Raw genomic sequence first — 130,942 nt, 5'->3', positions numbered from 1 at the left:
CCAGTTGTCACATCACATTATTCTGATTTCCTCTTCTGCCTCTCTCTTCCACTTAGCCACTTTGCAGGTAGGGGGATAGGGGTCTTGCTATGTTGTCCAGGTTTGCCTTTAATGTCTTCCCTCAAACAATCCTTCTATCTCAGCTTCTGGAGCAGTTGGGACTATAAGTGCACACCACTTTACTTAGCTTCACTCTTCCACTCATAAAGACCTGTGATTATATTGAGCCCACTTTAGCAATACGGGATAATATCCCTATCTTGAGGTCAGTTGATTAGCCACCTTAATTCCAACTGCAAACTTAATTCATCTTTATGATATTATATAACATATTCATAGGTTCTTAAAATTGGGATGTGAACATCTTTGAGGAACCAGTATTCTAACTGCTACACAGAGGTAGACATTCAACAAGTAAACACACAGATAAAATACTCTTTTGCAAACTACAATAAGTGCTGTGAAGGAAACAAAAGAAAAAATTATTTTGGTATGAGGGATTGGACCCAGGGGGTTTAACCACTGAACAACATCCTCATCTTTTTTCATTATTTTGAGACTGGGTCTTTCTAAGTTGGATTTAGGGCCTCACTAAGTTACTGAGTCTGGGTTTGAATTTGTAATCTTCCTATCTCAGCCTCCTAAATTGATGGGATTACAGGTGTGCCACACTTCTCACAGGAAACAAATCTTTGAGACTGAGAAGAAAGGGTTGTTTTTTGGGAGAGGTGAGGGCATTCTACCTTACAATGACTGAAGAGAGAAGTAATATTTAAGCTAAGACCTGAAGCAAGGGAAGAAGCCACCTTTGCAAAGCATCAGAGGAAGAATTTTCCAGAAAAAGTGAACCAGAGGCTGGTGTCATGGTGCTCTCCTGTAATCCCAGTGACTTTGGAGACTGAGAGAGGAGGACAGCAAGTTTGAGGCCAACCTGGGCAACTTAGCAGGACCCTGTCTCAAAATAAATAGATAGAAAGACATTTTTAAAAAAGGGCTGGGAATAGAGCTCAGCAATGAAGTGCCCCTGGGTTCAATCTCCAGTACAAGAAGTAAAAAAAGAAAATAAAAATAATGGTGGACCAGGCAGAAGAAGCTGCATCTTTAAAGGTATGATACTGTGCAGGGAGTAGAAACAACCCAATTCTAGCATTGCCTAGAAAGTGGGAGAGCTCAGGTGGCAGAAAACTTTATAAAAGTAGAATAGATGATGAATGAATAAGTGTGATGATGTGAAGGTGTCTCATTACCTCCATTCTCATCCCCAGTGAGGTCTATGAGGTCAGAGCCTGAAGATTGGAAGCATCTCCCCTAGGTCATCAGACAAGCTCAGATCCCCCAGGGTGTGCCGTGCTCATCCAGGCCCCTGAATGATGGATATAACTAGAATGAGGAGCATCAGAGAGCTGGTGCAATTGCAGCACAGGGACACTGCCAGCCAGTGGGTGGATCCCAGACAGAGGCCTTTGCCCAGGCAGCCAGGATGATCTCATCTCTATGGCAAGCATCATCAATCAGGAGGCCTGGCACTGGGCAAGTTTCTAGGAGATGAAAAGAGAATGTAAGCCACAGCCCTTTCCTTCAGGAGCTTTCGCTGGAGATCTGAATCTGATTTCACAGGAGGGAGATCTCCCCTGTTTGCAGATCAGTGCTGGACAAGAGAAACCCACATTTCTCCTGGGCCTTAGATCCTGCTCTTAGCAATGTCCAGGTTGACTCTCAGCAGAGAGACCCACCAGACAGCTTCTGTACCTTTTTCCCTCTCCCTAAAATCTTCTTCTTTTTTTTTAAAGAGAGAATGAGAGAGGAGAGAGAGAGAGAGAGAGAGAGAGAGAGAGAGAGAGAGAGAGAGAGAGAGAGAGAGAGAGAATTTTTAATATTTATTTTTTAGTTCTCGGCAGACACAACATCTTTGTTGGTATGTGGTGCTGAGGATCGAACCCGGGCCACACGCATGCCAGGCGAGCGCGCTACCGCTTGAGCCACATCCCCAGCCCTCCCTAAAATCTTCTTGATTTCTATTTTTCAGATTTATTCCAATCAACAGACTATAGGACCATTTGTCTCTTTACTAACTTGCTTGATTTTGTATTATTCTTGTATCTGCAGGCCCAGTGGAAACACTTGCATAGGAGTCAGGAGAACTGAATTTTCCCTGAGCAAATTCATTCACCTCTCTTAGCCTTAGTTTCCTGACATATAAAGTGGGGACATGTAGCCTAGATGATGTTAAAGGTGTGATATTTTAGTATTCTGTTTTCACTCTTTTACAAGGATATAGAATAGGTGGAGTTAGGCAGTTATAAAGGAATATTCTCTAAGATTCAGTGGTTCTGTGAGTTAAACACAGGGTGGCCTCTATTTTGTCAAACATTCTAATACACAGAATAAATGGCTGGACATCATTGGAGCCAGTTATCTGGAAGCATATTTAAGGCTTTGTTGAACTGAGGAAAGTAGAGTCAGAATGCTTGGCTTCCAATCCCAAAGGCCTTGGAGAAGGGGAAGCTGAGGAGTTGGCAGTGGTATGTGTGTGTGTGTGTGTGTGGGGGGGGAACAGCCCCTCCTCTTTCCCTGCAGCATTAAACTGCCAGCACCACATCCTCTGGAGTCACTGGAGAGGCCCAGGAACTCAAGATGTGGCTGGTTTGAGGCACACTTCAGACCCTGGGGAGGGCCTAGCATTTTCCCCACCAAGACACAGCCACATATGGGTTCACATCTGCATGGACACATGGTTCAGTGGAATATAAAACAGTACTTTTGGCTCAGTGGGAAGTAGCGGGAAGGCTCTTAAAATATAGTTAGGGATGTTTTGAGAACTGCATTTCTCAGCTAAAAGAATACTAGTATTCTTTCTAGTCTGAGACTAGGGTTTAAGGAATAAGCAAAATTATTTTAGGAAGGTGGGCTACGAGAGGAAGAGGCTCATTTGGAAATATACATTAGGCACAACGATATACTATAAGCAAATTGACACAATCAGGCAAGCATGGGAGCATATGGACAACACCCACATTGCTAAACAAAGGTACATCTGGGATCAGGAAGACATTGGAAGTTATATTACGTCCAAAATACACATAGCTATGATGCCTCTTTTTCCATGTGCAAGCACTTGGATTTGTGAAACACTTCTCATATGCAACCTTATATATCCTATTGACAACAATCCTGGGAAGTGGTATATATATATTTTTTTTTTCAATTTTTACAGGTGGGGAAACTGAAATTTGGGTTAATTAGGTGATTTTCCTAAAGTTATCAAAATAATAAATGGCAAAACTGAAACTAAAACCAGGTCTTCTGTTTTCCAGATATGCTTTTCCCCCCAGTATTGATGATTGAATCCAGAGGCCTTCTACCACTGAGTTACTCCCTTGGCCCTTTTTATTTTTACCTTGAGGCAGGGTTTCTCTAAGTTGCTCAAGCTGGCCTTGAACTTGCAATACTTCTGCCTCAGCCTCCTGAATTGCAGGGATTACAGGTATCTCTGCCACTGCACCTGGCTCCAGGTGTACATTTTCTCTCTCTCATACACATAGAAAAAATTGATACAGCTACCTCCATGCATGTATATAAAGGCATGCATGTATGTATATAAAAGCATAGCTTGGCATGGTGGCACACACCTACAATCCCAGCTGCTCAGGAGGCTGAGGCAGGAGGATTGCAAATTCAAAGCCAGCCTCATCAATTTAGCAAGGCCCTAAGCAACTTAGGGAGACACTGTCTCAAAACAAGATATAAAACTGGCTGGGGATGTGGCTTAGTTGTTGAGTGCCTATGGGTTCAATCCACAGTACCCTCCTGCAAATAAAGGCATATACATAAAGATAAAGCATGTATACCTCCAACAACAGTAGGAGTTGTGGGTCTGTGCTGTCACAGAGGCCTCAGCAATGGGGGAGCGGTCTGTTCAAAGCCATGGGACATCCTCCTTTATATTTCTTGTCCAATCACCTATATGCAGCTTTCTAGCCTCATTGAGGTGAGAGCTATTTATCCTGAGTAAATTTTCCACTGACCCTACTAAGATGAAGCCTTTGATTCTCATAACTCAACACTTAGAATGCAAGGAGTAGTGGAAAGGAGACATTTCACTAACTCATTTCTTTGTCTTTCTCACCAGTTAGTGAGCTGTGTGAGGGTAGGAACTTCTATCTTTTCATGTCTATATTGACAGAGCCTATTACAGTACCTTGTGTATAGTAAACATACACACAACATTTTGTTCAATAGATACATGAATAATAAAAACAAATGGCCTGATTTCAAGTCCTTATTTGTAGTGTGATCATGGCCAAGTGACTTTACTTTTTAAAATCTCAGTTACCTTATCTGTCAAATATAGAGTGACATCTATGCTGTCTACCTAAGCTGTTCTTAGAAGTGAATGAAAAAATGATTTGAGATGGTTTTTTGTTTGTTTGTTTGTTTGTTTGTTTATTTACTTATTCATTCATTCATTCATTCATTGTACTGAGAATACACCCAGGGCATTTAACCACTGGGCCACATCCCCAGGCCTTTTAATTTTCTTATTTATATTTCGAGACAGAGTCTTGCTAAGTTGCTTAAGGCCTTGGGAAGTTGCTGAGGCTGGTTTTGAGCTTGCAATCCTCCTGCCTCAGCTTCTCAGTATTACAGGTGTACACCACCACACCAAGCTCACTTGAAGGTTTTCAACATATTGGTTGAAATGATTTCATGATTCTCAGAGCATAGAAATCTCCTCTTCAACCTCCCAGTGTGGGGTCATCCAACTTTTGTTCACACACCTCCAATTATGAGGACCTCAGTGCTCTCTGAGTGACTCTCTCCAGTTTGTGACAAGCACTGCCCTAAGAACCCTTTCACTTGTGTTGCATTGTAGTTTTCTCTCACTGGTGCTAAATTCACTCCTTGGCATGCAAAAATCCAAAGACATACATAACATCCCTGTGAATCTTCTCAATATTTAACAGCTTCAGATCCTTCAAATATCCTAGGTCCTTGCTCCCTCTCTAGCTATCTCACACCACTATGGACAGACTTGTGTGTGTGTGTGCATGCACACAGCTCTTAAAGTTGGGCAGCCATAGCAGAATACATTTCCTCAAACAACATTTGACTAGGGCACAAGAAGACAGAATGGCCCTCTTTCTTCTTTACACAAATAACTCCTAAGTTTGAATCAACTCTCTTAGCAGCCATAACCCATTTTTAACATCTCTAGAATTCACTATCAAGTAAAACCTCAGAGATGTTTTTATCCGTACTGCTGCTACACCACATCTTTCCTGTCTTTTCTTCGTGAGGTTGGCTGATTGGACTCAAGCACAATCTTTACATTTGTTCCACTTTTAAACTTTACTATTATTTGTGCTTGCCATAAACTTTTTGGACCTTGTTTTTGTTGCCCAATTAATATACATTCTTTCCTGGATTATTCTTATTTTTCCTATCTTCCTCCTCCTCTTTCTTTTCCTCTTCTTCTACCTCTTCCTCTTTTTCTCTCATTTTTACTGTTTTACATTATTACAAAAGTAATTTATGTTCATCGAAAAAATCAAAATATACAAAACATATACATTAAGAAGTAAAAATACTCCTTTTAGTCTCTTCCTTCTTCCCAGTTCCATCTGCAGAGATAACTATTATTATCAACTTTCTCCTTTTCTGTGGTTGTTCTTTTTTTTTTTTTTCTTGTACTGGGGATTGAACCCAGGAACACTGTACCACTGAGCTACATCCCAAGCTCTTTTATTTTTTTATTTTGAAACAGGGTCTCATTAAGTTGCTTAGGGCCTCACTAAGTTGCTGAGACTGTCCTTGAATTTGTGATCCTCCTGCCTCAGCCTCCTAAGTTGCTGGAATTACAGGTGTGCACCACTGTGCCTGGCTTTCCTTTTCTAGGAACTTATAAACGAGTAAAAACTTGGGTATTTTAAATCATAAATGGGACTATCCTATTCATATTGTTCTGTGACTTAACAGTGGATCAAAAGTCTTATTTTCATTGTAGCTCATGTTTTCAAAAGGCTGAACTGCATCCTGTTGCTCAAACCCAGAACCTCACAAATGCTAGGCAAATACTCTAACACTAAGCTACATATTCAGCCCTACCATAATGCATTTAGTCAGTTCCCAAGTAATGGTCAATTAGGTTGTTTCCTTTAATTATTATAGCACTATAGTGAATGTCCTTGTAAATGCTTTTTGTGTGTGTGTGTGCATAGTACAATGTTCCTCTAAGGTAAACTGGAACAAAGCTGGCATAGTGTGTGTGTGTGTGTGTGTGTGTGTGTGTGTGTGTGTGTGTTGTTTTGGTTGTGATTTGGGCCAGAGGAAATATGAGATAGGAGGCTCAGTTCCATTGGTTTTGTCTCCTAACAGGAGAAACTGAGGTAATGTGAGGGGGAACTCCAGTTTTTAGAGAATCTGGACATAATACAAGTTGATAAGCCCATAGGGCTGGAAATGATAAGAGCAGATCCTTCCTCTTCTCTGGTCTTGCTGAGAAATCTGGCCTGACCTCCCAAGGATAGACCTGAATGGAACACAATGATATATATGACATATGTCATTGCTGTAGCAGTGGAATGAAGGAAAGAGGAGCAGTAGTTAACAAGAGAGCACTATGAACCTACTGAGGGTGCTACAGGATTGGGGGAAGGCAGAGAGCACAAGGAGGGAGGAGCAACTGAGGGAGGACTTCATGCTGGAACTGAGACCCAGGAAGACCATTGCTGCATGTGGTGAGAGTATCCTGGCTAGAGGGCAAGGCCTGTGCTGAGGATCTACACCAGGAAGAGAGAGCTGGGAAGGGAAGTGTGTGTGTTGGGGACTGGGTCGCCTGCCAACTGAGCACAGGTGAAGGCTGCCTGTCTGAAGATCACCATGGTCCCCATGGTGGGGGTTGGGGTAGGGCAGCATTGAGGCAGGGCAACCAGGGAGGAGGCTGTTTGGACAGCTCAGGCCAGAATCTGTGAGGGCTGGCCTAGGGCGTTGGCAGGGGAGATGAGAGGGAGAAGCTGGGAAGGACAGACAGACAGAGAGCAGGGCTTGGTGACCGATGGCAAGGGTCAGGCAGAGGGGAATTAAAGATGATGACATTGTGCACACAACAGACGGTGCTAACAACAAAACCACCAACAGATACAGTCGCTGGGGAGGAAGAGGGCAAGCCTTCCTCATGGAGCCTTGCATAGAAGCTAGCACCTACTAGGCACCCAGGCCCTACTGGACAGGTGGGCAGGGTGGAGGGATGGGGAGTGTCCTTCCAGGTGTATGGAGTGTGAACTGCATGGTTCATGGAGGGACCACGTGTCCAGTGGACTGTTTGTTCTCTCAGCACCCAAGGATTGGTCACATATGCCCGGCCACTGGGCTGGGGGCTAGGGACTTGACTGAGAGAGTATCTCTGCGGGCCAGTTTTGTACTCCATGAGGACCTTGGTTCAAACTGAATTGATATTGGCTGGCTGTGGGAAGCTCTTGAAAAGCTTCCAGCTTTATTAGAGGAAAAGCTAGAGTAACTCTCTGCCCTCTCACTGTGGTCCATTAGTGTGATTAATAATAAATATTCTCAGGCACTCGATGTTGGCAAGAAGCCTTATCACCACTGTTTGTTATTACCCACCCACCATCTCCAGCAATCCAGTCGGACCACTCAGGTGCAGGGTGATACAATCTCAAAAGACATTTCCTCCCTTGTGTATGCCTGGTCACAGCTCAGGACTGAGACAGTCACAGGTTCCAGCTGATGGAAAGAAGGTAGACTTCAAACTGACAGGACCTGGGCCCAGATCCCTGTCCCACTGTCCACTGTACAAACCATGTCACTTTTGGATAAGTCACTTCACTCCTCAGAACCTTGATGTCCTCATTGTTATCACTAAAGATTTTTGTGAGGGATATATGAGGTTAGATATTGAAATGATCTCCCCACTGTTCAGCACATGGTAAGTTCCTCATTAATATTATCTTCTTTCTCTCACCCAAACTTTGTTTTGTGTTTCCTAGAAATGAGTAAAAACAAGTGGTTAAAAACAAGATTTCCCTACTGCATCATCTATGCTTTAAGTCATATTGTACCACAAGGAGATCTTGTTCTTTAAGTGTATTCTTAAGTCTATTCATATATATATATATATATATATATATATATATATATATATATATATATATATAAACTAGGGATTTAACCCAGGGCACTCATCCACTGAACCACGTTCCCAGCAGTTTTAACAATATTTTATTTAGAGACAAGTTCTTACTGAATTGCATGAGGCCTCTATAAGTTGCTGAGGCTGGCTTTAAATTCATGATCCTCCTCTCTCAGCCTCCTGAGGTACTGGGATTACAAGCATGCCTGGCCTTAAGTCTACTCTTAAAGTCTATTCTTTTGTTTAAGAGACACAAATTGGGCTACTGACCTAGAGGAAGAAAGAGAGTAAGATGTCAGACATTAAGACCTACATCAAAAAGAATGACTTTATGACATTTGCCAGTAAATGGGTGGATCTGGAGACTATCACGCTAAGTGAAATCAGTCAATCCCCCAAAAAAACAAAGGTTGAATTTTTTTCTCCAATATGTGTAAGTTAATCCACAATACGGGAGAGATTAAAAATGAATTTCAGTGGAGGAGACAGGGGAGTGAAGAGAAGGGAGGGGGATAGGAAAAAGGAAAGACAGTGGAATGAATCTGACATAACTTTCTTATGTACATACATATGAATGTGCCACAGTGAATCTCACCATTGTGTACATCCACAAGAAATTATTTTTAAAAATAACTATGGGTAGGGTTGGGGATGTGGCTCAAGCGGTAGCGCGCTCGCCTGGCATGCGTGCGGCCCGGGTTCGATCCTCAGCACCACATACCAACAAAGCTGTTGTGTCTGCTGAGAACTAAAAAATAAATATTAAAAATTCTCTCTCTCTCTCTCTCTCTCTCTCTCTCTCTCTCTCTCTCCTCTATCACTCTCTCTTAAAAAAATAACTATGGGTAAATTGCAGAAAGATCATTAGAGGGGAGGGAGCAGTGAATGTGGGGAAGGAAGGGGAAGGGAAGGTACTTGGGACTGAAATAGAACAAGATATATTCCATGCTTTTATAGTTATGTCAAAATTGATTCTACTGTCAAGTATAACTACCAAGAACCAATAAAAATTTAAAAAATACCCGATATCAAGCTGATGTCTGTCCTCTTTCTCTAACACATTTCTTTTCTATGAATGAGAAGAGCAGCCTCAGATGCTTAGTTCATTCCTTCCATGATGATCAACAAATGTGCTGAATAAAGTTCAAGGGACATAATTTAAACATAAAGAAGAACTTTCCAACAATGATGAAAATGATAAGCAGCTCCCAAAAAAATTCTTATTGGTGGGGAACTTTCAATTATGCTACCAATCCAATGTATTGGGTGGAGGATTTTGTCATCAAAGTATCCCAGGATTCAGGACTGCTTCCCACCCAAATCCTTTGTGGGTATTGTCTGACCTGCACTGTACTGTGTCCTCTGAGAGAAGAATACCATTTAGAATGCAGAAGCTTCTTTACTGCAGTGATCTTAGATCTAGGGTGGGAATGATATATGGGCAGGTGATTACAAGTCCAATTTCATTTCTTTCTTGAGCTTGGCATAGGCTTCCACATAAATCAACCTTATGAAGTTCTTATTGCCATTCCCCTGACTTTGATACCCAGACTCTCTGCAGCTCTGGAATAATCTCAGACTGCAAAGAATCCTGAGCCTTCTCAATTGGACCCTAAGTCCTGCAACCTAGAGCCCAGGTCAAATCATCTTCTTTTGTATCTCCTGCACTCTGATTATGATAGCCCCAGCTTTGTTGGACTTTAGCTACAAAATGTCCCTGTTTCATCCTCTGTTCCCCCTCACCCCAACTTAGCTTTACTGTTTGAAAAAGGCTTGCTTGTTCTTCAACTTTCCAAATTCAGATAATCTAAAACATCAAATACCTCTTACTTTTCCTAGGGTAGCCAACCTTTATGCAGATAGCTAGCCTTTATTTCCATGTATTTCTTTCTACAATCAAGGGCATAAACTTCATCATATATAAACTTAATTTGGGGAACTAATCTGGTCCCAGGAATATTGGTCTAACTTTCAAGTCACATAAGATCATAGTGGGAGGAGAGACCAAAAGTTACATATAGGCATAGGGTAGTATACAAAGAAGTAGGAAACTAAGGTATATTTCATTGGCCATCTTGAATAAGAGTACTGCAGCTGCATCTGCTTTGCTTTGGAAACATGGAGACAACTGGGATGAATGCTTTCTAGCCAGAGGGTTTCTTTTTTTTTTTAAATTATGATCAGCTCTAATCCCAAAATTTATTAATTAAATATATTTTAAAGAATATATGTATGATCCTTTAAGAAGATAGAATCATAATTTTATTTTTCTTATTATTCAAGTTAGTTTATTATTTTATTTTTAGTTAAAGCTTTTCAAATCTAACCTCTGAGCACTGTCTGGTTGTTCAATCATAATCACCATAACTGACTTTGTTCTGGTGTAGTAGGGAGGGGGCACCTACTTACCTGGTTCTACCGTTCTTGCTTGTATTATTGTAAGAGCTTGATTTTTACACTAGGAATTGAATACATTCTCACTTTATCACTGAGCTACATTCCCTGTTGTTGTTGTTGTTGTTGTTGTTATTAGTAGTAGTAGTAGTAGTATTTTGATACAGAGTCTTGCTAAATTGCTGAGGCTGGCTTTGAAATTGCAATCCTCCTGCCTCAGCCACTCTAGTCACTGGAATTACAGGTGTGTGCCAGCAATACCTGGTTGCAATAACTTTTTGATTTTAACTCTTTTTCTCCTCTATTGTCTCATTCTTCACACCAGTAGTTAGTCCTTTCCTTTCTGATCTTCAGTTCTCATGACTCAGATTGAGGGCTGAACTAAACAGAATCTGATAATCTGTGCTCTCTATTTTCCATCCTTCTCTTTCCCTGAGATCCAACCCCACTCTGTCCCTCAATCCCTTTTTCCACTTACTTTGCTAGCTCCTGCACCCTTTGACACCACACCTACACTTGGACTCCTGTACCCCCTTTCCCATTTAGTAGTGTGTTTAGCTGCTGACACTGTATCTAACTCTCCAGTGTGTGTGTGTGTACATGTACACAGAGGTGGGAGTTGGCATGGAAGGTGGGAATAACACATAGGGAGTTTCCACTTTCTAGAAAGTTGGACTCTCCAATCAACTTCTCCTTTGCCTTTAGGCATTTAGCCTAGTGCTGAGCTCTGTGGGCTCTAGATGAACACAAATGAAGGAATCCGTGAGTTCCTTGAGCTCCTGGGGAAAAGGGGGCCGTGGCAGTACCAAGGAGTGCCATTGCTAACCCAGTTGTTGAGATTTTCTGATAAGTGCTGCTCGTCTTCAGAACAAATGTTCAGCTTAAAGAGATGGTCTTAGTGGGAAACTTTGTTTATCCTAGAATCCATTAATGAATCTTGGCAGTAGTGAGAGAAACTGAGGCAAATAGATTCATGCACACTGTTAAGTTGGGAAAATCAAGGAAGAGGGAATAAAACTGTTGGTTTCTGAATGTAAACGAAAGCCTTTATGTAGCCCTACTAGGTTGCCCTATTGTCCTAAGCACTCTACATCCTTTCCCATCCTTTTATAATGAAAGGACCTTGGAAGCCCAGGGGTTCAATCCTTCTTACAGAATGGGAAACTCAAGACCAGAGAGGAGTACATACTTAACCATGACCATACAGAGGTACAAGTAGAGGCAGAGCTACAAATACAAGCAAGGTGTCCTGACCACCCCTCTCAAATGTCCTTTCCACTGTCCCACACTAAGGTATGTGGTGCCCTACTTCACAAAAGATACTCAAACCATGCCTCTGCACGATTGCCAACGGAGAGGAGAATAAAGGACTATGGCCAGTTACTTTCAAACTAAAACTCAGACTTAACCAGGTTAACTGCAGGCTACAACACTGCTGTACAAGAAGTACAAAGGGACTGGAATACAGAGGTACATCTCACCCGAGGGAATTATAGCTTCATCAAAAAGGGAATGTGTTGGGGAGGGGGCTGAAGAAAGAGGATGCTGATTTGAGAAGAGTGGCGGCTGGGATATAGAACAAAAGTGAGTAGAATACTGATGTGGGGGAAAAGGTTCTTGTGAAAATGAAGACCTAACAAAGATGCAGAGAAAATATGAGTCCTACAGAAGAGAATAGATGAAGTTTGGCGGAAATAAGGCATTCAGTCAAGAGACGTTTCCTGGGGGATATAGGATCTTCAGACCTCTGAGGAACTGTTAGATTGTAGGAGGATAGTTGTGGCTCCAGGGAACAGAGCTGAAACCCAACGATGGAGGTCACACTGAAAGAGTTCAGACGCGCCCAGGAGGAACTTTCTAAGAGGCAGGAGGAACAGGCTTTGATAGATAGTGAGTTCCTCATCAGTGAAAAGTTGCAGTCAGGGGCTGCCTAAGCATCTGCTAGGGTGCGGCCCAGGGTCCCGCTCTGGCTCTGAGCGGGGGCGGGGCAGGATGGCCGGGACGTGTGAGGCTGGGGACTGAGAGGGAGGTGGGAGACGAATGGGCCTGGTCGGGGGTGAGAGCCCCATTTAGGCAGCCCAAGCCCAGCCTGGCCCCCCACGTGGCCAGGCTGGCTGGGCTGGGCAGGGCCGGGCTGGGCGGGGCAAGGCCAGCGGCCCGCGGGGAGGCGGGGAGGCGGGCGCAAGGGCGGGGAGCGGCGCGGAAGCCGGGCCACATAAAGGAGCGGGCGGCGCAACGGGGGTGGCTCTTTCCTGGGTGGGGTTTGTGAAGTCGTGGCCCGTTAGCAGGAAGCCGAGCAGTCTCCCCGACGCTAGAGAGGGACCCAATCCGAGCCCCCGGCCCCCGGAGTCTGAGCCGTGGGTACTACGTGCTCAGCGCTGCCCGACAGTTTCTAGCCAAACTTCCTCAACTCCGCCGCCTTTGCCGCCACCATGCCCAAGACGGTGAGTGCTGGGGGTTGGCGCTGTAGACGCCTGGGGTACTAGTTGACCCTCATAGCCCTATGTTAATGGCCATGGGCTTGGCCGGCCACCGGCCTGCCTGGGACGCCACACTCTCCCTCCGCCATGGCCCGAGGTGGGGAGGAGACCTGGTCCTGATCTGGTGCGCCCTAGTGAGTGAGGGGATGTCCAGGCTAGAAGTGCGGTCAGGGCGGGGCCGGCCCCTTTTCTCAGGTTCCAGTTCCCTGCATCCGGGATGTGACAGTGGGGAAGGTTTCGTTGGCGGCCCGGGGTACCCTCTTCCCCCAAAGGGCCCTGGACTCGGGACAGAGGACTTAAGTTGTGAGGAGTACACTTCCTAGGGCCCAGGAATTGGCGCCTTTTTGGGGCAAGGCTGCCACTTTTCTAGAGGGGCTATGAGAATAGAGAGAAGCAGGGAGTAGAGAGGGAGCTGCTCAGGGCGGATCCTGCACACCCCCCCCCCCTCGCCCCCACCTTTCATACAGTCACCCAGGGCGGCTCCTGCTGTTTCCCACTAGGAGGTGAGGAAAGAGATGTAGAGGGACTCATCATCCATATAACCCCCTTTTACCCAGGAGTGCTAACACTTGACTAGGCACCAGTCTCAGGAGAGGCCTACTCAGTCTACTGGGAGAGAGGACCAGTTTCTTCCTCCCTTTTACCTGCCAAATCCCTGGCCTTCCCATTACTTAAAGCCTCTTTATCCCCTCCTGACTGCTCTTTGAGGTGTAGTAGGTTCTCTCCTATGGGGCCACACCTTTCTAGAATGGTGGTTGATTTTGGGATCTGGTCTCCACCCCACTGGCTATTATGAGAAGAGCAGAAGCCTCTTGGGAGTGGGGCCTAGGGGGGCCGGATGCCCAGGAGGGAGGGGCGGGGGAGGGGTGTGCCTGACTAATGAGCTCTGCTTGCTTTTGTGCAAGTCATGCCAAATGGCTGCTGGGGCCCTTCCCTTGTTCAGGAAGGCACAGTGACCACCTTGGCTTGAGTCAAGCAGCTTATTGGGCTGACCTACAAGGTACAGTGTTCCCATATATATATATATATGCTGGGATTGCTTGAGCCTTGCAGATTGGAGATAGTGACTAGTAACCTTGAGAAAGGTTGTGAGCCCATGGGATGAGAGGAGAAGACTGGGGAACCCAGTTCTTTGGGTGTATGCTGAGGTTTAGTAGCCACATTGCTATATTCCAATCTCACTGTCAAGTTATTGTTGCCTTTCCAGAACACTGTCCTTCAGAAACACCAAGTTTTCAACAAATATATATTTTCACCATCTCTTTTGAATTGCCTGTGGTTTTATGACATGGGACTTTTCCACACTTTCTAACCAAACCCCTCCCCCTACAAAGTAAGAGAGTGGTTTTGCAAAAGGATGAGAGAAAACCCACTGACTGCCAACACAGAGGACTACAAATATCCTCCAAGAAGCCTCTTTTCTGTCTATCTCACTCTGTTGGTTCTTGCCTCTTCTTAAGGTATGGCTTTGTCCAGTTTGATTTAGACTCCATTCTGTGGCCTCTCTTCTTTAGTGGTATATCTCATCCTCAATTCTGAGACATCTAACTTTAAACACAACTTGATGGGTCTGGAAGTCAGCTCAAAGTTGCAATAACTAGCCCAACTCAGTCAAAATAGGAAGAAGGAGTGCTGATCCTTTCCCTAAATATGGAGACAGAGGAATGTTTGGAGTCATGCCTGGGGTGCTAAAAGTACCTGAGTACTGAAGTATTTTTATGCATATTGAGAGAGAGAGAGAGAGATCCTCATTCTGTTAAACTCAAGAAATGGCAATTTTGGCGGGGAACAACTAAGACCATAGAAAAAGGGAATTTGGAGACTATCTAGTGTAATCCTCTTTTTCAAAAAATATTAATAAGAATATTTAGGCGTATAAGAAAGTACCCTACCTAAGGGCGCATGGTACTGAGCCGCAATTGGGGTTCAGGCCCACTAATGCTCACTCCACTGACCCACTACCATGACCCATTCATTGGTTCTTTTTTTTTTTTAAGAGTGAGAGGAGAGAGAGAGAGAGAGAGAGAGAGAGAAAGAGAATTTTTTAATATTTATTTTTTTAGTTCTCGGCAGACACAACATCTTTGTTGGTATGTGGTGCTGAGGATCGAACCCGGGCCGCACGCATCCCAGGCGAGTGCGCTACCGCTTGAGCCACATCCCCAGCCCCATTCATTGGTTCTTGAAGTTTGAGTTCACTTTCTTGCAGAAAGCAAATTGTGCACTGTTCTCAGGACTTCTTTGTCACCAGATGAAAAGAAATATGTAATTTGGGCAAAGTGACCTATGCTGGCATTTGTGTGGTCTCTTGGTAAGATTTGGGCGTGTCACAAGGTGCCTCTTGTTACTTTTCTTATTCCTCATCCCAAGGCTGAGCCATCCAGGGGCACACCCTAGTTCACTGTATACCAGCCAGTAACTTTAATGAAGAGGGCAAAATTCCCTTTTCTCACCACTCCTTCTCCATTGGTGTGCTTTAGGCTATTTCTGGAGTATGACAGATAGACAAAGGTAGTGGAAAAAATCAAACCCATTCATTCATATGAACCATGTCTCTGGTCTCTCCAGGGCCAGTTTCACTTTTAGAGCCAATTGTTTCTCCTAGTTAAGCCAGCCTCCCTTAAATGTGTTAAAACATGCACAGCCCCCTTCTTGCCATTCTTGGACTCTGCTTCTGGTTGCCAGTTTCCTGAGTCTGCCGTAGTAGCCAAAATGGAGGAGCTTATTAACTGTCAGCTGTGATTTTTGGTGATAAGAAAATTATGAGTAAAAAGGTTTTTCCATCTCCTGACCTCATTTAACATTTTTTCCCCAAATCAGAAAGATTTGGAAGTTATCTTGGATTCCATAGAAAGAAATTGTTTTGAATTTTCAAAATGTTCTTGAGTTTTTTGGATCTCCCCTTATGATTTATTAAATGTCAACATTTAAAAGGCTTTCTACAAGTATCAAGTCCAGTCCTTCCCATTATACAGATGGGGAACTTGAAACTTATGATAGGGAAGGACTAATTTAGATGATACAGTATGTCAGTGGCAGTGCTAGGACTTGAGTCTAGTTCTTAGAGGGTCAATCTTGGTAAGATCTCTTTGATTTGCTAGGGTTTTAGCCGTAGAGCAACAGGTCAGGGGAATGGTGATGGAGTGGTCCTTTGATGGCATCATCCATGTGAGCAGACATAGAGCATAGCTCCTTGAAGTATTTGAGAGCTTCTCAGTCTATATTCAGCTAAACTTTAACAGGGGCTATGTAGACTGTTTATTCTCCTTCCATTCCTAACATTACTTGAGCCATTCAAGTGGCACTAAAGTGGTACTTTGTAAATAGGAGGCAGAATCTAAGTCTTTCAACCCTTGAACCAGACCTACCTATGGACTTCAGGGTGGAGCAAGTGATTAGGAATGGAGGTTGTACGAGAGAGGCTTCTACCTGTCATTTTTTTTTTCATGTTTTAGTTCACTGCACACTTCTTGAAAGCATGGATTATACTGACCCATCTTTGGGATTTTTTAAGGCTTGTGTTTGAAGAGCATTCTGGGTACAGAAGGGCTGGTTGGGCAAGAAGGCCTTTGTGGGATCCTCAAGGACACCAACTAATCTATGTTCCCATGTTAGGCTTGAGGAAGGAATGTTGCTCTGTCAGTGGTATTGACCATAAATCTGCTAACTTTCCATTTTTTACTAGATGTTGAGGGTGGTGTTCTTTCTTCTCTCTTACCTCCTCTTCTCATGCAACTGCTTTACAGAGGTCATCTGGTCTATCCCTCTGCCTCTAAACCTAATTCTCTTTGGATGAGATGAGATGAGAGCTATGATTATTCTGAACTCGGTTCTAATAGTGTTGCTTGGCAACAGCTTCTCTTAGGTCCCTTTGTGTATTCCTGGGAGTCACATTCCTACTGGAATTTCTAGACTCAGTGTTCCTGGAGGGGAGAAGATTTGGCTACCAACACTATCAGGGTTGGGCCTTTCATGGACAGAATTGCTCTGATCTTCAAAGATAGACCTGTGTCAGTCTCTGATTTTTCTAAGATAGAACTGGATTTATCATGTGCCTCTTTCTTAACTCAATCTTTTCTTTCTGCTACCCTACATCATTCTTTTGCCCTGAAAGGAAACACACACACACACCAGAGTACAAAGGTAGTCTTCTTTGGGGAGTCTGTTGGTCAAGTGATGGGGCTGGTGTTTTCATGATTGACTGGCTTTGCTCTTCATCCCTCCTCCCATTTCATGCTTGGCAGAGCTGAAAACCTTTTTAATTCCAGGTTCCAATGTGTGGTATAGGAACTGCCACTTTGGAGGGTTAGCTCAGGATTATGTGAATTTGAAAGGTGTGTGCTGGGAAATGGAAAGTAAAACTATATTGAAATTTTTTATTCCTTTTTTATGTAAGAAGATCCTTATTCTTTTTTAAAAATATTATTTTTAGTTGTAGTTGGACACAATACCTTTATATTTATTTTTATGTGGTGCTGAGGATTGAACCCATGGCCTTGCATGTGCTAGGCCGGCGCTCTACTGCTGAGCCACAACCCCAGCCCCAAGATCCTTATTCTTGTCCTCTGTAAAGTGATCCAAATGAAGGCCCTTTCTTAAGTTCTTTCTTCAGTCTCTCAGTGTCTCTAGTACTAGGTAAAAACTCAAGGGACCCATCTAGTAATGATGTTCTTGAGAGCCTTGATGGTACTCCTTTTTTAATATTTATTTTTTAGTTTTAGGTGGATACAATGTCTTTATTTTATTTTTATGTGGTGCTGAGAATTGAACCCAGTGCCTCACACATGCTAGGTGAGCACTCTACCACTTGAGCCACATCCCCAGCCCTTGGTGGTACTCCTTGGGGCTTCTGTTCCTATCTTCATTTATTCAGACAATCTTTCCTAAAAATTTGAGTAACTTCTATGTACCAGGCAGTGCTAGGGGATACAACATTGAACAGTTTGCTAAAATGTATCTTGTTTCCCTAAACTTCTGGAGTGCTGTTACTTCCAGAGCAAGTTCAGAATGGAGATTTTCTAATTTGGGAGTTGATTTGTTTCATTAGTAGATCTGACAAGACCCGGGTGAGCACTCTTGCCTCTTTCTTCCCAAGTCCTTGGAGGGGAAAAAACTGTGCTTTACTAAGGAAAGAAAGAAATGGAGAGAAAGTATAAGCTTTATAGGTTTCCCTGCCTTTCTTCAAACATTTCCCAGGGCCTGCCTGAGGGTAGGGTAGACCCCCTACAGTTCTGCTGAAAGGCCATGAAGATACTAGGTTAAGTTTCAAATTTCTTTCTAACCAAGTGAGAGTGATAGTTAGATACCTTGGTAGACACTGAGAAGCTGGAAGACATAAGCAAAGCTGGGGACTAGCTGTGTAGAGTGCAGCTTTTCAAATACACTTAAAATAACCCAGAGCTTCCCAGCCTTAAGCTTTCCTTTAAGTGGTTGTTCTGGTTGGTTAGGGTTTCTCACCATCCAGAGGTATTTCACCACAGGACATTTAAGTTGGCCTTAAACCTTCCAGTTTAGCCTGTATGTTTTCAGTGAGGATGTCAAGGCACAGAAAAGGGAAGAGATTTGAATGAATTAGTAATAGGCCAGGACTAAATCCAACCTGCCCAGCTGCCAGTATAGGGGAGGAACTTTAAATACCTGCTTTCTAAAAGGTGCTCACTCCAGGGAGTTCTGTTTTCTCCCTCTATGCTGGAGTTGACTTGACTATGATGGTCAGGGAAAGAACAAGCCCTGAGTGTTTGGAGCTGACCTCAGGGGCTTCTTTATACAGAGATGATTCAGGCTCTGATTTTAGGTACTCTTTGTAGCATTTCCTAGGAAGGTATTTTGCTTTGGCTGTAAAGGATAGTGGAAGCAGATGTGTAGGCTGAAAAAAAGGGAAACCTGCTGTGTTTTCTTGCTAGAGACCAGATCATGCTGTCCTAAGAATTTTCAGGGAGTAGAGTTATATATTCTCTGGCTTGATGGCCAGAGGGCTTAGGTAGCTTGTTAGGGGTTCCAGAAATTGGAAAGGAGAACTTGACTTTCTTAAATCCCAAGTTAGTGATCTCCCACTGAAGATCTTCCCACTGCTTTGGGAAGAAAAGTCTTTTCACCCAGGGGGCATAAACTTCCAGAGAATTGGCTCCATGGTGATTACATTAACAAGATGGCTGCAATGGAGTTCCCCTAAATACCTTCTGCTGTGGCAGGTTCCAGTGAGTGGGTGACTCAGTTCTTCTGGGACCTTAGAATGACTTTCTTCTCTTCCTGCCTGCCCCTAACCCAAATTCCCCTCTTTCTCTTTGCCCTTTTTAGTTTAGAGCTCTGACTTCTTTGAATTCTGACTCAGTGTTCTACACTTGACCTGTCCCTTGAGTTAAGAGAACATTATGGTACTTTCCTTTCCAGTTTGGTGACAATATTTGCTGCCATAGAAACCCTTTTGGATACAGACTGGAGACTCCTGGCCTCAACTCTCCCCACTAACTTCTAGGTGCTTGTAGGAAGTCAGTGGTAGGTAACTAGCCAAAAATGGACTTTCCAGGCTTTCATAGAATGGGAGCACACAATAGTATTGAAAAGAACAGACTGTAGAACCAGACTGCTTGGACTCAAATGCCCAAAGTGTGAATAACTAGCTCTGTAGCCTTGGGCAAGTTACTGAATATCTTTTTCCTTTCCTTCCCATCATTTCTCTTTCCATTTTTCTAAAGTTTTGTTCTTTCTTTCTTTCTTTCTTTCTTTCTTTCTTTCTTTCTTTCTTTTTTTGAGATGGGATCTCACTGTGTTTATCCATGCTCATCTCAAACTCCTGGGCTCAAGTGATTAATCCTCTTCCCTGAGCCTCCAGAGTAACTGAACTGTAGGTATAGAACACTGTGTCTGGCTAAATTACTGATTTCTGTGCTTCATTTTCCTCAAAAGTGAAAATAATAATGATTCTTGTATCATAGGGTTGTTGTGAGAATTAAATGAGGTGACTCATTATAAAGTGCTTATGACTGTGCCTAGCATCTAATAATGCTATACAAATATTAATTATATGTATTATTATTATTGGTATAACTGTTATATACTGATATAATGTTGATATGATTATTGGTAATGTGAATAAATGATTTATTATTAATATGTTTAATTTTTTTTAGTTGTAGGTGGATACAATACTTTTATTTATTTATCTGTGGTGCTGAGGATCGAACCCAGTGCCTTAGACATGCTAGGCAAGTGCTCTACCACTAAGCTACAACCACAGCCCCATGATTTATTATTTATTATGTCCAACCCTCTGCTAGATAGGATGAATAAGAAGGAAAGCAGGAAGCTGCATTCTCTTCTTTCTTATTTCTTTTTTATATGGGGGAATTTGGTTTAAGAGCCACTTGAAATCACTGAGCCACATGCCTATCCCTTTTTATTTTTCATTTTGAGATAGAGTGTCACTAAATTGCTTAGGGCCTCACTAAGTTGCTGAGGCTGACCTTGAATTTGGCAGTCCTCTTGCCTCAATCTCCTGGTTGCTGGGATTATAGGCATGAGCCACTGTGCCTGGCTCAGGAAGCTGTATTCCTATCATTTATTGAGTGACTTCTATGAGCTTTCACTGTAGATGATATAAACAAATGAATAGAGGATGTAGTTGCTGCATTCAAATATCTACTTAAGGGCCTGGATTGCAGCTCAGTGGTAGAGTGCTTGCCTAGCATGTGTGAGGCACTGGGTTCGATTCTCAGCACCACATATAAAAATAAAAAACTCCATTGACAACTAAAAAAACTATTAAAAATCTACTTAAATGGGGATTTAGGGTTAACCCAATTATAAATGGTTTGAGACAAATGTATGCCTAGGATTTTCTATAGATTTTGATAAGGAAGGGTTTACTAGGATATTAACAAGGCCTTAAAGGATGTATATACTTGGGGCAATGGATATTCTGGTTGAAAAAGTGATGTGACTTTTGTACATGGATATAAAACATGTGACCCTAGATTAGCACCCTCATGAAAGTGAATTTATTTGAAATAAAGGCAGGCTTAAGGTGCTGATTCTATCAAAGGGAGCTACAGAAATGTACATGGATACATATACTAAGTTGTTGGTATCTTTCAAGAATTATTTAGAGCCAATAGTCTGTTCTTAAATGGCAAACCTTCTGAAAAGATCTGTGGGCTCATTTGTAAAGAAGAATGAAAGTATGTCATTTGCAGGAAAATGGATTGAGAACATCAAGTTAAGCAAAATAAGCCAAACTCAGAAAGTCATGGTCATTTATTTTTTCACATGTGGAAGCTAGAGCAGAAAAAATGGAAAAGAGAGGTTTGGGAGCATCTCATAAAAATCAAAGAGAGACCAATAGAATAGAGGAAAGGGACAAGGGGGAGGCAGGAGGGAAGGGAAAGAGGAAATACTAGGGAAATATATTGACCAAATGACATTGTTATATAATGTGGAAGTTTGAATATATCACAAAAATCCCACTATTATGCATAATTATAATGCACCAATAAAATATGGCAAATTGTTTAAAGTTTTTTTTTTTTAAAGAAGTCTGTGGGGAAGACTGTACCGTGGGTTTTCCAGAATTGTGTGAATTAATTTTTATAAATCTGTTGTCTTTTACCCAGTACAGTGGCACATGCCTATAATAAACAGCTTGGGAGGCTGAGACTGGGGGGTTGCAAGTTCAAGGCCAGCCTCAGTAACTAAGCGAGGTCCTAAGCAACTTAATGAGACCCTGTCTCAAAATTTAAATAAATAAATAAATAAACAAATAAATAAATAAAAAGGGCTGAGTGTGTGGCTCAGTAGTTAAGTGCCCCTGGTTTCAATCCCTGGCACCAAAAACAAAACAAAAAACAAAACAAAACAAAATAATAAATCTGTTATCTTTCTTGTCCAAGTAGGTATATAAAAGGGTCCTTCCTTCATGCTTCCATCAGAATCAAGGAATAGAGCTCATTGAGGACTCTGTTTAGGTCAGCAGACTAGAAATAGCTTTCACTTCTTCCAGTGGTTTTGCTATGAGATCAGGTATTTGGGAAAAGGGGGAGATAGGAGAAAGAATTCTCAGTGTATGGTTGTGATAGGTAAAGGACTGTGGCACTTTCTGGCCAGGGACCAGTTGTGGCATTTGTGTCTTGAACCTGGAGACAAGGCCTTTTGGGTGATTTTCAAAGCACAGATTTGGCTGTGGCTGATGACAGAGACTCCAGAGTTGTTGCTCCTTTCAGTGGACTTGTAGCATAAGGTAAGGGCTACTAGTATGGTAAATGGCTCTGTTTCTGCTTAGTACAACTGTTTTATCAGGGAGCTCCTGGGATTGGTTACTCCCCCACAATCTCTGTGTAATACTCTACCTCTGAACTACATTCCCAGTCTTTTAAAATTTATTTGAGATGGAATCTCACTAAGTTTCCCAGTCTGGCCTTAGGTTTGTGATCCTATTGCCTCAGCCTTCCAAGTAGCTGGAGTCATAGGGCATGCACCATTTCACCTAGTGGGATTGGTGACTTTGAAGGCTGGCATTTCTTCCCATACCTGGCAACACTTTTGCCTTGTGGGAATTTGCTAGATACTTTGTGTGTTCAGGGCATTGATCAAGACCAAATCAGAAGAGTTGAGATTGTGAGTATTTGGTCATAAAAAACCAAATATTAACTGGGTGTGGTGGCTCATTCCTATAATCCCAACAGGAAGACTGAGGCAGGAGGATTGCAAATTTGAGGCCAACCTCAGTAATTTTAGTAAGACACTGTCAAAAATAAAAGAAATAAAATAAAAAGGTTTGGCTTAGGGGTAGGGTGCCCTGGAGTTCAATCCCCAATACAGAAACAAAAATAAATAAACCACAACAAGAAAAAACACCATATAATCCAAGGAGGGAGAAGAAGGCTTATCTAGGCAGGTTTAGTCAGCATTTTTTTTTATCCCTCTTTAGTTTTGGCTTCCCCTAAATACCTGGGAAAAAATGAAGTCAGTTAGTCAGTCTGTCTGTCTGTCTGTCTGTCTGTCTTTCTTTCTTTCTTTCTTTTTCTTTCTCTCTCTCTCTCTCTCTCTCTCTCTTGTTCTTTCTTGTACTGGAGATTGAACCTAGGGGCAGTTAAACACTGAGTCACATCCTCAGCCCATTTTTACTTTTTATTTTGAGACAGGTTCTCACTAAGTTGCTTAGGGTCTTGCTAGATTGCTAAGGCTGGCTTTGAACTTGGTATCTTCCTGTCTCAGCCTCCCAAGCTTCTGGGATTATAGGTATGCACCACCACACCCAGCAAGTCTTATTTTTCTTGACTTAATTATGTTTAGATAGTTTTGGATCTTACTTTTTTGGTCTAATCTGCTCCACACCTGGCCCAGTCCTTTTTCAGAACTCTCAGCCTTGGTTTTTGATGAAGTATACAAAGAGGCTCTTTCTTACTTGTAATCTTTAGCTGAGATTGACTAATCTGTGGTATGGAGTTGGAGGGCGGGTGTCAAGGTAAACAGCCAATATGGTATCATTAGTTTGCTATCTTTAAGGATTTAAAGTGAGCTGAACTCCTCTTTAAACATCATTGTAGATACTTGTGAGAGACTGACTAGCCCATAGAAGTTTCCTTAATGAAAACAAAAGTCACGTGACCACTTTGCCTTTTAATTTTTCATTTCCCCTACATGAACATATCAACAATATTAGTTGTATGTAGATGTAGTAGAGAAAAGCCCCTTTTCTCTGGTTCCTTATTCTCCTTGGTTTCTGGACCATGGTGGATCTAGCATATGCTTGGTGAGAACAGAACACTAGCCATTTTTGAATATCACATCTCTGCTTTGGGTACTTGGAGAGCTGTTTGAGGAGGGCCTGAGGTGGGTCTAGGAAAAATCTAGCCTAGTTGTCTTTTTCGCTGCCATAGCTTGGGCATTTTCCTAAGATTGGGAGTTTGCCTCCTGGCCTTAGTCCAGTTGCCAGAGGAAACCGATGACTAAAGGCTTCCTCCCTGCGACGTCAGCTTCTGGAACCTTTCCTGATGATTCCCTACCAGTCAAGTCTGCCTTATTTGGCTATTTTTCTCCCCCCTCAAATGGCCCCCTCACCTCAACTAGTCCCCTATTCTCCTTCAGTACAGGGAACGCCTTCTTCAAATTTATGCAAGGCTACCTGCAATCTTTTCTCCTTGGTTAGAGCCCTAACAGGGGTAGGAATGGGGAATGAGAGAGAAAGATGAGAGAGCTCTGGAATGACTGTGATTTCCCCACCCTACTTTCTTATCTGTTCTTGTTCTCTTGACCCTGCATGGTCACCCCTCTCTAGCTTCTTACCTAGAATTCTGACAATCTAGGAGTGGTCTTGTTTGGCCTGAAAAGGCTTAGAGTGTGGGGGTTGGGTGGGGCTGGGACTCTCAACATCTGAAACTATTCCTTTGGAGTAGGTAAAGTAAGTAAGTAAGTTGGTAAGTCCAGTTTTTGGCATGTAACTCTTGTATGCCTAGCATTCTTGCTTGGATTTCCCGAGAGGGCTTAGTCCAAGGTCCCTATCCCAGCCCTGAGCTTAGGTTAGACGAGTTGAGCCTTTGACATTTCAAGCTTGGAGCACTTGTCTGATATCTTTCTTTAAAGTATACATTTTAGTAGAAATGGTATAGTGGAAAGAATAGTGGACTGAATCAGCATATCTAAGTTTTGGTCTCTGCCTTTGTGACTTTGGACACATCGTTTTTTATGAACCTTAGTTTCCGTCTCTGTGAAATGGAGATACTATCTTTTTCTGACATTCTGATAATTTTTAAGAAATTCTGAACCCTTTAAGAGAGGGTTCTTGGGAAGAGTATAACAGCAAACAGTAATGATTGTAGAAGTTGCCATTGTTCCCCTTTAGAATGGCATCAAGGGTGTTATTTTCACCCCAGCTATCAATATTAAATGGCCCCATTTATTTCAGTGAGCTCTGCTCTGAGCTACCACTGAGCTTGCTGTGGGGAGCCTGGCTTGGAGAAGCAACTGTTGACTGAGTGCCTTGGGTGGGGCCTTGGAGTCCAGCCTGCAGACTACAGTTGCTGGCTATTTTTGGTCATTGGTGACTCCAGGAAGAATACAAGACCCTTGGATTGGTCATTCTTCCATCAGGGAAGGGGAAGACCAAGAAACAAACCAAAACTGAGCGTAAATGAGATTTGACTTCCTCTACCCCCCACCCCTACAACATCCTTCTCCTTGAGGCTATGATATTGCTTTTGGCTGAGTCTTAAATTGCTAAGCTCCCCTTCCCCTTCCTCTGTCTGAGTCACTGGTGTCTATGTTGCCCTTGGATGAGGAAAACTAGGTAATGTGGGTTTGGGTGGAGGAATTTCTAGCCAGGGAGTTTTTGCCACATGCCTAGTGCTTAGTGTTGGGTTTTCAACTAGTCCTGCATTTTATGAATATGGGTTAGAAATATAAATAAAAGGAAAGGGGATTCTGAATTTTCTGCTAGGATGGTATGGCATAAGCAAGTTCCTGGGGATGCTGTACCTTTGTCTGGATCTGTTTTTACCCTATCTTCCCCTCCTACATCACTTCTTCCTCTTCTTTTTCACTGTCATTTTGTCCAGTGCTTGCTTGTGAATCAGGGACCCTAGGTTGTCTCTCAGCCACCTAGGAGGTGACCATGAACATGAGCCTCACCTGCTCTGAGCCTCTGGATGGAGGGCAAGATAGAAGTATTGGCACCTATATACCATTCTTTAGGAACAAATTCCAAATGCAGTTTTAATAGAGAAGACTTAGTTAGGTAGAGCTGGACAATGCTGTTGGGAGCAAATTTGTTTCCCAGCATCGAGCTGGAATGGCCTCTGGGTCATGAAGGTGCTTGCTTCTGTGAGCAGCTGCCTTATTGGCAACTTCTTCTTCTTCTTAGGGGCCTCATATGTATTGTTAAGGATGCCAGTTGCAGATGGTAGATCAAAGTGGTCTTGATGAGTTAGGGTAGGCAAGCAGGAGGATGAAGGAGAAGGAATATGAAATCAAATGGAAGAAGAGTGTTTTTTTAATTTTCATATCTCCCTTTTTGACAAAACCCAGCATGGCATATGGCAATGTTTTGCGAATACAGGGAGAAAATCATTCATAAACCCACCACTTTAACATAGCAATTATTATTTGTATTTCTTGTCACATCGTGTTTTTGTACCTTAGTTTTCCATGATGAAATCATAGTGTGTATAAAAAGTCCTACTTCTTTCCTCCTATTAAACATATCACTGAAAGCTTAGATAAATGCTAGTTATTCATTTTTATTCTTAATTTTTTTTAGTTGTAGATGGACACAATACCTTTATTTATTTATTTTTATACGGTGCTGCGAATTGAACCCAGTGCCTCAAAAGTGTTAGTCAAGCACTCTACCACTAAGCTACAACCCCAGCCCAAATGTTAGGTTTTAAAAAATGAATATTTTAATGGCTTTATAAAACTTCATCCAATGACTATGCCAAATTCAGTTAACTATTCCCTTTGGGGGTCATTTAGGTTACTCTCAGTTTTAGCAAGTTATGCAAACGTAAGAAAATTTGAATCTTTTAGTCTGGCATGTAGGGAGGGCCCTTTGATACCTGGCCCCATTCTCCCTCCCTTTCTAGGCTCATCTCCCATTTATTCCCACACTTACACTATGTTTCATCTTTGTGGGATCAGGGTTTCCCAAGTAAGCTATAATTTTTTCTCTCTCTTTTTTTTTTTTTTAAACTGTGGTAAAGCCATCATGCCTTTTTATTTCTTTCTGCTTTATCCTATGCTTCTTTTTTTTCAGCTTGAAATGTTAGGTGCTTCCTCTTCACTTTCCCTACCTATGCTTGAGACTTTCCTCTTTTTTTTTCCCCTTGGCACTTTCAATCAAACACAGGGCCTCGCACAAGCTACACACCCATTTTACCACTGAACTACATCCTCAAACCCTGGAAGCCTTACTTAATATTCCTAAGTAGATTAATTGCATCAACTTCTGTGTGCCCAGTGTACTTAGTTAAGAACTTCTGTTATGATGTTTATCATGGTTTTGCAACCATCTGAACTCCCAGACTTTCTCCTATGGCAAACTTGTGGATTTGAAAGCTTCTAACTCCTCCTGCCTCAAGAGGAGGCCATCTCCAGATGCAGATGGTTATGGAAAGTTAAACCTTTGAAGACTGTTTAATCAGTGATAGACATGGAGAAGAGCAGCAGCAGCAATGTATGCAAGGAATCCCACAGCACTGGTTGAGCACCTGGTAGAATATGCTAGGCACCAGTCATAGAAGAAATAGCACAAAGAAGGGGAGAGTGAATTTGTACTTATAAGGAAGAGAGGCCTGAGTATAAGTACAGAGAAAGCCTGGCTGGTCTCAACTCACCAGTGCAAACTTCTTTTATTTTCTCTCTCATTTTTCTTTTGTGTTTGGTTTGATAGGATCTTGCTATGTTGTCTAGGATGGCCTTAAATTCCTGGACCAAGTGATCCTCCTGCCTCAGCCTCCCAAGTAACTAGGAGTATAGGCATGCATCGCCACACCCAACTTTGCAAACTACTTAAAATATTCCAGATCTTAGTTTCCCATTTGTCGAATGGAAAGGGTAATAGTACCCTACTTCTTTAGGTTATATATAGTGAGGATTCATTCAGAATGTTCATGCTTCTGAATATGCTCTGTGAGGTATAAGACCCAGAGGAATGAGTGGTAGGCCCGGGATATTCCAGAAATTTTGTTCTAGTTGGCCTCTTAAAATTTTTTCACGTGTGTATCCCATCAAATCTTCCCTGAGCCATGAATGCCAGATGCTAGTTTCTCTGATCCCCCCACATACGGGCTCAACAGCCTCATTCTCTTTATTAGGAGGCAGGCAAGGAGGTACCATTTCCCTGCCCATCTGAGCAGCATAGCTCCAACTATCTCCAGCACAGCCCTGCTCAAGAATGGCGAGAAGTGACTGGGGAGAAAGAAAGAGGTGGGGAGGTACCACCTTCTTCTTAGCCTTTTTTCTTTTACATTATTGAGGATCAGAATGAGGACCTCACAAATGCTAGGCAACTGCACTACCACTGAGCTACATCCCCCACACTTTTTGATTTTGAGATAGCATGTAGCTAAGTTGCTCAGGCTGGCGTGGAACTTGTAATCCTCCTGCCTCAGCTTCCTGAATAGCTGGGATTATAGGTATGCACCACTGTGCCCAGTTTACTTAGCTCTTTAGCATCAAACAAATTCTAGTAGAATAGAGGGTTTCCTAATATCCTTTTAGATGGATGTAGAAGTGTTATAGAAGCTGCAGTGAAACTGGTACCTTTCAGTTCTCCTGGGCCCAAGCCTGCCATGCAATGTTAGGACAGATCTTCATGTCTTTCATTGCCTATACTCTTCAGAGGCTTTCCAATTCCACCTTTGTGGGACAACTGGCTCTCGGGGAACCCTGCAAGCTAAATTTAAGATCTTTGAGTGGAGATTTTTGATCTAGTATTCTTTTTGTTTTCATCACATACTTGTTGCTGTCTTAGATATTTGCAAACTCCTAGTCTACTCCAGGATTTTATGTTTTATAAAGAAGCAAATTACCTGAGCCTGTTGAAGATCTGTTGGTTAACCTTAAAACATAACAAGATAAAATGACTCATTCGAAGTCATGTAATAAGTCCAGAGCAGAAGTTGGACTTGAAGCTGAATCTCTCAGGAGAGTGGACCTTAGCCTGGTCCACTAGAATAAGAACAAAGATAATTTCTGTTCCATTACCCAGTGTATCCCCATTACTTAACATAGTGGCATAGAGGAGGTTCTCAACAAATATTTGTTGAATAGATATATACAATATTTGTTGAATAGACTCTTGTCAAGTTGGAATTGTCTTAGATTCCTTTAGCTAGGTTTGCCAGTTAGCCAAACATTCCCAGTGGTGTACTTGAAACTACCTAATGTTAACCTATCTGGATCCTGGCAGAATGGGGCTTAGTAGTGGTAAGGAATGACAAGGCGTTGTCCCTCTTATGCACCTCGGAGAGCCTGTTTATCTGTGAGTTGCCAGCTTGTTCACAGCCAATTTCCACTCCCTTTTTCCATGTCTTCACATAATACAGTATTGTTCATACCAAGGGGAATATTTGAATCAAAGCTTTCAGTGGATTCGAACAGGCAGCCATGAAAGCACTTCTATCTGCCTTTGTGAAACAGCCCAGAGTTTGACCGTAGAGTACATATTTGAGGCATTACCCAGTTTTTAATGTTTTTATGTGCACTCTCCTTTTGCATGGCCAGCAGGGCTCCCTTGTATCATCTAATCCTAAGTGATTTGTGCTCCAAAGTTTAGGAATTGGGTTGGCCTCTGTGCTCAGGGATGAGCAGAGCCAGTCATGGATCAGGAAGGATAGCAGGGAAGTCCTGGAGATCATCATGTTGGGGAACCCAGCAGCTGTTCACTCCAGCTGTTGGCACCACCATCACCACTACCACCGAGCCTGCCTGAAGGCCCAGAGCTACATATACTTACAGATTCAAACATGTTCTGCTCAAGGTAGGCTTATTTGAGGGGCAATAGGAGGATTTTTTTCTCTTGCTCCGGAAGGAAGAGCATGACCAGCATTTAGGAAGTATAGGTTTAGGCTTACTAGGTAAGGTTGGATGCCCTAAAGTAGAGATTCTGAAGGTTACCTTATTTTTAAAGCACTTTTTTTCCTGTCTATCTTTGCAGTGCTGAGCTAGACACTGTACAAGGAATGTTAACAGACAGTTGTTTGTTGGGCAGACTTAAATAAAAACAGACTTTATTGTATAATTTTGGATTAGTTTTTTTCATTATGAAACTAATATATATTTTTGTAATAAATGAAACAGTACTGAAAAATAAAAAGTCCTTGTCTTCTATCTCTGACTCTACTTTCCAGAGTAAACCACCATTAACCATTGATGTAAATGTATTTTTCAATGCATTCATACATATGTACCTTTAAACACACAAGTAACACTAATTCATATTGTTCTCCAGCTTGATTTTTTGCCTTATCATGTGGTGGCCATTTTTTTGGGTCAAACCAGATTTTAAATTCTCTTTGGGCTCCTTAATAAGCAAATTAACAAATGAGAAGAACACATAACATCTGTACAAATAAAGGGTCCATATTCATTGAATGGAAAATAATGGCATTGTAAAAGCTTGCTTTCTTAGGAGTGAAGGCTTTCTGAACAAGATGGGATTTGTGGACCCTGCTGTTGGGATAAAGCATGCTCCCCTTTCAATGTTCAGTAGACCATAGTTCTAGATATTACTGTAATTTCACATGTGTCTAATTGATGTTGGAGTTATTGGTGGATAGGTAAGACACTTTCCTGTGAATAAAGTGGTGGTCCCATCTCTGCTTCTGTGGTTTTGCCAGTTTGGGGGTCCTTTGATTGCAGGTAATTCCTAACTGAGAACCCTGCTCATCAGACATCTGGCTCATGGAACTGTCTGAGGTAAAGGAAAGAAACTGCGAGTGTGTGTGTGTGTGTGTGTGTGTGTGTGTGTGTGTGTGTGTGTTCGTGGTGAGTACACATTTTTCCAAAGAAGAGAAGTGGGAAGGTCTGTCATTAATCAGTGAAGCTGAATTAGAATCTTCCCTCCCTCCTTCTGCATGCACAGCAGCAATCTTGTCCAGGTGGTAGAAAAGTGGAATTTTGTAGAATGCTCATCTGTAGCTGAGCCACCCAGTTGAAGAGTTTAGGGAGATAGAGATTTGTGAAATTTATATACCTGTGCTATATTTTTTAAATTTTTAAAATTTTATTTATTCTAATTAGTTATATGTGACAGCAGAATGCAATTCAATTCATATTACACAAATAGAGCATAATTTTCTATATTTTTAATGTAGTGTAAGTGACCACTGGTCCTGGTCTTAGAAACCTTGTTAGCTTGAGGATATTGATCATGTTGAAGGAGCCAAGCTGGGAGAGGAGAAGCAGAATTACCAGAAATGCTGGCTCGCTTCTGCCCACTCATGGCAGGCCCCACCCTTCTCTTGCCTTCTTAGTTCCCAGTTCCCAGACTTCCATGGTGGGTGGAGCAGAGCTTCTTGCCCCGCCTTTAATCCTGGAGCCTCTGCCACCAGAGGTTGACCCTGGCTGGGCTGGGCCTACAGGCCACTGCAGGCATTATTGCCTTCCCCTTCAGACAAACAGGAAGCTGCCTGCAGACTGAGTGATTGGAGCTTTTTAAATCCTTGTGGGGCAGGGAGAGCAAAGCTCTGAGATCAGCCTCTAAAAAGGGAAATGGAATGATATTTAAATATTATTTTGGCTGTTTAAGAAAACTTGGATCCCATGTATCTTCAGGCACTTACTGTAGGCCACACTTGTATGAAGTTTTGTGTTTCTATACATACTGGCTGCACAACCTTGAGGAAGTTCCTTAACCTCCCTGAGCCTCCTGTTCTCCCCTTGATGAAGTGAGAATGATAGTGCTAGCCTTGGAGTTGGTAAGAAATTTGGATAAGGTAAAATTGGAAAGTCCTCAAATGTTACCTCTGTAGAAAATCATGCATACAGGATTCAAATGCCTAGAGTAGTTTAAATCATGTTTTAATAGCTTCTGTTGACAAAGGCAATAGAGTGTGTCAGTAGATGAAAGACTTTCAGCTCACCATTAAGAATGGTTATGATCCTTAAAAGGGCAAGCCTCAGTTATCAGGAAAAGTTCACTTCTGTGGAATAGCTCATTTATAGACCATTGGGGACCAATGAAGCATTGCCATATAATTGGCTCTCAACTATCCATAACAAACCTTATTCCAGCTACCTGTGGACTGCCTGGCCTAAGTCATGTGAGCTCAGGGAATACAAACTCCCTTGACTCTTATGATAGTCCAAATAAGATATAATTATTGGGTAGACATACCCCCAAAATTCCCAAATTAAAATGGTTAGATTGCTATTGCTTGTGGGTATTACTTTTAGTTGACGTGTAACTGATTTTAATCACAAGGAAAATGTTGAATAAGTTGCCTCTGAAGTAATGGATATAATAGACTTCTACTTCACAAGTCATTTGTGACCTCACTGATCCACCCTTCAGGCTGTGAACTCAGGTCAGGGTGACAAATTTGTGAAACAGGGATTGGGAGGGGTACAGCTGTTCTTAGACTGGAGGCAGATATGACCATGCGTGACAGTGCTCTCTGGACTATATTCCAGGTAGCGTTTGAATAGTCCTCCCTTCCAGACACTCCCTTGGGATTCAACCTTTGGCAGGAATAAGTCAGTGCCAAAGAATATCTTGAAAGGGTCTTCCTGGACAAGATCCTCTGAAACCTCCAGCTCTTGAGCAGCCCAAAAAAGAATTAGGAATTAGGATTAGGAAGCTGGGAGGGAGTTATAAGTTTAGGGGATAGCTGCCTACATTCCAAGTAGTTCCCTAATTAAATAGACAACTCAGATATGAATTGAAGGAATCCTCTTACATGTTGACTGGTATTGCCCTGTAATTATTTTTCAGTGTTTTTAAACTTTTTTTTTTTACCTTGTCTGGACCAAAAACAAAATTCCCCAATATAAGTGGTGCTGATTCTCTACATTTGTAATATTCTTCATAGTTGTAAAGCCCTTTTTAAAATTTTTATTTTGAGGCAGGATCTTATTGCTAAGTTGCCCAGACTGGTCTCAAAATTGCTATATTCCTGTCTTAATCTCTCATGTAGCTGGGATTGTAGGAGTGTGTCACCATGCCTGGCTATAAAGTTCCCCTCCATTTACCACTATTATCATATCACTTGATATTCATTAAGTCTCTCCTGTTGTCAGATTAGGAATTATCCCCATTTTCTCATATGGGGAAACCAAGACTCAAAAGAGTCAAGTGACTCTGAAAATATTACTCAGATAATGAGTAACATGCACAGGACTTAAACAGAAGGTAGAAGACTTTGATTTTAGACTATGTACAGGGTGGGGTATGGGAAGGGGAGGGAGATGTTCTTTCATAAAACCTGGACTTAAGCTCTGGTGATGCTTAGGCCAGATTTCTGAGGCTAGCAATGAAGGTTCATCTTTAAATGTTTGGCCCTTTCCCCATTCCAGTAGTTGCTAACCTCCCTTTAGCCTCCCTTCTTAAAGATCATGAGTCAAGAAAAATGATTAGAGAGAATTCAGGCTGTTGGGGCTGTGTAGGGATGGCCACCTGTTATGTTGTTTGTGTTCTGCCAGCTTGGGGTTGGCCTAACTCTTGTTTTGCAGCTGGCTTCCTGTGTCACCCTCTTGCTAGTGTCAGACCACTGCCTTCAAGGATAGTTGCATTTTCCACCTGGTTGAGCCAATAACTTGCTTGGCTTTGCCATGCTCGTAGACACATAAGAATTACTTGTTAGCAAGCAAAAATTGTTTGGGGGCTACTTAGACCTAACTAATATAGGCTCCTGTTTATACCTTGGCAGGAATATGAACATTGATCTAGTTTCTTGTTGAGATGATGAGGTATTGGGGGAATTGTGCAAAGGGGACTTTTTGGATTTGAAGGATTGTAGTTTAGGTTCTGCTTCTAGCTTCCCTGGGTGTGTGTATGTGTGTGTGTGTGTGTGTGTGTCGTGTGTGTGTCTGTGTGTGTGTGTGTGTGTGTGTGTGTATTGATTCAACCTAGAGCCTTGTGAATGCTAAACATGTACTGTACCACAGAGCTACACCTCCAACCTATACCAAGGCAATCTTGTCCCTTTCTGGTCTACCATCTCTTCTATAAAGTGTTGTACAACTTTGACTGATCTCTGAGGGCTGAGGGCTATTTTTTTTTTGTTTTGTTGGTACTGGGGATTGAACCCAGGTGTGCTCTACTACTGTGCTACATCCACAACCCTTTCTATTTTTTTTTCTTTTTGAGACAGGTTCTTGCTAAGTTGTCCAGGCTGGTGTCAAACTTGCTATCATCCTACCTCAGCCTCCTAAGTCACAGGGATTACAGGCAAGCACCATGTCTGGTTCTGAGAGCCATTCTTATTCTAAAGTTCTGACTTATTGAAAAATAATAGGGACCTGTCTGCCCTCCCATGGGCAGAGGGATGGTTGGCAAACATCTTTGAAATGGTCTCATTCTTTGGGAAAACTGAGCCAAATAGGCAACCGTTATGAATTATAGGAGGCTAGAAGTGTTTATCTGTATCTGACTTTTGAAGTGGAAAAGGTCTTGGGAATGTTCAGGAGCATGACTGGGTGAAGGGGTAGGCAGGTGAGGGTAGCAGGAGTCGGTCTAGGCCTGATGTGGATGAGGAGGAAAGAGGTTCTCTGGAGAGAGAATTCTTAGGGAACCCACCAGAAATGGGTTATAGACTGACATCCTAGAGTAGATCCTTTACCAGTTTCTTGGTCACAAGCAGTTGATAAGCCCTCAGGAATGTGACACCATCACATGGGAATGTGTCACTAGAGCAGGCAAAGGTTGTGGAGGCAGAAAAAGCAGCTCCCCCTTGTCACCATACACTCTGAATAGGATGGGAGGTCCTTAATGTTGGGCCATAGTGACCTATGTGGTAAATGGAAAAATACAATTCTTAATGGCAGAGAGAACTGTCCTTTAGAAGAAGGAAAAGTCTTAATACTTGTTTGATGTCAAATCATGTACAGTTAGGTTTGCTAGTGATGATACATTGTATTTTATTTGTGAACTTGATACAAGTGTTAAAAGAAGGGAGAAACTTGAATTCTTGATTGTAGTGACCCTAGAATTAATCTGGAAATTAATTTTTAGATCTGCCCTTGTTGTAGTAGAAGGCTAACTTTTGCATGGACCTAGCTAGGCTCCCTGTCTTCTCTGATCCATTTTGGCCAGAGTGTGCCTGGGGAAGTCCAGCTTGCCTGTGCAGCTGGTCTAGGCCAGTGTATGTAAGCACCCATAGGCCTGGTTGGTCTGGGTTAGGTCTGTGGACATCGATATTTTCTAACAACTCCTCTAAGGGATTCTTTTTTGTATTTTTGTTGCTGTACTAGGGATTGAACCCAAGGGCACTTTATAACTGATTTACATTCCCAGTCCTTTTTATCTTTTATTTTGAGACAGAGTCTCGCTGCATTGCTTAGGGCCTTGCTAAGTTGCTGAGGCTGGCTTTGAACATACAATTCTTCTGCCTCAGCCTCCTGAGTTGCTAGGGTTACAGGTGTGTGCCACCATGCCCAACTCCTGTAAGGGATTCTAACTTTGGGCAAATGTTTATAATTATATCTCTAATGGGAGCTTTTCTGTCTTACCTGCAAGAAAATCAAACCTGAGAAAGGATCTTATCAGAATCCGGTGCCCATACAACATGGATACAGCTGAGCTGAGCCGAGACTTTGTTTAGGGTTTTTCTACTCTGGTAGCTGGAGGTAAAGTTGGCCCGACAGCTTAATTGGGCATCCTCTAAGGTTGGTCAGAAGGCCTGGAGGAAATGGCAGTAATTTCCCCCAACCTACAACAGCTGGAGCAAGGAGTGGGGCAAGGTAGCAAACCAGACTTTTAGGAAATTAGTAGCTCTCTTTATAGGACAAATTTCACTGTCTGGGCATGTGAAGACCAGTGATGGTGGGAGAAGGATAGGATAGAATGGGAGATGAGTAATGCCGTGGGCACCAAGGCATTCACTTAGTGGGAACATTACAGGCAGTTGGTGAGTAAGAGCCCAAGGACCTGGTGACTTCACTCTTCAGCTCTCTATATTAGTGCTAAGCTGGGCCTCTGTCCTGTGTCCAAGGCAGAATTCTTGGGAACTGAGGTTTGCTTGTTCTCTGCTTCCTGTTTCAGCTGGATGGCCTTTATACCTGACCAGCCATAGGGTAGCTTCTTCTAGGCTCCAGCCCCTGCTGCTCCTATACTTTCAGATTGTATCAAACTTTCGTACATGCTGTGGCGCTATGTCACAAAGTGATCTTTGACCTGATTAGAGAATAAGCTCCTTCTTTGGTAGGGCAGGGGGCTTTGTCCCCCCCCCCCAGGGGCATGAGAAGGTGTTTAACCCATTATGTCACATTGTCTTATAAAACTTAAATTGAGCAATTCATAGGTGTCCTATAAAATTTCATAGGTTTTATAGGTGTCTAATATATAGGATGATGGAACATAATGGGTTGATGTGGAGAATCAAGCATCACCAAGAAGACATTGAGTTTGTTTTCTGTCTCCAACCTCCAAAAGATAAGGGTGATTGGGAATTTTAGTGTAGATGTAGTACATACTTTATTCTGGGAGGTTCAAGAATTATGTCTTTTTTCTACTAGCTGGGGAACCACTTGAATTCAGGGTTTGTTTTAATCTCTGTGTTCCCAATTTCTAGTAAAATGTCCTCACATTTATCAGGAGCTCAATAGCTGCTGAACTGATTAAAGGCATTTCTACTCTTATGCCCTTCCTTGGGTCAGATTAGATTCCCTAGGTGACCTTTATCTCATGACTGAAAAATGTGGAACCTAATAGGGAAGAAAGGATTGCATCTGAGGATTGCCTGCTTGTGGTATCCCTTATATCCAGAAGCCCACAGTTATTGGCAGTACTTGACTTTTCAGGTGCACACACTTTTACATATACATGTTTTTCTTTCCTTTTCCTATAGAAGTAACGATCAAGGTGCAAAGTTCAAGAAATGGATGTTAGAAGGTGGGAACTTCTGAATGGTTGTGTTTCCTCTCTAGTTCCTTGTGAGAGAAGTGCCAGACAATGAGCATCCTAGACCTAGTCCAGAGAATGGCCCGAGCATAGTGTTGGCCACTAATGCAGGTCTTTAGCCTTGTAACTTTGTGGTTGGCATTAGTTTTGTTCTTTGCCTCTCCCTCCCACTGAGTTTGGCATCTCCAACTTGATTTCCTTTTATTCTTCAACTTTTTCTGAGGGGATAGGAAGAAAAGCAAGCCACATGTGTCCCTTTGTTTCTTGAGCCCTTAATAGGACAGCTGGGAGGAGTCCCCTTGCTTTTTTTTCTTCTCCTATGCATGCCACTTGCTCTCCAGGGTCAGGGACTTAATCCAGAGGCTTAAGAATTGGGAGAACAGTTTAGCCTAGTGCCTTCCTGGTATGTGAATGAGTTTTTGGGAAAGACGGTTGGTGGTATAAGCATATTATCTATTTTCTCCCAATGCTTTTGTATGGGAAGGGAGTAGGCTACTATGTGAGATTATCCAGTATGTGGGCTAGTTACACTTGATTAACTTTTAGATGAGACCTTTGTTTCCCATCTTCTTTGGTAATTAGAATTGAAGAGAGTTATTAGTCCAGGGTTGAGACCTTGCAGATAGTCAATGGAGTTATCAGCCTACCAGTATTTGGTCTATCCTAAGAATTGGCAGATTTGCTTCTATAGGGCCCATTTTTGTATGTATAGTAATAATAGGTTTTACATTTTAAAAATTTGAGAGGAAAAAAACCCAGCTAATTGGGAGTCCCGAGGAGGATCACGACTTTGAGGCCAACCTGGATAATTTAGTGAAACCCTGTATCAAAATAAAATAAAGGAAAACAAAGGGTGAGTGACACAACTCAGTAGTAGAGTACTTGCATAGCATGTGCAAGGAGGCCCTGCATTAAATCCCAAATTACCCCCCCCCAAAAACAAGCAAGAAAAAAATAAAAATAAGTTAAGAATATGCAATAGAAACCATATGTGGCCCACACAAACAGTGCCAAACCCTGGTAGACTATGCTTTGTGCCATCAATTATTGTATACCATTTCTTTTCTTTTCTTTTTGGCACCAGGGATTGAACCCAGGGGCACTCAACTACTGAGCCACATCCCCAATACTTTTTATTTTTTATTTCGAGTCAGGGTCTTCTTAAGTTGTTTAGGGCCTCACTAAGTTACTTTGAATTTGGCAGTCCTACCTCAGCTCCCCAAGTCACTATGACTTACAGGTGTGCTACACACTTCTTTTTTATTTTTATTTATTTTAATTTTTATATTTTGAGATAGGGTCCCTTTATGTTACATAGGCTAGCCTTGAATTCGTGGGCTCAAGTAATCTTCCTACCTTGGCCTCCTAAGTAGCTGGGACTACAGGTGCCTACCACTACACCCAGCTTATGCCCATTTCTTACATTCTCATGACTCCTTTACACTTACCTCTTTCCTGAGACAGGCACATTGAAGGACTTTGATTTTTTTTTTTTAATTTTTAATTGTGGATGGACACCATACCTTTATTTTATTTGTTTATTTTTATGTGGTGCTGAGGATTGAACCCAGTGCCTCACACATGCTAGGCAGGCGCTCTACCACTGAGCCACAACGCCAGCCCCTAAGGCCTTTTAATTTTGATTTTTGTTTGGATTGCTTGTCACAATTCTTAATCCCTTCCATGTTGGTTCCTAACTAAACTACTATCTCCTGGGGTACACTTGGGGTCATAATTATCTGAGGTTAAAATTAAAATTGTATCCTCCTTGGAGTAGAAAGAACCTGATAGATAAAGCTTTCTTCTAGCTCACTGTTCTTTTGTAAAACTTTGCTTTACATCCCAGATGGCCCCAAATCTGATAAGTATGCAGCTGCTGTTGATAGTAATTAAGGAGATTTGAAAACACAAACACAAAAGTCCAAAGCTGTACTCAACAGGAGATTCCAGAACTGGGGCCAGCTCTTCCTGTTCCTTCCCCCACACTCCATCCCTGGCCTTGCTGAATCAAACCTGGTTTTTTGAGAAGGTGCTTCCTTTGTGCTATTGTGGAACTATGTCCAAACAGAGGGAAACTTGGCTACTTTTGTAGGAAGATACTATGACTCTTTGGAGTTGGGGTGATACTACAGTATGGCCTTAGTGGTAAGCTTACCCAGCCAGGGAAACATTCCCAGTTCCATATGTAGTCCTTATTCCTTTTGCAGTATGTTGGCTGCTGTGTGTTTATGTGGATATATGCCTGTTTGGTCACTCATTATGTTGTGCCTTTGGGAATCTTTTAAGTGAAAGGAGTGTGGAATCAAGACTAGGTCACTTTCTTGCAAAGGTCAGGGTTATAAGAGGATTTACTCCAGGTCTGCTGTGGATTGTCTTCTTGTCTTCTTGGTGCCATGCCTGCCTTTCCATTTGTAGATGCCCACCTAGCTGCAGGCTACTAGACCTGGGAGACATAACTACTGGGCTTCTGACCAGGAGTAATGCCCAGGGCACAAAGTGGTAAGCAGCACTCATCAAGGATGCTTAGCTCTCGCATTCTCTAGTGCTCCCAAAGCCTTGCATCTCTACCCACAATAGTGGAATAGATTGTGAATAATATGCAAAGATGCTTCCACTCCTTAAGGACTGAAGCATATTTGTGAGTAGACAGTAAGTAAAGTTGGCTTAGATAATTTTCACGTGACAATAACTGACCATCCCAAGCAGAATAGCCTCATATTTTCCTGTGACTTTTGGGGGGTTGGTTTCTGCTCTAAATCTCATATTTTGCCCTGAGATCAATGAGTTTTAGGACCATGGTTAGGCTCTGCCTGTACATGATTTTTTTTTAAAATAGATAGGAAACTGAAAGAGTTAGTGATGCCCATGACTGATCTAGTTTGCAGTGAACTCTACCCATGGTGCTTTCTGCTACTGCCCTTGGGTGGAGGGGAAGAGAACAGTCTGAGAATCTTCATGGGTGTGTCTATCTCTGTTAAAGAGGAACCCCACTTCTGGGGCGTCTATGAAAGTCCCAGGATGAGGTAGTGGGGGAAAAGAGAAGAGGTGTATGACACTCAGAGTAGAAAGGATAGTTATGGTGGGAAGATTGGAGGATGTACAGATGAGAAAATGATTAGAAGAACCCTTACTCAAGAGGGCAAAACAGTTTGTGAAATCAGTGGGCCCCTGTCCCTTTGCAGAAGCCAGGCATCCTTGGCTGGGGCCCACCCCAGGCCCTTGCTGTGCTGGTAGCTTTCACTTCCTCTTTGTGTGAACGTGGGGTGGGGAGACTTGGGTGTGGGTGCAGGGGAATCTTATTCTGGTCGCCCCTTCAGTTCTATCTGTAGATGGATGGATTATCTATAAGGATTAAAAGCATGTTATAGTTGGCTCTCTCAGTTCTGGAAGGTCTCCTATGAGGTCTTTGGGAGCTAGGGGAGGGCATCCTCATCAAGTTAAATTGTGGCCTCAGTGGGGCTGTAGGAACAGAGTCAGCTGCCTACCTATATATTGGGCTACCTTGTCTGGTTTTATCTGTCTGTGGCACATGCCCCATATCTGATAAGCTGGTGCCTAATACCAAATTGTCAAAGCGGTCTCTAATTTTTTTTCTTTTCTGATGGATTTTTGGGAAGGACTTGATCTTTAACTTCGTGCCTTTTGGAGGGTTTTCAGTTATCGTGTTTCTCTGTTGCACTGCATTGTGTTTCTTGCTCTGTGTCTTTGTACATGCTGTCTCTATCCAGAACGCCACAAGCTCCCCTCTCCCATTAACCTTTTTTCTGTGACAGTCTTATTTATCCTTCAGGATACATTAGCTCTTTCTCTAGAAGCTTAACTTCCTATTTGCCCTTGTCTCTTTAGTCCATTATGGACTAGATGGCCCTTCTTTGTGTTTCCACAGTTGCTTCTGATTACCTCTGTCACTGATTATACCCCATTCATGTATATTTATATGTTGACTCCTTCCAATAAATAATATTTTCACACACTCCTGTGTGTTCTCTCTCACATGCACACACACACATGATTAAAATAATCTTTAATTTCATCCATATTGGGTGTCTGATGTGGGTCATATATGGAACCAGTATCTGTGTGTGTGTATATGTGTGTGTGTGTGTGTGTGTGTGTGTGTGTATATATATATGCTTATGTCAGGGGTGTAGGTCCTTTTTTGAAACATCTGAGGTAAGTAAGAGCCTTCTTTTCCTTTCTAGGTCCTACTAGAATTATAAGCAGATTTTTAGGAGTTTCTTTGATTGTAGAGGAATATATGTTGTTTAGCACTTTATGGAAGCTGCAGGGTAATCTCTATATTCTTGTGGGGCTATTTTCCTGCTACTTTCTGAAGAAACTAGACAAAAGTTGGGGGATGATAGGAATGAGGGTTCTTGCTCTACCCAAAGAACTGTTATGTGTATGTGGGGGGAGGGGACTGGGTGGGTTCATGCATGCTCACCTCAGCATTAGGGGGTGCAAAAATATATGTTTATGGTGGTAGGAGTGCTAAAACCCTGGTATTGTTGCTGGATAGGTTAAATACTTTTTACTGGTCTCAGTAAATTGGTAGCTGAGTTTGTGGTTTACAGGGCAAGATGTGGTTTTATCAACTTAAAAACACAAAAAAACAAAGCCAGCTTTTAGAGAAGTTATGTCAAGCCCTTTTAGGGACCAAAAATTAATAAGCCGGATGCCATGTGTTCTCTTACCTTCTCACACCCCCACTGCCTTTGTCCATCAAAGGGACTTTCGAAAAACAATCACAGATACACAGAACCCGAGGGCATTATTTGGGGGTCTCTATACCTCTGCCTCCAGGAAGGCAGGCATGACAAAAGTGAAGATGTGATCCAGTGGCTATAAACAGAGACACTTGGGGAAGATCAGCCTCTAGCTAATCCACTGGAGGTAGGTATTCTTGAAAGTCTGTATTTTCTTTTAAGTCTATTCAATAAAACTTGTTTCTTAATGTGGACAAGAGTTGGATTGGGCTGCAAGATTAGTGCGGGGAACTAGCAGGGTGGGTGACACTAGGAACATCCTGCTCAGAAATGGCCAGCCAAAATCCCTTTTATAAGCCAGCCAAGGACCATGCTACACTGAAGGTGTACACTTAGGCAGTACTGTGGAATGGTATCTGCCTTCTGAGTTCTTACCCTGGTTGGGTGAGGAGGCCCTCCCTGAATACTGAGATGGAATGTTCAGTCACATTCTTTGCTATATTTACAAGCTGAAAAGGAAAGACAAAGGGGAGCCAGGGAGTGAGCTGATTATAGAGGAGTGAAGAAAGATTTAACAATGAGTGGGGCTGTGGTACCCCTTCACCATTCCTTCTTTGTTTTTAGAGCTGCTCCTAAGGGTTTGAAGTCATTTTCTATTTCCAAGTGGCCAAAGTCACTCTTTGACTATTAAATCAAGCTGCTTAAGCAGAAGTGCCAGTGCTAGCATCTAAAACCCATGTTTAGTGAAACAGTGATGTTTGGGATCCTTTCTAAAATATCAGTTTTATTGTCTTGGCATCTCCTTATTCATTAGTCAAAGAAGAACCCTGGCTTGTTACGTCCAGTTCCTAAATGTAGGAGAAGTTGCTAATTTGTGTTTTTCAAGAATGTTGGTTATAATAGAACTGTTTTTGACCATTATCATCTATCTGTAGGCATGGATCATCCAATGTAATGTGGACATTATTCCCAGTGATAAGTCACCTTTTTTTCATCTTTTTTTTTCTTTTTTCTTTTCATATCCAGATAGATGTTTTATTTATTTTATTTTTTTGGGAAGTAACCCTTCTAAGGGTAGTAGCAGGCCCTTCTTATTCTTATCTGCGAAACTGGGAGATTTACTGCAGATTATTCAGCCTGGTCAGGCAGACAACTCCAGCTCCCTCCCCAGTCAACCAAAGCCTCATCCAGGGAGGGGAAGTGTGGTAATGACATTATCTTTCCCCAGGCAGCCACGTGTTCTCTGAGAACAGGATGTGGGGAGGGCTGGGCCCCAGTCATAGGGTATGGGGGCGGGCGCAGGAAAGTAACTGGCAGTGTAGCCATGAAAGTTGGTGCCTGCCTCCTTGACAGAAGCTCAGTGGCATAAAGTGAGTGGGTTCATATTGGTCGCTGTACCAGGCCATGCCTTGTGACTTCAGCACCCTATAGGTCATTTTGGCAAGGAGTTGTTAGAGTGTTGGGCCCCAGTAGACAATGGGGCTATTTTGCTGCTCTTTCTCAGGGCCCTAGTTGGTTATCTCCCCCAGATGGCTCCTTAGCACACTGAGGTGATTTGCATGTTCAGTTTCCTTTTAGGCCCCATCTTCTTCTTCTCCCTGCCCCCACTGCTTCTACTGGGGACCTTTGGAGATGTGCTGCCTGGGGTGGGGAAAAGAGGATGTAGCTAGCTTCCTGTGTAAGAGAGGGTGGGGCGCCCGCCTTCCTGCCTGTCTGCCCACCGCCCAGCCGCCATTCACCCAGTGCTTGAGGAACTGCCTGAAGAGTTCATTTCAGAGTCACCAAAGGCTGAGGGGGCTTTCTGGGGCATAGGGATAGGGCTTTGCTCATGCTGGTCCCTCTTCATGATGGAGATAGCTGGGCTCTATTTTTTTTTTTCCTGGAGTCAACGATGCTGAAAGAGCCTTTAAAGGCTAACTTGTTTAACTATTCTCATAATTACAGATGGGGAAACTGAGGGCCCAGAGAACCCTATAATTCCCATGAGGAATTATTGGCAAGGTTAATATGCATAGAGTTATAGAAGGTCAGACCTAGAATTCTCTCCCTCTCCCCAAGTTGCTAGTCCAGTGGGTTGTAAACTATTTTGCTAAGCTGTCTGGTAAGCTGCAACCCTGTTCAACCAGAACATCTTTGATTTTATGTACTTCATATTTTGAAGTTTCATGTAATTTTTTGTTTGGGAGAGTGAGGAGGCAGGAAGCTGCTAAAAAAGTTGGAAACCACTGAGGAAGACCTACCAAGTACAGTTGGGGATAGACAAACCTAGAGGGAATAGGGAGTATACCAAAGTTACTGGGACCAGACCCAGACCTGAGCTCTGGGCCACCATTCTTAGCTGGTTGCTCCCAGGTAATAGTGTGACTGTCTCCACCACAAAAAGGACCACCCCTACCAGGTGCTGCTTTGTTCTTCTCACATCTCAGTGAGGACCCTTCTTGTAGCATTCTAAGACAGAGCTAGAGGCTAGAGTCTACTAAATTTCTTAGATGGAGTAAATGATAATAGTTAAGCCTTTGGAAGGATCCTCTGTAACCTTAGATAAAAGCAATTTAGAAGGACAAACACCATTGTACTTGTAGTTGAGGAGACCTGGTTTCTAGTTTTGTTTCTGCATTTGAACAAGTTGCTTTTCACTTCAATGAGCCACTATTTCTCCCTTCTGTAAAATGGTGCTTATCTGTGCCCTTCCTTTCATACAGGGTTGAATCCAGTGCCAATGCATGTGTATACATATCTTTTAATCTGTAGAGCTGTGTGTGATGGAACACTCCTATAATATCAGTGATTTGGGAGGCTGAAGCAGGATGATAGCAAGATTGAGGCCAGTATGCTTGTAATAACAATCAACTCTCTGAAAAAAAAACATGATTTGTACTGTCTGGCAATTCCCATGTTGTAAATACTCCCACTGTGGCCGATTCAAGCTGCCAACACAAAGTCCTTGATGAAGAAGTTGGGAAGAGATGTGCCTGATCAACTCTACTGTAAGCTGGTTCCAGTGTACCATTGTTAGTCATGCTTATCTTAGACTCCCTCCTCTCTTCTCCAACTTGCTCATATCAGTATGCAAATGCAGCATCCTCTACTACGTCCATTTTGTTCTTTAAATTCCTAGGTCACCCAGGAAAGGAAGAACATCATTTAAGGTCTGTTTCTTGCCTGAAAGTTCTCCCAGGAAAGAGTGAATATGCAGTGTTTGAGAGAGACAGGCAGGAGGATCCTGAGTATGAGGCCTACCTGGGCAACTTGTAAGTCCCTTGTCTAAGAAAAAAAATTTAATAAGTAAAGAGGCTCAGATCTTAAGAGGCTCTAATTGGGGCCTGATTTAGAGCATTTTGATCAATGTGTTTTGGCTGTTGAAGTATCTGCACCAGTTGTTTTCTCCCACTGTCTGGTTCTTGACTAGATGGGAGGATGATTGAAGACAACAGCCAAAGGTTTGGCACACTTAGTTTTCTGACTAGAATTCTGAAGTCTCCTTCTCCTGTCTGCAGAGCCTGCTCTTCTGGGCTAACTTCAAGGTCCCTGACATGGGGAATCTCTGGCCCAGAAAGCATTTTTGAGGACCAGACTTGTATGGTCCTATATTCTCATCTCACCACTGTCTGTGCCAAGGGATGTTACTTTAAATTTCCAAGATGAGGCCAGGCATGGTGTTGTATGCCTGTAAGCCCAATGACTTGTGAGACTGAGGAGGTAGTATCACAAGTTATAGGTCAACCTCGGCAACACAGCAAAACCTTGTCTCAAAATATAAAAAAGGACCAAGGATAAAGCTCGCTGGCAAAGTGCCCCTGGGTTCAATCCCCAGTACCATAAAAATAAAAAATAAGATAAACTTCCCAGATGGTAAGAATCACTTGGGACTTGTCAAAATATAAATTCTCAAGCCTCTCTTCTGGGGTCTATTTTATTAAGCTTGGGGTAGGATCCAGGAATCTAGGTTGTTTGACTAGCAACACAATGATACGTATGATCAGTTAAGTTTCGGAAACAATGTAATAGCACTTCACAATACTCTTGCCAACTTGGCATCATGATGCCCATCTTACAAGTGCGAAGAACTGAGAGCTTATGGTTTGTTATTTATTCATGGAGCTGGATCTTATACTCAGGTTTTCAGAATATAAAGCCATATTCCTCCTAATACAAACATATTACTTTAGCACAAAATAGTGTCTGCAGTGGTGGACAGTAATGATTCTTGATAGGGAGGAGCAGGCATAATTCTTACCTTACTTTACAATTAGGGAAACCAAACTGCAGAGGGATTTTGGAGCAGTAGCAGGACTGACCACATCCTTGATCTTTTGTGAATGTGGGTTGTGTTTAACTCGGGAGAGCTATTTACCAATCACTGCAGTTCTTTACTTGCTGTGTTTCCCTTTGATAGCCCATAAGAGGTTCAGGAAGCTATAATCTATGCCATGGGCTCCCAAATTTGGTTGGGTCTTAGAATTACCTGAGACTTAACTTCTGATGCCTGGACCCTATTTCTAACCCAATAAATCAGAATCTCTATGCATGAGGCCAAGGAATCTGTATTTTATAATTTTTCCCTGGGTAGTTCTGATGAGCCATTCTGCAACTCGGTCTGTGATCTCTGGGTTACCAACCAAGGGAGTTGGAAGTCCTGGTGGGTTGTGTTGAGGGATGGGGGCTTGTGTATATTCTGGGACATGACTGAAGAAAATGGACAGGCAGAGTCTAGAATAATGAAAGAAGATCAAGCAGCCTTTGAAAAGCATAAGGTAACATAAGTGCTCTGCCGTGTTTTGCTCCCCATGTGACTCTGCTTCTTTCTGGGTGGTGGGGAGATCCCTATCCCTCCCAAGAGAGAAAGCATTTAAAATAACTTAGGGGTATGTGTGTGCATCTAACTATTGTTTGTGGTTTCACATTGTCTAAGCCAACTTGAAATGTAATTACATTTTAGAGTTTACCCCTAAAGGAAAAGAGTCCTTTATGCTAGAATGGCTCTTTGGAGGTTTTCTCAGGCAGCTCCTAGACTTCTGTAGTCAAATGAGTTTTTGTTTTAAATCATCTCTAACATCTAGGATATTTGTAACAAAATGGCTAAAAGAGGAGGAGTTAATTATCACATTCTATTCATGATGTGCCAAGTACTTTCATGTCTATTTTTTAAGATAAATTGTTCAATGACCCTGTAGTGAGATTGACATTATTAGACCCACTTTATGCATTAGGAAACCAAGTTTTGTTGTTTTCAAATAACAACAAAACTCAACAACCTCAACCTCAACAAACCCTAGATCTCAAGCATATCAGGCAAGTGCTCTACCACACCAGTCCTAGAAACTGAATTTTAGAAAGAGAAAGGTCAAATAGACTCCAAAGCCTCTTTCTATTATATCATACTTTGCCTCTCTGAAAGAGCTGAGACCATTATTTCTTGGAAAAGGACTTCAATTTGGGGGGTTTCCCAGGTACCATGTTTGGATACCAGCTTACCAGCAAGGTAAGTAGGAAGCCAAACTTAGCGTAGTCTTTGGTTGAAAACAGAGCTTTTGTAAAAATTTTGTTTTGCTGTTTCTTCTGGTACTGGAGATTAAACCAATTCCTTGCACATGCCAGGCAGGGATTCTACCTGTGAGCTTTTAATTTTTATTATGAGACAGAGTCTCACTTTTTGGCTAGGCTGACCTCAAACTTGTGGCCCTTCTGCCTCAGACTCCCAAGTAGCTGGGATTGTAGCATGCCTGGTTTAAATGATTTTTTTTTACTAAGTTAAGAAGCTACCTCCTTCCCCTGCATAGTTGACTGATTGTGGCTTCAACTTCTTTAACACCCAGAAGACAGGGTAGGATTCCCATGAGCAATTGATGGAACCCAAGCTAGGTCTTGGATCAGCTCCAGTGTGCTCGAGAGATGTAAAGCTGGAGGTTGCTGGAGTATGCTCCTGAGCAGGGGAAATAGAGCCCTCTTCTGGTGCCCTGGGCAGAACTGTCATCTTTAGGGATCCAAAAATGGTCTGTGTCTCCAGTCTACCAATACTTCCTGTAAAACATGCAAGCAGGAAGCTGGGTCAAGCAGGAAACTGACGTGAGAGAGAGTAAAGCCCAGCTGGGTGTGGTCCCAGAGTACAGTTTTGCCTATTTGGAGACTTTATTAACAGTGGACCTGCTTCCTTTGTATTTCAGCACCTTCAAAATTTTATGTGAATTGAAGGAATGCATTCTTGGCTGCATTGCTAAAAACATTTTCCTGAAATTCTCTGCCTCTTTCCTTCCATGTTGTTATAAAAGACTGAGCTTCCCTAGAATGTATGATGGTGAATATCTCAGCCTGAAAGTTAGGCCTGTCTTCTGTTGGAAGCTAGACTTCGAAGCAGTGCCAGCTTAGAATTTTTCATAGAAGTAAGCTGATCCAGCCTCTTCTACATAAGTCTTTCCAGATCTGCAGTAGTGCACATGACTTGTCTACTGTGTTCTAAGAGCCAGGGTGGCACTATAGCTTATTAAATAGGCTATTCAGTCAAGAATCAGGTTTTCAATCCATGCTCGAATAATACTTATAAGCTGTGTGACCCTGAGCCAGTGCCTCCCCTTTTCTGGAGCTAAATGTCCCCAGCAGTATTTTGTGGGCTTTGAATCACATGCTCTCTGAGGTCCCTTTCAGATCTGAGTTTGGGATTCTGAAATGTTTATTGTCTTGGAAAACCAGAGATGAGAAGTTCAGAAGGGAGAAGTCAAATGATAGGGTGAGTGGATTAAAACCATGAAGAAGTATAAAGAGGAGGAATGGCTATGCTAACTAAGGACATGGCCCAGCAGCCCATGTGCCTGGGAAGGAGATTTGTGATAAGGTGAGGCAGTTTGCTCTTAGGGACTTATTTTTGTCTTGGGTGAGCTGCTTATGATAGTGAGACCTGGAGTAAGGTGTAGACAGTAAGGATCTTTTTTCTTTCCTATTACATATGGACAGAAAAATGGGGGGGGGTGCAAAAGATCATGTAATTAAGTCTGGGTTGATGAAGAAGTTTCAGCTTGCTAAAATGATATCACTGTTACTGATTTTTTCCAGCCTTGTCCTCTGCCCTGAGCTCCCTTCTCATAGTGATAAGGTGGTTATGCTCTCATGGCTAAGATGGGTTAATACCTCACACATGATAATTAGAAGATAACACTCAATCTCTAGTATGTTCTTGTCTCTCAGTTGGAATGGTTCTTGGGGAACTTTTGGAGGTCAGGGCTGGGGCAAAGCAAATGAAAGAGTCCCTTGTCTCCCATGCCTTCTGGAGCAGTTGGAGTGGTTAAAGAACTAATGCTGACCCATTAAGGTATGGGTGTGGGTGGGTTTGCATAGGTTTTCTTTTTTAGAAACTACTGGAAAAAGGCTCAGGCACAGGAAAAGGTTAACCCCAGGCAGGTTTTGCCAGATAATATTAAAGATCTGGAAATGGGCATGAAGAGGTCAGAGCAGATAACTGTACCAGGTACTAATTCCTGAGGGTTGGAAGAGGCTGAATTGCTAGAAAGTGAGTCAGTGGAGGAGGAGGAGATGAGGATGAGGAGGGGGAGGAGGGGGAAGGAGGAAGACTAGGGGGAACAGGAAGAGAAGGAGAATGGCTCCTAAGCTAAAGATTCAGAGTGACTCTTATTTTTCCACTTATGGAAAACAGCTGCTTGAGGCAGTGCTGTCATCCCAAGAAGCAAAACAGACCAGGCCCCTAACCTGCCCTACCCTGGCACACAGCACAGGCAGCAGGAAATCGTGGGTTCTGGAACTAAAATAGTGGGGATTTGCCTCCAGGCTGATGAAGGAGTTTGGGTGACATAGTGGTGACTACTCTGGCCAGGAAACAGATTGGATTTCTAGCATTGCCCTGGTAGGGCCTCTCCTTCCTCTTGCTTCCTTTCCCCCAAATTATAATTGCCTTCTTCTTCACACTATCAGCCCCACCGAAAGCCTAGAGGGAGTGGGCACTAGGCGAGAATGGGGAGATGGCAGGTGGGAGGTGAAGTCATTGAGCTCAGACCAAACTGGGCTGACTCACAATTTCTGCCCCAGCAAGGCAAGGGGGCCTTCCCAAGTAGTGTTTCCCAGATGTACCCAGGCTTCCTATGCCAAGAGTGTTTGGGCCCAGGCCAAAATAGTTGCCAAGGCGGTGTCTAGAGACAGCAGTGAAATCAGCATGACTAGAGAGGTGGGTGGAGTTGTGGAAGGAGCTCCAGGAATGTCCAGAAGACCCGCCTCCACCAACTGCTGTCTGAGTAAATGTGACTTTAGTGATGTTAAGTCAGACTGTGGGTGATATGGCTGGCATATAGTTGGCAGACAGTAAGTGTTCATTTCTATTCTTTGTCACCTGCATCTGTGCACTTTGGTTATTTATCTATGAAGTAGGGCCAGTAATGCTTATCCCTTCTGCCTAGGAGGGCCATGTATTAGGCTAGTTACTTGTGATTTTTTGACTCTCTGTTTTCCCATCTGTTTCTCCCAAATTTCTCTCTAGAAAAGAGTCACATTGTAGTTCAGTGACAGTAGGAAAACCATCACCAGAACCCCTCTGTCACCTGGGTGTTCCTGGCTATAGTGAAATACAGTCCCTTATGTGAAGCTGGCCAGGCCTATATAACAAAGCATTTAAACTGCTGCTGCCAAGGAAGAGTTAGCATTTGACTTGATTATTTTTGTCTCTCAGGTCAGCCAATCAGGTACATGGGAGAGATCCCAGTTAGTTAAAGCCTTGTATGGTGGACCACCAAGATGGGTTTGTTAGTACTCAGAGAAGAGCTTGGTGTGGGAAGTGTCTATGTTCAATTGTTCAATAAATAACAGTAGGCTTATTGTTCTTGGACTAGAGGTGGGAGGGCTAGTGCGTGTGAAAGGATGACCCCCCCCCAATAAACACCCAGACATTTTTTTGTTTCTTAAACCCTTCATGTTCTCCATAGATACAATATTTTACCTCATATTGTGCCTAGATCCTCAATCCCAGCTTAGGCAGGAGTTTAGCTGTATTAGAGTTCTCTGCTGGGGACTACATCTTAAAATGCTACTCCTCCCAGGTTAGCACCTCTACTCCTGCCAAGCCAAGGGGCTGCCTGTGAAGTTTCTGACAAATTCAGAGGTTTCATTTTCCGGTTTTTGCCTCCCAAACTAGACCACACTCTTCTCAGTGAGAGAGCAGATACCAGACTTAAAAGGAGGGCAGTGGGTACCCACAAATGAGTATCCATTGGGCCCTGTGTGGCAGTGGGTCTGTGCTTACAGTTCATCTTGTACATTTGGGTCCCAGAGATCAGAACTCCTAAATTACCCCTCAACTTCAGGACCCAGTTATGTTATTACCCTTATTCTCTCCCACCCCACATCCTTTTTTTGGGGGGGGGTTTACTAGGGATTGAACCCAGGGGCACTTAACCACTGAGCCACATCCCCAGCCCTTTTTTATATTTTATTAGAGACAGAGTCTCACCGAGTTGCTTAGGGCCTCGCTAAGTTGCTGAGGCTGGCTTTGAATTTGCAATCCTCCTGCCTCAGCCTCCTGAGCTTCTGGAATTACAGGCATGTACCACTGTGCCTGGCTTCTCACCCCAATTCTGACACACAGAAAGCAGAAGAACACAAACCCATGGCCTCGTCCTTATGACTCACATTTTCTTTTGAGTTAAGTGTAGCAAGAATGGAAGTTCCTTTATATTTGTTGTTTTTTTTTTTAATGTCTCCATAATGAAGATCAGAAACCTCAGGCTTCAGTCATTAGAGAAGCTCCACAGGAGTGACAGAAACCCTGAACAGAATTCAGGAGAAACTCATTTTAGTTGGGTTTCATATGGACAGCTTCAGATTTTAGGAGATTCCTTATTCCAGGTTGATATCTGTCTAGGAGGGAGGAAGCATGGCCAACAATGGCCTCTCTGGCATGCTTATTCCTAATGAATTTATTTAAGAAACATTTCCTTAACAAATATCTGAGAACCTCCTAAGGACTAGTAGTAGGCCTCACCCTTTGTCAGATTGATATGACCTTCAATTGACAAGATTTGCAAGAGATGCTGACATACTTCCTTGAAAATTCTTTTCAATAGTTTGAACTAAAGGGAACTCCTAGGTTGTGGAAGGTTTCCCTGGAGTTTTACCTCTTTCCTCAGTTTCCTCCCCACTTTCTTCCAAAAATCCCAGTTTTTATTTTATCAGATTTTTTTCAGAACCTCTAGCTTAGCTGGCTAGTAGTGACAGGATTAAGATCCAGCTTTTTAGCAAAGTAGTTTTCTAGCAAAGTCTTCAAGACCTTCCATTTGCCTCCCCAGCTTCTTTGTTCACTCTTTATTGTGAAAACCTCCTTCATCCTGGAATAAATCTACATACTTGGTTTTAAACAGGTCCTCTGTGTCCCTGCTTTCATCTAGGCCATCACACATATTGGTTTCTCTACCTGGGATACTTGAGTACTCTTTACTCCTACAGTCTCCCTTTTTGAAAAATCCAGCTTGTCTTTAGAGACTGGTACAAATACCACTTTGAACTCAGATTCTATTTCCACAAAAGGTTTTTCTGTTCTTCTGGTTTGACACTTCTTAGAGCCTCCCTTGTACATTTTTAGTTTTATCGTTACTCATCAAGTACTTTGAGGGCAGGGAATTGTTCTACGTCTCTACTATAACCACAGTTTTCCTTAAACATTGTGTTCCATCAATATTGAGTAAATTAAAATAAATGTATAGGAAGAACTTTAACCTGAAATCCTTGAAACTCCATGGGAATCATGAATAGAGTTTATAATGAGAAGGATCTATGAAGTTGAATGGAGGAAAAATGTATACAGTTGGCACTCTACATATGTGGATTCTCATACATAGATCAACCAATTGTGGACTGAAAATATTTGGGAAAAATTGAGTCAATACTGAACATGTATAGACTTTTTTCTTGTTATTGTTTAGGTAATATATGTATAACAACTATTGACATATCTTTTACATAGTATTAAGTGCTATATGTAAACTAGAGAGGATTTAAAGTATACAGGAAGATGTGCATAGGTTATATGCAAACACTATGCTGTTTTATGTAAGGAACTTAAGCATCCATAGAACTTGATATCTGTGGTGGGTCCTGGAACTGATCCCACATATATATTGAGAAACTGTCTTTGTTTTTACTGTCTTTGTTTTCACTAACCTCTAACTTATAATTCATCTTCTTTTCCAATTAAGAATGTAGGCAAAAACAACAACAAAAAAAATGCACCAGAAGTAAAAGTCCCTATGATTTTCTCACCATTGGGAATGTAAAATAGTTTTATGTCATCACTTAATTATTATAGATTTCTCAAAATAACATTTATACTCATGAATTTGAAATTATAATAGTAATAACTTATCAATAAGACTGTTCTAGGTAATTAACATAATAAATAAACATACATTATCAAATTTTGATTATCTTTAAAATAATTGACCTCCTTATATTTACTTTATTTCATGCATTTTCATATATTCTAAGAAGGGGGTCCATGGACTTCACCACATTAGCAAGATTGATACATGGCATGAAAAGGTAGAGATGTAAATTTTCTCAATCTCTCTATGTGTGTACTGTTATATCTGTCTATGTGTTGTACCCTTCAGTTGCTACCTATTCATATAATCGACATTTTGTGAGTACCCACTGAGTCTTGGGTACTAGAGAGGTAATTCTAAGTTTTATAAAAACCTTAAGGTCAGAATGAAGTCCAGTGTACTAGAAAGCTCACTGTCTCCATTCCACTCTCTCCTGTCCCCTCTGTCATTGGTGTTTTGAGGTCACCCCTGGCCCAGCTCAAGGGTGATATGAGGCTAGATACAGCATGGTGCCCCCGAAACTCCAGTCCACTTGATCTTATTCCTGCTGCTTTATAAGGAACCATTCTATTGGAGTCACTGAATTGGCAGGAAGCCTAGGGTAACACCAAGTCAAGATGGCCAACCTTGCCTTACTCCCACGTGGTACTTACTTACTTGTTCCTGCCTTCAGGGCCTTTCCTGTCCCATTGTCAATCCTGAAATAGATTTCCTCCCTGGATCCCTGGTGAGATTTATTTACAAAGTTGTTCCCCCAGCAGGGCCTGATCTTCAACAGAATTGTTTAACCAGCAAAATGGTTGCTGGCCCCCTCTTCCCGGCTACCTGACCCTTGTGCTCAGGAAAGGCTCAGAGGTTGAAAGACTATTAAAGCTTTATGTCTCACCCACTATGTGGGGATTTACTTCTTTGAGAATATAGAGCTCTAGATTTAGTCTTTCCCTCAGTAGTATAAGTAGTATGGCACCAACCTAGAAAATTAGATTTTTTGTGTGTGTGATTTTAAAAAAGAGAGAAAGCACCCAATCACATCACTACTCAAAAAATACCCTTGACTAACATTTGTACATTATTTCAATCATCTGTGTGTGTGTGTGTGTGTGTGTGTATATGTATATATATATATATATATATATTTTTTACGCAGTTGAATTATTGAAATGTATTATGAAATCTTATTTATACTTATATAACTAAAGTATCTTCTCTGGGCATGAAATAGTCTTTGTAAAGGTTTTATATGAGTATATAGTAAGCCATCTTGTGGCTGCCCCATATAGTTTACTTAAGCAAAATGTCTGATAATTAAAAAATTATATTTGATTTCTTTTAATGGGAGACTTTCACACTTTGTAAGAGAAAATTACATATTGCTTTAATCAGGAGGTTTGCTCTTTGACCTTAATTCAAATGTGTCTCTCCCACTTACTAGTAATGTGACTTTAGGCAAACATTTATTTCTTTATCCCCAATGTGGAGATAATACTTTCTACTTCACAGGGTAATGTAGACTGATATGAAGTGTCCAGTGAGTAGAAAGTTTGGATACATGAATGCTGATGTGTATTGTTACTATCAATACAATTATCATCACTACCAACCTTTTAGCCAAAGGAAAAAATCTTTAAGACCTAGATTAGGAAGTATATTTGTAAACGCAGTGGCTATGTTTACTAGTGCTGATGAAATTGTGTGTGGCTACCTGTTATTTTGTTCTGGACTTATCCTTTTGTCCCTTCCTTTGCATAGTTTTGGTAGAAACTCTATGTTGTCCACACCCATCTCTGCTGAGGCTCCCTTCCTCTCTTGTGCCTAGGGAGGCCAATGAAACATAAATACAGGAAGCATTAACAATGCAAGGCAGTGTATAGAACCACATACGTCACCCACTGGAATGGTCCTTGGAGATCAGCTACTTTAACTAATTGTCCCTGCCCCAATTCTGCCCTTGCACAGATAAGGGAAACTAAGGCACAGGAAAGGGATGAGAATTATCTGAGGTTGTATACTTGAGTCAGTTACAGGTTTGTAACCCAGTGTTCTTTATCCCACCATTAACTTGCTTCCACAGTTATCTCACAGTACTTTAGATAATCCAAGTAGTAGATCAGAGTTGAGACAAGAATGCTGTAGGATGGATTTAGCTGATGTAGGTGGAGAAGACTTCTGGGAAGAAGTATAGTCAACACTTTCTTCTCTTGGTAGTAGGCTGATTTGCATTCTCATTTGCCCTTTGGTAAACATTGTTCTGTGTCTGTGTGTTTTTTTTCTTCAATAACCTGGTTGGGTACAGGGTTGGGTTGTGGCTTATGTTAGTAGCCCCCCTTCTCCCCACCAATATCTAAGTTACTCAGGTTCTTAGCATCCTAGTTCCTTCCTATGTAGTTCAACAGAGACACTTATCCTAGTCTCTGCTGAGCACAGATTGAGTTGACCAACCTGCTTTCTTTAATCTCATTCTAGATCAGTGTGCGTGTGACCACCATGGATGCAGAGCTGGAGTTTGCCATCCAGCCCAACACCACTGGCAAGCAGCTGTTTGACCAGGTAAGGGAGGGATTTATTGCTCCTTAAACACCTTCCCTTCTCCCAGTAGCTCTCATCACAATGCTGACTATCCATGCCCTTGCCTTTTGTCAGAGAACTTCTTTACCTACTTGATCCTCCTAGATAGGTCTAAACAAACGCTGACCCCAGACTTAATAGAGAAGGAAAGCAAAGTTTAAGTTTGGAAAACTGTACCCCCATGGCCCTAATTATCCTTGGTCCTAAACAAAAGAGAGAAGAGGAAGAGAGTATGATTCTGTACTAGATGCTCCAAAATCAAAAGCATATGGAGCCTTCCTTTAAGTTATGAAATATGTAAGTGCTCTCTTCTTCATTTTAATGATGAGATTCACAAGTTAAATAACTTCTTATTCACTGTTGGTGTCTGACTAGAATTTTGAACCCCACATTCTTTTTTTTTTTTTGTACCGGGGATTAAACCCAAGGGCACTTAATCAATGAGCCATCCCTTTTTATTTTTTGTTTTGAGACAAAGTCTCACTAGGTTGATTACAGCCTCACTAAGTTGCTAAAGTTGGCCTCAAACCTGCAATACTCCTACTTCAGCCTCCTAAGCTGCTAGGATTACAGGCGTTTACCACCATGCGTGGTTGAATTCCACATTCTTGTGGGGATTTGAAGCCCTCATTCTTGCCACTGCAACATACAGCCTCTGTCACTTCTTTTTTTATTATTTTTAGTAGAAGGAAACCAGTTTATTCTCCCTGAGGTATTGAATTCTATGTACATTTCTTCTGTGTTGTTTTTTGTTTGTTTGTTTGTTTTGCAATGAGGATTGATCCCAGGGGTGCTTAACCACTGAACCACATCCCCAGCCCTTTTTTATATTTTATTTAGAGATAGGGTCTCGCTGAATTGTTTAGGTCCTCAGTAAGTTGCTGAGGCTGACTTTGAACCTGCAATCCTCCTCCTTCAGCCTCCTGAATCTCTGGGATTACAGGATGTGCCATTACTCTAGGCAATATTTCTTTTAAAGAAATGTTGTGACATAGGAAACACTGGAGGTGATACAGTAGGAAGGTAGTTTATCTCTTTTGGCCATGCTATGGAGATAATTGTTTACTCCCATTGGTGAAGCATTTATTCCCATTTTTAACTCAGGGAATGTGCCTTCACTATGAATCACCTTTGTCAGACAGGTGTGCTGGATGTTTTAGCTTGTCACTGCTGTGATCAAAATACCTAGCAAGAAAAACTTAGGGGGGCTGGGGTTATGGCTCAGTAGTAGAGCACTCGCCTCGCACATGCAAGGCCCTGGGTTCGATCCTCAGCACTACATAAAAATGAATGAATAAATAAATGAAATAAAGTTTAAAAAAAGAATTTAAAAAAGCATTTCTATAAAAAAACGAAAGAAAATCTTAGGGAATGGAAAGTTTATTTGGGTCTCATATTTTCAGAGGTACCAGTCCATAGATGACCAACTTCATTGCTCTTGGTCAAATAAGGCAGCACATCACGGGTGAAGTACCCAGCAGAGGAAAGCTTCTTGGCTCATGGTGTGGTCAGAGAGAGAAAGAAGGGGGCAGGGGCTGCAGGGAAGATGCACCCTTCCAGGGCATACCCCTAGGGACCCACCTCTTCTAGCCATAGCCTACCTGCCTAGAGTTAGCACCCAATCAGTTTAAACTAAGATAGACTAATTATATTGCAACTCTCACAGTTCAGTCATTTTATTTCTAAATATTCCTTCAGAAATTCAGGAGCTTTGGGGGGACACCTCATGTCCAACCATAACAACAGGTAAGGGCTACAGAATTTGGTGGTATTTGAAGACTCTGTAGGAGCCAAGGGAATGTGCCATCTATGACCAAACTTCCAGGAGCAAAAGTTGGACTACCATTTCCAGAGACTGGGGCCCCATTAGATGGACCATTATCTCATTTTCCAATGGCCTGTGATGGGATGAAGTTTGATTTATTGTCCAGGAAATCGGGACTATTCATCGCCTTGGTGGATTCTCTATGATTTCTTGTTTTCTTTTTCCCCTTGTTCTCTGGGTCCTTCTACTGTATGAGAAATTCCCCATGGTCAGTGAGGGGAAGGAAGAAAGAAGGGGGTCATTTTCAAATGGGCTAATTCTGTTCTTGTGAATAAACCTTCTGGTACAAGGAAAGACAATGGGAGAATGGAGATGGGGGGTGGCTTTTTTCCATGCAGGTCACTATATAAGAAGAAGGAAGGAAGAGATGACTAGAATTATGAGGACAGCTTTGGGCATGTCTTCTGAGTCCCTGATATCATGGCAAGTGGAAAAATTGTTGTCTGTAGCTAATACAGATGAGAATTAACATTTGCCCAGGGGTTATGTATATTGGGTGCTATGACAAGCATTTGACTATCACAAAGCAATCTGAGTGCAGGAATTAATACTGATATTATTTTATGGATGAGGAAATAAAATTCTCATTTACTTAGTTAACCTTCAGAAAATTCTTAAATATCTCTGGATTGTTATCCTCATTTTGTAAAAAAAAAAAAAAAAAAGTCTTATATCTACCTCACTAGATTTTTGTGAAGGTGCAAAATAGTATATTATTATTTATACCTCTCCTGCTACTCCCCAAACAAGTTATAGTTACATAAGATCAAAAAAGAAAAATTAGAGGGCTGGGGTTGTAGCTCAGCGGTTGAGCACTTGTTTTGTATGCATGAGGCACTGGGTTCAATCCTCAGTACCATTTAAAAATAAATAAATAAAACAAAGATATTGTGTCCATCTATAACCAAAAAAAAAAAAAAGAAAAATTAGAAGAGAATGACAATAAGAAAATACAAATAGGAAAAGAAAGTGTTATGTAAAGCATCCAGTATGTAGTAAAGATGTAATAAATGATAGTTCCCTTCCCAATGTTGTGATGCTTCTTGTCTCATTCATGAAATACAGTTGAATGATAGGCTTGATGATCCTCAGAATATCTAACTTTGGATTTAGCTGGTACTTGCTTCTTCTCTAGAGTTTGTTTTATGTTTTTGTTTTGAATGGTACAGGGTAATCATTGATATTTAATTTATAAAAATACAAATTAGTTTGACGAATTTTTAAACACATGCATTTACTACAATTAAAGTAATGTGCTGACATTCACATAGCTCACAAGTGATTACAGTGCTAGTCTGGAATGACTGAATGCATTTTGATTATATTAAGGTTTTGCATTCTCCCTTCGCATGCAGGTTTTACATTGGAGAGCTTTTAAAGGGATAGCTTGGTGAAGTCAAAAGGGCACTGAATGGAAAGTGAGCCCTTAAGCTCTATGGCTGCTCTCACAATAACTCCCTGTGATACTTCATATAAATCTTTCCCCTCTTTGGGCCTCAGTTTCCCCATCTCTACATTGTGTAATGGATCTCTCAAATCTGATTATCTCCCCCAAATTTATCTCTGGCATTTATGTATTCCATATCTCTTTTTCTCCTGTTTTAATACCCACTATTTGGATTTCAGGCAGCCCTTTTCTGTAAAAGGAAGAGAAATGCCTCATTTAAGTATGATTAGCTATTGGCATATGCAGGGGTTGAGGGAAGGCAGCTGGCAGGGGGACACCTCTTCTTGGGCAGGTCTCTGTCTCTAAGACTGAAGGGACTAGGTGCCTAGAGACTACACAGGCTGTTGGGCCCTATGTTTCAGACAGCAATATCATTATGTGCAACAGCTATAGGGGGGAGGGTATCATTCAGGGTGCATTTTGTGGTCCAGCTGAGAGCCAGAGGCTCCTTCAGCCTCTACCTAGACTTCTTCCCAGAGCCCTGATTCTACTCAGTCCCCCTCCCAAGCCAAATGACGCCATCCCCTGCCCTCAACACTGGGGGCTTTGTCTGTTTGCATTGGAGGGGGATGGCTGCGGAGGGTGAGGAAGGCATGATTTAGAGCCTTGGGCAGAAAAATTCTTGAACAAAGAGGTTTATTAACTTCTAAAAGCCACAAGGCATGGTAATTCTTTGTGAGTGTTGGTTTGGTTTGGTACTGTGGGTGTGGTTCTGAAGGAAGCTCAGATGGTAGGGAGCCCTAGTTAGATTGGTATACTGGTTTTGAAGGCTACTCCTTCCCAAATTGAGCCCTTGAAAGTTTTTCATAATGGTTGAGAAAAGAAGAGAGAGGAAACCAGGAAGTTCATGACTTCTCATCCAGAAGACCAGTGTTTGTCTTGTGAGGTATCATTTATTGAATATCTCTGGCCAGGTGTTCTAAATTAATTAATTTTAATTGGCAAATAAAAATGGTATGTATTTTTTTGTATATAATCTGATGTTTTGAAATATGTATACATTGTAGAATGGAAAATTTGAGCTGAGTATGTGACCAAAGGAAATGAAATCATTGTGTCAAATAGATATCTGCATTCCCATGTTTACTTCAGCCTTATGCACAATAGCTAAGATATGGAGTCAACCTAAATGTCCATCAACTGATGAATGGATAAGGAAATTATCAGGGTATATATATATATATATATATATATATATATATATATATATATATACACACAATGGAATACTATTCAGCCATAAAAAGAAGGAAATCCTGCCATTTACAACAACATGCATAAACCTTGAGGACATTATGTTAAGTGAATAGGCCAGACAGGGAAAGATAAATACTACATAATCTCACTCATATGGAATCTTAAAAAGTTGATCTCATAGAACTAGACGTGGTTACAATGGCTTGGGACAATTAGGAGATAGAGGTCAGGTTGATGTTGGTCAAAGAATATAAAATTTCAGTCAGATAAGAGGAATAAGTTTAAACAATCTTTTGTACAAAATAGTGACTGTAGTTAATAACAATATGTTTTATCCTTGAAAATTGCTAAGAGTAGATTTGTAGTGTTCTCACCATATAAAATAAGTATTTTTAGTTAATGTACGTGGCTGGATGCACTACTCTTCATAATGATCCTGCCTTTGAGAGGTGAAATAACATGAGGTCAGTAAGTTGTGATATGGAATTTCCAATACAGACAGCTCTGACTGAACAACTATACTTTCCCACCAATGCACTATTCAGCTTGGGGTGAATGAGACTGTTTTCGCTTGAAAAAGAGAAAAGATGTATTGTTTGTCCTCAGGTCTCTGAAGGGCCATTGTAGGAAGGAGGGGGCAGTCACTTTCTGTGAGGTCAGAAGGGGCAGATCTAGGACCACATAGGTGAAAAACATGGGGGAAAATATTTAAACTCCAGGGGTTGGGGTTGTGGCTCAGTGGTAAGAGCTACTCACCTAGCATGTGCAGGGTACTACATTCGATCCTCAGTACCATATAAAAGAATAAATAAATTAATTAATAAAATAAAGGTATAAAGAAAAAAAATTTAAACTCCAGACAAGAATTGAATATCTGGCCCTCTTGAGGCCAAAGGACGCCAGAACAGGAACACTGAGGTCTGTATTCATAGGCAGTTGGAGGACCAGAGCTCTTCCTTGTAACTTAAGGTATAAGGGAGGAAGTCCATTTTGCCTGACTCTTAAGACCCATCATTCAGGAGGTCCCTGTGGCAGAGCTAGGACCTGGGAGGAAGTAGCTTTATTCCTTGAGAGGAATTGACAAAAGCTCTGGGGCCATCCTGGAACTCAGAAGTCATCTGGCTGATGACCAGAGAGGAAGCAGACTGGAGAGGAAGCACCCTCCTTGGCACCAGTGATAAATAACAGGCAACAATGGGAAGCCATAGCTTAAGGAGGCTCAGGGCCTGGTGGGAAAAGGAAGTGGGGCCCAGTTCCTCCCATTTACCTCTGTTTCTTCTTGTGAATGTGCTCACTGCCAGGGAAGAGAAAGAATACACAATATAGTGATTCTCTTACTTGCCTCAACCTCTGATGGCTAAGATTCTTCAAAGGACTTGATCTTGGGTTATCTAAATGCCACTAGGGGGCAGTGCCACCACTGTGAGTTCCATTTTTGAGACCCTTTCTGCTTGTTTAGTCCCCAGCCAGCGTCTCCAGCTCTAGATATAATCTCTCACTACTTGCCCTCTTCTTTCATGGTGTTTGAGCTCTAAGAGAGAGGTGAAATCTCAGAGCATCCATTCATCTATTCATTAACCTATCCAATATTGACTGAAGGTTTACTGTGTCTCAAGGAGAATCCCTAAACCTAGTTAACACCATCTCTGCTCTTAAGGGCTTGGAGTTATTTACTTATGGAAGCATAGATAAGCACATGCATTTGTCTTTCCACAAAGAATGAAACACCTGCCAGGCGTGGTGGCACACTGAGACAGTACAATTGTGAGTTCAAAACCAGCCTCAGCAAAAGCGAGACCCTAAGCAACTTAGTGAGACCCTGTCTCTAAATAAGCTACAAAATAGAGCTGGGGATGTGGCTCAGTGGTTGACTACCTCTGAGTTCAATCCCTGGTACAAAAAAAAAAAAAAAAAGAAACGTCTGTGAGGCTCAGGTTACATGAAGTGATATATACAGCACAGCATTTGGAGTCAGTCCTGGGTTCAGATTCCTTCCTGCTGCTTAGGTGTGTGACCTAGGGTGATTTGTTTAACTTTCCTCAGTAAAATAGTAATCATATTAAAATCTCAGAATTTTTATGATTTAATCCTGAATTAAGTAAAGGGCTTGGTGCATAGCAGGCATTCTAAGATGTGTTGTTCTTATTAAAAGCTAAATAAGTGGTTGGGAATTGTGCTAGGAGTTCAGATGAGGGAGCCATGAGATCATGGAGATTTTCTGGCTCTGGAAAGCCACACTTGATGACTTTGCATTGAGAACAGCAGCTCTTTTCTTCTATTTTTTTTTTATTTTATCAAATCACTAACATCTGTTATATGGTACTGATGTCCTCATCTTACAGACGGAGGACTAAGACTTTGAGAGGGGAAAATATTTATTTAAGGTCTCATAGCTATAGGAAGTGGTATAGCTAAGACTTGAAACAGGGCAGATAGCATTTCCACTTTTCCCGGTATCTTTTGTCAGCTATGTCCTCTATGATCCCCCCCATCACCCCACCACCATCTGCTCCTAAAACTTAAAACCATAGCCAAGTATGTTCTCTGCTATAGAGCAGGAGCTCACTAGAGCACAGGCAGTGTGAAGTAGCAGAAACAGCAGTTGTGGTAGCCTCTCTTGGAGCTTTCCAGTTGTGCATTGATTTGCTTTCAGGTGGGTGGCTGACGCAGCTGTTGCCTAGTCTATAATGGGATCTCAGTGGGCCTCAGGTGTTTGGGCATTGACGCAGTTTTGCACATAATTTCTCACAGTTTTTCTCTTGAGGTTCTAGCCTTGCTTCCTGATCCTGCACTGGGCTTCTGAAGTGGCTGAGACGTCATCATTGGTTTGTTTATTCAGATGCATGGCGGGTACAAAGAAGGAGGCACTGGGCTCCGGAACTGACCTGATATGTCCCCCCATAGACCTCAGATGTATGCAGCCTCCACATGCACAAGAGATTTAAGGGTAGTGGGGGGTGTTCTTTTCTTACTTCCAGAAGCTCCTGGTAATTAGTAAGGATTTTCTCAAAGGCAGATCTCTTCTGCTTCCTGGACTTCAGTTTTCCAGTTTATGCTGCTTGAACCCTATCAGTCTCCACAGCTTGTTTTAGGGATTTGTGTTGTGGGGCTGAACAGAATCCATAGCCTCCAGTTTCTTAATCCAGGGTCTTACAAACTGATGTCCTAATCCCTCTAGGAGTAAGTGGCAGATTTGAGGAGGGGCATAAAGCTATGGGGTAAATGTGATTTAGTACATATCTGGGAGCATTCATTTTACTTATAATAATTTAAAAGTCATTATTTAAGAAGTAGAATGTAAAATTTGCACAAATGCAAAGCCTAACCTGAAGCTTCAAAGAAATTTTGGCTGGCTTGCAACCATCTCCCCTCTCCTATCTTCTCACCCCATGAACCACCCCCACCCCTGACCCTGGGTGTATGCATTTGCTTGTTTTCTGCTACTTAAAGATTTCTCCCATGGCAGGTTTAAGAAATACTGGTTCAGGACAGATGAACTGTCTTTCTGGAGTCAAAAGGGAACCAAGAAAGATTTTTGCCCTCTTGGGATGGAGTCATTTCTCAGAGTAGAATAATACAGACTCTAGTAACTGGATCCACAGAGATTATTCCTGGAACCAGGAGTAGATACTTCCCTTTCACATGAAAATGAGGTCCACCCCTCCCTTTTGGAGTGGAGGTCTCAGCTGGAACCAAAGCTGGAAGTGAGCAAAGCTTAGCCCTACTACCTCCATGTCCTGGGTATTGGAAATGGGGACAAGAGTTGCCTGACCAAATGCCCGAACTGCATGGACCTTAATTGGAGATTGCCTTATGGCCTGTGGTTGGGGTCATCTGTTTTGTCCTTTTTCAGTATTAATTCTAACTTCAGACCATGTTTCCTCCGCCCCCGCCCCATCCTCACTTCCTTTGGAACTTCAGTACTGACTGAGAGATTTCTCATATTTCCAACCCCTAGAGCCTGAGGAAATGGAAAATTGATATTTCTGATTTTTCTATGTTCATGAAGAAACAGACAGTGCTCAGATCAAAATGCCCCACTGATCCTGAAATATTTCTCTAGACATTGCTTTAGCAATTTGTGTAACTTTTCATAACTACTCTGGATCCCAGAACTACTTGGGTCATCATGATCCTCTTCTTCTCATCATATCTCTACCCATCCCACTAGTGAAACAGACAATGTAGTGCAAAAAGGGGTAAGGAACTCACTCCCAGGACCTCCAAGACTGTCTATATAGTCTGTTCTTGTCTTACTTACCTTTAGTCCTGGGTTCTCCAAGCCTCTGCAACTGGCCTATTGGTAATTGGCAAAGGCCAGTTACTGTTCTACTAGTTCTTTTTCTTTTCTTTTCTTTTGAACTCAGGAGCACTCGAACACTGAGCCACATTTCCAACCCTATTTTGTATTTTATTTAGAGACAGGGTCTCACTGAGTTGCTTAACGCCTCACCATTGCTGAGGCCGACTTTGAACTCTCAATCCTCCTGCCTCAGCCTCCCAAGACGCTGGGATTACAGACATGCACCTCGCCCCCAGCTGCTCTACTAGTTCTGTTGCCCGTTTGCTCCACTCCTTCATGACCTAGCATCCTAGCTTTAATGCTTCATCCTATGTTTAGCGTTATCAGTGTGTCTTTCTTTCTCTTGGGACTGGATTGTTTCTTGGAACTTGCTTCTCCCCTACCCCATGCACACTTGTAATCAGACACACTGTTTATCTACAGTCCTGTGGAAAATTAGTAGAACTGTTAATTGGAACTTATGTTAGATTTAGGATAAGACACGCTTTAAAAATTCTTTCCTGCCAGGCATGGTGTGCAGACCTATAATCCCAGTAACTCAGGAGGCTGAGACAAGAAGATCCCACATTTGAGGACAGCCTCAGCAATTTAGTGAGACCTTGTCTAAAACAAAACAAAAGTAATCAATAAGGACTGGGAATGTACCTTAGTGGTAAAGTGCCCTAGGGTTCAATCTCCAGTAACACCTCCTCCCAACATTTTTTTCCTTGTTCATAACCATCTTTTTCCATCTTTTGCAAAAAAAAAAAAAAAAAAAAGCCAGTTCAGAGCTGGGGTTGTAGCTCAGTAGCTGTGTGAGGCACTGGGTTCAATCCTCAGAGAAAGAAAGAGAGAGAGAGAGAGGAGAGAGAGAGAGAGGAGAGAGAGGAGAGAGAGAGAGAGAGAGAGAGAGAGAGAGAGAGAGAGAGAGAGAGAGAGAGAGAGAAAGATATTATGTCCATCTGTAACTAAAAAGAAAATTTAAAAAGCCAGTTCACATTTCAACATAAGCATTCATATTTCTCCATCTAGATCTTGCTGACATTTTGTTGTCTATTGACTTAGAGTAAGGGACTTAATTAGCCCTTGAGTCCTGGAAACCTTTTGATCTTTCCTCCCCTCACCTCATGTATCTTTTCTGTCTTTCTCTCATTCTCTCTTTTTCTCCCTTTCTCTTTCCTTCTTTGTTTCTTTGTTTCTTCTTTTTTTTTAAAGAGAGAGTGAGAGAGGAGAGAGAGTGAGAGAGAGAGAGAGAGAGAGAGAGAGAGAGAGAGAGAGAGAGAGAGGGAATTTTCAATATTTATTTTTTAGTTCTCGGCGGACACAACATCTTTGTTGGTATGTGGTGCTGAGGATCGAACCCGGGCCGCACGCATGCCAGGCGAGCTCGCTACTGCTTAAGCCACATCCCCAGCCCCTGTTTCTTCTTTTTTTGTGGTACTGGGGATTGAACCATTGAACCAAGAACTACATACATGATAGGCAAGCATACCACTAGCCCATTTTATTTTGAGATAGGGTTTCACTAAGTTTCCCAGACTGGCTTTGAACCTGTGATCCTACTGAGTAGTAGGATTACAGGCATGCACTACTACACATGGCCCCATTAATTTTTTTTAAACATGTTCCTAATTTTCCAAGTCAGCAAGAAGTAGGTGGGAAAAGGGATTAATTTTTTTTAGCAGTTTTTGCAAAATAATGTTATAACCTAATTAGTAGAATGATAGAACTTGAGAAAAATGTGATGTAAGACACACCTTTAAATTGGATAGAAGGGAAGCTAAGGCTCAGAGAGAGAAACATCCTGCTTTAAGATCATATGGCAATCTGGAGATAGAAATGAGACTTTTGTTCTTGTTTCCTGATATCTGACATTAAGTATGAAAGGAAAGTGTAACCAGATGAGCAACAAAGGTTGATGACTTGGGGACATGACTTCTTCTCAAAGTGGTTGTTGACTGGGCCTACTGGGAAATCCAGAAAGCATATCTAGATGCAAAGGTAGTCAAAGATCATGATCTGGACGGGATGTTTGAGCCAAAATAGAAATAACACAATCACGTGAGAACCCCAGGAGTCCTAAGCTCCTATAAGCTCTTGGCTTTAGAAGATAGCATACTAGAGAAAAAAGGTACAGGCTTTGGAGTCAGACATATTAGTGTTCTATGCCTTTATGATATTAAACAGGTTTCCCCTTGCCTTAATTTTTTCATCTATAAAATGGGATAATAGCTAGTTCACAGAATCATTTTGTGTTCAGTGCCTGGCATGTAATCACTTACACTTTTTCTTTAGAGCCTCTGAATGTCTAGACTGTAAGCTCTGAGTGTGACTGTGGGACCTGACTTTGAATGAATAGTGGAAACTTTGTGACTACAGTGGAAGTGTATGTGTTAGGAGGAAAAATATTAATTTGTTCAAGGGGGAGGACATCAGCAACTCTGGCTTCTTGTTCTTTGCTTATATTTCTAGTTATATCTCTTAGGTTTCCTATTCACCCCACCCTCAACCCCCATCTCCACCCCCCAAATGGTAAAGAAGACTGCTTGGTATCATCCTGACCTCATTAGGATGTGACTCAGCTTCATTGCCACAATCCCCAGTGGTAGGCATGCTGGGATTGAGCAGACAGCCAGACCATTAACATGTAATGTCAGGGACTAGAGAACAGACCCCCATCTGTCTTTTCCTGGCAGGCTTCCCTTCCCTGCCCACTGCTCAGCCAGGAGGCCCAGGGCACCAGGGGGCATCCTCAGCTACTATACTGAGGTATCCACCCCCATTACCGCCCTCAACATGTGTAAGTAGTAAGGAGAATCTTGACTGGGCTCTGACTAGGGCTGGAAAAAAGCATCCCAGTACCCAGGGATAGCATAGCTTTGGGATGTATAGATACCACAGCCCTGCTTTGTCTTTTCAAACATTCTTTCTTGGGTATTGTTAATGGGATTCAGTCTTAAGGGTGTGGGCATTACTCCCAGTTTCTAAAGATAAAGGACAATAGAGAGAGGCTGAAGGTTGAGTTGATACCAATGGTTGGTGATGTAATCAATTATGCCCACATAATAAATCCTTCGTAAAAACTCAAAGGACTGGGTTTGGGAAGTTCCTAGAGAGGTGAACATGTGGAGGTTCCTGGAGAAAGCAGTGCTTGAGGACATACAAGCTCTGTATTCCTCCCATAACTCATCTTTTGCATCTCTTCCTTCTGATTATTTTTCTGTATCTTTTGTAATACCTTTATAATAAATAGGTAAACATTTTTAAAAAGATAGACAATATATCAGAGTAACCTCCAAGAAAAAGATGCAGGAATTAGCCCAACAGTCTTTGTCCTCAGCCCTTAATTCATTCTGACAGCAGATAGCTACAGGGCCTTGTAGAGGGAAGCAGGGGTGATAGAAAGCACTGGATCTGAATGGTTTTCAAGTCAAACAGAGCTCATTTCAGTCCTGACTGCACTCACTCCCTGAACCTTGGGCAAATCATTTCACTTCTCTGAACTTTAATTTTACTGCCTATAAAATGGGTCTAGGTGTAATTTTATCAAAGGGCTATTGTAAAAATTTAAGAAGGTAATAGATGTGAGGCTCTTGGTATATGATAGTGCTCAGAAGCAGAAAGATGGTGACATCAGTTCTTGACTGCTACCCAAGTATATTTTCTTTCTGGACCTTTAGCACTTAAAAACCTTTGAGGGCAAAGAACAGTTTGGCTTTACCTTTGTGTCCTCTGCCTGCCATAGGGATAGGTATTCAACCAATGGTTATTTTGTGTTTTCTCTTCTAGGTGGTGAAAACTATTGGTCTGCGGGAAGTTTGGTTCTTTGGTCTGCAGTACCAGGACACTAAGGGTTTCTCCACTTGGCTGAAACTCAATAAGAAGGTAACTACTTACTCTTATGTCAGAGTTTAGAATTTCTTCCTCCACCAGAACTTGCTCAGGGAGATAGCATATGCTAGCTAGCAAACCTGGGATACCTAGGGCTATGTTTGACACTGGGTGGCCTGTTGACCATCTGAATTAGATAAGGGCAGAGTTGGACAAGACAAAGCTCTTGTCTGTCTCCACTTTGAATTCATTTTTTCCTACTTTGAATTCTGATAGAAGAATGGCCATATACAAGGAAGAGGAGTCCTTCCCTTCCCACTAGAAGTTATGTCTCTAATTTTGATTTATTTGGGACCAAATCCATTAGAGGCTCTTCAGGAGGGAATTCATATTTCTTTCTTCTTTTCAAACTCTGGGGCTGTAGGAGATTTGTTATAAAAGAGAGCCACAGACTTACATTCTGGAAAAAAAAAATCTTAACCATCTCGGTATTATCATGCTCCCTTTTTCTCACTGGCTAAATGATGCCTGACCCTATTATAATGCTCCCCTCATTGTTGATCTTCCACCTCAACTGGACCCCATGTGGGATGATTTCATCCATTCAAGCTTTCTGCTCCAAGTGTCATCTCAACAGGAACATAGTAGTCCTCCGTCTCAGTATCCTCAAACTGGCCAGTTTTATCCTTAGAGGTCTCCATACTGTGTTATGACTCGTTTTCTTGATTTTTGTCTATTGGATGCTTCACTTTCTGCTGGTTGAGTCTTGTTTTCCCAAAGAGTTGAGACATTTACTGGACAAATATAAAGCCACTAGGAGCCAATTTCAGGCTTTTAAAGGTGATCTAGCATTTTTTATTTTCAGTCTTGGGATTCAAACCTGGAGCCTCACACATGCTAGTCAAGTGTTCTTCCACTGAGTTACATCCCCAGCCCCTAAAAGTTAATCTAGTTTCTGCTCTTGCCTAGCCAATTTCGAGACCTCAATCATAGTTCCCCAGTCTTTACTGTGCTAGTTTATTGAATTAGAAGAACCTTAAAAGAATTTTCTTAAATCTGCCCTTAGAATATGAGGCCAGTTGTATATATGGACAGATAACAGTGGCTTGACAACTTCTGATCATCAGTGGGTATTAAGAAATTTCAGGAAAATAATTCCCAACAGAAAGTGATAATTGACATGGGATGGGATCTCTAAAGAAAGTAAAGTATTTTTAATATGAATTATTAGAATGGTTGCCCCCTAGTTCTCTTGGATTACCCAAACTGGTGACCTTTCAATGTCTCTTTTTTACCCTGTAGCCATCCCCTCCACCTTCTTTTTGAGGGTCTATAACCCCTTGCTTCTCCCAGGTGACAGCACAGGATGTCCGGAAGGAAAGCCCCCTGCTCTTCAAGTTCCGGGCCAAGTTCTACCCTGAGGATGTATCTGAGGAACTGATCCAGGACATCACCCAGCGCCTGTTCTTCCTGCAAGTGAAGGAGGGCATTCTCAATGATGACATTTACTGCCCACCTGAAACTGCTGTGTTACTGGCCTCCTATGCTGTCCAGTCCAAGTATGGTGACTTCAATAAGGAGGTTCACAAATCTGGCTACCTGGCTGGAGACAAGTTGCTGCCCCAGAGGTGAGGTGGTACCCTGGCCTCCTTTGCCCTAGCCAAAGGGGGCTGCAGCCCACAGTTAGCTAATCTCTGCTCCAAAGAGGCTGCCAGATCTATTCCTCTCCACTAGGGTCTGTCTGAAGACCATGTTATGCTGCTCAGAGAGACATTTGCATATAGCGTCATGCCCTGTTGTTTCTCTGACTCTCAAAATAAAAAGCTTTTTTCCCCTCTCTGTCTGATTACAGAACTTCATTACCCTGGAGACAGGTGCTTATAACTGAACCAGTGAAGGATTGATTTTTTTCCTTCCTCCCCCGTTTCATTTTCTCAATCCCTTTCACTGATTTAGACCTTTTATTTCAGAAGTTCACAGGGGAGAGAGAGAAATATGCAAGCAAGGGACATGGGGAGCTCAAACAGTCTTTTAATATTGATAACCACTGTACAGGGTTTTCTGATTTTGTAAACTTCAAAGTTGAGAGCTCTCAAACACTCATTATTTTTGTTTTAACATCACGACAACACAGAAAATGAATAAGGCAAGCATTATCCTTATTTCCTGGCTCAGGAAATAGAGGTGTAGAGATACTTGTACTGACTTGCCCCATCTCCCACAGCTCATTTGAGGCAGAGCCAGACCAGAAACTCTAATTTCTTGATTTTTTTTAACCCTGAGATTTTTCTATTGCATCCAGTGGCCATTTCCATAGGCTTATATATTAGAAAACAAAACAAAATTAAGCCTCATTCTGGGATCCCTAGTGCCATTGGGGCTGTGGCATGTGCACAATCCATCAGAAGGTATTAGGGATAGAAGTTGTACCCTCGAACATTTCCTGACTCATTGCCCCAATGACTGAGATGGCTTGTTTAAAGCAAGCCTTATTTATAATCTAGTAGATCTGAGAGGTTTGGCCTTTTATTTTTTTCCCAAAGCTGTTTGGGCTTAGTTTTCTGTTCTGTAGCCAAAAGCTGTCTGTCCTCTCATCCCTGAGAAATATTCTTAAAAACACAACCTGTTGACCCCAAGAGGATCTAGGAGAGAATGTGTCTGGGTCTGTGGCTCATCTCTACTCTCATCCCCTCAAGTCAGCACTGACTCCTGATACATTCCTATTGTGCTTAGAGAACACAGCATGTTATTGTATTTTGTTGTTAAAGGTACATAGGAAGGTGATCTCGTTGTCTTTCTTGTCCATCCATTCATGTAAGTTCTCCTACCTCTTAAGCAGTTACTTATGTCTAATTTAATACCTTCCACTGTAATCTGAATCTGCTTCAAGTGTTACCTCCATGAACTGACTCCATGTCTTGGAGAACTAAGTGGGAAAAAAATAAAAGGCTTCCCTTCTCTCCTGTACATTGACTTTGCACTTTAAACTACTCACTACCAATTATCATTTCAGAGTCCTGGAGCAGCACAAACTCAACAAGGACCAGTGGGAGGAGCGGATCCAGGTGTGGCATGAGGAACACCGAGGCATGCTTAGGTAAACCTCACCTAGCAATTGTGAGCCCCACTGGTCCTTGAAGGGAGATACTATAGAAAAAGAAGCAGGGATGATACTAGCACTTAAAGATAGAAGGCAAAACCAGAACCATCATAAACCTGTTTTTTTGTTTGTGTGCTTTCATGAATAGTAGAAGTCGAAAGGCCAAATACTTCTGAGCACTGAGTAATTGAGTGGACCATAGGATATCCAGGGAGCTTCTGGGTCAACAGCGGGCTCCTATGCAAAAAGGAACTAGGAAATGAGCTCTCTGAATATTGCAAATAATTGGAGGGTTGTCTATTTGAAGAACAGATCTCATCATTTTGCCATCACTACTACCCTGTCTAAGCTTTGCTAAGAATGTTCTTGTATAAGAGACTGTCACATTGAATGGGAGGAAGAAAATAGATTCTATGGCAACTAACATGTCAGGGCCTAGGTTCCAGTGGTTTATTTTGCTTGGTAAAAGTTACATGTGCTCTGTTCTCCATTATTTGTTTACCGTGCACCCCATGTCCTTCTACTGATTAAAAGATCCTTATCAGAAATACAGAGCAAGTAGGCTTTTTTCTGTCCCACTGGGTCTGATTCAAATGCTTCCCTCTGTGACCCCCCCCCACTTGCCCAGAGAGGATGCTGTCCTGGAATATCTGAAGATTGCCCAAGATCTGGAGATGTACGGTGTGAACTACTTCAGCATTAAGAACAAAAAAGGATCAGAGCTGTGGCTGGGGGTAGATGCTCTGGGTCTCAACATCTATGAACAGAATGACAGGTATACTTTAGACTTCTCCTAGTTTATTTGGGTCATTCTGACACCTAGCTTACCTCTTGAGTTCCACCAAAGTTCTTCTTGTACCTAATTTAATCCAGTCCAGATGGTTGTACCACCTCTCTCAGACATTGAAATCCTGTATTGACTAGACTTGTTCTGCCTATGATGGTAGTGAACTAGCCATAGGTGGCCAATGAACACTTGAAATGTGGCTACTTTGAATTGAGACATGCTATTAGCATAAATTATACACCAGACTTTGAATGATTAATGTGAAAAACAGAATGTGCAGTATATCTTTGATATTTTCTTAAATATTGATTTACATGTTCAAATAATAGTAGTATTTGTTGTACGTTGGATTAATTTGACTATTTTAATTCCATTTATTTATTTTTTACTCATTTTCATGTGGCTACTAGAAAACTTAAAAGTAGATATGTGATTATTATTATAAATTTTTGGACAGTGCTGCTCTAGAACCTACCTTGTCAGGATTTGTAATTAGATACAAGCCCCATGTGATAATAAGCGGCTTTGGCCTATAATACTCATGCTATGACCTTATCTCACTTGCTTATATTTTTCCCTTTTGGTCTGTTCTTGGTGAGGATTGAGATCAATAGATTATTGTTCCATATAACTTCTGAATCTCAGAACTCATTATTTACCTCCTCCTCAACTTTCATAACCTTGGATAGAAGAGTCTCGGTTTAATAGAACTAGGGATGCTGTTAAAGGAGTGTTACAAGGTCCATGCCTCAACAAAAATGAAAACTAAATCTCAGAGATTGGAACAAGGAATAATATGTTGGTTGTGGTTTTGAGTCTTTTGTGCAGCCTGAGTGCTAGCAATTAACCTGCTGGCATGTGATGATATTGTCTGCACTGTAGTGGGTCTACCTCCTAAAGGGAGAGGTTTGGGGGGTGGTGAGGGCAAGGCACAAGCCTCTGTGTACTTCTTGTCTTGCCCTTGTCCTAATGTTGTTGATCTCCATTTCTACAGACTGACTCCTAAGATTGGCTTCCCCTGGAGTGAAATCAGGAACATCTCTTTCAATGATAAGAAATTTGTCATCAAGCCTATTGACAAAAAAGCCCCAGTAAGTAACCCCTCCCTCTGACCATAACAGGTACTCATCAAGGCCTGGATAATGCTAGAAGCAATCATATCATTGTATTCATCTCTCCTTTTCTGGTTTGTGTGCATGTCTGTGTGTGTATAGGTATGTGTGTGTGTTGCGTATACATGTACATGTGTGCGTGTGTACATGCACACATGAACAGGAGGCACAAGTGATGATGGAGATACAAAGGATGTCAATGCTAAGAAATGACCAGGAGGCACCCTGTGCCTACTGTCATTCTGCTACCCACATTTCAGGTGCCACCCTGATACCTGTCTCACTCTGTGGGTGAGGGAGAGCCACAGGCAGTCCTAAGTGCTGCTTCTTAGTTATTGTCTTGCTGCTCTGAGTATCTGTGGTGAAAACAGAGTGTATCTCATCTTTTCAAGCCCTTGGGCCCCAGAAAGTAGACATATAGTTGATTTATCTTAATTGTGGAAAAAGGAAAGAGCCAGCAGAAGTCCAAATCTAAAAATGACCTTCCAAATTTGTTCTTTTGGTATAACTTTATCTTTGCCCTCTCAGACTTCTCTCCAGAGAAGAAAATTCTGAGTCCAGTCCTTCCTTTTACACATTCATTATATTTCTCACCCACTCAGTTGCCTGCATCTGTCAGGACTGGAAAGCTGGTGATTAAGGGTAGGATAGAAAACTGAGATGAGTGTCTACTCTTCTGGTATACCTTGTATCCAGCAAGGCCAGTGACCTTGTTGAGCCTGACCCATTTCATGAGGGCTCAGCCTTATTCTCCAATCCTAAGATATCTGAACTTTTCCTTAATATGTTATCTCTTTAAAGCCTTAACTATGTAATCAGGTAGGTAGTAGCATTCCAATTAAGTTCATGAAATTGAGGTTCAGAAAGATGAAATGATTTGCCCAGGATCACACAACTGAAAATGGTAGCACTTGGATTTGTACCTAGGTCATTTGACTTTGAAAGCCTGTGCTCCTTCCACTGTACCCCAGACTATGAGATGATAGCAGTTTGGTTTCAGTGGCAGAGGAGGTGGTTGTTAGCCCATCAGAGAGTGACCTTGGTCCAGTGGTATTTGTAGCAACAAACTTAAACTCACTGGATTTTCTTGTGTGTTCTTTTTTATTGCTGCTGTGCTCAACTTTCATCAGAAAAAGGTAAGTAACAAAGCCAGCTGAGCCCAAGGGCTTATTTAACAAACAGCAACCAGGACAATCAATGTTTAGGAGATTTATGTATCTGTGTATGTATTTACAGCCTATCTTGTTCCAAAAAGGAATTAAAGGCTGGATCTAGGATATGCTTTCTGGAAATTACAGGAACAGTCTAGCCACCCATACTGCACTCACTGGGTGCAAGGATTGTTTGGCTTCTAAAAGAGGCCTCCTGAGACTTAGTAGGATCTCTAATTAGCAGATAAAGGCAGTTCTGATTCTTTAGCTGGGTATATTAGGATAAATGTATTTTAGGGATCCTCTTATAAATGTATTTTGGAAGAAATTGTGGTTTGGTGGAAAGAGCACTGGTTTCAGAGTCAAGAAACCTGGGTTCTAGTCTCGGGTCTACCCTTGTCCTGCCATCTGACCCTGGGCAAATCACTTCACCATTCTGATAATTAGTCTTCCCATCTGTAATGTAAAGCAGTCTTTCCAGTGCTTGTGGATTTAACATTTCAGAAGGTAGATACTCATTTTCATTTGTTCTTCCAAACATTTTCATTGCTGTTTTCCCACCAGGACTTTGTCTTCTATGCTCCCCGGCTGCGGATTAACAAGCGAATCTTGGCCCTGTGCATGGGGAACCATGAGTTATACATGCGCCGCCGTAAGCCTGACACCATTGAAGTGCAGCAGATGAAGGCACAGGCCCGGGAGGAGAAGCACCAGAAGCAGATGGAGCGGTAGGTGCTAAAGAGCTAGAGGAGATCCTGGAGAAAGGGCCAGCACTAGGGTAAGGAAGCCTCACAGATGCCCAGACTGTAAGAGGTACCCAGAATATGAAGTCAACTCAGGACTAGAAGTGAGTGAGCTGTGTATGCATGATACCACTAGGTTTAGTTTCAGGCAAAGGCATCATTGTTGCTCGAAGCAGGCATTGGAAACCTAACGTTTCAGAGGTTTATTGGAGGAAAGGATATTTCATAGTTCCCCATTATCTATGGCCCTCATGCCATTACTGTGTTAGGACTAGTTTGCTCCAGACTAACCTACCAGTATAGTGGGAGTAGCAGAGGGTTCCATGCACATTTAAGTTTGGATTCTTCAGGGTGCTTTTTTTTTTTAAGCAGAAATGGGCAGGGCTCCCAGAATTTTCCATACAAAGTGTCTAGTCCTTGCACTATAACCCCTTGCAACTCAAAGTGTAATGTGAGCCTTAGCATCATTAGCATCAGCTTGGGAACTTGGTAGAAATGTAAGATCTGAGACCCTACTCCAGACCTACTGATCAAAGTCTGCCTCATAAGATCCCATTGGATCTTTGGAAAATGATCATGATCATATGATATGCAAATGGCCAACAGATACATCCTTAGTCACTAGGGAAAGGCAAATGGTAATCTTAATGAGTTACCACTCCATACCCATTTGTATGGATATAATAAATAAAACTAGAAAACAAGTGTTGAAGTTGTAGAGTGATTGGAACTGATGTACATTGCTGGTGAGAACATATAATGGAATAAAAGAGTGTGACAGCTCATCAAAATGTTAAAGATAGAATCGCTCTATATATGATCCTGCAAATCCCACTCCTAGTTAAGTACCTAATAGAATTGAAAATGGGTGTTCAAACACTTGAACTAGCAGTAGTATTTCAATAGTCAAAAAATTGAAATAGCCCAAAAGCCTACTGATGGATAAATGAATAAACAAATTGTAATACAGTAGGGTATATCTTAGCCTACTTTGTGTTGCTATAACAAAATACTTGAGACTGAGTTCTTTATAAAGAAGAGGCATATTTTAGTTTTTGGAGGCTGAGAAGTCCAAGATCAGGCAGGCACATCTGTTGAGAGCCTCAGACTCTAATATTACACTGCAGATGGCTTCACAAAGCAGGAGCATGTGTACATGTGGAAGAAGGAATTCAGGGTAAGTGCCAGACTCACTTATAACAAACCAGTCTCACAAGTACTAATTCAGTCCTATGAGATCCAACGTACTCCCTCCTGAAAGGCATTAATTCGATCTGAGGATAGTTCCCCAATGACCTAATCACCTCTCACTGGGCCCCACTATGTAAAGTTTTCACCTCTCAATACCATTACCTTGGGAACCAAGGCTCTTTGGGGAACATACATGCTACAGTGTGGATGCTCCTTTGAAACATTATGGTAAGTGAAAGCAATAAGACAGAGTGTTGCATATTGCATGAATCTATTTATATGAAATGTCCAGAATAGAAAAGTTTATAGAAACAGAATGTTAATTAGTGATAGTCAGAGGCTGGTAGTGGAGGGAGGATGGGTAGAAACTGCTTAATAGGTATAGGATCTTTAGAGGATGAAAATGTTTTTGGAACTCAAAAATGGTGGTTGCAGGGCTGGGGTTGTGGCTCAGTGGTAGAGCACTTGCCTAGAACATGTGAGGCAGTGGGTTTGATCCTCAGTACTACATAAAAATAAATAAATAAAATAAAGATATTATGTCCATCTACAACTAAAAGAATTTTGTACAACATTGTACAACATTTGTGAAGGTATTAAATCCCATTATTCATTTTAAAGTAGTTAATTTTATGTTATGTATGTTTTGCCTCAATTATTTTAAAAGATCCCAGGTGATTCCTATGCATATTAGGGTTTGAGGAGTGTTGCTGTACTAGATACTCTGTCATAAAGAGTTTGGAACCTGCCGGGTGCAGTGACACACACCTATAATCCTAGTGGCTTGGGAGGCTGAGGCAGGAGGATTGCAAAGTCAGCCTTAGCAATTTAGTGAGAACTTGTCTCAAAATAAAAAATAAAAAAAAGGGCTGGGGATGTGGCTTAGTATTTAAGTGCCCCTGGGTTCAATCCCTGGTACCAAAAAGTAAAAATATATATAAATAAATGTTTCAAACCTTGGAAGGCTTCAAATCTAGTAGACTAGAAATGACTGCATATATGATAGCTTAGACCCTGAGGTTCACATTGATTTAGGAAAAAAATTTACCAGGATTGGGAAGCAGTTTATGGAACTGGATCTGGTAAGAACCTACCCTCTAGGACCTCACAGTCCTGGTAGGACAAATAGTTTCAAATGTATATGGTTTTGGAGTTTCATAATGTATATGAAAATTAAGTTACAAAGTTGTATCATTCATTCACTTAGTAAATAATTAATGAGTACTTGGAAAAATACCAACAATCCCTATTCTTGTGAAGCTATAATTTTATTGGGAGAAGACAGACTAATAAATAAGAAAATTACATAGTAAGTAGAATATTAAAAGTGCTATGGAGAAGAGCATAACAGGGAAGAGGGGTGGGGAAGAGGGTATCTCAAATATTCTGAGGGCTCAGAGGGATTAAAAAACATTGTTAAGGGATAAGAAGGCTTACTGGAAAAAAATGCTATGGCTAAGAAAAACAAATTCTTATTTCAGATTTGCAATAAACTCTGAGGAAAAGGAGCCTAGAGCTGAGCTTTAGGACAGGCAAAGTGAGCCATAGATACTTGAAGCATAGCATATTAACATGGAGCCAAAACTTGTCTTCCTAAATTCCACAGGCAGACAGAGGAGGACTTATTAGACCACTTTTATAGATAGGGGAAGTGAAGACAGAAGTGAAGCAGTAGCATAGCTAGGTTCACTTAATGGGTTACTAGCAGAGTCGGGATTCTAGTTTGAGTTTCCCTACTGGGCCCTGAGTATAATATAATATAATAATATCCTATATTGGGGTTGTGATATGAGGGCAAGGATGTGGAAGTAAGGGAGAATGGTTCAAGTTTACAAGCCCAGGGTTTATTGGAATGATGTTGACTGAGGAACTCAGGGCCAGGGAGCCCTGGGAATCTCTATGCTTCCATGCAACCTTGCTATCTTGCTCTATACCTCTTTCCCTTCCCCAGTGCTCTGCTGGAAAATGAGAAGAAGAAGCGTGAAATGGCAGAAAAGGAGAAGGAGAAGATTGAACGGGAGAAGGAAGAACTGATGGAGAAGCTGAAGCAGATCGAGGAACAGACTAAGAAGGCTCAGCAAGGTAAAACTGAAGTCACACTGGAGATTGGGTTTTCCCAAAGCCTGACTCTGTGAGCTGGAGACTCTTCTGCCTAAACTGCAGACCCAGACCATAGAGACTAGATGTGGCCACAGAAAAGTTGAGAGATGGGGCAAGAAGAGTTCTCAGAACCATCTGCCAGCTGTACCATGGAGTAGAACATTTCCAGGAAAGATGTTAATGTGCTATCATCTCTGTGCCCTCCACCTCATTTTTTCCTTCACCTTCCTTTCCCTTCCTTTTCTTCCCAGAACTGGAAGAACAAACCCGCAGGGCTTTGGAACTTGAGCAAGAACGGAAGCGTGCTCAGAGCGAGGCTGAAAAGCTGGCCAAGGAACGTCAAGAAGCTGAAGAGGCCAAGGAGGCCCTGCTGCAGGCTTCCCGGGACCAGAAGAAGACCCAGGAACAACTGGTAAAGCTGCATGATGGTCTGGAATTGTGGGACCTGTGTTTTCTCTCTTGTCTGACAACCTATTTATAGCTACCTCTGCCTTCAAGCCTGGCTCTTCCCAGCAGGATTCCACACCACACGCTTCTAACAGCTCATTCAGAAACAAGCTGAGGAGTCACTGGTGTGGCCCAGAAACCTTTGGAAACAGTTTTCTCTCACCCTTAGTTTTTATTCACTTTATTAACCCTTGGAGATATGAAATGGTAATCCTGCAAAGGAAAGTGATGGAGGAAAGAAGTAAAGGGACTCCCACTCAATTAAGTACCTATTGTGTGTTGCTATTCTAGTCATATTTTCCTTTTTCTTACTTTCTCATCATTTCTTTCAGTAACCTTATGTGATTAACCCCTACATGGAATAATATAGCCAGATAAGAAAATTAGGTCTTAGGGAGGTTTCCCAGAGGCCACACAGTTGTGGTTGAGCATGGATTGGAACCCATTTCTACCTCCATTTTAAGGGTTTGCTCCCCTGAAATCATTTGCAGAACTATGTCAGTGTATTTGGGGGCAGGCTTTTGTGATTTACAAGAGAGGAACCTGTGGCCCAAATTCTTGGACATAAACTCTTCCCTTATATTATTTTTTTTTTTAGAGAGAGAGAGAGAGAGAGAGAGAGAATTTTTTAATATTTATTTTTTTAGTTTTTGGCGGACACAACACCTTTGTTTGTATGTGGTGCTGAGGATCGAACCCGGGCTGCACGCATGTCAGGCGAGCATGCTACCCCTTGAGCCACATCCCAGCCCTTCCCTTATATTATTTGAGGTGGGACTAGAGGGAACTAAGACCTATCTCTCAGGAAGAAGCTATCATGGGAAATTTGTTGAAGGTGTGATTATGTACATAAGCATTTTCCCTTGTTCAAATCACCTTGTGACACTTGAGGCACTGCATTTTAGGCAGTGATCTCCACAGCTTTACTGAGGTCTAAACCACATTCCTACTTGGCCATACTGAGGGGCAGGTGGAGGAGAAGGAGAAGAAAGGGAAGAAGAAGAAAGAAGAGAGAAAGAGTGATAGATACAAAGAAGAGATATTTTTTTTGCCTCCAGGAATCCTACAGTCTAGGAGGGGAGCTATGACTTACAAGAAGGTGGTGGGTGTGGAAGATGGGACTGGAGTGGAGTGGTCTGGTTAAAAGAGCCGCGGCAGGGGGTGGCGTTGTGGCTCAGTGGTAGAGTGCTTGCCTAGCACATGTGAGGCACTGGGTTTGATCTTCAGCACCACATAAATAAATAAATAATATAAAGGTATCATGTCCATCTACAACTAAAAATTAAATTTATAAAAGAGCTACCAGGGTAGCAAGCAAGTGGAACATTAGGTTCTCCACTGGTTCCCCAAGAGAACTTGGGTGGAAGACACCTATGCTCTGAAAACCAGAATGCCCAGACCTCACTAGCTTTTAATCTATCTATAGGCTTCAGAAATGGCAGAGCTCACAGCTCGGATCTCTCAGCTGGAGATGGCCCGGCAGAAGAAGGAGAGTGAGGCTGTGGAGTGGCAGCAAAAGGTAAGATAGTGGCCAGAACAAAGCATTGTGGGAAGGGGTACTATATGTACATATTCCAGCTCCTTCATTCGGGCTCCTGCCACTTCCAGTCTTTCTGGACAGCAGAAATTGTGTGAGAGAGGGTGCTCAATGCTGTCTCAAACACTTTCCAAATTCCCTAGTACTCCTGGAAAGTTGGTACATTTGCTTCTATTTTATAGCTGATGAAACTAGGGATTAAACAGATGAAGCTGTTTGTCCTACCTGGTATCTATCTTTTACCAGACTATTTTAAGCATGCACATGTTGCCACAGGTTACCTGATCTGACCTCTCTTCCTTTTCTTTTTTTTGTCACTGGATAGGCCCAGATGGTACAGGAAGACTTGGAGAAGACCCGTGCTGAACTGAAGACTGCCATGAGTACACCTCATGTGGCAGAGCCTGCAGAGAATGAGCAAGATGAACAGGATGAGAATGGGGCAGAGGCCAGTGCTGATCTGAGGGCTGATGCTATGGCCAAGGACCGCAGTGAAGAGGAACGTACCACTGAGGCAGAGAAGAACGAGCGTGTGCAGAAACACCTGAAGGTATCTAGACAAGGCAAAATGGTCCGGAAGACTTTGTGTATTGACTTACTAGCCATGGTCTTCCCTAGATCATCATGAAGGAATAGATATAGGGGCCTGTCCCAGTGCTGTACTAGAGTCTGAGGCTATCTTAAGTAAAACATTAAAGAGGGGGGCATGTCTCACTTATTAATCAGTCCCTAGGTTGCCTCTTCAATTTTTGGGGGGTACTGGTGATTGAACTCAGAGGCACTTTACCACTAAGCTGCATCTTATCTCTTTTTATTTTTATTTTTATTTTGAGACAAGGTCTCACTGAATTGTTTAGAGTCTTGCTAAGTTGCTAAAGCTGGCCTTGAATTTGCAATCCTCCTGCCTCATCCTCCTGAATTGCTGGGATTACAGGCATGTGCCACCGTGCCTGGCTGCCTCTTCCATTTTCAAGATTTTATTTTTGCCCCACCTTCCACCCACTCCTTATCTCTTACATTCATAAAATATTTACCTGAAAAAAAAAACTTACCTGATAAAATTCCTACCCAAATCTTTCTTTGGTATGTTGTTCTACTCTCAGAATATGCAATATCAACTGGTCCCCTAAGTTTATATTTAAAAAAGAAACAATTCTTGCCAAACTGCAGTGCTAATGGGGCTGGAATTGGCAGGGAGAGAAAAAACAGAAAAGAAGAAAAATCTGATCAAGTATGTATACTTTAAATGAAAAGAAGCCATTGAACATTACATTGCTTGCCTCCTCACAGGCCCTTACTTCAGAGCTGGCCAATGCCCGTGATGAATCCAAGAAGACTGCCAATGACATGATCCATGCTGAGAACATGCGACTGGGCCGAGACAAATACAAAACCCTGCGCCAGATCCGGCAGGGCAACACCAAGCAGCGCATCGATGAGTTTGAGTCCATGTAAAGGGCACCCAGCCTCTAGGGACCCCTCCTCCCTTCTTCCTTGCCCTGACACTCCTTATACTTTTGCCTAACTCACACTGTGCTGGAGCCACTAACTAGAGCAGCCCTGGAGTCATGCCAAGCATACAGTGCAGTCATGGGACCAAACCTAGCACCTCAGTTCCCACTCTTTTCCCTGGGCGGACAAATAGCCCAATGTGGTGCCAATGGGACCCTGTTTCCCCTCTCTGTTCCATTTAATCTAGCTTGCTAGAACCAACCACTTCCCCAGTTCAGAGGCACTTTCACTTCAGTTGGCAACTGCCCACCCCCCACTTACTATTGTCCTTTGGAAGTCAAATGTGGAGTGTGGTGAAAGCTAGCTCCTTTCCCCTACCCCACCACTGACTTCCTCTTCCAGGGCCTATGATTTACAGGGTTAGGTATCACAGGGTATAGGGAAGCAGACAGGTCCCTGGTTATCTGCTCTAGTATGTCAACTTACATAGGATTTGGCCTCCCAATGCCCATCCTTTTTAGAGTAATTTAGGCTTGGTAATGATTGGAGGATAAAGAGATGTTCAGTCATTCTTGTTTCTACCTCCCAGATTGGGCCTGTTACAAACTCAGTCCCAATAAGCCTTGTCCCTGAGTTCAGGGACTCAGTTTCTCCCCAGGGTGGGATGAGGGAGATTGTGCCTTCAGAAGGATTCACTATCATTCTGGAAGGCCATTGGCACTTTTTGTCAGCCAATGCTGGGTAAAAGATCCTGCCCCGATGCCTTATATGAGCCTAGGCTTATCTCAATTGAGCTCTAAGGGCAGAAGTACCCCTTGTAGTTCCAGGTTCCTGGTTCCTTCTCTGTATCTACCCATGCCCCCTCCAATCCACAAATCCCCACAGTTAGAATAATAGGGATAAGTACCCAAAAGCTCAGCCACCCCCAACCACTGCTGTTGCCAAAAGGGAGGAAATGTTCACACCTGCCTTCAGGATTTTCCCAGCCAGAAGCTCTAGGCCACTTCCCCTATCAGAGTTACATGGGCCACAGCTCCTGCCTCACAGCTGTGTGGGCCTTGGTATGGTGAGCCTTAGATCTTGACACCAGTAGGCTCAATTGGGAAGTGGATAGCAGAAGCTGCATGTGGTGAGAGAAGCCCATGCCTCTGGTCCTTCAGTTTACTCAACCCTCTCAGGTGCCCAGTAGCCCCTTCCCATCATCCCCATCCAAGGTGGTGACTGGGCCCTACCTCTGACAAACCTTTAACCAGGTCTTGTCACCAGCTGTGGTGTCCCTTGGAGCTACATATCAGAGAGCTGCTGGGGATTCTAACCTGGTCCCTTCAACACCCCTGACCCCTTGCTCTCAACCCAGAAGTGGCCTCCTCCTCTCTGTCTTGTGTGCTCTTTTTCTTTCTACCAGTATTATATATTCTAGTGATATCTAACTCAATATTGATTTCTGCCTTTATTGCTAATGCACCATTAGAAGATATTAGTCTTGGGGCAGGATCATTTTGGCCTCATTTCTTTACCTGGGAAGCATATACTATATTATAAAAGGATACTTTGCCAGAAACAGTAATGTAAGAAACTTTCAGTATTAGTGATATTACCTGTCACTATAGGTCATACAATCCATTTTTAAAGCACTTGGTATTTGGTTTTATTGTTCCTGTTTGCCTTCTCCCTAGGGCTCAGTCCCCCATAGGGCTATGCTTTCCCTCCATGCAGTGCCCCTAATTGAGAGCCTTCCTCAATACCTGCCCCCCACCTGACCCTGGGGAGTCTTGTGTGCATTGCTGTGAATTATATTGATACTCACTTGGTGATATGCCCTGTTTTGGCTAAATTCAAATCTGGAATTGTGGGGCAATCTAGCTGCCTTAAGGGCAGTAACCCACCCCCAGGGAGGCTGGGGAGAAAGGTTAGATTTTTATATTCAGGTTTTTTTGTGTATTTTTGGGTTTTTTAAAAATTGTTTTTGGCAGGGTTTATGCTCAACCCATGTTCTATTTCAGTGCCAATAAAATTTAGGAAGACTTCACTGTGACTCAGTCTTTCTTTGTGGTATGGGTGGGCGGCTGTAATATTTCAGTGTAAGTTGCACTCTCCAGACCACCTTTTCCATCCCTGATCTCCTTTTTATCTTCACTTTAGTTTTATGGGAAGGAGGGGTATGACTACCCCCATTTTAAGAGGTGGGAACAAGCTCAAAAATACAGGAAAATTCCAAGGTCACAGACTGTCTGGCTTAATTACTAGCTTTGCTAGTGTGGTTATGGGTCCTACATTGACCATGTGGTGTTTCTAGACTTGCTTGTCATCAAGACCTAGGGACTTCTTACTTTTATCTCTGAATTCATCATGGGTGGTTAAACCCTGTCCTTCCCCCTTATTAGGAAGGCCTCAATCTTGTCCCACCTCCTTACTTATTGCAGTGCCAATAAAGGTTGTGTAAACTACTTGGGTCTTGTTACAGAAGGGAGTGCAGTATAAACTGAGGATGAAGAATGTATGTACATACAAAATTATTAAGCAGTACTTTAGAGTTTATAAAAGGTGTCTATTCTGTAACCTAGTTATGTTATCCTCATTTTGCCTATGAAGGAACTAAGAAGCAAATAAACCTAGTCTATCTTGGACCTGGCACTTTCCCTTGTACCAATCTCTTCTTGGTCATCCAACACTGCATGGAAAGTTCCCACATGTGCTTTAAACTCTCACAACAACCATTTGAGACAGTGGCTCCCAAACTTGTCTGCAAATTAGAATCCTTTAAAGTTTCCAAAGTGCAGATCACATCCTCAGATCAAATTATAATCTGTAGAAGGGGAACTCAAGCATCAGTATATTTTCTGATTCCAATGTATTCTCCTAGGAGAGTTCCGTCATGTACTTGGAAAAGGACAGTTTCACAACTTCAATTCTAAGGTTAGAAATGGAATTCTAGGTCCCTATAGCATCGATCTAGGAGGAGACATTAAGAATCTCTTAATGATCATCCCAACTATTGTTGCCTTGGAAGTTAAAGGGCTCTAGATTCCCTCCAACCTCAACCAGAGGATTCCTCTGTCTGTTTTTATATGTTGGGCTATATATGTGTAAATAGTTTGTAGTTTTAAAAGGGGGAAAGAAGATGAACTTCTTCCAGGAAGATAGATGTGATAGGCAGGATAATGACTCCCCAAAGATCTTCATGTTCTAATCCATGGAAACTATGAATGTTACCTTAAATGGCAAAAGGACTTGAGTATGATTAGGTTAAGGATTTTAGGATAAGGGGATGATGCTATGTTATCCAGATGGTTCATAAGGGTCCTCAAAAGATGGAAGAGAGTGATAATTTTAAAGATCTGAAGATGCCATGTTGCTGGTTTTGAGGTTGGAGGAAAAGACCACCAACTGAGGAGTGCAGATGGCCTCTGGAAGCTTCAAAAGTCAAGCAAACAGATTCCCCACAAGAAGCTTCAGAAGAGATACAGTCCTGCCGATACCTTGGTTTTAGCTCAATTATAGCCTATTTTGGACTTGTATCTGACCTTCAGAATCATAGAGTAATAAATGTGTGTTATTTTAAGCCACTATAACATTGTTCTCCATTTCTTATGATTCTCCTTTTTTTTCCCCATACTGGGAATGGAACCCAGGAATGCTTTACTCCTGAACTACATCCATGGTCCTTTTAATTTTTTTTTTGAGACAGGTTCTTGCTAAATTGCTGAAGGTCTCCTAAGTTGCACACACTGGACTTAAATTTGCAATGTTCCTACCTCAGTCTCCTGAGTCACTGGGTTTACAGGCATGTGCCACTGCACCAAGCAGCTTCTCCTTCTTGAAATGGCAATGATATATAGAAATGGAGAAGAGAATAAATGTGGTTGCCAAAAGCTAAGAACAAGTTAGATGATGGAGTGTGTGTAAGAAGTCGCTACAAGAGACTAACATGAAGTATCTTTGTGGTGACATTCTGTATCTTAACTGTCAGTATCTTGGTTGTGCTACTATAGGATAATTTACAAGATGTTACCACTGGGGGAACCAGAGTAAAGTATACCAGAGCTCTCTCTATTGCTTCTTTCTTTCCTTTTCTTTTTCTTGGTTCTGGGGAATTAACTCAGGGGCACTTAACCACTGAATCACATCCCCAGCTCTATTTTTGTATTTTATTTAGAGACAGGGTCTCAGTGAGTTGCCTAGTGGCTCTCTTTTGCTGAAGCTGGCTTTGAACTTGTGATCATCCTGCCGTAGCCTCCCGAGATGCTGGGATTACAGGCGTGCATCACAGCACCCGGCTTTCTATTATTTATTAAAACTGCCTGTAAGTCTACAATGATGTCAAAATATGAGATTTAATTTAAAAAATAAGGGGTGAAGGTCCTCCTGGTTATATATTGTTGAACAATGAGTGCTTATATCTGCTAAAAGTCATAGGGGTACTATTTGCAACAGTTTAAATTGAGAAATGACCCAACTTGTATTAGTAAGGGAAAGGACAAGCTGGGTATGGTGGCACATGCCTGTAATCCCCATGGCTCAAGAGGCTAAGGCAGGAGGATCACAAGCTCAAAGCCAGCTTCACCAACTTAGCATGGCCCTAAGCAATTTAGTGAGATCCTGTCTCAAAAAATAAAAGGAGCTGGAGATGTGGTTCATTGGTTAACCACCCCTGAGTTAAATTCCTGGGGAGGGGAGAGAGAGAGAGAGAGAGAGAGAGAGAGAGAGAGAGAGAGAGAGAGAGAGAGAGAGAGAGAGAGATAACAGAACTATGGAATGTTCAAATGGTAGTATATTGTCCAAAAATAGAAACAGACTACTGATGCACACAACAATATGGGTGAATCTCACAGGCATTGTGTTGTATAAAATAGGACAAACACAAAAGAGAACATATCACCTAATTCCATTTATATAAAAAATTCCACAGCAGGAATGGTTACTTGGAGTTGGCTCAGGAGAAATTGACTAGAAAGTGGCATAAGGAAATTTATGGGCTCATGTAAATATTCTTGGTTTGAATGATGGTTATAGAGTATAGACAGGTAAAAATTCATCATGTATTATATGAACTATAAATCATTTTAAAGGGAACATTCATTCATTGCAAAAATTTGAAAATATCTAGAATAATGGTTCTCAAAATTTTGTGTGTGTTAGAATCACTTGTGGGCTTCTTGAAGTATGTCGAAAGTAAATCCTGAGAATGTGTATTCCTAACAAGTTCTCAAGGGTTACAGAAGATCTTGATGGTTCAGGGACCATACTTGGAAAGCCCCTGCTTCTCTAGAGTAGACCAATATTGGTAGAGATGGAGTCCTGGGGGTGGGGGGGGGGAGAAGGGAATTGTCTTAAGTTTACACAAGCCATCAGGCAGATATGGGCCTAGAATTTGCTTCCTGGCTCTTTTTCCTGGGTCTTCAAGGCCTGGAACAGACCTTCCCTATTCTTAAAAGGCTGCCTTCACCTTGCAAGTAGTACTTCTACTTTTTTTTTTTTACCGTAAAATTCAATACATGTTGATTGCTAGCCAACAGTTTTAAAAATAGAAGTAGTCACATGAAAATTTCATTAAAACAATTTTAAAATAAATAGATGAAAAGTCCAGTGTTAAGAAGTAACTGCTTGAGCTAAAGCTGACCTTAAAATAATTTTAAATTAATAGGTGAGAAAAAAATCTGTTAGAAAGCAGGTAACATGCGAATAAAATCTCCATTATAAAATTCTCTTTTCACAATCTTAGTAACTCACCAAGAAAAGAGAAATATTTGTTTTTGCTTTGGTACCAGGGTAGAACCCAGGGGCACTCAACTACTGATCCACATCCTCAGTTCTTTTTATTTTATTATTTTATTTTTTTTAATTTTGAGACAGGGTCTTGCTAAGTAGCTGACGCTGGCTTTGACTTGCAATCCTCCTACCTCAGCTTCTGGAGCCACTGGGATTACAGGCATGCACCACCATGCCTGGATGGTATTTCTTTTTTTTTTTTTAAGTTATATTGAATTTTAGCCTAAAACAAATGTTAATCTAGGTGTTAGAAAATTGTGTTCAAAATTAATTATAATATCTGGGTAGGAAGGGGCCACAGAGACTCAGACTCCTAGATCAAATTCTTTCTTACCATTTTATTAAGAGGGAAACTAAGACCCAAGTAAAAGGAACTTGACCACAGTCACAGTGACAAAATTTGTTCTTAAACAATTTCTTGCCTCTGCAAAGGCTACTGTGTCTACTGTGGAGTGCCCTTATTATTTCAGTTGCTTTGTTCCCAATCTTTTTAGAAAGATTCCCTTCTATCATCATTGCCATTTACATGCACAGTTGTTGGCTTTGGAGCTTTTAGTTAGGATCCATAAGGCACTAGCCACACTACTTCTTTATCCATTCCTATAGGTTAAACAGAGAACTCCAAGCTAGTCATCTGAGAATATCTCCTTTTTCAGGGGTCCCAATTGATCCATTGTTTTCTTTTAACCTAAACTAGATTGTGTTCTGGAGAACATCTTTTCTTTCCGCTGTCTCCAGAATGGTGTTGAACACAAAGCTAAGCCAATTACTACCTTGATTGAAACTTTACTCCCCAGTTAAGAGAAGCCAAATTTCCTTAGCCTAGGAGCATTCATGGATCTTCACAATTTGACTTGTCTTATCTCCCACTATCCATCATTATCCGTCTCCCTCTAGCACTTTAAATTCCAGGCATACTAGACCCGGGCAAGCCCCTTAAAATCCAGACTTGATCATGCCTACATGCCTTTTAAAATAATTATAATTAATGTTGATGGAGCACTTACAGTTTGCCAGACATCATTCAACATCCTTTATAGTTATTATCTCAAGTTGCCTTCACAACATATTCAAGGCCAAGACAATAATTACACATGAGAAAACTAAAGCACAGAGAGGATGAGTATTTTATCCAAGATCACACAGCCTGCAGCGAGAGAGGCAAGATTTGAATATTTTCTTGACCTCAACCTCAAAATAGCAAATATATTATCTTTATTCTCACTCTACTCTGCTTCTCATGCTCCTCTCTCATTTGGTGGCATAACTATCCCCTCATTTTCCCTGTATATGAACTTAAATATTTTTCCTTGACAATTCCTTCTTCTTTACCCTGTCCCTGTGCTCAGTACTTGTGCATTCCACACTGCACCCTGAATAGCTTTTTAATGCTACATGTATTTTACTCCTCCTTTGCAGCTGTAACAGTTGCCTCTAGTAAGTGACCTTCTCACTAAATCACCAGTCTGATTTCTATTCTGCTGCCAGCCATCTGGCCAGAAACCCCTATTGATCTTTCACCTTCTTTTCTTAGTTTCTCAATTCCTACCTAGGTTGGTCTCACTCTGAATATTGATCTTCTGTCCTAAAACTCTATTGAAGTTGTTTATAAATGCTGATTTTTGGGAAGAGTCTTTAAAAATTTCCTAGATTTTCTATATTTTTAGGTCATGTCATTTGCAATTAGAGATAGTATTACTTCTTACTGTGTTAGCCTTTATTTCTTTTCTCTTGCCTAATGATCCTGGCTAGAACCTTTACTATAATGCTAAATAGAAGTGGTAAAAATAGAGTTTCTTTTTTTTTTCTACTCTTAAAGTAAGGCTTTCAGTCTTTCATCAAGTCAAATGATGTTAGTTATGGGTTTTTGTAGAGGCTTGAAGATGTTTCCTTTTATTCCTATTTTGTTCCATGTTTTTTTAATCATGGAAGAGTGTGAATTTTGGAAAATATCTGCATATTTTGAGATAATCATGTATTATTTCTTTATTCTAGCATTGAAACCATCTGATCCTGGGTTTTTCTTTGTGGGAAGCTTGTTAAATAATAATACAATGTCTTTACTTATTATGAGTCTACTCAAAATCTCCATTTCTTCTTGAGTTAGTTTCATTAATTTGTGTTTTTCTAGGAATTTGTCCATTTCATCTAGGTTATCTAATATTTTGGCATATTAATGTTTATAGCATCAATTTATAATCCTTTTTATTTTTCTAATCTTGGTAGTCATATATTCCTTTTCATCCCTGATTTTAGTCACTGAAATCTTCTGTGTTTTACTATGGGTCAGTTTGACTAAGGCTTTTTCAATTTTGTTGATCATTTTGAACATCCAATTTTGGGTTTGTTGACTTTATTGTTTTCTATTCTATGTAATTTATTTTTGCTCGAATATTTATCTTTTTCTTCTTGCTTGTTGTGTTTATTTTCCTTTTTAAAAATTTCTTAAGGTATCACATTATTTATTTAAAATCTTTATTTTTAATATATGTATGCAGCTATAAGTTTCTCTCTAGAAAATGCTTTAGCTACTTTCCATACATTTTCTTAAGTTGTATATTTTGTTTTTACTCATCTAAATGTATTTTCTAATTTCCTATGTGATATCTTCTTTGACTACTTGTTTGTTACAAAATATATTAAATTCCACACATTTGTGTGAGTTTCCAACATTTTCTTTTTATTGATTTCTAATTCTATTTCATTGTTACCAGATAGTGCATTTTGTATTTTCTCAATTGTCTGAATTCATTGGTTTTCTTTACAATATAAATATATAGGTAGGTAGATTATATTCTGGAATGAGATTTTCACCCCTCATAAGGGTTTGGTCTGTTATGTGTGTGTGTGTGTGTGTGTGTGTGTGTGTGTGTGTGTGTGTGTTTTGTTCCTAATCCTAATCCTTTTTTTTTGTTCCTAATCCTAATTCTGCAAAGTACTTTTTGTCTCATGCTCAGCCACTGAAGTCTCATTTGCTTATCTTAGTTGTCAGATAGTGTGGCTGTATAACCAATGTGATCCTGCAATCTGAGAATTCATACCACATTTGAATCAAATGTATGACATGTCAAGATCATTGTATTGTCTCGAGCAACTAATAAAAAATAAAAACTAAAAAAAAAAAAATCCTGGAAACAAGTTTCCCAGTCTTTGCTGAAGGGTTCTGTGTACATATTGAAGCATGCCTTCAACATTCAGGCAGTTTACAACTTCACATTAGCCTTCACTTCCTGCTTGTTCAGAGCCTAAAAGATACTAGAGGTAAGAGCTTAGAGTGTTCTGAAGTCATGACCATGTACACAACCTTTACCATTAATACATCCCTACATATGTGCATGAAAGCTTTCTAAATTCCTAGGAATATGTAAGAGATTATCAAATCTCCAAAGGATATCTCATTTCCCATTCTTTTAAGATTTTTATTTAGTTTATTATTTGCTCCAACTCTTACTCACCACTTCAGACCCATATATTGATGAAACAAGAGTCCCTAACGATTTCCAACAAATCCCTTGTGAAAAATGTCTTTTTGAAGTATATTAGCTCAGAGTCTGGTCTTCCAAGGAACCATTGAACAGGTCAAATAATGACAATCCTCCTCCAATTGGGACTTTGAAGTATCTTAACCCTGTTCTGTACTAACAAGTTGTTACCATTGCTGCTGACTTTAACCATGATAGTAGGCTGTTGATTTTCAAACTACTATAGAACTGGGGAAGAGGAAATGTAAGCCCCACAAAATAAAATGCCACAGAACTCATTGCTCTTTTATTTATCATTCTACTGGGCATTAAACCCAGCGCCTTGTGCAAGTGCTTTATCACTGAGTTACATTTCCAGCCCTGAGCTCACTTTTTTTTTTAAACCAGGAACTGAACCCAGGGGCGCTTAACCACTGACCCACATCCTGAGCCCTTTTTAATTTTGAGACAGGGTTTCACTAAATTACCGAGGGCCTCACTAAGTTGCTGAGCCTGGCTTTGAACTTCAGATTCTCCTGCCCAGCCTCCCTAGCTGCTGAGATTACAGGTGTGCCCAGAGAACTCACTGTTGTTAATGAGATTCAACCACTTTTCCTTGAATGCTATGAGCAGTTAATTTCTAGATCTGAAAAACCAATTTTCTCATTGTATTTATAGAGGACAGATCATTTAGAGTCCTTTCATTCACTCACTGAAAGAACATCTTGGTTGCTGTTTTAACAATTATGACTAAAGCTGTTATAAACATCCTTGTATGTTTTACATGCATGTATGTGTGTGCGCATACATAAATTTTCACTTATTTGGCTAAATAAAAAGAATTATAATTGCAGTATCATTATGGTAAGTGTATGTTTAATTTTGCAAAATATTGCCAAATTACTGGTGACTCTTCTCAGTTAATGTCCTCTCCAGAGGTAATTATTTCTGATCTCCCTCATGATAGATTTGTTTTTATCATTTTGTACTGAATACATGGAGGCATACAGTATGTTCTTTCTATATGTGGTTTCTTTTCTCAACACAATGTGTATGACTTTAATCTACATTACACCATGCATAGCTGTAATCCAGTGTATGAATATATGAAAATGTATCCACTCTCCTTTTTACAAGCATTGAGCAGTTTCCAGTTTTTGTCTGTTATGAAAAAACTTGCTATGAACATTCTTATAAGAGTCTTTTTATGGTACTATACATTCATTTTTCTTGGGTATATTTCTAGCATCTGTATATATGTGTGTATATATATATAAACTTTGACCCCCTACTTCATGCTATACATATACATGTGTGTATATATACACATATGAATATGTATGTATGTATACATACACACACATATATAGTTTTAATAGATACTTTCAGGAATTTTTCAAAATGTTGAGCCAATCTACATCCCCACCAGCAATGTATGATATTTTCAATTGCTCTACATCTTCACCAATTTATGTTGGTCTTTTAAATCCTAGTCATTTTAAGTGGTGTGTAGTGGTATCTTACTGTACTTTTAATATGAATTTCCCTGATGACTACTGATGTTGACCACTCTTTATGTGTTTATTGATATTTGAATATCACTCTGTGAAATGTCACAAAGAGTGATATTCAAATATCAATATTTGGATTGTGTTTTTCTTATTGATTTGTAAAAGTTCATTAAATATATTCTGGAAATATCTCCCAGCTGTGACTTGTCTATTCATTTTATTAATGATGTATTGTGAAGTAATTTTAACAAAGTCCAACTTTATCAATTTGGGGACAGTGTGTGTGTGTGTGTGTGTGTGTGTGTGTGTGTGTATGCACATGCATGCTAGACATCAAACCCAGGGCATCATACCTGTTAGGCAAGTGTTCTACCACTGAGCTCACTCCAGCCCAGGGTTAGTGTTTTTTATTTTGCTCTGTTATTAAATTTTTCCCTACCCTAGGTTTTTAAGACTTTCACCTATATTTTTTCTAGCATAACTGTTGTTTTAGCTTTCCTGATACTTGTTTTTAATTTTAATTTTATTTTATTTGGGGAGTTTCCTGAGCCACATCTCTAGTCCTCTTATTATTATTTTTTTTTATTTTGAGACATGGTCTTGCTTAGTTGCTTAGGGCCTTGCTACATTTCTGACTTTGAAATTCTGCATTAGCTTTCCAAGTCTCTGGGATTACAGGCATGTGCCGCCATCCTCTTTAATAAACTTTCATGTATGGCATGAAGTAGGGGTCTAAGTTCTTTTTTTTTTCACTATGTATATCAATTGTCTTTAGCAAGAGTTATTGAAAAAATTATTCTTCTACACCCTAAACCTTAAAATGCAGCAGTGGCTTTTTCATATACCAAGTGTATACATGTGAGTTTATTTCAGGACTCTATTCTGTTTCATTGGCCTATTGGCTTATGCTTGCATTAACACCACACTGTCTTAATTGCTTTGTAAAATTTCCTGAATGTTGGTAACATGAGACAAAACATGGAAGGACAATTGTATGTTAAACCATGTTGTCCTACATGGGTGGGACCGGAGGATATATGCTAAGTAAAATAAGCCAGGCACAAAATGAAATACGACATGTTCTTATTCATATATGGAAGCTTAAAAAGTTGATCTAATAGAAGGAAAGAGTAGAACTGTGGTCACAAGAAGTTAGGAAGTATAGGAGGTAGATAGGGCAGGGAGAAGTAGAATAAGATATATCAAAATCCAATTAGATAGGGGGATCAAATTCTGGTGTTCTACAGCACAGGAAGGTGACTATTGGTTATTAACATTTATTATATAGTTCAAAGAGGTTCCAATATAAAGAATATTAAATATTTAAGGAAATAAAAATGCTAATTACACTTAGTTGATCATTACTGTTATATGAAAGTATCAAATTATCAAACTGTCACCCATAAATTTATGTACAATTATTTTTTTTAGTTGTAGATGGACACAATACCATTATTTATATTTGATGCCAAGTATTGAACCCAGTTCCTCACACATGCTAGGCAGGCACTCTACCACTGAGCTACAGCCCCAGTCCCACAATTAAACATTTGAAAATGTGTGCTGATAATATCAGACATGAGCACTCACAAAGGAGGTTTAAAAAAAAAAGATTGTGTGGGTAGCTGCAGCTAAGGTGTTTAATAAAGGTTCATTGTTGTTAGTAAAGTAGAGACAGCTGGACATGGGGCTGGGAGAGGGAAATGAGCTCCAGACGCTGAGCATCATGGAGCTGTACAGAATATCCAATGAACAGAGACATGTGAGGGTGGAGGTCAAAGGCAGAAATCATTTGTCCAGAATTTACTAACTACTAAGCTAACTGAATCTGAAGACAGCAAAGAGAACCTATAGGATTGGGCCAGGAAGCATCAGCAGCATTTGAAATCAGGTCAGGGTCAGAAGAGTAATCAGGCAAGCAGGCTAGAAGTGAGATACTATGTTGATTCACAAGAATAAAGAGACAAAGAGTCCAGTGAGTGGCTGTTGAGGGTGGTACGGGAAATGGGGCCAGGCTTACAAGCTGTGGCTCCAAGATGAACATGTCCAGGACTGGTATAAGCACAATGTACTAGTATAGCAATATAAGCTATTAATATATTGCAATATTTTGATGTCATGTACTTTAGTGTTTCTTCCCACCATTGCTCTGGTCACTCTAGCCCCTTTCCCACAACTTGATCTTCCTATCAGCTAGCAACCAAAAGGTTAACACCTGGCCTAGCAGAAAGACTTCTGAGATCCTTCTTCAGCTCTATGGTCAGGTTGATTTTTAATATGTTAGTGCCATATCCCTTTAATATTGCTAATTATTAAAAACATACCCTCTGAATACATACCAAGCAGGAACACTGAGGCAGGAATCCATTATGGACCAATGGGGGAAAGTAATTGTGATTTAGACTCAGAAGTCACCCCTATAACATGGCAAAGCTAAGACACAGTCCTACTATCTGAGACCACTGACTAAGCTTCAGCTTTGATTGGGATTTGTTTAAGAATGGGACATGTAAACATACATGGAGATTCTCAAAGTTACAATTGCTACACTCATCTTCACAACAGCATTATTCACAATTGCAAAAATGTGGAATATTTCAAGTGAATGAATAAACAAAATGTGGTGTATCCATACAATGGAATATTAGTCAGTCATAAAATTATTCAGACTAAAGTTCTGGCATAAGCTATGACATGGGAGAACCTTGAAAACATAAGTTATATAAGCCAGACACAAAAGAAAACATATTATATGAGTTTACTGAAATGTGATTATTATGGTTTGGATGTGAGATGTCCCCCAAAAGCTCACATGTGAAACAATGCAAGAACATTCAGAGGTGAAATGATTGGGTTTTGAGAGCCTTGACCCAATCAGTGAATTAATCCTGATAGGGATTAACTTGTTAACTGAAGATGAATAGGGGGTGGCTGGAAGAGGTGGCTCATTGGGATGTGCCTTTGGGGTATATATATGATATTTCTTATCATCATGTGAGCCACTTTCCTCTGCCACACTCTTCCACCATAGTGTCCTGCCTCAGTTGGAGCCCCTGGGGAATGGAGCCAGCTATCTATGAACTGAGACCTTTGAAACTATAAGCCCCCAAATAAATTTTCCTCCTCTAAAATTGATCTTGTCAGGTTTTTAACTTACAGCCGTGAAAAAGCTGACTAAAACAGTGATATCTAGAATAGGCAAATTAATGGAAAACAAATTTAGAATAGAGATTATCAGATGCTGGGAGAGAGGAATGAGGAGTTTTTGCCCGATGGTTAAATTTTCTATTTGAGAAAATGAAAAATTTCTGGAAAGAGTAGTGAATGGTTAAAACATTGTGAAAAGTTGATGCCACTGAATTGTGCACTCAAATGCATTTAAAATAGTAAATTTTATGTACAATTTACCACAATAAAAATATAGTTTTCAAAATAAAGAATGGAATAGCAGGTTATGAAGGCAAATGGGCATTAATGACTCTAACTAGGAAAGACAGAAACAAAGGAAATACAATTAAGCTAATATCAGGAACACATGAAAACATAACTAGAGGCCTAGAATCCTCAAAGTCTTTTCTTACCAACTGAGCCCCATCATCTCTAATGCTATTTTCCTGTCTACAGACAATGTTAGGGTCCTTGTGAATTCACTGCCTCTGCATTAGTCTTCTTTGGGATAAGAACTACCTGGTCTCAGTGCTTCTAATTGTCTGCATCAGACCTGACAGCAGCCAGGAGATCCCAGTCTGTTTTGAGTCTCTGAGAGCCCAATAGCATCCTTAGCCTTTTCCCTGATCCTCAATAACGTAGGAATGAAAATTGAAACAGACAGTAAGGTGAGTTCAAAGGCCCCCAGCTCTGCCATCAGCAACACAGGGGAAGGTGATCACTAACCAGGTCTAAACAAGTAAGTGTTCAAAACTTAGTGGCACTGGACCACCAAAGAAGAGAAGTTCAGCTGACAGCATGGGATCATGGAGATACGTACCATATAAAATTATTATTATGAAAATAAAGCAAGCCCCTGATAGGCTGGAGAACTTGGGGGCTTGTGCATTTCCTGACTTCTTCTTAGCCAAACTGACTGGTAAAATCACTTCTCTGGGTGGAATATGACTACTTTCAGTCTCAAATGTGAGAGACAAATATAAATTAAGACATACAAATCAGAAACCAAGCAATTAAATATTCTGCTTACTTTTGAATTGAGAGACTGTTGAGCGTGAGATTTGGATTCTAATGTGGGACGAGTTAAGTCACTACAGCATTTTGCACAAGTCCCTTCTGCCTTTTAGGCCTTAGTCTCTCCATTGTGTTAATTTAAGTGGGTATATTATATGTCCTCCATGGGTCCTCCTGGCTCAGGTGTTAGCTTTTCTAACTTGAAAGTCAACATCAGCTTCTTATACTTCTCAGACCTTAATCTCCCTTCCCTATATTTAACACAGAATAAACATATAAAACCATGCTGGCTATGTTTTTTTAACTGCTTAGAAGACTACATCTTGACTGTTTGTTTATTGATTGATCGATTATAGTACTGGAGATTGAACCCAGGACCTTGCACATGCGGGGCAAGCACTCTACCACTCAGCTACATCCCTGGAACTTTTTTTTTTTTTTTATATTGGGGATGGAACCCAAGGTGTGTTTTACTGCTGAGTTATATCCCCAGTCCTTTTTATTTTATTTTATTTTTATTTTGAGGCAGGGTCTCACTAAGTTACTGAGGGTCTTGCTAAGTTACCCAACGGACCTCAAACTTGTGATTCTTCTTCATCAACCTCCCTAGTCACTGGAATTATAGGAATGTCATGCATTCTGACATTTTAAAACATGAGGACAGGGTTGGGGCTGGGGCTCATGGTAGAGCGCTTGCCTAGCATGTGTGAGGCACTGGGTTTGATTCTCAGCATCACATATAAATACATAAAATAAAGGTCCATTGACAAATAAAAAATATTTTTAAAAAACATGAGGACAAAATGATGTCATAGAGAAAAACAAAGTTATTTAAAAGGATCAGGACTAAAAATGTAGTCATACTTCTCAAGACCAGTGCCTTTGATTTCTGGGGCAAAATATTTTCAGAACAGAATTCTCTACCCAGAAAATTTTGCCCATAAAATGTGAAGTTAGGAAAAAAATATTTTCAGGTATGAAAGATGTCAAACAATCTACTTCCAACATACCCATTTTGAGGAAGGTATGGGAGGATATGCTAAGTAAAACAAATGAACAAATACCGTGTTTCCTTATATCCTATCAAATCCTGCCCATTATCAAATATTTTCATTTTTTTAGTCTGTGGGGGTGAATGTTTTTTTTAATTGTCCCACAATTTTGACTGAAAAATAAGCATCTTTTCAAAGTGTTTAATATCCATTAGTGTTTATTTTCCCATAAAATTTACCTACATCCCCCATTTTCCTATTTGGTTACTGGTTTTTTACTTATAAAAATTTAAGAACTGTTTAAATTATGAGGAAATTTTGCTTGATATTCTTTTTGATACTTACATAAAATTACATATATCATAAATTATTTGTTCATCCCTATATCAATGGTCACTTGCGTTGTTCCCATTTTTTTTGCTACTTTAAAAAAGAGAATGTTAATTCAACAGAATATACATTCAAAGCTTTAATGCATGTGGCAAAACTGCCCTCCAAAAAGATTGTATTGATTTATACTTCTGTGTGGCTCTTTTAGCATTTAAAAATTATTAGGTTAATAATTAATTAAAATTAATAAATGAAAATATAATAAAAATAAAAAAATAATAAATAAAATTAATAAATGAAAAATTTAAGTTTAATTTTTGCATATAAATGACCATGTTTTTATACACTTGCCAATTACTGGTTTTTCTTCTTTTCTTTCTTAAATTGCCTTTCACGTCCCTTGCCACTTTTTAAATGGGGGAATTAGACTTTTTGCATTTTAAAAGAACAATGTACATACTAGATCATTGAAATATATCCTTCATCTCATTTGTCAACATTGTTTATATGTATATATATTTACAAACACATGTGTTAAAGCAATCAGAATATTTTCTTTTTTTGTCAGAACTATAATTCTTCCCCTAATTTGAACTTGATTCTAGCATTTGTATTTGTTAGTGCCTCAAGAACAGAAAGTAGGTTTTTTCTTATCCTCAACAGTGTCTAGCACAGGATCTTGCAAATAGTAAAGGCTCAGTAAATATTTCACAAAAATCAAAATTTTTCCTGGAATAAAGGAATGAAATTTAGAGACAAGTATAATTTGAAGAATGCAGTGGAATGAGTCAAGGAAATATTTTTCAAATGATCATAACCTGTACATGATTTATGTGTATGCTTTTTCCCCATCCTCATAGTGGCGGTTAAGTGTTGTCTATCCAGCTGCCTTCGTGTTCTTGATATTGTTGGCACTCATATGGTCTGTCTTGCCAATGCACGGGGCCTCATTATGATTACAAGAAGCATTCTGATGGTTACAGTCAAGGACGTGGAGGAGGAAAATGAAGAGGAGAAAGAGGGGTAGAAGGAGGGGAGTTGGATAAATAAAACTGCCTTGGATACTAAGAAGTGTAAAGTGAAGTGGCTGACACATTCTGGATGTCCCTGAAGTTACGGCATTGTGATCCCACTTTTGCCAACTCCTTTCTCTAAATGAAGATCCTTCCAAGTGCATGGGCAGCAGTTGTGGAACACATACCAGCCCCTGAATGCAAAGCCACGAAGGGAATGGGGAAATTGTGCCCTCTACTGTATATGTAGGAGAGGGTAGGAAAGTGAACTGGTTCGGTAATTATAAACACTGAGGTGACTCTTCCCTCTTAGGCTCCAGCTTCATAGCAGAACTGAAAGCTATGTTTACCTTCACCCAACATTTGATTCAAAGCCAAGAGGCTCAGTCAGCAGGGCCTATTAGTGCTAGACAGGAACATCCTTCAAAACAATGCATCCTCCATAGTAAACAAGCCATGATGTACAGGAAAGATGTTTAATGGTGAGCAGAGAAGTTCTTCCAGCTGAACCTCACCCCCACCACAGTAAGTCTGTTAAGGAAACATAAAGTCCCATAAATTAAGGTGATGTCGTCAAAGGGCTAGGAATGTACATGGAAGGGACAATGCTATCTCTCAGGAAATCAGAACCATTGTGAATACCAAGATATGGACATAGATACAATATACAGGTCTTATTCAGATTTCACTGTTTTTTTTTTCTTTCTTTAAAAATTTATTTTTTACTTGTAGGTGGACCCAATATCTTTATTTTATTTTTATGTGGTGCTGAGGATCGAACCCAGTGCCTCATGTGTGCCAGGCAAGCACTCTGCCTCTGAGCCACAAACCTAGCCCCAGACTTCACTGTTTTATTAGTAGTCATTTGTGTATGTGTTGATGTGGGAGAGTATTTCATTTTATATAATTTATCAGAAAATGTAGGTCTATGTATCTAATACCAGTGCCAAGATTTGGGGCAGTTCCATGACAAGGATTCCTCATGTTACCCTTTAATAACCTACTCACCTCCCTTGAGTCCCTATCCTAAAACATCTGGCAACAGTTAATAGGCTGTCATCTCATTTGTCTTTTCAAAAATGTTAGATGAATGGAATGATAAAATGTGAAGATTTTGAGCTTGACTTTTAAAATTTGATATAGTCTTTGTAGATTTATTCATTCAAATGTTAATTGTTGGGCTGGGGATGTGGCTCAAGCTGTAGCACGCTCGCCTGGCATGCATGCGGCCCGGGTTCGATCCTCAGCACCACATACCAACAAAGATGTTGTGTCTGCCGAGAACTAAAAAATAAATAAATAAATATTAAAAATTCTCTCTCTCTCTTTCTCTCTCTCTCTCTCTCTCTCTCTCTCTCTCTCTCTCTCTCTCTCTCCTCTCTCACTCTCTCTAAAAAAATACAAAAAAAAACAAATGTTAATCGTTCTTTTGCTTCAATTGTTGGGAAATATTCCATGATACAGATATACCACAGTCTGATTAACCATTCACCCGTTGAAGGATATCTGGACTGAGTCCAATTTTTGGATATTACATAGTGACTATTCACATTTGTTTCGGGGTCTTTTGAGAATATATGTTTCACTTCTCTGGATAAATGCCCAAGAATGCATTTGCTGTGTCTACAGTAGTTGCATATTTAGTTTTTAAAAAAAACAGCTTTATTGAAATATAATTCATATTTCACAAATCACCCACTTGAGTTGTATAGTTTAATGGCTTTTAGTATATATTGTGCATCCATGACTACAATCAATTTTAACATTTTCATTAGTCTCAAAAGAAGCCTTGGACCAATTTATCTAAGAAACCACTGCTTAATCCAAGGTCATTTTTGAATCCTCTTTCTGAATTTGAGCCATAATCCTGAATGACATGATCCAACATCATAATACCAATGTTAAAAATCCTATAAGATCAAACTCCTTAAAAATCTAAAGTCATGAAAGATCAAAATTCCAGAAACCTAATTCTGGGAAAAGTAATAAAAATTCTTTAAAAGTCACTTATTTACATTTTAAAGGGGTTTTATTAGAAAAACATGAAAATAGGACAAAACACTTTATAGGCTACTGTACAAAATATAATAGACAATAATAATATACATTATATTATTATTTTTACAAGCATACACACTCAGGTGTACTAGTGACAGTCACGCATCTATAACAGTTATGTCAAATGAACCATATCCATAAAGAAAAAGGTGAAAAAGTCAAATGTATAAACACATGTGACTTTGGTTGGTAATTATGTGCACTTGGCTTTATAACTGAGGTCATTTGAAATACTGTGACAAACAGCCTAAATTTTACTGTGAGATCAAGCAAAAAGCAGTTGCCCAAAGAGCTAAGATCTCAAGAATTTTTTCTTTCACAAACGCACATGTATAAAAAGAAAATCTTTTCATTCACTAAAAAAGTCTTGATGTTTTTACATACATACACAGCTTACACACAAAGTAAACGTGGTGGGGCTGTGGACATAGTTCAGTCATAGAGTGCTTTCCTAGCATGTGTAAAACCCTGTGTTCAATCCCTAGCACTGAAAAAAAAAAAACTAAAAAGTGAATATGGTGATGATGCACTTTTGTGAAATCATACTTGGGGGAAAAATGCATAAAATAAATTAATAAAATAAATGCATAAAATAAAGTCTTTACACAATTTATACATAAAGCATTGGAAATTTCATGAAGAAGAAAAACATAGTGCAACATATTTAAAAAGTAATACAGATAACTTTAAATAGTGGAGAAAAAAAAAAAAAACTAAAGCCAGGTACAGTGGCACACTACTATAATCTGAGAGACTTCAGAGACTGAGGCAGGAGCATTGCAAATTCGACTAGCCTCAGCAACTTAGCAAGATAATGTCTCAAAAAATAAAAAGGACTGGGTATGTGGCTCAGTGCTAAAACACCCCTGGGTTAAATCCCCAGTACCAAAAACAAACACAAAAAAATTAAAAAGAAAACTTGACATGAACAAGTTTGCTACAGGAATAGATTATGGACAATTTTGTGGAGGTAATCTATAAGAGCTGGCTGACTTTCAAGAACATTAACTATATTTTGAAGTCTTGCAGTGTGATGAATAACTTTTTTATTTTAAGGCATGGCTTTCCTTGGAGAATACCCTCACATTCCTTTTCTACGTGGTACCTCTCTTTCAGAAATTCTTTTATGATTTGTTATACATCAACATGAGTATTCCTTATTAAAAATTTCCATCTTCTGTGCCATTCTTCTGTGTTCTTTGGGTATGCAGCAAATATAGACCACAGCTTTGGCAGATTTGGTACATTCTTGTATATTTCTGATTTTTCAAACTCAGTGCCATTGTGTATCTTCCTATCCTACTAGGCATATAGTTACTTTTAAAATAATCAGTAACTTTGCTGAATTCTTCAGGCTAATGTGGTTTTAATTTATTAAAATTTTCTAGCATTTTAGGCTGGGGTGGTAGCTCAGTGGTAGAACATTTGTCTAACATGTGTGAGGCCCTGAGTTCGATCCAAAGCACTGCATAATAATAAATAAAATAGAGATATTGTGTCCATCTACAACTATGTTTTTAATTCTAGCATTTCATTAGCTAGAAGGAATGTCAATGCAGAAAAATGGCTCATTTTTAAATTTAATTTTCTGTTGTTGCTACAATGCACAGTCAATGCACTCATCTGAATTTTCCACCAAATGAATTGAACTGAATGGGAAAAACAAGCAAACTTTATTGGTAACACCTTGAATTTCACATTTAGAAGCTTGGTTACAACTTTTTCCAAATCTGGTATTATGGTTTGAGAATTCAATTGAAATCCTATTTCTTCCGCAAAGCCCACCATTTTTGAAGGCAAGTTTGGTACTATATATGAAGGAACAGAAGTAATATTTGATTGAAAATTTTTGCAAGGGAGATTCCTTGTGTTTTTACCTATGTTTTCATTTCTATGAAACACTTCAAAACACTTGCTGCACGTATATTTGAAGATTGGTTATCGTCATCAAATTTTATAAGTTTGTGCTCTACATTTAGGTATGCTATCTTTTGTTTAAGAAGCAAAAGGGTAGAATAAGAAAATATAAATGCATCTCTTTATTTGTGCAAAATAAAATACCACAAGGATCAATCAGAAATTAATGAATGGTTTACTTATGTGAGTGGGTGGAAATGAAGCGGAAAAGATGGGGAATGAGAATAGGGTAGAAGTAAAGATTTTCAAATCATGCTAATATTTCATATAGAGAATGGGTCCCAAAACAAAATAAAGTCCCCAAAGACATGTCCCCCAAACCTACTCCTTCCAATGAGGTTCCACCATCTCTCAATAGTACATTCAGCTATGAATCTCTCAGTAGGGTGATACATTAGGTCAGATTTTCATTGCTATGACAAAATGGCAGAAAAAATTAAGTTAGATGAGGCAAATTTTATTTCAGAGATTTCAGTCCATGCCAATGGTTGCATTGCTGTGGGCCTATGGTGAGACAGAACATCATGACTGAAATGGCATGGTAAAGCAGAGATCCTTATCTCATGTCAGCAGAGAGAGGAGATATGGAGGCTTAAATGCATTGAGAGGGATATTTTTCTTTTTTATAAAAGACATCCATGGTAGTTGGTGAGATTTAAATAAGATCTAATGCTAGGGGTCAGCAAACACAGGTCAGTATTTGATTACTGATTAGATTGTTTTACTTTAGGTATGTTAAAATTGTCTGTTTCTCCTTTTCCTTCTCCTTCTTCATCTCAGTATTGGTTATTGAACCCGGGGCACTTTATTACTGAGCTACAACCCCAGCCCCCTTTTATTTTGAGATGGAGTCTCAAAATATTTATTTTTAGTTGTATATGGACACAACTACCTGCCTTTATTTTATTTTATTTATTTTTATGTGGTGCTGAGGATCAAACCCAGTGCCTCACACATACTAGGCAAATGCTCTACCTCTGAACTACAACCCCAGCCACATCCCCAGCCCTTTTAATTTTTTTTTAAATTTAGAGACATGGTGTCACTAAGTTGCTGAGGGCCTAAGTTGCTGAGGGCCTCACTAAGTTGCTGAGGCTGGGTGTGAACTCGCAATCCTTCTGCCTCAGCCTCCTGAGCTGCTAGGATTACAGGCATGCACCACTGTGACCCTTGTGAATAATCTTTTAAATATTCTGTTGGAGTCAGACTGATAGTATTTTGATGAGGATTTTTGAGTCTGTGTTCATCAAGAAGATTAGCTTGGAGTTTTTTTTTATTGTTATTTCCTTATCTGATCTTGGTATAAAGGTAATGTTGACTTCGTACAATGTGCTTGGAAGAATTTGTTCCTCATTTTTTGGGGGGAATAACTTAAGGAGAATTCACATTAGTTCTTCTTTTAAATGTTGGTAGAATTCAACAGTGAAACCAGCTAATGCTGGGCTTTCCATTGATGGGACGCTTTTCATTACTGATTCAATTTCATTACTTGTTACTGGTCTTTTCAAATTTTCTATGTGTTCATGATTCAATTTTGGCAAGATTTATATGTCTTGGAATTTGCCCATTTCTTCTGTATTATCAAGTTTGTTGGTATGTAGTCGTTCATAATTATGTCTAATGATCTTTTGTATTTCCGTGTTGTCAGTGGTAACATTTCCCTTTTCATCTCTGATTTTATTTATTTGAGGTTTTCTTAGTTAATCTAGCTAAGGTTTTTTGTTTGTTTGTTTATCTTTTTAAAGAGTCAGCTCTTTGTTTCATTGGTCTTTTTTTCCCCTCCAGTATTGGGGAATAAATAAACTCAGGGTACTGAGTTACATCCTCAAACATTTCTATTTATTTCAATTTATTTATTTATTTATTTATTTATTTATTTATTTATTTATTTATACTGTGAACTAAACCCAGAGGTGTTCTACCACTGATATATATCCCCAGCACCATTTTATTATTTTTTAGATAGAATATCACTAAGTTGGCCTAGACTATCCTTGAACTTATAATCCTTTGGCCTCAGCCTACAAAATACCTAGGATTACAAGTGTGTGTGACAGAATCTGGCTGTTTCATTGATATTATTATTATTGTTTTTGTTGATATTTAGGCTTTATTTAATTTTTTCTACTCCTTGCTATTTCTTTTCTTCTACCAATTTTGCATTTAATTTGTTCTTGGTTTTATAGTTCCTTGAGCTGCAGTAATAGGTTTTTTACATGAGCTCTATCTAATTTTTTGTTGTTGTTGTTTGGTACTGGGGATTGAACTCAGGGGTACTTGACCTCTGAGCCACATCCCCAGTCCCTATTTTGTATTTTATTTAGAGACAGGGTCTCAATGAGTTGCTTAGTGCTTCACTTTTGCTGAGGCTGGCTATGAACCTGCGATCCTCCTGCCTCAGCCTCCCAAGCCGCTGGGATTACAGGCATGCACCACCGCGCCTGGCTCTATCTACTATTTTTAAAAATATTCTTATTTTTTCAGTTGTAGTTGGACACAATACCTTTATTTTATTTTTATTTATCTTTATGTGGTGCTGAGGATTGAACCCAGCATCTTGCATGTGCTAGATGCTGAACCACAACCCTAGCCCTCTATCTACTTTTTTTGTTGTGGATATTGCATGCTATAAAATTTCCTCTTAGTACTGCTTTTGTGTCGCAGTCTGGCTGGGCACAATTCAGGAGCCACTTGTCAAAAGAAACTAACTTTATTTTTAGAACCACAAACGCCAAACAAAACAGCTCCTCAGGAAAAAACCCTCAGAGCCCAACTGCCACCACCGGCTTCCCACAAGCCTCTCCCCCCCACACAACCCTCACCACCTCCCACAATCCTCCTGTTCTTGAGGCCGATTGGCTGGGTCGTGTGGGCGGAGCCAAAGAAGTCCCCCAATGAGCAGCTCCGTGGTGGAGCCAATCAGCTAGATGTTGCTGGGGCCGCTGTGAGCCAATCATCAGCTGGCAGTCTGAAGGGCAGGGAAACAGCCCAGTGAACATCACCGCAGAGGAGCCAATCAGCTAGATGTTGCTGGGGCTGCTGTGAGCCAATCATCAGCCGGCAGCTGGAAGTTTGCTGGCAGCTGGAAGTTTGCTGGGGCCCCTTTGGCTGTGGCTCTCAACACTTTTGTATACCACCACAAGGTCCCTGCCCTCTTGAAATATAAAGTCTAAGTGAGAAAGACAGATGATAATAAGTAAGTATTAAATAGCCATAAGTGCTATCAGGAAAGTGATTGAGTGTATAGAGGGATTAGGGATTACCTTATGTAGAATGATAAGTGCAAGGTGTCTAAAGATATGACTTTGAGTTGAGGCTTAAATGACCACATGGAGCCAGTCATGTTTTCAAGGGACAGGATAAAAATTGGATCTCACACCAAGGCAATTTGAATCCTGAACTTGAACTGATATCCACTAGATTATTACAATATTAGCCTCTATCATTTCCTGTAAATCCTCTTGACAGTGATATTACAGAAGGAATATGGACATTGGCCTGCTATGAAATCTTGGCTCTTCTTCATATTAATTGAGTGACCATAAACAAGTGAATTAACTTCTATATGTCTTGTTTTCCTCAATCATCAAATGGAAATGATAAAAATGTCTACCTTTAAGATTTCTCTAATAATTGAATGACTTATTAGATGTGATAGAAAATATTTAGAATATCTTATATATTATAAGCACTGCAAACCTGGTACATATTACTACTATTATTATTAATCTACTGTATGAATGTGAGAAATCAGACATGTACAGAATTTCAGAGCTGGAAGAGACACATGGTCATTTGTGCAGCTAAGGCAGATAGATTCTGTACTAGGAAGTGATCCGGAAGTTGTTCACATCAATTGTACCCTCATTTCAACAGTTTGAACTTGTTTTTCTGGATGCACACGGCTGAAAAGGAGACTTGGAAATACAGTAAGCAGCTGTGCATCCATATATGTACCAGGCTCAAGTCCAGATGGTTATGTTACTGTTTTAGCTAGCTTTGCATCAGTGTGACCAAAAAACTAACAAAAATAATTTGGAAGAGGGAAAGTTTATTTGGAGTTCACAATTTCAGAGGTCTCAGTTCATAGAGAGCCAAGTCCATTACTCTGAGCTCAAGGTGAGGCAGAACATCATGGTGGAAGGGCAGGGCAGAGGAAAATAGCTCACCTCATTATGGCCAGGAAGCTGGGAAAGGGAGGGGGGAAGAGGTTGCAGAGCAGATAAACTTTTCTAGGACAAGCACCTCCAGTGACCCACCTCCTTTAGCCATACTCCATCTGCCTACAATTACCAGTCAGTCAGTCCATTCAAACTACAATAGACTGATTAGTTTACAGTTCTCACAATCTAATCATTTCACCTCCAAGCATCCCTGTATTAAAACAGGAGATTTGGGGGGATACTTCATATTCAAACCATAACAGTTACTAAAGGAAAAGGAGGAGAATGAATTCTTGGGGACAACTAACTTCATCTTTAACATTTGACTTCAGGTTGGGCGTGGACTGCAATCCCAGTGACTGTAGAGACAGGAGGATAGCAAGTTTGAGGCTAGCCTGGGCAACATGGCAAAACCTTGTCTCAAAATTTCAAAGAATTGAAATGTACCTCAGTGGTAGAGCACCACTGGGTTCCATCCCAATATCACAAAAATTGTCTTTGGCCTTTACACTTCAAGTAATGGTATTCTCACTCTTTGAAGAAAATGTATTTGATTCATAGCCAATTCTCTTTTTAATTTTTTGTTTATTATAGTTATATATAATATTTTTAAAATAATTTTTTAGTTGTCAATGGACCTTTATTTTATTTATTTATATGTGGTGCTGATAATCGAACCCAGTGCCTCACCCATGCTAGGCAAGCACTCTACCACTGAGCCCCAGCCCCAGCCCCTATAGTTATATATAATACTGGGGTTCATTTTGACATAATTATACAGGTATAGAATGTAATTTATTCCAATTCAGTCCATTCATAGACATCATGAAGTTTTTACTTCTGTTGAGTTAAAATCACTCCATCTTATGATCTTACTTCTGTCCCAGGGTCTACATAGACCATTATATGCTTCCTGAGTTCTGTGATAGAAGCATGAAACAGAAACATTCCCACTGAGTCTTCTCCAGGCCTAAGAGTGCCAACTCCTTTAATAGTTCCTCGTGATACTACACTTGATCTTAGCCAAAAGACTAAGAAGTGATCAACTGTTCCTCCTGGTCTTTAGCTTCCTCTCTAAGTACTCACTACTCTCTGAATATGCCCTGGGGTATCTAAGCCCAAATAGATCATGAAGTACAGTGCATTAAGATTAACAGAATATGAAAGAACTGTCACCATTGTCTTTGTAGTTACTATATTCCTATTTCATAAGTTGGTGTTTTCTGTATAGTCAGGGAAAACATTCATTGTTTTGATGCATATTGAACTTCTCTTATGTTCTAGGTACTAGGAATTCATTAATGAGCAAAACAAAGTCTCTGTTGTCATGGAACTCACATTCTATTGGGGATCTAGACAATAAACATTTATATATTTATATCTTTATATTTATAAAGATATAAACAACAATCTAGTTGTGAGAAGTGAAATAAAGAAATATAATAATGGATAAGAGGACACAGAGGAAGGGCTAAACTACTTTTATAGGTTATGCTGTTTTATATGAGGTGGTCAGGGAAAGCCTCTCTGAGGTAGTTGTGATTTATTTGAAGCATGAGAAAAATTAACGGTTGACCTATGATGTTATGTAGGGGAAGAACATTCTAGGCAGAAGAAATATCATGTACAAAAGCCTTAATAACTATGCTTGACATGTTCACAAAAGAGCAAGGAGGCTCCCAGGCTGCTTGCATATGTACTAATGCTCTTTTCTAGGGTTCTAGGCTTCCCTTTTCTGGATATGAATCTAGTTGCCAGGCTTGACATTTATCTATGTTAAATGTGCTCATTTCAAAAAAAGGTGTAAACCAGTCTTCTTTCCACTGTTTGGAAAATGTTTTCTGATGTCTATTCCAGTTTCTTGTCTCAAATTCATGTCACATGCAGATATTCTAGATATTCTGGACTCTTTTTTTTTGGTACCAGGGATTGAACCCAGGGGTGCTTAACCACTGAGCAACATTCCCAGCCCTTTTTATATTTTATTTTGAGACAGGGTCTCACTAAGTTGCTCAGGGTCTTGCTAAGTTGCTGAGTCTGGATTTAAACTTGAAATCCTCCTGCCTGAGCCCCCCCACCCCGAGTCACTGGAATTACAGGCATGCACCACCACACCTGGCTAGATATTTCTTTCCTGTCTCTATTCAAGTCTTATGTAAGCATATTCCTCACAAATAGCTAAATACAGAGACTGTAAAAATTGCCATAAGTCAGTTGCCTCCTTTGGGTACCTCATTTAACCAATTACATAGGCACTTGAGTGACCTTGTAGTTTCATATTTTACCAGTTTATCCACAAGGCAATCTTTAGTTTATCAAAAAAGTTTTAAATTATGATATAAGTCTTCTTCTGGCAATTCTGTGGAGGGGTTGTTTTTGTGTGTTTGGCTGCTATAACAAAATACCATAAACTAGGAGATTTAAACAGTAAGACACTTATTTCTTGCAGTTCTTTTTTTTTTTTTTAAAGAGAGAGTGAGAGAGGAGAGAGAGTGAGAGAGAGAGAGAGAATTTTTAATATTTATTTATTTTTTTTTAGTTCTCGGCAGACACAACATCTTTGTTGGTATGTGGTGCTGAGGATTGAACCCGGGCCGCACGCATGCCAGGCGAGCACGCTACCGCTTGAGCCACATCCCCAGCCCTCTTGCAGTTCTTGACAGTGAGAATTCTGAGATCAGGGTGCCAGCATGGTTGGGTTCTGATGAAGGCTCTTTTCTTGGCTTGGGGACAGATGACTGCCTTCTGTTTATGCCCTTACATGGGGGGGGGGGGGAGAGAGAGAGAGAGAGAGAGAGAGAGAGAGAGAGAGAGAGAGAGAGAGAGAGAAGGGGAGGGGAGGGGAGGGGAGGGGAGGGGAGGGGAGAGGAGAGGAGAGAAAGAGAGGAGAGAGTGAAGAGAAAGAGAAGAAGAGAGAAGAGAGAGAGAGAGAGATGAGAGATGGGGGAGAGAAAGAGATTGAGCCAGTAAGCTGTAAGTTATTCCATACTTTATCATGTCCAAAAGAAGTAAGTCACTTCTTTTCAAAATGAAAAAAAAATAATATTTTGAACTTTTGTTTTTAAAAACAATACATTGAAAAGCAATCAAATAGAATTCAATAACCTTCTATCCCAAAATTTTTGGCAGGACTTCGATGGTCTTTTTACTGCCTTCTTTACACTTTTCAATATAACTTAGAGTAGACAAATGATACTACCAAGAATAACAAGAAAAGCCACCTAAAATTAAAAACGGTGTCAAACAAATATGTTTAAAGGTATTGGATAGTTGCTAAAACATCTGAAATGATACAAGCCAATATTGTGGTGAAAAAAATAAATTGCAGGGAGGTGAGCTAATATTTTTATATCCACTTTTTCTCTGGGAATATTTGCTGCTTCGGGGTTTGGAAGAGTCTGAAAATAGACCCAAGTCAGAGGGCTGCTGTGGGTTGTAAAGAAACCAACGAAGTTTTGGGTAGTGTCTTGTGGCTTGAGAGAATAAGAAAAAGAAAAAAATATAGATAAACTGAGGGAAAATTCAAGATAGCTGAAATCTATTTAAAAATGCAGATAAGACTAGGAAAGACAGCAGAATGAATTGGACATAATTTTCTTATGTTCATATATAAGTACACGACCAGTGAAATGCTACATTATGTACAACTACAAGCATGAGATCCTAATTAGAATAAGTTACACTCCATGTTTGAATAATGTGTCAAAATACACTCTATTTTCATGTATATCTAAAAATAACAAGTTTAAAAATCATAAAATGCAGATGAGGTGAGTTGTGAATATAGCTCAGTGGTAGAGCACTTGCCTAGCATGTGCAAGACCCTAGGTTCAATCCTTAGTTCTGAAAAAAAATTAAAAGCAGATGGGAATTTTAGAAAAGGAAAATTATAAAAACTGAAATAGCTCAACAGAAAGGTTCAATATCAAGTTAGATATTATAGAAGAAATGGCTCATAAACCATCTATAACAAATTAGATATTGCAGAAGAAATGGCTAATAAGAGATAAATTATACATCTTCTAGTAGCTTGCAAAACAAGTAGATAAAAATCTCTATTTGAGATTGAAAAGTTTGATAGGTGATTGCAATATGAATAAGTGATAATTGGAAGTACAATAAGGAATAGTTGGAAACGAGGGGGATATGATTGGCAAAGAAAAATTTAGGACTTCAGTCCTAGAGACATTATAGCAGATAAGTCATGTCTTGATTCAAATTCAAGTTTATTTGTCCTTGAGCAAATTCCTTATCCTTGGTTTCTTCCTTTGTAAAATGAAGCTTAGATAAACATAAACTCTTCACAGGGTTGTTATGACAATCATATTTAGATGAGACAATGCTTGTAAAGAATGTAGATGGTACTAGGGCACATAGAAGTTGCTTTACAAATAGTAGTTTGGTAATATTAGATGGACTCATATACTAGGCAGTTTACTAGACTTAGACAGAGAACTAATTAGCATCAGCCAGGTACAGTTTAATAAAGAGATAGGAATAAAGAGCTAGGTTAAAGCAATCACTTTTTCTCCAACTTTCCTTTTCAATTCCCCATAAAAGCCCCTGTTTTAGGAGATATAAGGAACATCAGAATATAGAAAGAGAGCTCATTCTTTTCTTCCACAAATTTGGCCTCCCATCTTTGTGATCGTGGTGAGAGAAGTGGTTAATGACCCAAAGCAATTTTCAATGGCTTCCAAAGGAACTAGAGTAGAGGAGGGACCATGTTCCCAACCTTCTTTACTAGGAACTCTCCTATGTGAGTTGCAGTCTTCCTGGTTGAGTTTCCTCATTTCTATGGAGTTGGGAGTCTTGCTAAAAAGAATTCCAGAGCATTCTGTGGCTAGAATCAGCTCTTGTTTCTGATCCTGCTGTACTTGATGGGGGACTCCACTGAGGGCTTGGCCATAGTGTTAGCTTTCCATACTTTGTTTCTGCTCTAACTCAGTGGAATCTACCTGCCTTCATGGTGAAGATCAGAGGTCATATATCTGTGTGGAAGAGCAGGCCTGAGGTTGGTCCCTGCTTCTTCCAGGCCAAGATAAATGGACTTTCAGCTTCAGATCATGACTCCCAACTTTATTTTGACAATCACTTTGTCAAAAACCTGGTTCCTACAAAGACAGACTTCTTTTCTGAAAAGAGTATTAGTATGTTTATAGGTATTCTATGATTATGTTTGTTATTCAAAATAAGCTTAAAGGACATACTTAATAACTCTAGAACTATTGTGACTAAATTTTCAATCCAATTATTACTATGGGTTTATGATCCAAACAAACAAAAATAATGATCCCATTAGTAGTTGAAGACTGTAATAATGTTGGTTGAGTGTACATTTTTCTTCTAAGGATACAAAAACACATGGATAATAAGTAAAAATTACACTGGTGTTCTTGGGAAGACTTTATATTGTTATGACTAATGCCCAAACACTAATTCCATTAATACTTAAAAATCACAACCATTCTCTTAAAAATAATTTTTTTGTTAAAATGGAAAAACACAAAAGTTAAGAAGTAATTTTATCCCCAGGAAAGATGTAGGATAATTTAACCTTATTAGCGAGAAACCCGTTGATGTATTCTGTGGAAGCCAGAGTTACTAAATAGCAAGCCAAAAGGTCACTAATTGAAAATTTGACTGTCAGGATATAGTATGATATGCTCATAAGTGTTTGGATTAGGACAATGTGAGTCATAGGTAAATGTGATGATAATTTTCCAGCCCACCTAACCTGTTTTATTGGTAGCTTTAGACTTTCTACTGTGAAAAAGACTTAAAAGCAACAATCTAGTTAGAATGGTTGTAGACGGGGGAATTGTCTGGAGGCTCTAATTGTGTAAGCAAGTACATCTGTACTGACTTAAATTCTGTGTTTAGTTCAGATAGCTTGAAGAAAGGAAAGATGAACATTTGAGGGAAGGAAGGTTCATCTTTTTGGTGATGTGGTTCCTATCCTCTACCTTGAAATGCTATTATATAAACAAAACAATGATATCGAAGATGTTAAAGATCCACTGATAAGTGGAAACTGGAAGTTGCAGAAACAAATGTATATCATGGATTCTTGAAAAAATTAAAGAGAAGGAGAGAGAGAAAATAAACATGAATTAGAGAAGGTCCAAAGATGGTGGTCCAGAAACAACCTACAGTAGAGACCAAAAGACCAAATAAAGTCCTTTTACAGGTATATTTATCAGTTTCCCCAGAGGCCAAAAAATAGGAAAGTTGCTGTCTTCTGATCATTGAAGATATACTTTTTTTCCTTTTCTCTTAAACTTTAGTGTTCCACATGGCAGTTCAGATATCTCACTCATGATATTTGTGGCTTAGGTTCTGCCCATAGCACTGAAAAGACCTGCTGGTTTGAATACCTATAATCTAACTTTTTGTTAAAAAAAGCACCTTGTCCTCCTCTTCCCTCACACACAACAATGTAGAAATTTAAGGAAATGGGCTTTTATTTTGTCATAAGATAATTTCAGACAGAATTTCAGAACACACACAAAAATATAATATAAAATAAAAATTTAAAAACCCTGATATACCTACCTATGATAGAGACCCAACTTTCATCAACCCATAGCAACCCAGGCCCAAACCCTGCTCCTACTCCTTTCTCTTCCCATATCATTTTTTTTTCTTTTTGAAAGATTATTGCCACTTTTGTTTGATACAAATTTTGGTCACATTTGGTTTTTTAAAAAATTTTTTATATTTGTTCTAATTAGTTATACATGACAGTAGAATGCATTTTGACACATCATAAATAAATGGAGTTTAACTTCTCATTCTTCTGGTTGTACATGATGTAGAATCACACTGGTCTTCCCATATCATTTGAAACAAATTCCACTTTTAATCTATATTTCAGCACATATGTATAAAACATGAATAATTAGGGGCTGTGGCTATGGCTCAGTGGCACAATGCTCGCCTAGCTCCTGTGAGGCACTAGGTTTGATCCTCAGCACCACATAAAAAAGATAAATAAACAAAATAAAGGTATTGCATCCATCTACAACTAAAGAAAAGCATAAAAAGGAAAATATGAATAATTAAAAGTATAACAATGGTGCAATCATAACCTATAGAAAATAAAATATTTTTTAATATAATCAAATTTATAGTCATTGTTCAAATTTCCAACTTTTGCATAAATATGATGATGTTTTTCACATAAATTTTCTAATTGGGATTCCAGTAAAGTATGCATGCTGGGGTCGTCTTATTATTTATTTATTTATTTTGGTACTAGGGATTGAACCCAGGGATGCTTAACCACTAAGCCACATCCCCAGGATTATCTATCTGTATATCTATTTATTTATTTAATTTTGAGACAGTTCTCACTAAATTGATTAGGTGTTGAGGCTGATATTGAACTTGCAGCACTCCTTCCTCAGCCTCCTGAGCTACTGGGATTACAGGAGTGCACTACCACACCCAGTTTATTTTCTTTTTAAATTTAATTTAATTTTAGGTACTGAGGATTGAACACAGGAGTGCTCTACCACTGAGATACATCCTCAACCATTTTAATTTTTATTTTTTAAATTTGGAGACAGTGCTAAGTTGCTTAGAACCTCATTAAATTACTGGGGCTGGCCTCTAACTTGTGATCATCCTGCTTCAGCCTCCTGAGTTGCTAGGATTACAGGCATGCACCATCCTGCCCAGCTGTTAATTTATTTTTAAGTAAATAATTTAGTGGTTTTTAGTATATAAGCAGAGTTGTGGAACCAACACCACTCTCTAATTTCAGCACATTTTATCACCTCAATAAAAAAATCCCTTACCCATTAAGCATTAAATCTCATTCCCCGTTTCCTTCTCTCAGCCTCTGACAGCCAGTAATTTATTTTCTGTCTCTCCAGATTTGTCTATCTTGAACTTTTCATAAAAATAGAATCCTTTAATATGTCTGAATTCTTTCTGTTTGAATCCTGTCACTTAGGATAACGTTTTCAAGGTCCATATATGGTATAGCATGTATCAATACTTCATTTTTATTACTAATAAAATATTCCATTACATGAATATATCACAGTTTATTTATTCATTAATCAGCTAATAAGAATTTGTGTTCTCTCCAACTTGAGAATATTATGAATAGTCTTATCATGAGCATTCTTGTACAAGTTTTTGTGTAGACATATACTTTTAATTCTCTTGGGTATATGACTATGAGTAGAATTGCTGGTTCATAGCTCACTTTTTGAAGAACCTTCAAGCTGTTTTCCAAAATATCTGTAATATTTTATGTTGCCAATGTATGAGAGTTTCAATTTCTCCACCTTCTCAACATCACTTTTGATTTTTCCATTTCTTTATATTATAGCCATTCCTTTGGGTGTGAAGTTGTGACATCACCAGAAATTGGCCAAGGAGGTCCCGTAGAGGGGGACCACTGACTAAGGAAACCAGGGTCCTTAATATACATGATATTAGGAAAGGCAACAGAACACAACAGACACTAGTATGGCAGTATATAAAAAAGTGGATGTGTAACTGATGTGATTCTGCAATCTGTATTTGGGGTAAAAATGGGAGTTCATAACCTACTTGAATCAAATGTATGAAATATGATATGTCAAAAACTATGTAATGTTTTGAACAACTAATAATAAAAATTTTAAAAAAAGAATTTCAGCACACATCAGATATTGAGGTGTGAGGATTTATTTAAGAAAACAAGGAATTCAAGGGAGAATGTGGGCCATCTCTAGAGTAAGAGATGCTTCCAGGTTTCTCAGGCTCTTCCTTAATTTATTATCATTATTGTTTTGGGTACTGGGGATTGAGCCCAGGGGTGCTTTACCACTAAGCTACATCCCCAGACCTTTTAATTTTTTTTTTTTTAGATAAGGTCTTGTTAAGTTGCTGAGACTGGCTTGGAGCTTGCAATCCTTCTGTCTTCACCTCCCAAGTTGCTCGGATTATAGGTGTGATCCACTACACCCAGCTCAGACTCTTTTAAAGGAGACTTGATAAAAGGGGTGGGTATACAAAGGTATGTGGGGATGCTATCAGTCCAATGATCCCAAGATGGTTATGGTGGCCTGGCAATTCTCAGGATCCTTATGGTAACATCTTCTTCATTAACTGATAACATTGAGAAAATACCCTATATGATAGGTTTCTGGGAAAATATACTAAATTATAGGGATTTTTAAATCTCCCTTTGTTCAATATATTCTAACTATTCATGTATTAGTGGGCTAATTAACCACACAAGAAATTTTCATAAGTGGGTGAATTTAGCTAGGGATATAGCTCAGTGGTTGAGAATGTGCCTAGCATGTACAATGCCCAGGGTTCAATCCCTAGCACTGATTTTTTTTTTTAAAGATTATGAGCAAAGATTGTAAAATTTCCCAGAAATTTGAAAGCTACAGGACTAGAAGAAAGAACTGGCTTGGGGAGTGAAGTTATGAGAAACCTAACACAATGCTTTCAGATTAAATTTAAATTTCTATTTTCCTTCTGTTTGTCTCCTTTCGTTTTATACCCTACCTCAAAATTGTAGTTTTGATTTATTGTCATCTTAAAAACTTTGTTGAATTAAGCAGTGATGAAATTTGGTTTTGGGTTGCTGTATATTGGAAGACATTTTGTTACTAATTTACAAACTAACTTTTCAAACAATGTTGAACACTTTTCATGCACTTACTGACCTTTTATGTATCTTCTTTGGGTAAATTATTTGCCCATTTAAAAATTTCACTCATGGAGCTGGGGGTTGTGGCTCAGTGGTAGCGCACTTGCCTAGCATGCGTGAGGCACTTGGTTAGATTCTCAGCACCACGTACAAATAAATAAAATGAAGGTACATAAACAACTAAAACTATATTTAAAAATAAAAATAAATAAAAGTTTCACTCATATGTCCTTTTATTGTTGAAGAAATGACTTTATTCTAGATATAAAGCATATCTATGCCAGCTTTTTGATTTGCAATTATTTTCTCCCATATTCTTTTCACTTTTTTCTTTCCTTTTGTTTTTATTATAGCACATTTGCTTAATTTACAACAAGCATAAAATAACCTGTGTCTTGTTTTGATGCAAACATTGATGTTTTCAAAGGTTGTATACAATAATTGTTAAAAGAACATATAAAAATATCTTTTCAGAAACTTCTATAAGAAAGAAAATACAAAGTTTAACCCCACAACTTTTCTCTTTGCTAGAACTACAAATACTGCTACAGTTTTAAATAGACTTTTTATTGTTTAAAATATACATTCAGGAAAATCTAAAAAAATTAAAGAAACGTGCATATAAATGATTGCATAGCAGAACATGAACTTTATATTAACTTCAAAAAGTAAAGAAATGAAAGAAATAGTATCAAATATACAAAGGTTGTAGAATCAATCTTTTAAACACACAAATGGTATTTAAAAACCATCTTTTTGTTCTTTATAGGCTATACCTAGATTTCTAAAACCAAAATTGAAAAAAGGAATCATTTCCCCACAATACTTTTTACTTATATCTGCAAGTAAGCACATATATATGTAATCTGAGATTTTAAAAGATGCTAGCTTTTTACTCTGAAATGAGACTGGACTTTTCAAGTCACTTTTTATTGCCTCCAAATGACCATTCAGAGAAATACTAGAAATTATGAATAGTTAACTGTATTACTTCCCCACTTTTAGCCAGGTATGACATTGATAAACAAAAACTCATGAGGTGGCTCTTGCTTAAAACTAACCATTTTCCCCAAATTATTTAAAATTCCATGGCACCACAGAATCATTCACTTAGAACGGGAGTATTGTCTTTCAACTTGCCTCATGTTAAACAAACTGACATGTGAAGAGAAAATCTCCCTCATAAAGAGGTAGGGAAATTGTGATAAAATGTACACACTGAGTGCTGTAAGCATCAAAATTCAGTTCTTTTACAATATGCACGCACACGCACACACATACCCACAAACACCCCTACTTTGAAACAATTTACTTGCTCCTAACAGAAATAAGAAATCCAAGCAACAGTGTTCCTTAAATTTTAGAATAACTACATTAAGAACATTCTTTTCCCCTTAAAAATATTTGTAATCATTGACCTTCTCAAATTTTAAGGGGAGCTTTTCTGATATTATTATATTCCAAACCTTCATAGAAACCAGAAAAAAAAAGCAGTGAAAGCTTCATGTTTCATTCAAAAATTATTACCCTGAAAATACTACTTAACCAAGTGGGCATCATTCCCCAAGACAGTGGGGTTAACAAAACTATTATTACACACTGTATCATAAGTAAACTATTATCATAGGCATAGACATTTTGATAAGACAAAAAGGTCCACCCTGGACCTAAATGTATCTGAGCAGTCAGTGTTGTACTGTGGCTACAGCTTCACTTTTGTATTATTCCATCTTATTAACAGGCTATATTTCTATGTTTTGTTTAACCAAATATGGATATTGAAAGTTTATTCTTAATAAAACAATGCTGCAAACTATGGTCAACCAACATCTTTTCACCAAAATTTCAATCATAAAATTTGAGAATCTTTACAAAAAATATCAACAACACAAATTTGGTAGCTGCCCATAACATTAAACAAACTGGACTCTTAAGAGTGTCTTCTCAACAGCATATCATTTTAATTATAACCATTGCCAGGTACAGGGAAAACTAACACATATTTTTATGCATCATTGCAACATTATATTCCCAATGTTTTAAGTATACCAAACTATGAGTAAATAAATGATACATGCCTAAAATTTATCATGGTTTATACCATCAGTGGCCAATGGACTTAGGAGTAGTCTAAGACCTTGATCTAGATTTTTATTTATTTATTTTTTATTGGTTGTTCACAACATTACAAAGCTCTTGACATATCATATTTCATACATTAGAATCAAGTGGGTTATGAACTCCCATTTTTACCCCAAATACAGATTGCAGAATCACATCGGTTACACATCACATTTTTACATACTGCCATATTAGTGACTGTTGTATTCAGCTACCTTTCCTAACCTCTACTATCCCCCTCCCCTCCCCTCCCCTCTTCTCTCTCTACCCCATCTACTGTAATTCATTTCCCTCCATGTTTGTTATCCCATTCCCCCCATAACCTCTTATATGTAATTTCGCATAACAATGAGGGGCTCCCTCCATTTCCATGCTAGATTTTGACCTAGATCTAGACTGTGATCTTGACTGAGATTTGGATCTAAGTCTTTCTTTCTTCCTTGATTCCTTTTCATATCTTGCGCCAGACTTTGTTTTGGAATAAGTTTTAGAGGTACCTCTAGTTTTGCTGCGAGATGCAGGCCTGGAACGTGATTTAGCCTTCATTTCTCTCTTGGGCTTGGACTTGGACGGCGATCTTGAATTGGATGTAGATGTTGAAAAAGATGATTTCGGTGTTTGAATCTATCGCTGTCGGAATGGCTTCTGCTACGCCGTCGTCTTCGAATAGGTCTACTGTTTCTAGGGCTATAAGATCTTCTATAGTTGTAATCAAAAGACCGACTTCTTGATCGCCTCCTTTCATAACTTCGGCTTGTATAACGTCTGTATCTGTCATAATCATCATAGCGTGAAGAACGGTACACATTCCTCCCTTCCTTGGCTTTCATTTGATTTGGTGTTTTTCGATCCCCCTGCGCAAACTGTATTTCGACTTGACGACCACAAATCCATTTTCTGTCCAAATTTTGTAAAGCATCTTCAGCATCGCGGACATACTCAAATTGAACATAAGCAAATCCCCTTGGCCGTCGAGTATAAAAGTTAGGTGGAACATACACATCGACTATAGGACCATAACGACCAAATACACGCCATAAATCTTCAGATCTAGTGTAGTCAGCCACATTTCTGACGAAAAGAGAAGTGTTGGGGGAGCGCTGGTAGTGGGACATAACGACGGTGCTAGTTTCTACCAGGGGCAGAAACCGATCAGCGAACCGTTGATGGCGGCTCCTCAGACACAGATGGACGCACGCACGCACGCACGCATTGCACGCAAGTCTGAAAGCTCCACTATAGCAACTGCCTCTTATCGCGAGACTTCACTCCTGCCTCCACTACCTCTCCACTTCCCCTTCCTTCACTTTCTTGACAGTATTCTCTGAAAGACAAAAGGGTTTAACTTTGTTGAAGTTCAATTGATTCAATTTTTATTTTCTCATGTATGACTTCTGTGTTATATCTAAGTAACCTAATCCAATGTCAAGATATTTCCCCCTATATGTTCTTCTAAATTTTTATAGTTTTAGCCATTATATTTAGTCTTTTGATCCATTTTAAGTTTTGTGTATTTTGTGGGATAGAGGGTCTAAATTCATCCTTTACCATGTGGGTGTCCAGTTGTCCCAGTACCCTTTGTTAAAAAGACACTTTCCCCAGTGGGGTGGCCCATGCCTGTAATCCCAGCTGCTGGGGAGGCTGAGGCAGGAGGATCACGAGTTCAAAGCTAGCCTCAGCAATGAAAAATATTTTTATTTTTTTATTTATTTTTTATTTTTTTTTAATTTTATTATTTTTTTATTAGTTGTTCACAACATTACAAAGCTCTTGACATGTCATATTTCATACATTAGATTGAAGTGGGTTATGAACTCCCAATTTTACCCCAAATGCAGATTGCAGAATCAAGTCGGTTACACATCCACAATTTTACATAATGCCCTATTAGTAATTGTTGTATTCTGCTACCTTTCCTATCCCCTACTATCCCCCTCCCCTCCCCTCCCATCTTCTCTCTCTACCCCATCTACTGTAATTCATTTCTCTCCTTGTTTATTTTCCCATTCCCCTCACAAACTCTTATATGTAATTTTGTATAACAATGAGGGTCTCCCTCCATTTCCATGCAATTTTCCTTTTCTCTCCCTTTCCCTCCCACCTCATGTCTCTGTTCAATGTTAATCTTTTCTTCCTGCTCTTCCTCCCTGCTCTGTTCATAGTTGCTCTCATTATATCAAAGAAGACATTTGGTATTTGTTTTTTAGGGATTGGCTAGCTTCACTAAGCATAATCTGTTCTAGTGCCATCCATTTCCCTGCAAATTCCATGATTTTGTCATTTTTTAGTGCTGCGTAAGACTCCATGGTGTATAAACGCCACATTTTTTTTATCCATTCATCTATTGAAGGGCATCTGGGTTGATTCCACAGTCTAGCAATTGTGAATTGTGCTGCTATCAACATTGATGTGGCAGTATCCCTGTTGTATGCTCTTTTAAGGTCTTCAGGGAATAGTCCGAGAAGGGCAATAGCAGGGTCAAATGGTGGTTCCATTCCCAGCTTTCCCAGGAATCTCCATACTGCTTTCCAAATTGGCTGCACCAGTTTGCAGTCCCACCAGCAATGTACAAGAGTACCCTTTTCCTCACAACCTCTCCAGCACTTGTTGTTGTTTGACTTCCTAATGGCTGCCAATCTTACTGGAGTGAGATGGTATCTTAGGGTGGTTTTGATTTGCATTTCTCTGATTGCTAGAGATGGTGAGCATTTTTTCATGTACTTGTTGATTGATTGTATATCCTCCTCTGAGAAGTGTCTGTTCAGGTCGTTGGCCCATTTGTTGATTGGGTTATTTGTTATCTTATTGTTTAATTTTTTAAGTTCTTTGTATACTCTGGATATTAGGGCTCTATCTGAGGTGTGGGGGGTAAAAATTTGTTCCCAGGATGTAGGCTCTCTATTTACCTCTTTTATTGTTTCTCTTGCTGAGAAAAAACTTTTTAGTTTAAGTACGTCCCATTTGTTTATTCTTGTTATTAACTCTTGGGCTATGGGTGTCCTATTAAGGAATTTGGAGCCTGACCCCACAATATGTAGATCGTAGCCAACTTTTTCTTCTATCAGACGCAGTGTCTCTGATTTGATATCTAGCTCCTTGATCCATTTTGAGTTAATTTTTGTGGATGGCGAGAGAAAGGGATTCAATTTCATTTTGTTGCATATGGATTTCCAATTTTCCCAGCACCATTTGTTGAAGATGCTATCCTTCCTCCATTGCATGTTTTTAGCCCCTTTATCAAATATAAGATAGCTGTAACTTTAAAATTTTTTAAAAAAAAATAATGATAATAAAAAATGAAAATGAAAATTAAAAAAAATAGTAATAATAAAATAAAATTAAAAAAATTAAAAACATTAAAAAAGAGTCAAAGAACAACAACAAAAAAAATGAAAATGAAAGAAAAAAAACCCCAAATTAAGAAAAAAAAATAATAATAAATGCAGTCATAGAGTTTGATTAACTTCTCTTCCAGTAGGTGGAGCTGTGCCCAGTGGGCCAAGCTTCTCCTCTCAATAGGTGGGAACCAATCAATGTGCAGCAGCTCTTCCTCCCAGACTGGGCGGGTCTCCAATCCTGAGTGCCTAGGGCCTTCTCTTGTGTTTCCTCAAGCCAGGCCCCGCTCACCTGTGACGCTCACCACAATACTGGCTACACGCCAGGTCTGCTGCTCCTGGGAGCCCTGTTTTCATGAATGCCTGGGCACACTCTCCCTGTTTGCCTCCCTCAGACCCTAAGTTTGTAGAGCTTGGGGCTGAGAACTCCCAGCGAATTTGCTTGCCCTCCGGTAGCCACGCCCCCGGTAGCTGGTGCTAGGGACCTCAGTTGTCAGCACTGGTGGGAGCGGTAGCCAGGAGTTCTGCGCCACTCCTGATTCCCTCGGTCTGGCTATCACGCTCATGGGAGAGCTGGGAGGGGCCCTTAAGGTTTCCCCGCTGTGTGGAGAGGGATGGCTAGGGGATTATACACCTGTCACCGCTGGTTTCAATGAAGTTATCTCCTCCGCCCGTGACGTCAGTTCTCTGCCATGGTGGTATCCCATGCAAATGGTGTCCGTTCGTTCCCTTTGCCGGGTGACTGTGTCTCCCAAGCCCTGTTTCAATCCTGTGGCCACTGCCTATGAAGGCTCGGTTGGCTTTTACCTCTGTAAGTTCAGAAGGGCCGACCAGTTATTTCAGTGGGATCGTTAGTGCTGAGTCACGAGAAGCGGGCGAACGGGAGCTTGAATGCAGCCGATCTGGGCTCGGTGTGTGTTCCGAGAGGCCCAGACTGTTCGCCCCAAATCCACGTCAGCTCAGCATTGCCTAGTGATCCTGAGCAAACAGCATTTAGACAGTTTATGACTCCCTATGCCCGCGCAGCTGAAGGGGTCAGAGACTTGATCTCTCCGCGCCCGCCGCCATGTTGGATCCATAGGACTATTCTTAACAAAATTTGAAACTTACAATGTTGCATTGACAACTATAGGTATTAGTTTGTATAGTTGATGTCTAGAACTTATTCATCTAACATAAATTAAAATTGATACCTACTGAAAAAAATTTCCTTTTCTCCTCTTCTCCAAATCCCTTACAACCATTATTATATTTTCTACTTCTTTGAATATGACCATTTTAATTACTCATATAAATGAAATCATGAAGAATTTGCCCTTTATGAGTGCTTTATTTCACTTAGCATATTGTCCTCAGGTTCATCCATGCTGTTGGAAATGGAATGTTTTTCTTCTTTTAAAAGGCAGAATAGTATTCCATTGCATTTATATACCACATTTTATTTTGCCATGTCTCTATTCCAGGCGCTTGAGTTATTTCCCTAATCATAGCTATGGTGAATAATGCTGCAATGAACATGCAGATCTCTCTTCAATTGTTATTTTAATTACTTTGTATATATACTCAGCAGTGGGATTTATAGTACATATGGTAGTTTCGTTTTAATTTTTTTTTTGAGGAACCTCCTCGCTATTTTCCACAGCTGCTTTATCATTTTGCATTCCCATCAATGGTGTACAAGTTCCAATTTTTCTCATTCTCACCAATATTTTTTATCTTTTATTTTTCAGATAGTAGTTTTCCTAATAAGTATGAGGTGATATCTCACTGTTGTTTTGATTTGCATTTCCTTAATAATTAGTGATAGTAAATATTTTTTCTTATGCTTGTTCATTTATTTGTCTTTATTGAAGAAAAGTTTGTTTAAGTTCTTTTTCCATTTGTCAATTGGGTAATTTGATTTATTGCTATTTAATTGTAGTTCCTAATTTTTTTTTTGGAAATCAATCCCCTATCAGGTATATGGTCCCTTTGTTCTATGTGTTTGTTTTTATGCCAGTATCATGTTAATTGGGTTAATATAATTTTGAATCAGGTATCATGCTATCTTCAGCTTTGTTCTTTTTGTTCAAGATTTATGGTTTCCTATAAATTTTAGGATTTTTTTTCTATTTCTATAAAGACCATCATTGGAATGTGTTTGGGATTGAATTGAATATATCAATTGATTTGGGTAGTATGGCTATTTTATTCATGTTAATTAATGGATATTTTTCCAATTATTTGTGAGTTCTTTAATTTCTTTCATCAATGTTCTATAGTTTTCTGTGTAGAGATCTTTCACTTCCTTGACTGGATGTGTTTCTTTGTAGTTAATTTTTTGTAGCTATTATAAGTGGGATTTAAAGGTTTTTCATTTTCAGATAGCTCATTGTCATTGTATGGAAACACTATTGATTTTTGTATGTTGATTTTGTATCTGTAGATTTACTAAATTTGTTTATTAATTCTAACTTTTTTGGTGACACCTTTAGGTTTTCTATGTGTAAGATCATATCACCTACAAGCAGAGAAGATTTAACTTCTTCCTTTTGAACATGGATGCATTTAATTTGTTACTTTTGCCTAATTGTCCTGACTAGGACATCTAGTACCATGTTGAATAGAAGTGGTGAAAGAGGACATTTTTGTATTGTTCCTAATCTTAGAGGAAGAGCATTGGACTTTTCACCACTGAGAATAATGTTAGCTGTGTTTTTCTCATATATGGTCTTTATATAGTTGAGGTACATTCCTCTGTACCTAGTTCATTGAGTTTTTTTTTTTTTAATCAGGAATAGATGTTGAATTTTGTCAAAGGCATTTCCTGAATCTATTGATATGATCATGTTCATATGCTTTTTTAAATTCTGTTAATGTGGTATATCACATATACTGATTTGAGTCCTTGAATGATGCATCCTTTCCTCCCAGGGGAAAATCTTGCCTGATGATGAAAGACCCTTTATTTTCCTGCTAAGCATTTTTTTGAGGATTTTGGCAAGTATACTCACCATGGATATTGGCCTGTACTTTTCTTGCAGTGTCCTTGTCTGTTTTTAGTATCAGGGTAATAATGCTGTCCTTGTAAAAAATACTTTAGACAAATTCCTTTCTCTTCAGTGTTTTGGAAGAGATTGAGAAGCATTGGTATTAGTTCTTTAAGTGTTTGATAAAATTCAGCAGTGAAACCATCAGGTTCTGAGATTTTCTTTGATGGAAAGGCTTTATTACTTATTCAGTCTACTTACTTCATATTAATTTCTTTTCTGAGGTTTATTGTTTTAATTTATTTCAAGAGAATTCATAATTATTTGTTAAAGTATTTTAATAATGGCTTCTTTAAAGTCCTTATTAAATCATTCCAACATCATGGTATTGACATCTGTTGATTTTCTTTTCTCATTCAAGTAGTAGTTTCTCTGGCTCTTGGTATCATTAATGATTTTCTACCATATCTTTGACATTTTGGATGCTATGTCAAAAGACTCAGTTTTATTTAAATTTTCTACTAACTAGGCAGTTAATTTGCTTAGATTTATAGAACATAGGCTCAGGCCTATTTTTCCAAGCTGTGGTTTCAATGATAATTTTGATTTCAGAGCCTTTGTAGTTCTATTTGGGTCTGCTTAGTTTATATGCCACACAGAGGACCCTTAGAAAGTATGGGCAAATTCCTATACTTTAAATTCTCAAACTTTTGGATGTTTCTTCTGGTCACTTTCATGTTGGGACCTGTCATGTGTCTGCCCAGTACTTCCTATGCAGGTTTAAAGAATCCCCTTCTCCATCTTGCTCTTTTCCTAGAGTCCTACATTTCATTTTACTCTGTAATTATAAGAGTGAAGGCCACTGCTCTGTTACTACTGAGGAGGAGTGAGAGTCCAAATTCGCCACTATGTCTCCTCTAGGACTCAGTAAAAATGGCAAGCATAATCCTAAGTCTCTACGGCTGCTGAGTGGAGGGGCAGGATGTGGTCTTGCTAAGTTGCAGAGGCTGGCCTTGCCTCAGCTCCTTGTCTATTAGTACTGCTTGCATTGGAGGAAAGCACTTACTTAAAAGTACTTACTGTCGCTGTGTAGGGAACAGGAGCTAGGACTCTCTGCTTTGTGTCTACTGGCACCACAGGTGGGGGTAGAAAGATCTTACCCTGGCTTGCCATCTGACAATGGATAGAGAGTGGGAAATGGGACTTTCTACTAGGTAGCTGCTGGCGCTGCCAGGAAAGGGCTTGTCCAATGTGTTAGGCTGTTGGAAGCCTAATATGGCAAGACAAATAAACAAAGTGGCACACTAACTGCCCTTTTCCCTTTCCTTTGGCCAGAGAGAACTGTATTTTTTTCAGTCATTTTTAAAAATTGTCCATTCCTGTTGGCAATTATTGGTTACAGTGCCCTGTTTATATTATATTAGGAGATGTTTTAACTCTAGGAAATACACTGCATTGTCATTCATCAAGACCTGAATCCTTTAGTCAGTTTGCTTTCCTCTTTACAACTTTGAGACTTCTTATATGAATGTTTGTTGACTTACTTCCAGAATTTTTAGGTCTACTTGCAAGGAGGATCAGAAATGTGAGCCTCTTGTTATTTTGATCAAAGCCAAAAGCTCAAATTTATATTTAAAAAAAATCCCCAAATGTTACTTCAATATTAGACGATGTAGTATAGTGATTAAGAACATGGATTCTAGAGCTGGAATGTTTTAATTTAAATCCTGGTTCTGTCACTTGCTAGATGTGTAATCTTTGGTAAGTTATTTGACCTCTCTCGTTCTTTGTTTTCCCATTTATAAAAGGAATAATGCTAAAATCTACTTTATAGACTTGCTGGTAGATTGAGTTAATGTATAAAGTACTTAGAAAAGGGTCACATAAGTTTGATTCTTGCATCCAGTATTACTGTTCAGAAATTTGAGTTTGATTTATTTTTTTTTCCTTTAGAGACAGTTTCCCTTTCCTCAGATAGCTTTTAGATTTTCTCTTTGATAATTGTACTCAAATTTTACTCTAACATGTTTATATGTGTTTCCCTTTTTTCCTCTTTTCAGTCCTCTGACCCCTACTCATCTGATGTCTCTTCTTAATTCTGGGAATTTTTTCCTTGTTATATATTCAAAAATTTCCTCTTTTTTTCACCTCTTATTTTAAGACTCCCATTATCTGGGAAGATCTTTCTGAGGCAATAGGGAGGATAGGAGTGTAGGATGCTGGTATACTAGGTCTAGATAAAAGATGATGAAGGTCTGCCAGTGGGTAGTGTTAGGGAAGGTTAAGAATGCATAGAGTTGACAGTGGAGTAGGGGGTTATAGAGGAAAGGAGAGGGTTTTGCTTTATAAAGGCCACTGAGTGTTTGAGAGGACTGTTTGAAAAAGCAGAAGCCTAAAAGAAGGGCCAATTACAAGGACAGAAGGGGCCCTATGAAGCCTTTGAACATACGTTTATGTCTAGCCCAGGGGGATAGAAATGTTTTGAGTCATCTACATCTTAGTTACATCATTGGGAGCTGGGAATCCTAAGTTTACTCTCTGTATCTTATAGTTCCCCACTCTGGAAAAGGAAAATATGTTGTTTTTTTCTTATTTTCTGAGCTAAATGAGTTTCCTTCTTTCAATCAATAACCCTGTTATATATGACAGTGTTATCCTCACTTCACCTTTGTGCACTTCTTTCTATTTTCCAGAGTTCTATCCATCACACAGCACCTCACTATTATTTCTTATCAGTAATTATCCTCATTTTACAGATAAGGAGTGGAAGCACAGAAAAATGAAGTAGCTTACCCAAGATCTTACAGCATATCTGTGATTATGTTGAATCTTCAGCTACCTTCCAGCTGAATGTACCCATTGAAATGAAATGTACATCATTATATTGGTCAAAATATATTGGCTGATAAGTCATTGAGTGCCTACTCTGTGTCAGCAGTTCTTCTCAATTCTCCCCTCCCCTGGCACTAGGGATTGAACCCAGGGTTACTCTACCACTGAGCTATATCTCCATCCTTTTTCATTTTTAAAAAATTTTTGAAACAAGGTCTTGCTAAATTGCAGAGGCCAGCCTCAAACTTGTGATCCTCTTGCCCCAGCTCCTAAGTTGCTGTGATTGTAAGCCTGCACAACTACACCTGGTTTAGAGGCTCTTTTAATAGTGCTTAAAGGTAACTCATTTGATCCTTATAACAGTTCTCAGGTGGTAGATGGGAATATTATTCTCATTTACAAGATAAGGAAACAAGCTCAGAATAAATTAGCTTGCTCCAACTTACACAGCTTCAAAATGACAAGAACTGAGATTCGAATAGAAGCAAGGTTACTCTGGAGACTGTCTTAAACTACTACACAATACCACCTCTCAGGGTTGCATTGATTATGTTCCACCTTCTTTTCTTAAAGAAAAAGTTCTGGAATACAAATCTGGTTTTCAGACCAGGTTGAATTACCTCTAGAATTACCTTTTCACTAGAATTACCTCTAGAATTACCTTTTCACTCTGGGACACCTTCTTCTGTAAAATGGAGATCTTGGATTAACTGAATTCTAAGGTAATTCCAGCAACTAGCTTGCTGACAGACTGAATTAGATAATGGCTAATTTCCACTTGAAACCAAAGCAGCATTCTTAAATCTGCGGGAACAGTATCCTGGAAATGGTTGTAGTCTGCAGACTTCATGGGGGAACATTTGACCTGGCACAGTTATTCTAATCTTAGCCTTGTTCTTTCCCTCTTCCACTCTCTAGTCATGCATACTTCTAGTCTCAATCCCTAGAGGGATGAAATGGGACAATCTCACCCCTCTAGAGTAAGCAGAGATCTGCTAGGGAGACAGTCATCCTGTGTCATAAAAGGAAAGCAGAATCTAGATAGGCAAGCCAGTTCTATCAGGATGATGTTCTATGGTACTCTAACCCATTCTCAAGCCTTGAGGCCCTGTGTGGCCCATCTTCCCAACCAAGTGCAACTGGAGAGACTCTTTGCCAGCATCCAGCAGTACCAGAAGTAATCTCTGGATTCAGAGTGTATGGGATACTTCCTCTGACCACTTAATGAAGCCTCAAAGATCATTGTGTAGTTGAGCCCCAGGTCTTGGGGTGTGGGCAATGCTAGGAGTCTCTTCTAATATTAGATGAAGGAATCTCAGTACCTTGAGTGGAGTCTGTGGAGGTTGCAGAATACCTTTATGCTTAGACTCAGTCAAACTTTAGAAGACCTTAGTAGACAGGTCCATATAACTTTTTAGTGTGGGGGCTGTTATATAATGCTAATTGTAGTAGTCACATGATATAAGAGGCATGGAATTTTTTGTCCCTGTCTAAAAGTTGGTGAAAGGGAGGCTCATTAAAGGCCAAAGAATTGTTCCAGCTTTACAGGAAGTGAGCAAGTGACCTGGAAACTTGACTCTAAGACAAGTTCTATTTATAGAATGCTAAATTGTGTTGTTGTTTAGCAAATGTTAAAGATGCTCTTTGATCAGATCTCTTTCTGAATCTGTGAGAATTTTCCACACAATGGAGGACTTGGTAGGGTACCCCAATGACAGCAAAGTTGGAAGGAGTTTGAGGAGTTAAAGCAGAGGTCAGGAGTGGGAAGGAGACTGGGTTATCATTCTTTCTGAGATGAAGGTCTATTCAAGGCCTGGGATCATCCTATGAAGATAAGTTTTTTTTTTTCCATTCCCCATTCTCCCATTGTAGTTACAACTGTATCTTAGCTATGGCCTTCAGCACTGGTAGAAAAGAAACAATTTATCCTATCCTTGTTCACATTCCATTTTGGAGGGCTTCTCTTTGGTTAGAGGTGGGCTGGTGGGCCTGAAATTGGAGTACACAGGGGAAAGCAGCAATTTTTTTACCTATATAGAAAGATAACAAATGATACTCAGGATCCACTAGAGAGTGTACTATAAAACATCTTCCCCACTCCTCAGATAATCTATTTCCTAGGAACCCTCTTATGTCCACCTCTGTTAGTCTTAAAGATTGACAAAGACTCCTTCATTCTCTGTATTCTTTATTGAATTATTCTACATTCTCAGGAGTGGGTACTGGGATTTCACAGATGCACAAGGTGGTCACAATAAATAAGGTTCAATAGAGCAATACACACACAACTCATTTGATACCATATTAACAACATCTATTATGGGGATGGGGCACAGTGGAAAGTTAGGGTGGTAGTGGTTAACTCTATTTGAGTGGGTAGATAAAAGTTTCATAGTGGAGATAGCATCTGACAAAGGGAAGATTTATGGGTTTTTTGTTTGTTTGTTTGTTTTTTGCAAGAGGAGAAATGGAAGGGTGGTAGTCAGGAACCGGATAAGTGGAGATGTGTATGGATAAAAGATCTGGTATCTTAGAAATTTGAAATGAGGTAGAGCTAAATTTAAAATAGAATTATAAAGGAGTATGAAATTTGCTTCAGCCAATTACAAGTCTAAGGATGATTTAGAGATTGTCTGATGTCAATGGAGACAATGATAACAGAGAAGGGTCTGGTCAGCTAGCAAATAGGCTGTGGCAATTAGTTAGAGGAGAGATAATGAGGACCAGAAAGAAGACTATGAAGTCAGGGAGGAAAGGATTAATATGAGTTATTTTGGAGGTAGCATCACCATTTGTTTAATAAGGGCAACTGGTGGGACCCCCTGCTGTTAAAATTGTCAAAAGGAGTGCCAATATAACAAAACCCTTGACAGCACTAGTCAGGCTCATTTGGGGGCAGTATGAGGTCCCATTTGTGAAGAGGTGCACCTGTAGGGTTCCTGAGCTAACCTTGGAACCTGAGCTAACTAACAGGGAAGGGTACTTGGATTTGGGGTTAGGAGGAGTTGTTTTTTTAAGAATAGAAACTAAAAGTCATGCAAATGAATGTAAATCAGAGTAGATTACATGAAGTCCAGGGTGCATACATGGGAGGGAGGCATGTTCTGAGTTAAAAGTGGTATTGAGGTGACTGATGGGTTTTTAGAGAAGGGGTCCTCTCTAAAGGGGATGCTTTTGTTTCTTTTCAATTCTCATTCCCTGCATTAGTTTGGCCAAAACATTGAAGGTGATCAACCACTTGGGGAAGAGGATCATAGAAAAGGCCAGAG

At 40.1% G+C, this 130,942-nt stretch overlaps 1 protein-coding gene and 1 pseudogene across 2 annotated transcripts; one reads left to right on the top strand and one right to left on the bottom strand.

Moving 5' to 3' along the window:
* The first annotated feature begins 12,728 nt into the window (after window positions 1–12,728).
* On the top strand, window positions 12,729–83,385 carry MSN (moesin). Its single transcript, XM_081276480.1, has 13 exons — window positions 12,729–12,984; window positions 55,053–55,136; window positions 67,695–67,790; window positions 69,090–69,364; window positions 70,750–70,833; window positions 71,465–71,611; window positions 72,618–72,714; window positions 74,451–74,614; window positions 77,772–77,902; window positions 78,172–78,332; window positions 79,794–79,886; window positions 80,230–80,454; window positions 81,195–83,385. Exons 1-13 carry the CDS (start codon window positions 12,973–12,975, stop codon window positions 81,357–81,359), a joined length of 1,734 nt encoding a protein of 577 aa, XP_081132606.1. The 5' UTR covers window positions 12,729–12,972; the 3' UTR covers window positions 81,360–83,385.
* Window positions 83,386–117,838: 34,453 nt separating this feature from the next.
* On the bottom strand, window positions 117,839–119,670 carry LOC308639449 (annotated as a pseudogene). Its single transcript has 2 exons — window positions 118,861–119,670; window positions 117,839–117,882 (listed from the first exon to the last, which is right to left on the bottom strand). The product of its transcript is annotated as an uncharacterized misc_RNA (transcript).
* Window positions 119,671–130,942: the final 11,272 nt, after the last annotated feature.

Source organism: Spermophilus citellus, assembly GCF_964194105.1.
Source record: "Spermophilus citellus genome assembly, chromosome: X".
Classification (NCBI taxonomy): domain Eukaryota; kingdom Metazoa; phylum Chordata; class Mammalia; order Rodentia; family Sciuridae; genus Spermophilus; species Spermophilus citellus.
Note: the sequence above shows the minus strand (reverse complement) of the source record. Positions and strands in the feature narration are given on the sequence as shown.

What these genes read in the sequence shown, in the direction of transcription:
- MSN (XM_081276480.1), top strand. An exon ending in GACAAGTTGCTGCCCCAGAG is followed by an intron (nt 69,365 to 70,749) that starts GTGAGGTGGTAC and finishes TTATCATTTCAG; the next exon opens with AGTCCTGGAGCAGCACAAAC. An exon ending in CTATTGACAAAAAAGCCCCA is followed by an intron (nt 72,715 to 74,450) that starts GTAAGTAACCCC and finishes TTTTCCCACCAG; the next exon opens with GACTTTGTCTTCTATGCTCC.